The sequence below is a fragment of the Sorghum bicolor genome, chromosome 7, assembly GCF_000003195.3.
Source record: "Sorghum bicolor cultivar BTx623 chromosome 7, Sorghum_bicolor_NCBIv3, whole genome shotgun sequence".
Taxonomy (NCBI): Eukaryota; Viridiplantae; Streptophyta; class Magnoliopsida; order Poales; family Poaceae; genus Sorghum; species Sorghum bicolor.
The window spans coordinates 12,050,449-12,194,627 of NC_012876.2; the positions used below are offsets into that span (position 1 = coordinate 12,050,449).

General features: G+C 41.5%; 3 protein-coding genes across 3 annotated transcripts; 2 read left to right on the forward strand and 1 right to left on the reverse strand.

Moving 5' to 3' along the window:
* On the forward strand, window positions 21,244-26,928 carry LOC8057875 (NADPH--cytochrome P450 reductase). The gene is made up of 17 exons (XM_002444052.2): window positions 21,244-21,920; window positions 22,773-22,832; window positions 22,923-22,999; window positions 23,375-23,516; window positions 23,624-23,660; window positions 23,752-23,821; window positions 23,917-24,108; window positions 24,222-24,314; window positions 24,571-24,799; window positions 24,887-24,970; window positions 25,060-25,211; window positions 25,294-25,390; window positions 25,709-25,858; window positions 25,944-26,021; window positions 26,104-26,226; window positions 26,317-26,430; window positions 26,532-26,928. The coding sequence occupies exons 1-17, from the start codon at window positions 21,579-21,581 to the stop codon at window positions 26,610-26,612; spliced, it is 2,121 nt and encodes a 706-aa protein (XP_002444097.1). The 5' UTR covers window positions 21,244-21,578; the 3' UTR covers window positions 26,613-26,928.
* On the forward strand, window positions 45,887-59,443 carry LOC110436820 (phosphatidylinositol 3-kinase, root isoform). The gene is made up of 18 exons (XM_021464369.1): window positions 45,887-46,366; window positions 52,278-52,374; window positions 52,487-52,583; window positions 53,180-53,338; window positions 53,472-53,681; window positions 53,985-54,163; window positions 54,401-54,548; window positions 54,791-54,886; window positions 55,942-56,077; window positions 56,462-56,583; window positions 56,688-56,882; window positions 56,978-57,148; window positions 57,427-57,564; window positions 57,712-57,866; window positions 58,296-58,439; window positions 58,530-58,674; window positions 58,779-58,952; window positions 59,071-59,443. The coding sequence occupies exons 1-17, from the start codon at window positions 46,285-46,287 to the stop codon at window positions 58,914-58,916; spliced, it is 2,412 nt and encodes an 803-aa protein (XP_021320044.1). The 5' UTR covers window positions 45,887-46,284; the 3' UTR covers window positions 58,917-58,952; window positions 59,071-59,443.
* On the reverse strand, window positions 59,882-62,244 carry LOC8073243 ((DL)-glycerol-3-phosphatase 2). The gene is given in 8 exon segments (XM_002445232.2): window positions 59,882-60,239; window positions 60,320-60,396; window positions 60,498-60,645; window positions 60,762-60,822; window positions 61,632-61,856; window positions 61,975-62,084; window positions 62,086-62,143; window positions 62,146-62,244. Coding segments are annotated over 8 exon segments (879 nt in total). The 5' UTR covers window positions 62,222-62,244; the 3' UTR covers window positions 59,882-60,115.

Genomic DNA, 144,179 nt, shown 5'->3' on the forward strand with positions numbered 1-144,179 from the left:
GGCAAATGAGTTTGAGATGTCCATGATTGGAGAACTTAGTTACTTCCTTAGTCTTCAAATTAAGCAAATGAAGAATGGTACATTTGTGAGTCAAGGCAAGTACATCAAAGATATGCTCAAAAAGTTTGGAATGGATGATGCTAAAGCTATTAGTACACCTATGGGAACTAATGGAAACTTGGATAGTGATGCTAGTGGCAACATGGTGGATCAAAAGTTGTATCGGTCTATGATTGGAAGCCTACTCTATGTGACTGCATCAAAGCCGGATGTGATGTTTAGTGTATGCATGTGTGCTAGATTTCAAGCCTCACCAAGAGAAAGTCATTTGAAAGCAACCAAGAGAATATTGAGGTACTTGAAACATACACAAAATGTTGGATTGTGGTATCCCAAAGGAGCTAATTTTGAGTTGATTGGTTATTCTTACTCTGATTATGCGGGATGTAAAGTTGAGAGAAAGAGCACATCAGACACATGTCAATTATTGGGAAGATCACTTGTGTCTTGGTCATCAAAGAAGCAAAATAGTGTAGCACTTTCGACCGCCGAAGCAGAGTATATTTCAGCTGGTAGTTGTTGTGCTCAATTACTTTGGATGAAGGCTACTTTGAATGATTTTGGAATCAAGTTCAACCAAGTGCCATTGCTATGTGACAATGAGAGTGCAGTGAAGCTCACTAACAACCCAGTTCAACATTCAAGAATAAAGCATATAGATGTCCGTCATCATTTCATAAGAGATCATCAACAAAAAGGGGACATTCGTATTGAGAGTGTGGGCACTGAAGATCAACTTGCCGATATATTCACCAAGCCACTTGATGAGAAGAGGTTTTGCAAGCTAAGAAATAAATTGAACATACTTGACTTCTCAAATATGTGTTGATGCACCCCCACAATATGACATGCCTCACCTTCGAGCAAAGCAAGGTAAAATTGTTTGACATGTCATCCATCCTTTGCTAAGGACTGTTTAGTGCATCTAGTCATTCCTCACATGTTCTAGGCTCATTTATGAAAATAAAATGAATTTGATGCTTGTATGGTACCACTATTGCTTCTATGTTTGAAATGATCTAGTGGTAGCATATGACATGTTTGTGGGCTTGCAATCCTAGTGTTTGATCTAGAAAATGAGCTATAAGTGTTTAACTCAACATTGTCAAGATAACCCTTGAAATGAGGTGTGAAAAAGCTTGTCATTGGTTCAAACCGAGTTAAATATCTTAGGCAAGTAATCTAGATTGAACCAAATTTAGGAAAATGATCCTTACATATCATGGTTTCACATACAACCCATCTAATTTGAGCTCACCTTTTGTGGTCATTGATGACAAAGGGGGAGAAGTAATTCACAAAGATAGGTTTTGCTAAATTAAGGGGATCAAATTAATTATTTTAAAGCACACAAGTAGGGGGAGCAAGCTCATAAACTTGTATGTTGCATTTGGATGTGCATTACATACACTTGCTTGCATAGCACATTTTTTTAATACATGCTTGTGTGATGTATGCTAGTTGTAAAATTGATTGATGAAATGAAAAACTAGCATGTATAGGATGATAGTTAGATGTACCTTACATGTTTTATGTTTTACAAGTGGTACTAGAACCTTGTTTATAATGTTGATCTCACGAGGTATCTAGTGTTTATATTTGCAAGAGCTATCTAACTAACCATGGTGCTAAGGATGGTGTTTAAATAGCAACTCTGATTGGTATCACGCTTCAAAGGTCCATTTTTTACACCTTAGCATCATTTGGTAGTCATTGTCTCCTATGTTTCCTATCTAAGCATATGTGCAAGCTTTTAAATCTAAACTCTTAGCACATATGTAGGAGGAGCCAATGCTACCAATTCGGGTTTATGAAACTTGTCCATATCCTTTACATATGGTAAAATGCTTGGCAAGCAACATAAGCCTAAAAAGTTTTTATTGAATATCTTTGTGAAAAAGTTGTCATCAATTACCAAAAAGGGGGAGATTGAAAGCCCTAGTTTGGTTTTGGATAATCGATGAAACCTATGTGTACTAACCTTTGTCATGAGTGAAATATAAAGATAGGTCGGTACACACCAAGTGATGGAGCTAGATGATGGTCATGGTGATGGATGTGACTAAAAGATGATATTCAAGTGCTCCAACTTGGAAAAGAAGAAAAATAAAAACAAAATGGGCTCAAGGCAAATGTATTTTTTAATAGGGCCATTTTGTTTTGCCACTCAAGACACCTAGTGGGTATGAGTGGATTTAGGATAGATAACCGTACTATAAAGAGGGGAAATCTTTAATTGCAATGGTTATCTAGTGCCACTAAATTTGTTTCTCATTTGCATTTACCTAGTGCTTAGTGACGTGGTGAGCTGCATGAGAAAATCTATAAAAATATTTGTGAAAAGCTAATTTAAATGTCAAATTTATTTTGGAATATTTTTGGTGAAATTAGCTACTTGAAAAGGTGCTGAAAATTCACAGAAGGTGAACTGGTGTCCAGACATAAAAGAACTGCAAGCTGCTGAAACAAGCTGAAAGTTATTGTAAGCAGCTGAAACTAGTTGGAAGCAGTCGGAACTAGCCAAAAACTAGTGCACAGTCTGACAGCATCACAACAAGCAAGTGAAGGTCTTTCCAAGAAGTTGGAAGCAGTTGCGACTAGTTGGAATCAGTTAAAATCAGTGCACAGCTCAACAGCAAGCAAATAGGCATGGTTGCAGGTAACTGGAGGCAATCGTAACCAGTTAAATCCATTGTACAGTCCAACAACAAATAGGTGAAAAGAAAGTTAGAAGCAGTTGCAGCTAGTTGGAATCAGTTGAAAGATTTTACAAATGTTGCCTGCTGTCTGTCTCGTGCGTAAGAAGGAAAAGGCAGGGACCATGCTTGCATACATTGCATGTGGTGGAGCTCTTGCCATAATAAATGAGAGAGAGAAAGAGAGAAAGATGTTTTACATGCTTGCATACATGTGTGAACACACCTTGAGAAAAGGAGGCAGCCATTGACCTATGCTATTCATAGCATGGGGTCCACTCAAGTACAAGGAGGTACTAATTTGCTCTGTTGTGCAGCTTGTCTCATTTAAAGTGGAGAAGTGGCATGCGTGCATGCGCATAGACTGCAGAAGGATGTAGCTCTTTGCCACTTGCTCATTTAATTAATAGGGACCGTTGCTAAGAGAATTCAGAGAGCCTCTCAGTATCTGTGCTGCTGCCCATTGTGGCATACGGTACTGGTGTTTTGCCCGTTGGGAGAGCTGGCTGGGCAAGCAAATTTAGGCCGAGCGCTCCACTTCCTTTCTCTCTATCCCTTGTGCATTCAGAACAGAACGCTTCACTTCTTTCTTTCTAGAGAATAGAGAACTCGAGCTCCCCTCTCCCATCTCTCCCAAGTGCTAATTCTATGAGAGATTTTTAAGAGGCCTACGTGATTGATCTAGTGAGCTCGTGAGCATCTCCTCCCTCTCCTCTCTCTCTCATAGTTTAGTGCTCATCTGAGAGAGGATTGAGGGAAACCCTAGGTGCATTTGAAACTGCATATTCTTGTGGTACTAGGTGATTGTTGTGATTGTAGATTTCTTATTACTCTTAGTGATTGCCGTCACCTAGATGGTTGTGGATTTGTTGGTTGGTGAGGGGATTTGGTGATTGTGTCCGCCCCCAATCAAGGTGATATTTGTTAGGGGTTCTTGGGCTTATTCCCCAGCGGAGTGCCAAAAGCCACTTTAGTGGATTGCTTGTGTCATTGAGCTACCTCACTTGTGGGTAGGTTCTTGTGGCGCCCATTTGTTGGGCTAGGTTTGTGAAACACCTATTAGCCGCCGAACCACCAAGTGTTGGTCGACGCAACGGGGACTAGCGTGCCGGAAAGCACGTGAACCTCGGGAGAAAAATATTGGTGTCAATATTGTGATTGGTATTCTCCCGGTGAATATATTGATATACATTGTGATTGGTTCATCCTCTACACGTTGGTATAATTATCACTCATCTCTTTACTTTCTTGCAAACTAGTTGTAACTAGTAGTACCTAGTTTTTGCTAGTTGTAACTAGTGGTAGAGAGTAGTGACATAGCCGTTGCTTGTGCTTAGTGATCATAGTAATATTGAATAGGTGGCTTGCAACTTTTGTAGAGCCAGAGCAAATTTGCTTTACGTCTTTTGTTATATTAATCCATTGCTCTAGTGCTTTGTAGATTTTTAAATAGACTATTCATCCCTCTCTAACCAGATTAGACCTTTCAGCCGGCCGCCGCATGCGCTCACCCACACCTCTCGCCGGCAGCCGCACGAGCTTCCCTGCCGCTGCGTGCACGCCCGCCCGGTCGCCAGCAATCGCACGAGCTCGCCCGCACCGCCGGCTACTGCGCGCATGCCCGGCAGCGACACGCGCTCGCGTGCACAACCACGCTCGCTCGTTCGCTCGCCCGGGCAGCTGCTCCGTCGCCTTGTGCGCTCGGCGGCCACCAGAGTGCTCGTCGGTGCCGCATCATGTGAGGTTGCTGGCCGCGTTTGCCAGCGCAGGCCTGGCACTACCCTGACGCCCATTGTTGAGCTCGTGTTTCAGGCTTCGCTCGTTCTTGCAGGCTCCTCCACGGTGAGCATGAATTCCCTAGTGGCGAGGCTGTGTTCATCCGTGCAGGCTGCTCTAGTGCTCTGGTTCACTGGTGACCACTAGCCAGGAGCCTAGGAGGAAGACGCGGTGGACTCTAGAGAGAGAAAGAAAAAAAATGGTAATATTTATTAGGCAAAGAAACCTCCACTGTGAAGATAATTTCTATAGATGGTTTCATGCTGATGTGGTTGCTACGGAAACCGTGTATAGTTTCAACCATTGGGACTGCCCTTAGGCCAGTCTCAGTAGAGAGTTTCGTAGCGTTGTTTTCAAGGTTACCATATCATATGAAATGAAATGAAATTTGGATGAAACACCCACTCTTAATGGAGAGTTTCATTCCATAGTTTCATAGGCATTTAATTTCAAGACTCATAGAGAGTTGGTAATCGGGGCCTTGTTTAGTTCCGAAAAGTGAAAAAATTTCGGTACTGTAGCACTTTCGTTTGTTTGTGACAAATATTATTCGATCATAGACTAACTAGGATCAAAAGATTCGTCTCGTGATTTACAGCTAAACTGTGTAATTAGTTTTTGTTTTCGTCTATATTTAATATTTCATGCATGTGCCACAAGATTCGATTTGACGGGAATCTTGAAAACTTTTTGGTTTTCAGGGTGAACTAAACATGGCCCTAGATGAAACTTATTTCTTCTCTCTCTTCTTAAATACACTGCCATGTCATCTAAAATGCCTATGTGGCAACCTATTTAATGTGAATAAAACTCAGATGAAACTCCCACTGAGACTAGCCTTAAAAATCGCTCTCCTTTAAAGCCCAGGTGGCACGTTTTTCAAGAAAAAAAATCATCATCATCGGTTATTGTCGCATGAGGCAGCATGGACACCTGTTGCGGATTTTCCACGACGTGCATAATAATCACCTAAGGGCTTGTTTGGATGTTGTCGGATTCACTTCAATCCACATGTGTTGGAGTGGACTGAGGTGAAATTTATTTCAAGTTCCACTCCAACCCACTCCAACACATGTGGATTGATACGAATCCGACTACATCCAAACAAGGCTTAATGCATAAAGAAGAGGTGGCTTTTCTACCATAACATCTCCTGAATTTATTTACACAGTAATCCTATATCTCAACTGTGTGGGACGATGGACGGTAACGCCAAGTCGACATGGAGGTCGTTGAAACTACAGAGAACGCAGGATTTACTGTAAATTCAGCTGGCGCTATATATGACAAATGCAATATAGTTTGAAGTGGGCTCCAAGAGATATCTATTAAACACTTAAGCAGATAAGCAAATCAAGTGGCACATGAGTTAGCTAGGTAAACTATGCTTATTAAAGAAAATTATATCCGGGGATAATCCCCAAGTTTTATTGTCTAGTTATTATCCAATGATATAACTATTTTTATTTAATAAAGTTTGCCTAAGGACTTCTATAAAAAAAAAAGATAAAAGTCGGCAACCAATCACCATGCTTGCGTCTGCTATGACGTCATCCGAGGACCACATAAGAAGACGGGAAAACGGCAGCTTGAGATCCAGGACTTCACGTGGGCATGCACGGCACTGTTGGCCTGACCTGCAGTATGGGCTCCGCTAGACAGACGAGCGTGTAAACATGCATGCTCCAGGATCTATCCTCGACGAGTACAAGGCTGTAAATAACCTCACAGAGTGTAGGATTATGGCCTTGTATAGATCACCCCAAAATCTAATTTTTTTTTTAAGATTCTTTATTACATTAAATCTTGCGGCACATATATAGAACACTAAATATAGACGAAAACCAAAACTAATTGCGCAATTTGTTTGTAATTTACGAGACGAATTTTTTAAACCTACTTAATCTATAGTTAGATAATAATTACCAAATACAAATAAAAGTACTACAATATAAAAATCTAAAAACTTTTCGAAACTAAACAAGCGCTATAGAGTTCAGTGTCAGAGACGATCCCGTGATGCTCATTTCTCCATTTTTTCAGATAAAGTTAATTTGCTCACTGTTTTTTGGGTAAGTTAATCTGTTGGTGCGACTTCTAGAGGAATTAATCCTGTCTGGCAGGCATTAGGGCTCCAACCAAATTTCGCATACTGAAATTTGGTTTATGATGTTACTTATATTAATTTATTATAAGAGAAAAACATTATTTGTTCACTAAAAAGTACTCCCTCCATCCCAAATTGTAAGTCATTCCAAGAATCTTGGAGAGTCAAACTTTTCTAAGTTTGACCAAATTTATATGATAAAATAATTATTATTATGATACCAATTAAGTATCATTAGATTCTTTCTTAATTATATTTTTATAATATACTCACTTTACGTTATAAATCTTAGTATTTTTCTTAATAAATTTGGTCAAACATGAGAATGTTTTAACTCTTCAAGATTTTTGGAATGACTTACAATTTAGAATGGAGGGAGTACTGCTGAAGTACTACTAAAGAACAGAGCCAACTCTGCAGCATCTAACAACTCCAGGCTAGTGGTACAAGCTCTGTGTGAGTCTCGTGAATGCATCACGTTTACTATCACTATGCCGGCCAGTAATAAGAAAAGAAAAAAAGAATTATGTTTCGAATCGAAATAGATTGAACTGGCATAGAATTGGATCCAGATGTCACTTTTGTCACATTTTAATTTTGATTTGAATACAGATATGGATCTTGTCGAATACGAAATACAAGTTCAATGTCATGGATTCAGATTTCTACCTCGATATCTGCTCATTTTAACTCAAAGTGCATATAGTTAAATTCAACATGGATGAGTAGAATTATACACTAAGTTCATCATAATTAAAGTGATATAAAATCAAAGTACACTTTTGGTAATCTCCAGTATGGAAGTGAACTAATTATAATAGATAATATATAATATTTAATAAAATGATAGGTTAAGTGAATAAATTTAAATAGGAATTGTAGGCAACAAATAGCCATTTTGCTTTATTTTTAAGTAATTACAAATTATTGTACAAGTCAAGAATAAAGCATGCATGCATATGATATGGACAAGAATAGCTTATAAAAACATAATATAGTTATCGATAAAACTTAATAATTAAATATATCGATTAATCAATCATTATTTGTATACTTCATTCGTGCTAGTATATATGGCATAATCACCGATGGTTCGAAGACCAAAGAATATATTTAATTCTCTCTCTCAACACTAGTATTACTGTATCGATATAGGTGTGTTTGCAGAGAGCATATATTATATTATGGGACTTGAATAACAAGTGGTTATGTCTTATATATTAGGACAAAAAGAGTATCATGAAATCGTAAATAATATAAAATAATTTATATTTAGAAAAAATAAAGTATTAAAATAATTTGCAACAACAAATATATTAGGCTTAAGCTAAATTAGAAGAATACTAAAACATAATCTAACATTGATGTATCATTAATAGAATTAAATTAATATCTCATAGATATACTACTAAATAGTTTCAATGCATCATTACTAATATTGAAAATTAAATAATTAATCACTGTAGTTATGTAAAGAAAACTTTTGAATAGATTCATTACACCTAGTTCCTCACGGATATGGATAAATGTTGGATATTCCATATTTTTTGTCAAATACGGATCTTGAACCGGATAGAGAGAAATACTACAAAACGTATTCAGATAATCCATTTAGTATACACATTAGAAATAGATATGAATATGAATATGCATATCCATGTTATAATTTTTAACGAATAGGAATTTAGATAATTAGTATTTCTAGACATCCATTTCCATCCCTAGTTTATAGAGACATAATAACGGGAAGAGGACAAGACACGGTGTGGCCCAGGCCAACTCATCTGCTGCTGCTGGTCCACATCTTCATCTTGCCATGCCTCCACGATCAACATGCATGAACCACCAGTTCACGGCGCTTAGTTCCGCTCAGCTAGCACCGACATTTCTGCTTGGCGGTCTCTAATACTCTCTACATGGAAAGGGAAAGTAGTATTTTATTTTCTTCTTAGGCAGCAAGGAATTTCGCAATAAGCATTCTATCCATTGATATGCATCTCAACAGCGCGATTTCAAGCAAGGCTGAATGATCGTGTTTCGTTCATAATAAAAGTTGTCCTTTAGGCCAAGGGGTTCACGGCGCAATGGCAAAGGCCATCGGTTGGGGGGCTCCCACCCAGGATTCAAATCCTGGGTGCGGCACTTTATTCTGGATTTATTTCAGGATTTTCCGGCGCTATGCATTAAGTGGTAGGCGACGTGTCCGTCGACAACGAGGCGCCTGTGGTGACTTCGTGAACTTCAAGATTTGCCGGCTCAGTCCTTCGAAGGTGCTCATAGGGGTAGGGTTTGCGTACGTGTGTTCACAGGGGGTGAGTGTGCGTGCGTGTTGAGTGTCTGCGTTGTACTGTGTAATCTCAAAAAAAAAAGTTGTCCTTTAGAAAAATTAGAACAACTTATATATAATTTGAGATGAAAAGAATATTTTATTTTATTTTATTTTCATGAGGAGATCAAATACCTTAGTCTTAGTTTGACCACTACGTTACATAGCAAAGTACGGAGTACAAAGTATGCATGAATCAGCATTCTTTTCCTTTTTTATATATATTTAAAACCTTGCAACAAACTTTATTCATTGACGATCGATGGCAGGCGGCATCCAAAGTACAATTTGTTTTACTAGCATAGCTCCCCATGGATTGGATCCACACGGTGATCACACCACGCCATGCTGTGGAGAGCGCGAGAGACGGAGACAGCGTATATATGCAGATGCAGCCAGCAGATGATCTCGTGGGGTGTGGCCTTCTAGAAGAACGAGCTAGTAGTGTGACGCAAAGCATGCATGCCGTGTCTTCGATCGGCCAGGAGGGAGATGTGTCCAGCCAACGAGGTGTCATATCAAGATTGTGTTCCGCCGAAAGGCTAGGATCGGCCATGCATATATATTTGTTTTTACTGGATCACGCAAGCCTGTTTGGTGCACAGAGCGTGCCACGTTATATTGTTATAGTCTTTTTTGAAATTGTTTTAAGTTGTTTGTGTCGTACTTTTTTAGCATCCTGATCTAGCTCGCAAGTCATAGACTCATTTTCTTGCCAAACTTTATTATAGATGTAACTTTAAATTTACTCACTAAACTTTTTGTAGCGTACCGACGGTGTTTGGCATGACAAACTATGTCATTTGTGTAAAATTCCGGTGGATGATCGAAATGGGCTGAACATACGCCCTATCCATATGTGTGGAACTGTATTTCTATTTTGTTTGACTCAACCAGCCAACTGTAGGTTGCGCGGCTTTTTGTTCGATTAGAACTTGCGGATGAAATGTAGAACAATTTTTAGGAAAGAGTTTGTATATTATACGAAACCTACTCGCATATATATTGATTTTCTAAGAAAAAAAATATTCTCCTTGCATCTTAAGCGTACCAACTTGAGAAAGCATTTTCATGGCCCCTTAACGTATAGCTGAGATTGCTCTTAAGATATTCTGACTGGAAAGTTTCATTGTCGTTTTTCAAGAATATAGAATGCATTGAAACAGACTCTCTTAACATATAGTTTCGTTCTTTGGATTGATAGGCATTTAATATTATGACTCACGTGAAGTTAGAAACCAAGCAAAGGGAGTTTTATCCCCATAAAACTCACTTATTCTCTCTCTCTTCTTAAACCATTGTCATACAATAAAAATATTTATGTCGCAACCTATTAAATGCAGATAAAATTTCCACTGAGATTAACCTCATGTACCATCTTAAGGAATAAAAGAAGGTAGTTTTTTTACGTAAAAAACCGTGGGGGAGTTCCCCACGGTGTATAATATAAAAGAAGAAGGTAGTTGTTGCATGATGCTCAAAAAACCCCCCACATGTATCACATTTTTAGGGTATGTTTGGTTTCACTGTGAGCTTTGAAAAAGTTGTTGAACTCTCAAAAAGGTTGTTGTGAGCTATGTGTTGAGGAAAAATTGTAATGTGTTTGGCTAAAGCAAGTAATAAACCTATCCCCTCTCTTTATCTCTCTTCTTGAAACATATGTAACGCAACTCTTTATTTTTCACCGATTTCGAAAAGTAGAAAGTCAAAAGCAAGGTATAAGGTGCTTCCAAAACTATGCTACACGAAAGCAGCTGCATCTAAAAGGCAACTGTAGGTTTCACTTAATTGGTTGGCTTTCTCCTTTTTATAGCAAAACACTTTTCAGATACTCGGTCAACCAAAAATTTATAGCTTTACACCGTCTAACCATATGCTTACAAATTCATGTTGTATAGCCTTTATGTAGGGGTACTTATAATGGGAGGAGGAGCTAGTGGGCTCTAGCACCTCGACATACGTACTACAAAGACCCTTCAAAGGCACCCTACAATATTTGTCCGTGTATTAAAGGGTATTCGGGAGCTTCGTCCATGTTTTTTAATCAAATAAGTTCAGTTGCACCCAACTCTGCTCTAGAAAAAAGGTAGAGATGAGAGCAGCTAAAGGAGTGCTCTATAAACTCTAGGTTTTGTATGGAGCTGCTCTATAGTGGAGTTTATGGAGCAGAGTTTATGCAACAATCCTAAATACCCATGAAAATGAAGAGAAAAAAGAGGAAGAAAGAAGGAGAAAGAGGATAGGAGAGAGAAAAAAGACTGGGCATGCATAGGTGGATGAGTCCTAAGTTCCCTATGTGGCAAGACTGTGGCCTTGTTTAGTTCCCAAAATTTTTTGGTTTTAGGTAGCATTTTCGTTTTTATTTGACAATTATTGTCCAATCATGGACTAACTAGCCCTAAAAGATTCATCTCGCGATTTACAGACAAACTGTGTAACTAGTTTTTATTTTCGACTATATTTAATGCTCCATGCATGTGCCACAAGATTCGATATGATGGAGAATCTTTAAAAAGTTTTTGGAATGAACTAAACAAGGTCACAGCTTTTAGGATTCACTTAGCTAGGACAGCACTTTAGCTATATGGTTGATTTCCGAGAGATCACATATTTAGACGCTAATGACATCTATCGGGCTAGATAAGCGTATATGTATGCCTTCATATACTGCAGTTTCTGAAAAATATATACCTGATTGCATGCATGCTCACCTTTCTTTTCTAACCTAACCCATGGATCCACCACTGTACCGGTCTAATATAAAAAGTTCAATGAAGAAAGATCGCACACGTGCTAGTGCTAGAAACCGGATGGAGGATCATACAGCTAGCGGTATGATGAGAGATAACAAAGCACGTGCTAGTAGTAGGGACCAGACAGGCATAGGTAATGGCACGAGGTCCACGCAGACGCAGGCAGATGCGATTTCGGCTTAACTGTTTTATAGTTTCTCTAATAATAAATTAGCTTAGTAGTATTTTTCTTTCATACTAAATCAGCGAATAGATCATAAGTTATTACGAGAGCAGATCTGGCTCATGCCGATACTGTAGAAGGGCAAATCTTATCTTCTGTCCACGTTACTTGTACAAATCTGGCTCATGCAAATGAGTGCAGTGCAATATGTCTTGTTCATCTCCTCACACCAACTTGTTGCTGAAAAAATTCATGTTTGTAGTAAAAAAAAAAGAAAAAAGGGCACCCCTACACCATGTGGCCGCCGGTGGGGTCGGCATGGATTTGATCCCATCAGCAAATGACACTTGTATTTGGATGCAGAGACTAAAGTTTAAGAGGTGTTTGGATGGTATGTTGTGAGTCGAATTTATTAAACATAATTAATATATCATTAGCATATGTTTACTATAGTACTACATTGGGCTTTGTTTAATTGGAGTACGAAAATTTTTTAGGTGTCATATCGAATGTTTTGTAGGATGTTGGAAGGAGTATCTGGATAATAATAAAAAAAACTAATTACATACTCGCTTAGAAATTGCGAGACGAATTTATTAAGCCTAATTAATCCATCATTAGCACATGTAGATTAATGTAGCACTTAAGGCTAATCATAGACTAACTATGCTTAAAAGATTCATATCGTGATTTCCAACCAAATTGTATAATTAGTTTATTTTACTCCATGCGTGTGTCTAAAGATTCGATGTGATGGGTGAGAACTTTTTGGGATGGGAACTAAATAAGGCCTTAGTCGTAGACTAATTAGACTTAATAAATTCGTCTCGTAAATTAGTCTAAGGGACTATTTAGTTCCAAAAAATTGTAAAATTTTTCAAGATTCCTCATTACATAGAATCTTGCGGCACATACATGGAGCATTAAATGTAGATAAAAAATAACTAATTGCACAGTTTGTCTATAATTTGCGGAACGAATCTTTTGAGCCTATTAAGTCCATAATTGGACAATAATTGTCAAATACAAACAAAAGTGCTACAGTAGCTATTTTACAAAATTTCTACAACTAAATGGAGCGTAAACCTGTACATTTAGAGCCTGTTTAGATGCCTTCAAAATTCCAAAAGTTTACAAGATCCTCTATCACATTAAAATTTTGGATGCATACATGAATCATCGAATATAGATTAAAAAATTATTAATTGTACAATTTGCGTGTAAATCGCGAGACGAATCTTTTGAGCCTTGTTAGTCTATGATTAGATACTTATTGTTAAATAGAAACGAAAGTGATATAGTATCCAAATCCAAAAAGTTTTTGCATCTAAACACACCCTTAGTTTCAATGGTCCATATTTAGGCCTTGTTTAGTAGGCAAATTTTTTTGTTTTGGAGACTGTAGCACTTTCATTTGTATTTGGTAATTATTATCCAATCATGGATTGACCAAGCTCAAAAAATTCATCTCTCAAATTACAGACAAACTGTGCAATTAATTATTTTTTTTATCTATATTTAATGCTTAATGCATGCGTTTAAAAATTCGATTTGACGAAAAATCAAATTTTTTGATAACTATCACTAGTACATAGAGGTACTATACAGGCGGATCGTCACCTCTTTCCACAGGCGGATTGGCGAACCGCCTGTGTTGGGTGCCTCGCATGTAGAAATTTATTTCTACAGGCGTTTCAGTTATGCCACTCGTATGTAGAAATCTTTTTATAGAAAATACAAAATCGAATTTTAAAAATAGAAAAAAAATTAATTATAGTGAAGGTCCACTAGCTAAAAATTTTAATTATAGGAAAGTCACAAGTCACGCATTTTTTCGCGTAAAATCGCATGTTTCACGGTCGGTGGGATTCAAACTTGAGACTCCACCCTTGCGTGTAGCCTCCACTACTACTCCACCTATCACTCAGTTGTGTCTATATTAGAGTTTAGTTCCCCATATATTATCCTAAACCGAGCATATATTGATTATTTGAGGCCCTAAACGGATTCCAATGGAAAAGTTGTCAACTACAAAGTTTCACAATTTTTCAAGATCTACAACTTTTGTATGGGTAGTTTCTCCATCCGAAGTCATTTATAAATTTGAATTTTAAATTTGAGAAATTCAATGGTAGTTTTCGACGACAAGAAGATTTCGAATGAAAAACTTATCAACTACAAAATTTCATAACTTTTTGAGACTACAACTTTCATTTTGACGGTTTTTCAAACGAGGTCATTTGAAAAGCTCAAAAAAATTAATTTTAAATTATTTCTATAGGTGGTTTTTTTTTAAGAAACCGCCTGTAGAAATATGATTTTCACTAGCGGTTTCTTAGGAGAACCGTCTGTAGAAATACATGATTTTTACAGACGGTTTTGTTAAAAAAACTGTCTATAAAAATTGATTTTCACAGACGGTTTTTTAGTCGGGCAAGCCGATATCATAGGCGTTGTTTAACCACCTATAAAAATTATATTTCACTACCAGCCTAGTGCTTTTTTGTACCAGTGTATACGTCGAGTGGACATCCGAGTTTAAAGCTAGTGGTGGCAAATCTGACGGTGCCAATAATGAAATGACATTCATTATTCCCAGCAGCATTCTCTCCGGGATCCGTTATTGGGAGTTGGGACGTACATCTAGTAGCTGCTGCATTGAAGAATAACGCCTCTAAAAATTTTTATCCATCTCATCAAGGCCTTGTTTAGTTCACCCCGAAATCCAAAAATTTTTCAAGATTCCTTTTCACATCGAATCTTGCGGCACATGCATAAAGCATTAAATATAGACGAAAATAAAAAACTAATCACACAGAACGAAAGTGCTACAGTTCCGAAAACTTTTCAGTTTTCAGAACTAAACAAGGCCCAAATCTTTGAACACATATATGGAATATTAAATATAGATAAAAAATAAACTAATTACACAGTATGGATGAAAATCGTGAGACGAATCTTTTAAGCCTACTTAATCCATAATTAGCCTTAAGTGCTACAGTAACTCATATGTGCTAATGATAGATTAATTATGTTTAATAGATTTGTCTTGCAGTTTCCAGACGAGCTATATAATTTATTTTTTTATTAGTTTCTAAAAACTTTTCCCCGTATCCTTCCTACACATCCGATGACACAAATTTTCAATCCCAACGGGAGAGAAGTGACGATGCACAGTACCGTACCGTTTCAGAAAAATGTGTTGGCGTAGAGCCTGCCATGTCGACCGGCCTGCCCCTACGGTCAGTACATGGGGCCATCAGTTCGCAAGAGTTGTTACACGTTGTGCGGCCATTACCACGCAGCACGTCGTGATCACATCACTTATTGTATATAATTCTAATGCGTACCACCATTAGATAGATGGAAATGGAAATTGATGTTACGTTTTCCTCCCAATAAAGGCCCCTAGACTTCCTAAAATTTTTTTGTAAAATACTAATATAGTACTTTTGTTTGTATTTGACAATTATTGTCCAATCATGAATTAACTAGACTCAAAAAATTCGTCTCGCAAATTAGGCCATGTTTGAAGCGAAAAATTTCGCGACACTGTAGCACTTTCGTTTGTTTGTGGTAATCATTGTCCAACTATGGACTAACTAGGCTAAAAAGATTGTCTCGTAAATTTCGACCAATCTGTGCAATTAGTTTTTATTTTCGTCTATATTTAATACTCCATACATACGTTTAAAGATTCGATGTGACGGAGAATCTTGAAAAATTTTAGGTTTTAGGTGGAAGTAAACAAGGCCGTACATGCGAAATATATAGTTAGTTATTTTTTTATCTATATGTAATATTTCATACATGTGTCATAAGATTCGATGTGATATAAAATCTTAAACATTTTGCAAAAATCTTCAGGAAGTAAACGCCAAAATCACACTAGTTCAGCAGTCCATTTTCACATGGAACATGGACAGAAATAAGCGTCGCTAAAACCGCAAAGGTGTTGTTAATTACTTCTTGCATTCGGAGTCTATTCGTTTGCCTGAAAAATTATAGTTGAAAGTACCGTTTGTTGATTTGTTATGAGAGAAAAACACTGTTGAATAACTGGTAGATTCGATAGAAAAGCTTAAGTGAATAGGCTTTTTAGCTACTCTTGGGTGACCAGTAAGACTAAATTATTTTAACTTCTTTTTAATTAGTGTATTTGGAAGTTAGCTACTAAAGTAACTAAAATTTAGATGACTAAAATTTAGCAAGGGAAACCAAATAAGTTCATAGTGTAGGTAAGACGCTCAAAGAGACCTCTATAATAATATCAACATGCATGTTACATGTGCTGGGAGGTGGAGGGCTCAAGTTAAATTTGAGCCTGTTTGACAAGGTGAATCGAAAAGTTATGACATGCGAGCCACATGAGAAAGCGTGCGGAAAGGAGGACGGGCGGTTTCTTCGTAATAAAGTTTGTTTTAGCAGGAGTTGGTAGGTAGGTAAGGTAGCTAGTTTTGATGCCTTGTTCTCTTCATCTAAAAATTAAAAACTTTTCAAAATTTTCGTCACATCGAATCTTATAGCACATGTACGGAGCATTAAATATAGACAAAATTAATTGTACAGTTTATATGTAAATCGCGAGATAAATCTTTCGAGCCTAACTAATCTATTATTGGACAATAATTACCAAATAAAAATGAACGTGTTACAGTACCCCAAATCAAAAAAAATAGGAACTAAACAAGGCCATTGCATCAGGTTACGGTCGGATTCAGATGATATTATAGTTATAGTGATATATTGTGATTATTAGTGAAGGTATTCTGTACGTGTTGCGGAGGATGACCAGGTCCACACGTACAACTGCGCGCTTGGCGGGTGGTAAGGCTTGGACCGGCCGACTGGCTGACTGGCTGACTTCCAAGTAGCGTTTTTTTATATTTTTCCAAGACAAAATGCTACTAATAATAAGTACTGCAGTAGTAAGGACTTTATTTAGTATCCTCCAAACTTTTCAAGATTTTTCTTCACATCGAATGCGGCACATGCATGAAGCATTAAATAAACAAAAACTAATTACACAGTCTGTCTGTAAATCACGAGATGAATCTTTTAAGCCTAGTTAATCCATAGTTAAACAATAATTACCAATTACAAACGAAAGTGCTACGGTATCAAAAAATTTTTACTAAACAAGGCCTAAAACGCATGGTTAGCCGTGTTAATCAGCGAAGCCTGTTCGCTTGTCTTATAAGTTGTATGCCCGTACTTTTTTGCCAGCTAACGGCGTTTTTCTCTTATAATAAATCAGCGAACAGTATTTTCAGCCATGACAGCGAATAATATTTTCAGCCATGACTTTTTAGACCAGCAAACAGATTGTAGTGCGACTTGTTGTGAGAGGTTGGTTGGTAAAATAGTAGTCTTCTTGATTGGGTTCAATAAACCTTATAATTGCCAATGCAACAATTAATAATCCACTATAATAATAGTATGTTATTATTACACGCCGCACGCCGGAACCTTAGGGCACTTACAATGCAAACTCTATCATGGAGTCTAAAGTCATTTATTATCTCGAACAATGTGAACTTGGAGTCTAAATAAGACTTGGAGTCTTATTTTTTCTACCTCTTTCTTCAATAAATATGGTGCCACATCAGCAAAATACCATAAATAATATGTAATTAATTGTCTTGGACTTCATGATAGAGTCTTGCATTGGAGTGCCCTTATTATTAGAATTAGTTTTCTTGAGCTTCTTTTATGTTAATTGTACTTGTCGAGTTATATACACTCTCTTTATGTTAGTAGAAAAAGTCGTTTTGGATAAGATTGGTACTCCCTCCATACCCATAAAGAAAATCGTTTAGGATAACGACACGGTCTCCAAAGTCTAACTTTGACTCCTTGTTTTTATAAAAATATTTATCAAAAAGTGGTATATGTATACTTTTATGAAAGTATTTTTCAAGACAAAGTCTATTAATATGGTTTTTCACATTTCTAAATTTAACTACTTAATAGTTATTTATGATTTATATTTCCAATGTTTGACCTAAATCTTATCCAAAACAACATTTTTTATGGGTATGGAGAAAGTAATTATTAAATTGGTTGTCAATATCGCATGTTGACACTCAAATTGGGCCTAAGTCAATTTAGTTTGAGTGTCACACCGCACAAACTGATCGGCGCCTCTCATAAATCCAGCCAATGCAATCAAATTATGCGCGATAGATCTGCACGCAACTGCTGCACCGGCCCCAACATTTATCTTCTTAATTAGCTGGCTAAGATTGCCCATCAGCTCACTTAGGATACTAGGACGCAGTGATCTTTTATTTTTTGACAAGGAACAAGCCGAATTATATTAAACGCAACATGAAGCTGCAAAGATTTGTACATTGTACAGGTCTACTGAAAGTAGAGCCTGAAGAGTTGAACATAGCAGGCCACAAGCCAGTCGGCTGCAAGAGTGATCAAGCTCTACGAAAGTGGAAACAAGCGCTTGTTTGGCTAGGGTATCCGCTGTAGAGTTTGATGTTCTGGTGATCTTGAAAAGAGTAGCCTGAAGATTCCCTACAACATTATCATATGCTTGGGTATACGGTTTCATTCTCCAGTGGGGAGGGTGGTCCTTGTTGGCGCTGTGAAGAAACTGAACCAGTTGCTGAGAATCAGAGAGAAAAAAGCATGAAGAAATTTGAAGGGCTTGGACTAGCTTGGCGCCAAGAGCTAGAGCAGCCGCCTCTCCCATAAGAACTGAGTGACAGTTGTGCATCCTGGCCTTGATGTAGATAGATTGGGCTGGGTGTACCTGAAAATTAAGAATGAAAATACCTATGCCAGCAATGGCGGAGGCTGTGGAGTGATCGTCTGGCACTCTGGAGACATCTACGTAGCATCGTGATCCTTGAAGTGCTATTGGGTTGGTGCAAAAATATGGTCTGTTTGGTTCTGCCTGGATTGGAGCCTGGATAGGAGCCTGCATAAGAGAAGAAGTCATACCTGGGACTGCTGGAAGGAAGCGGTTGTTTGGGACGGATGTAGTTGAGTATGCTCCATATAACTGGCAACGACAGTGTGAAATTGCACATGGGTCCACTTTTTCCTGTTGAAATGGTAGTCATTTCTAGATTTTCAGATATACCACATAGTAGTGAGTGCTTTACATAAAAGGAATTCGTTTGTGTGATCTGGAAGAATAGTTTGGAGGATATGCTGCACTCCGTCATCTTCTGGAGGAAGGGCGGCTGTATTGAGTGCAGGACTTGATGTGAGCCAAACCTGTGTAGGAAGAGTACAATGAAAAAACATGTGAGAGTCAGTTTCTATCATATTGCATGTATCGCAGGTATTATTGCCATTGGTGGATTATCTTGTTGCTCGATCCGCCGTGGCAAGCGCCCTTCTGATGAGTCTCCAAGCGAAAGTTTTGAGGAGCAGGGAAATGCATTTATACTGCCAGATTTTGTGGAGTAATTTGCTACAACCAGGAGTAATAGAGCGAGAAATTTTCGGAACACTGTAGCACTTTCGTTTGTATGTGGTAATTATTGCCCAACCATAGATTAACTAGGCTTATAAGATTCGTCTCGCAAATTACAAGCAAATTGTACAATTAGTTATTATTTATATTTATATTTAATACTACATACATATGCCGCAAGATTCGATATAATAGAGAATCTTGAAAAAGTTTTTGGATTTGGTAAAGAACTACAAGGCCTAAAACAGGGCTGCCATCTGCATAGTGTGCGAACAGCTAACTGCTTAGCGCAGACTAGGGAGTTCACCCTAAAAACTAAAAACTTTTCAAGATTCTCCGTCACATCGAATCTTAGGGCACATGCATAGAGCATTAGATATAGACGAAAATAAAAACTAATTACACAGTTTGTCTGTAAATCACGAGATAAATTTTTTAAGTCTAGTTAGTCCATAATTGAATAATATTTGTCAAATAAAAACGAAAATACTACAGTATCGAAATCCAAAATCTTTTCGAAACTAAACAAAGTCGAGGTCAACTCTGCCGCCTGCCCTGCCATATATTGTGCCATGTGCCATCTGGATCGTCTTCCAATCGAGTCCAGTCGGAAGGCCTTGGCCTCCAAGTTACTATTTCCATTTTGTTTGTTGCCCAAGAAACCAGCGGCCGGCCGGTTCCCGGTTCTTGCCTGCCAGTCCGAACTAGAATGACATTACTAATCTCATTTCTCCAGTTCTCTCTCCAAACCATGCATTCTTGGCCAAATTAGTATTCTTTCAGCATAAATTCGCGTATAGTTTTCTTTAAGCGAGAGTCATCCCCAATATTGAAACGATTACATTTGTCGGAAATGACTGATCGTTGAATAAATGATTAAGCCATGAAGGGAAAAGGACGATGCGACGAACAAATTAACTTTTGATTCCACTCGAATAATAGGTAGCCAACCAGCCATGCTCTTTGCTAGCGTTGAGATGAGCATCTACAAAACACACACTCGATCAACGATTCTTTTTTATTTCGTTTCTGGGCAAAATTATTGTCGGTGGTGCTCGAGCAGCAGGCAACAGTGGACCACGCATGTGTATGTGTGGAGATAGCGAAATTTTATGGGGGTAGGCAGATGTTATTTCTTGTCCTTTAAAAGTATACTCAAACATGAATGTAATAGTAGTCCGGTTATACTAGGAATGATGAACGAAATACTTTCTCTATCACAAAAGAGTGCAAATCTTTTTTCTCTCTCTTAAATTTTACTAAGTTTATACACAAAATAATAGTGCCAAAAGTATGGCTCATATAAATTTAACATAAAGATATATTTTATACTTAATTTAATGATATTTACCATAATATATGTTTACAGATTTGATCAAATTTAAAATTACTTGGATTAATAAAAACTGTACTCCTCATCTATCCTAAATTATAAAGTATTTTTTTTCCTAGATACATAGGTTTTGCTATGCATTTACATATACATTATATATAGATATATAGTTAAAATAATGTGTGTTAAACAAAAACCTAAAATATCTTTTATAATTTAAAACCAAAGAATATTATCGTAATATTTTTATTTATATTTGACCATTATTATTTAATTATAGACTAACTTAATTTAAAAATTCGTCTCGACCTATATTTCGCCACAAATTATTTATGATTTCCTCGTCATTGCTGCCCACGCCTGCCCGCGTTGCCGCCAATAACTCGCTTCCCCCCACAGCGGCAACACGGAACACATGCTTTGCATTCCAGCCTCCCAGACACGCGGGCCCACTCCCCGCCCCCAACGCGACGCCACCGAGCGGCCACGCCTCTCCTCCGTCTCCCAAACCTACCACCCCCCAACGGACCGGGACGGCGGGACCCTCCCCACCCCACTGCGCCGGGTCCACGCAGCAGAGCCCCCACCCCCCGCCACGCCTCCCAGTCGCAGCGAAGCCTCCCTTCTCCCTCCTCCTGACCTCCTCCTCAACGGCGCGCGGTGGTGGTAGGTGGTTTGCGTTTGACCGCGCCAACCCCGCCGGCCGGCCGCCTATAAAAACGCCCCCGCACCTCCCACGCCTCGCCGGCAGCAGCCAGCGTTCCAGCAGCTGTTGTAATTACACGTACACGTACAGTACCCATTGCCGCTGCCGCGTCCACCAGCATTCATTCATTGATTTCACAGCCCATCGCCTCACCTACTGCCTCCAAACCAACCCCCTCCGATCCCTCGGTCGCCGATCGAGTGACGTCGTGACGACGACCATGGACTCGGCGACGACGTCGGGGGCGATGGAGCTGGTGGCGGCGCTGCTGCGGGGCCGGGTGCCGCCGGAGCTGATGGGCGGGGACGGCGCCGAGGGCCGGGCGCTCGTCGCCACGCTCGCCGCCGCCGTGCTCGGCGCCGCGCTCTTCGTGCTCTGGAGGCGCGCCGCCGCCGGGAAGAAGCGCAAGCGGGAGGCCGCCGCCGCCGCCGTCGCTGAGGCCACGGAGGTCAAGGCCAGGGCCGCTAAGGGCGGCGAAGACGAGAAGGCGGCCGACGACGGCAGGAAGAAGGTCACCGTCTTCTTCGGCACGCAGACCGGCACCGCCGAGGGGTTCGCCAAGGTGCGTTTGTCGCTCGCTCCCCTGCCATAACCAGATCGATCAATCCAATCATCATCGATCTCTGATGATGCCTCTTAGATTCTCCTCGATCGCGTTTGTTTGACGAATTCTAGGCGGTGAATTGCTTGCTACTCTTGTTTACGTTAGCAATTTTCATCATTTTTTAGTAATCCCAAGGGAGTGGGGGAATTTTTGTAAATGATGAAGGGAACTAGTTCTTGATGGGTGATGCAGACGGGTTTTTAAATCTTTCTCCATCACTGTCATGCCGGCCTTGGGGGTTGCTTTCGTGACGGCAGGAAATTTCACTGCACGCGAGTCTACGAAAGTTACCGCGAGATTTGGAGCACTTGTGAGCAAAACTTGAATTTTATTTATCAATCACACATATTAACTTCTCGAAAAAAAAGGAATAATAAACAAGTATTCTAGTCCAACTATTGCACCTATCAGCTTGAGAAAGTCAAACCGCAAGTTCTTCACCACCCATAGGACTTTTTCAAACTTATAGCTAGCAAAAAGCCAACGACATGTGCGGTAGCAGAATGTTGACCACAAATAAGCCCGCAACCGCAAGCACCTGGATGCGAATAATATGGGCGTCAATGTCAAACCTCAAGGCGGGGTTGGTGGGCTAAACAAACCTTCTTTCTCCTACCTTCTCTCTGGGCCCTATCGATAGTCGATACATCATTGTGTTTGGTTTTGTGCGTAGAAGCAACAACAGAGGAGAAAGCGAAAAGTGAGTGGTTTGGTAGATTGGATGGGAAAAGGCAATTGTCTTTTCTAGTTTGAATCAATCACCCTTGATATAAGTCTTCTAAATATTCTGATCTGCTATATACATAACAGGCGCTTGCTGAGGAGGCGAAGGCAAGATATGACAAGGCAATCTTCAAAGTTGTGGACTTGGTAAGGAACCGATAACTAATGTGTGATATGATCGATCTGGAAGAAGGATCACTTCAGATGATCTTACATACAAACTGTGGTTGTTTGTAGGATGATTATGCAGCAGAGGATGAGGAATATGAGGAGAAGTTGAAGAAGGAGAAGCTAGCATTGTTCTTCGTGGCAACGTGAGACATTTATTCGCTGTTGCACCCTGTATCTTACTGAATAGTGCAATTAAATTTGGAGCAAAATGCGGATACAATTAGTAAAACTCAGGTGTATGCATTTTTTTTTTGAAGTAAGAGTGTATGCATAATTTCACTGGCTGAATTTGGACAAGAAACAGCATGTTTCCATCACTGGATTCAAAATACCAAAATTTTTGATATGTTTTCCTAAAAATTACGATGCAATCTATGTTTTGAAGCATTGGAAGATTGGGCATATAAATGATAATTCAGTTAATGTTCAGGGACTCTTAACATTTGGATGATTTTTTCATTTATTTTGGAGTTCAAAATTAAGGAAGCCTTCCTAATGTTACTTTTGTTCAAATTCAGGTATGGAGATGGTGAGCCGACCGACAATGCTGCTAGGTTCTACAAATGGTTCACTGAGGGAAATGAGAGGGGTGTCTGGTTAAATGACTTTGAGTATGCTGTCTTTGGTCTGGGCAATCGACAGTATGAGCATTTCAACAAGGTACTCAGATCTTATCAGATCATTTTACTATATATGTTTCCTGTTTGTAAAATCTTTACTATATATTGCCATTCATTGTATTCTGAATGTTTTGCTTCTGGCTACAGGTTGCCAAGGTGGTAGATGAGATCCTAACAGAACAAGGTATGCCCCTTTGAGTCTTCAGTATCCTATCACACTGGCTTTTTTCTAGTTAATATGTTAAGCTGATCTTAAGTATTTTATGTTTGCTTAGGTGGAAAGCGCCTTGTTCCAGTTGGTCTTGGAGACGATGACCAATGCATTGAGGATGACTTCAATGCATGGTATATATTCTGGTTTCTTTTGAGCTTTTTTTTTTTGGCATTTGACTGCTTCAGTGTTATTTATGCTACTTTCCTGAACTCTATTGTGTTCTTAGGAAAGAAGCTCTCTGGCCAGAGTTGGATCGATTACTTCGGGATGAAAATGATGCCTCTACAGGCACTACATACACAGCTGCTATTCCTGAATACCGGGTTGAATTCATCAAACCTGAGGAGGCAGCTCATTTGGAGAGAAACTTCAGCCTTGCAAATGGCCATGCAGTCCATGATGCCCAGCATCCTTGCCAGTAAGAATGCCACTATTCCCTACATCTGCAATAATGGCCGAAGTTGAAGGCCCCAAGTTTTACGGTAACATTGGAGTTCAAGCTAATAAGTCGAATCTTATGTGCATATTTAGGGCTAATGTGGCTGTGCGGCGGGAGCTCCACACCCCTGCTTCTGATCGTTCATGCACCCATTTGGAGTTCGACATTGCTGGAACTGGTCTCACGTAAGTCACAGTATAAATTTACGAGCATTGTTAATGGTTAGGAATAGGATCTAATTGTAAAGTTCAGAAAGTGGATGAGGATAGATTATTCTAACACATGTTGGATATATTGTTTTCCTGTAAATTATTGGGATGTGATAATGTGCTGATGGAGTTGTATTGCTTCAATATCAGAGTTTGACCATTGCTATAATTCTGGTTTTTCATACCCTTTTTTCATTGTTTCTAAACATAATTTCATCATGCTGCTTATTAGGTATGAGACTGGGGACCATGTTGGTGTATACACCGAGAACTGCCCTGAGGTTGTAGAGGAGGCAGAGAGGTTGTTGGGCTACTCGCCAGACACATTTTTCACCATCCATGCAGACAAAGAGGATGGTACTCCACTAAGTGGCAGTTCTCTTGCTCCTCCATTCCCCTCCCCAATCACAGTGAGGAATGCACTTGCTAGATATGCTGACCTTCTAAATTCACCGAAGAAGGTGAGTGTTTTATTAGTGCACAAATCCTACAGGGTTTATGAAAAATCAATGAAAATCTCCCCAACCAAATGATATTATAATTTGCAGACTTCTCTGGTTGCATTAGCTACTTATGCTTCAGATCCGGCTGAGGCTGACCGCCTGAGATTCTTGGCCTCTGCCGCTGGGAAGGTCAGTTGCTTTCTCAGGGATCTGTGGAAGTTTTGTTCATTCTATGGAGCCCCTAGTTTTAATACTTAACACGTTTATTCATTGTGCAGGATGAGTATGCTCAATGGGTTGTGGCAAGTCAGAGGAGCCTGTTGGAAGTCATGGCAGAGTTCCCTTCGGCAAAGCCTCCACTAGGTGTCTTCTTTGCAGCTGTTGCCCCTCGTCTTCAACCAAGATATTATTCTATTTCATCTTCACCTAGGTAAATAGCCTCACTCATAATTTTCCCTTCTCATCATGAATATTCGTTTTCCTGTTGACTTAGATTTCCTTTCATCTTTCAGTATGGCAGCAACCAGGATTCATGTCACATGTGCGCTCGTGCACGAAACAACACCCGCTGGAAGGGTACATAAGGGAGTCTGCTCAACTTGGATTAAGGTAACTTATTGATGTTATGATTTTCTTTATGTGTTTTTTGCCTGGCTGATATCTCAATCTTTTGAGATCTCTTTTCTCATCTGGCAACTGAAGATTATAGAACCGTCTGTTTTTATATAATCACTTTTTGATCGTTTAATATTTTTTCCTGCAAACCATGCTTACTCCTCACAATTGCCTTGGTATTGGGAAAACAAAGTAACTCTTACTTTTACAACCCCTGCTTCCCAATTTGCACTTTTGAAGCCAATTAACCAGAATAATTTTCATGTTTGAGCTTTATCTGAAGTTGATTTGCCATCTCAATTGGATTTGCAGAATGCTGTTCCATCAGAAGAGAGCAAGGATTGCAGCTGGGCTCCGATATTTGTGAGGCAATCAAACTTCAAACTACCCGCTGATCCTTCAGTGCCAATCATCATGATTGGCCCTGGGACCGGTCTTGCACCTTTCCGCGGCTTCTTGCAGGTTTATTATTGCAGCCCTTGGTACTGTATATTTATACCATTCACCAGTCAAGTCGCTAACATGCAAATTTTGCTCATGATCCCAGGAGAGACTAGCTCAAAAAGAATCTGGAGCTGAGCTTGGTCCATCCGTGTTCTTCTTCGGATGCAGAAATAGCAAGATGGTACACACCAGACCGATGATCCACTTAACACCAAAGATCTTCAATGTTGTAGGCTGTAGCTAACGTAATTATGATTTTGCAGGACTTCATCTATGAGGATGAGCTGAACAATTTCCTTGAGCAAGGAGCACTGTCTGAGCTGGTTCTTGCCTTCTCGCGTCAGGGCCCTACTAAGGAATATGTGCAACACAAAATGGCACAGAAAGTAATCTAGCTGCCCCTTTTCTGATAAACTTCTGTTATCCTCTGATGCGTAACCCAGTGCCTCACAGTTCTTGCCTTTGTCCATTTCCAGGCATCTGAAATCTGGGACATGATATCCCAAGGTGCTTACATCTATGTCTGTGGTGATGCCAAAGGCATGGCCAGAGATGTACATAGAGTTCTCCACACCATTGTTCAGGAGCAGGTACTGATCCTAGGCCTAATTTTTACCTATGTACTACAAATATGCTTTCTTTCTCTGCATCTGTTGTTTCTCATGCAATTGTCGACATTTTTGGCAAACAGGGCTCCCTCGACAGTTCTAAGGCCGAGAGCTTTGTGAAGAATCTCCAAATGGAGGGCAGATATCTGAGGGATGTGTGGTAAAAAGCGATTGTGAAATATGAAAAAAAAATGGTATTCAGGGGATAAACACTCATTCGCATTACACATGTGTACAACTATTACCGGAAGAGTACTGACAATGGCCTAGATCTGATATTTTTATTGGTTCTGTATTTATTTTTATTTTCTCTCATTTTCTTTCGCTTTTGAGGTTCTCCCAAGTGCCTTTTGTTTTCTTTTGTCTTTGAGGTTCTCTCAAGAGTTTTTTGTACCTATGTATTATAAATTCTTTATATATATATATATGTATAAGATGAGGACAATTTTGGCAATAAGCCTCACTGTGTTATTAGTACTATTGCCAACAGGGTTTCGTGTGATTATCCATCCATCCATCCATCACGTATAAATCCATCCAAACCAGGAGGCCCCAGACCATTACATTTGGCGTTGGTCTGGTCCTCCCAACTATCCTGGCGCTGAAGTGCTTTGGAAGGCTCGAGCGCCTGGAAATTCTTATTTTTTTTTTGACAAGAACATATCATATATATTAAAGCAAACGTAGTACAAGAAGCTTTCCAAAGGAAACCTTGATACAACGAGGTTCTGAGACCAGAAATAAAGACAGTAGCGTCGACTAAGACGACGAGGTAGACTTGCATGCCAGCGAGGGGAATACGCAGAGGCGTCCAGGACGCGTGCACCCAGATGGTTTGACCGCGCAAAGCGACGATTGAAGGGGAATCGGATAAGCCATCTAAGAAGACATGTTCCGGCAACCGAAAGAGTTGATGACGTTGCCGGAGGTAGAAGAAGCTTGAACCGATATCCCAGATGCAGGCAGCATCGTCGATCCAACGCCGAAGAAGTAGGTGTCTAACTGGAACAAAGGTAACAAGAACCACAGACACTATGCATGCACTAATAAGAAGGGGATGAGAGAGCCAAGAGTCTCTATCCGGATGAAGATCTATAGCCATGCAAGTGAGGTACGAAAGAAAAAAATAAAGAAAAATAAAAACAAAAACTAAGAAAGAGAAGAGATGGAGATGCACAGAGGAGTTCGCCGGGGAGTAGGACGATGACGCGGACGGGGATGCAGTGGTGGTCGCAGGAGCCGGGGTCGACGACGGTGGCGGCGATGTGGGGGGCGGAGGGGATGGAGTGGACGGCGAAGGTGTGAACAGGATGAGCTCCTCCGGCAGCGGCTTCTTCTGGGACCCGAGGTCGGTCCTTCCGGTGCCGCTCATGGTGGCGGATTCACCGACGCAGCGGTCCAGCGCCGCCTGGATCTTGGGATTCTGCAGCTCCGGCGCCTTCTTCACCTGTTGCGACACCGCGGATGGGTTTTTCTTCTCCATCTTTCTCCAAAGCTTTATTTGGCTAGAGGATTTTACAAGGAGGAGGAAGAGGGGAGCAGGAGATGAAGGGGGGCCGGCCCTCCTGTCCTGCCGCCGGCGAGGACGCCGAGAAGGACAGGGGACCGGCGGCGGCGAAGGGAGGGAGGGGCAGCAGCTGCGCAGGCCATGGGCCCTAGCGGCTTGGGGGCCTAACCCCAGGTATGTATATTCTAGTATACGGCTGAAGCGCCCTAGGTAAACCAGGAACTCAAATGTGATACAATACTAGTCCTAGGAGGCTAGTAACACATTTATTACATCAGATAAGTTTCAGCGCAGTAGTCTCGGTAAGCGTGGACAAGGAAGGCACGCTATAATAATAAGACACCAAAATACAACATAGGTCCAAAGGACCCAGAAACAAACGATATCACAATCGAACATCTGACGAGTCCCAATGCCACAGGTTTAGTTGGGTGCAGACACGACCTTACTCGAACGCCACTTCGGGATCGAAGTCCGGATCTTCCTCTGTTTAATAAAGCAAGGGTGAGTACAAAGTACTCAGCAAATCCAACGTTACCCTACGGAAGGGGATAACAATATATATGCATATAGATAAATCAAAGATGAGGCTTAGTTTTATTTGCATAAAGCTATCTTTTTACACATGTAAGGTTTCATTTCACAAATACTATTGTAAAAGAACTCTTTTTCCACATATGATAGTATTTCTGAAAATGGGGTTTGATCACAATTTTAAGTGTTGTTGAACCCTTGTTCCCACAACACAATGGCAGTCAACCATTTATTTCCAAAATCACACTCACTCACATGTTTTCACTCATCCCAACCCATCTAGTTGTTGAAACCAAGCCATAACCCGTCCGAGACCGCGGACACGGCTATCCAAATAGATTTACACTCTACAGAGGTTGTACACTTTTCCCACAAGTAGGATACCATAACTTACACCGTCGTGCAAGCACAGATCCATCAAAGTCATTACCCTCCATAGCTAAGTAATGGCGCTCACCACGGGAACACTAAGGCCACATCTCATGATACCACAATAATTCACAAAGCTCTTTTCACATATTTCTACAATTTCACATACATCACTTAGTGTCCCGTTACACACCTGCCTTCAGGTGATTGCCATACTAACTAGAGGGATTTAGACTAAGCCTTTCCCATGCAAGGCGAGTGGTTGTACGATAAATGAGTTAGGCAAGATGAATCATCAACTCAGTCCTTAATCGAGACAAGGCGGATATCTTCACGCTTAACCCCGCAAGGTATAATCCACAACACCAAGGCATCCCCCAACACGGATCCCATCCGCCCCATCTCTATAGCGATCACATTTATAACTTGTTCATTACCCTTTTCACAATACCCACAATTTATTTTCACCACTCACACCTTTTACTTTTAAAATCATTATATTTGAGAAAATATAGCGATGAATATCCAGGATGAGTAACAAGTCCTAAGCATACTAAATAATAATATTTCTGTCATAGCATATTATTTGTTCCTAGGTTTGAACAAAACAATTATTTGTTCATAGCATATTATTTGTTCCTAGGGTTTAGGGTTTAAAAATAGGATCAATATACATTAAAGGGAATCGGTTGGACTTGCCTCCGTCGGTGTCCTCGGCAAACTCCTGCTGACAGTCCAGGTCCTCGGCGTCAAACTTGCGGTACTCGTCTCCAACGTTCTCGTTTTCCGGCTCGTTCACTCCGTCAGCTAAAATACGCGACGACCGACATAGACAACAAGCACAGATAAATAATCACATAAATTCAAATAAGCTCTAAAAATCATGAAATTAATATGGGAGGTAGATCATGATTTTAGATGAATTTAGAAAAAAAAAAATATTGAAATCAGAGTTAGCATGTGGCATTTGTGAAATGGACGGAATTTAATCATGCGAAAAAGGCTAACGATGATTAAGGAATGGGTGCTTCACGTGGGCATTTGCTTGGTTGGTAGTGCATGCATGCATGTACTATTTGGTGGAGTTAATGCTTATGGCCCACGCATGCATGTGAAGTGATAAATTAGTAGGGATCATTAGAGCTCTTCTGTATATCATAGTTCTATTCGTGGAGTTCTTAGCAGTGAATCGGTACATACAAATACAAGGAGAAATACAGAAAAAATACTACAGAAAGACAGAGAAGAGCAAGGAGATGCTCATGAGCTGCTCACCTCGTCTTGCGACGACAATCGAGCTCGGCTTGTGCGTATGGCCGTATACGGTATACGCGAAGTGAGAGCGAGTGAGCGAGCGTGCTTCTCGGGTGGTGAGAGTGAGCACCCGAGAGTGGCTTTTTATAGGCCAGAGTGCTCAGCTCGTTGCCATTAAAAATGCTACTGTAGCGCATGGTCGGAGCCTAATTGCATGCGAAGGACGATGTCCCATTTGCATGCACGGTGCATACAAATGGACGGTGTCTAATCACCATGTCCTTGCATGCAGGTGCATGCAAATGGACGGTGCATGCTTGTCCTGCATGCATGAGATATGCCACGTGTGTGTGGGTGTACTGCTATGTTTTCTTGCATATAAGCTTGCTGGTACTCGCTGTTATTTGTGCGCGAAAAATATAGATGGTGCCTAGTTGTGCGTTGCGGCTTGCTATCTTTTTGTACAGCAAAAGAGGCGCGGAAAAAGGCAAAAGATAGGGCCCACATATCGCGGTGCGCGTGCGAGCGAGCGCGCTCGGCGAGGGGGCCGGGCGCGAGTGCGCTGCGGCGCTGATGGTGGTGGGGTCGGCGCACGCGCCGTTACCGGGTATCGGGCAGAGCGAGCGAGCAAGAGGGATAAGTAGGGAACATATGATGCTCATGCCATGTGAATCAGGTTATATTTAAAGATAGATAATTAGGATGGATTAGATGAAGATACTATAGAGCTCAAATTATTTTATAGTTTTTGAAATATATTTTGAAAATAATTTTTAATGCGAGTGATTTTTAAATGTGAATTTTTGGATGTTACAACGGCTAAGTCATTGGCTTTTGTTCCAGGAGGCAGCGCAGGACGAGGCCACACGAGCCGATCAGCCGAGCGGCCGCCGCCAACACACGCCAACACCTGTCGGCTGCGTTTAGGGGCGAAATTGCCAATCAGGTTCTTGTTAATTTGATTAATTAATTCAGTTTTGTATTTTCTGTTATAAGATCGTGCCAAATTGTGTAGGTTCTAGGTTTTTTTCCCTTGTTCAATTTTTGTCTATGTGCACTATCGAAAGAGATATCTTAGACACGATTGATCTCAATACCATCCTTGATGATTTTGCATCAAGAAATGCCCGAAAAAGTATATTTATATAAAAAGCAATGAGTATGATGGAGTTCTGTTCTTTTTTAAGAGAATCATATTAGTTCTATAAGTACAAATATATTATTTTTTAATCTACATTGTTTCTCGATCTTGATAATTATCAAACATGTTTAATTTTAAATATATTATTGCATTTAGTTTTCCTTTATAAGTAAAATTAGCCTATATATTATAGAGGAAAAAGTCTAAATTACTCTCCTCAAGTTTGTCCTACGTTCAGATTATCCTCTAAACTTAAATTTGATTCAATTTACTCCCTCCAACCATTTTAATTGGTCTAGTTTACCCCTTAACATGATTTGTTATTTATGTTTTTCCACATATTAGTTGAGTTTTAATATCAAGTTTTGTGATATATTAGAGAACATTATAAGTTATGTTAGAAAAAATATATCTTAACTTTTTACCAAATTTTTGATAGCTTAGGAAATTTAAAAATAAATTAACAGTAGAGATAAAATATCATAAAAAACATAATGATAAAAAAATTATATTGGATTTTTCTAACACAAAATACAAAGTCCTCTATCACCTCACAAAATTTGAAACTAAAATATAATTTGTGCATAGAGAAACAAAAAAGAAAACACTTTTTAAGGTATTAGTTAGACCAACTTAAATAGTTGGAGGGAGTAAATTGAACCAAATGTTAGTTTAGGGGATTATTTGGACTTTTTTCTATTATAGACTAGAGAACCCGTCGCGACGAACTCACCACAGGGCCCTCAAAATCCTAGGGCCGGCGCTGGGGAGGGGTTGCTGGGAGAGGATAAGGATAACCACGCACTCGGCGTTATCCGCAGACGCGTCTTGACAGGCGTGGAAATTCTTATGTTGGCTCGCTCTAGACTGTAAACTTTTATGTTGGCTCGCTCTAATCTCCCAATCTTTACCATATGTGAGCACACATGCTCTTAGCATATCTTCCATAATCTGATTTGTTTTTTCAGTCTGACCATCTGTTTGAGGATGATAAGCTGAGCTAAAATCTAGCTTGGTTCCCATAGCTTCATGCAAACTTTTCCAGAACTTAGAGGTAAATTGGGTACCTCGGTGAGATACAATCCTACTTGGCACACCATGCAATTTGACTATGTTATCCACATATAACTGGGCTAACTTGTCTCCACTATACTTGGTGCGCACAGGTATGAAGTGAGCAACCTTGGTAAGGCGGTCCACTATTACCCATATTGAATCATTTCCTTTCAGAGTTTTGAGTAATCCATTCACAAAATCCATGCCTATCTCATCCCATTTCCAAACAGGAATAGGCAATGGTTGGAGCAAGCCTGCTGGTTTTTGATGCTCCGCTTTAACCCTTTGGTAAACATCACATTGTGCAACAAATCGTGCCACATCAGCTTTCATGCCATTCCACCAATATCTTTCTTTTAGGTCCATGTACATCTTGGTGGCACCAGGGTGGATAGAATAAGCTGAGTTATGGACTTCATCAAGGATTAGTTCTTGAAACTTTCCCTCCTTAGGCACACAAATCCTATTTTTATACCACAATACTCCTTTGTTATCCCCTCTAAAGTATGGAGCTTTATTTTCTCCAGTTTGCTCATGAATCTTCATCAGATCCTTATCCTTATGTTGTGTCTGCTTGATTTCTTCCACAAGAGTTGGCTGCACCATCAGACTGCCATTTTGAGGTTGGCGTACTATATGCATGTTCAACTGTGCTTTCTCTTCTTGTAGGTGAGTGTTCTTAGGCACCAACTGCTGACCATATGACCTTCTGCTTAGGGCATCTGCTACCACGTTGGCCTTTCCTGGGTGGTAATGAATCTCAAGGTTGTAGTCCTTGATTAATTCCAACCATCTTCTTTGCCTTAGGTTCAAGTCTGACTGTGTGAAGATGTACTTCAAACTCTTGTGATCAGTGTAGATTTCACACTTGTTTCCAATGAGGTAGTGCCTCCAAATCTTGAGAGCATGTACTATAGCTGCTAACTCCAAATCATGGGTAGGGTAATTTTGCTCATGAGGTATAAGTTGACGGGATGCATAAGCAACCACTTTTCCTCCTTGCATGAGAACACATCCTAAACCTTGTCTTGAGGCATCACAATATATGATGAAATCTTGGTGAATGTTTGGCAAAGTTAACACTAGTACTGTTGTCAGCCTCTTCTTCAACTCTTGGAAACTCTTCTCACATGATTCTGTCCAAGTGAATTTCTTATCCTTCCTAAGAAGCTCTGTCATAGGTCTGGCTATCTTGGAAAATCCTTCTATAAACCTTCGATAATATCCAGCTAATCCAAGAAAACTTCTAACCTCACTCACATTGGTGGGTTGCTGCCAATGGGAGACAGCTTCTACTTTCTCAGGGTCAACTGCAACTCCTTCAGCTGTCAAGATGTGGCCTAGAAATTCAACCTTCTCAAGCCAAAATTCACACTTGCTGAATTTAGCATACAGCTTGTGTCTTCTTAGCTTTTCCAACACTACTCTCAAGTGTTGCCCATGTTCTTCAGCACTCTTAGAGTAGATAAGTATGTCATCAATGAAGACTACAACAAACTTATCTAACTCTTCCATGAATACCTTATTCATGAGGTTCATGAAATAGGCAGGGGCATTGGTTAACCCAAAAGACATCACTATAAACTCATATTATCCATATCTGGTTACAAAGGCTGTCTTGGGAACATTACTATTCTTGATCTTGAGCTGGTGATAACCTGATCTCAAATCAATCTTAGAGAAATACTTGGCTCCTTTAAGCTGATCAAAAAGGTCATCTATCCTTGGCAGGGGATACTTATTCTTGATGGTGACTTCATTTAGGGACCTATAATCCACACACATCCTCATACTTCCATCTTTCTTCTTCACAAACAAGACTGGGGCTCCCTATGGTGAAGAACTAGGTCTAATATAACCTTTCTGCTGCAATTCTCTTAGCTGCTCTTTCAGTTCAGCTAACTCTGCCGGAGCCATTCTGTAAGGTCTCTTGGCTATGGGGGCAGTCCCAGGGATAAGATCAATGATGAACTCTATATCCCTATCTGGTGGCATTCCAGGTAGTTCCTCAGGGAATAGATCAGGGTATTCTTGCACTATTGGTACTTCCTCTATGGTCCTTGAATCCAAGTTGAAGACCATTGGATTAACTTTAGATCCTCGGGTTTGGCATTTCACTTTAATCCCTTCATGGTTAACTAATGATACTTCCTTAGTTGCACAACTAATAATTCCATTGTGTCTGGTTAACCAATCCATTCCAAGGATAACATCTATTCCTTTGGACTTGAGCACTACTAAGTCTGCTAGAAAAACTACCCCGCTTAGAATGATCCTTACATTTGAACAACCTAGATGACATTTGATGTCAGACCCAGGTGTTCGGATTATTAGGGGTAACTTTAGTAATACTGTGGGTATTTGATGCTTCTCAACAAAACTTGATGATATGAATGAATGTGATGCTCCAGAATCAAATAATACTGTTGCAAGTACTGAATCAACTAAGAACTCACCAAGTACCACTCCTGAAGCAGTCTGAGCATCCTGAGCATGAATATGGTTGACACGGGCTCTACCATAGGATTGTTGAGGTTGCTTCATCATCTGGCTATTATTGTTGGTGTTGCTATTGTTGCGAGGGAAACCACGGTTGACTTTAGACACTGCAGGTCTTGGTCCATTAACTGTGTGGGACTGAGTGGATACTGCTGGTGGGTTGTTCTTGTAGGGACAGTTGGCAATATAGTGTCCAGTCTCATGGCAATTAAAGCAAGTCCTAACATTGTTTGTGACTTGACCAGTGCTGTTCTGATGAGTCTTGCCATAAGCTTGATTCTGGTAGGTTGTCTTGGGCTGATATGATGACTGCATTTGGTTATTGGAGACACTAGCAGGAGAGCGAAACTGCATTGGGGCTTGAGTCCGCTGGCTTGGTTGGCTAAAGGTTTTCAGCCTCTAGGACCTACCACCATCTTGAACCTTGCGCTCCAGAAATTTGCGCTTGTTTTCTTTCCTTTCTTCAGTCTTGGCCACATCAGTCAGAATGGTCCTGTTCATCAAGGTGTTGAAGTCTGGATAGATCTGTGGGGTCATGAGGGTTCTGAGCTCACAGGTCAATCCTTCTATGAACTTTGTCTGCTTCTTGGCATCAGTGTTGACCAATTCTGGGGCATAGCGAGACAATTCAGTGAATTGGAAGATGTACTCACTTAGAGTTTTATTTCCTTGCTTCAAGTTGCGAAATTCATCAGCTTTCAGCTTCATGATCCCATCTGGAATGTGGTACCGGCGGAACTCATCCACAAATTCTTCCCATGTGATCGTGTTGGCATTGTCCACAGCTCCACTATAGGCTTCCCACCAAGAAAGGGCAATTCCTGTCAGCTGATGAGATGCTAGCAGAACTCTATCCCTTCCATCGCAGTGGATTGTGTCCAACTTCCTTTCAATCACCTTAAGCCAATCATCTGCTTTCATGGGGTTGTCAGATCCAGTAAAGGTGGGTGGCTTAAGCCTCATGAACTCAGTCATCTTGTCTTGGACTCTGGCTCCACGGTTGTTCCTAGGGCGGTTCATGCCTTGAACTAAGGTCTCCAGAAGGCGAGTCTGAGTTGCCATGACTTGTGCTAAGTCAATTGCTGGTGGAGGGGGCAAGTCATCTCCTTCATTATGGTTCCTAGTCTGACTCACTTCATCTTCATGAATACCATCAACATTTGCATTGGCTTGACTTCCATTTGGATTTTGGCTTTGTCTACTAGCTGCACGACCACTTGGTTGAGAGCGAGTAGCTAGTTTGGGAGGCATCTGTTGGTTAAGATGAGAAAGCATTAGATAAGGGTTAGATCTATTGAGTGATGTTGTTGTCTTTTTTTGTTAAGGCATTATATTTTAAAAAGGTGCAAGTTTTAACACTTGCTATCCCGTAAGGGAACAACATAGAGCACTCAATTATTTAGCACAACCAACAAGCACAAATATATATTTTGAATAAGAGGGCAGTTTACAACATAGTAATGGAGGAAATAAACGTACTACAATACGGTTCATCTACTTTGGGGGGTTGAACAAAAGTGAAGTAAACTTCACTTCCCCAAGACATAAGGAGGAACTAGGTGCTACTATTCTTCAACTTCTTCGGACAAAACGACTTCATTCCCTTGGTGTTGAGGTGGATCATGCTTCCGGCATTTGTGGTTCTTCTTTTGGACTAAGAGGTGGGTCACCGACTTCTTTTGGTGGTGGCTGGGTGAGGAGGGGAAATCCTTCTTCTTTACTGGGCTCCAACTCTAAAGCTTCATGAGAGGCTTCTGTGGGTGGGGGAGCTGATGGCCCTTCTATGTCCATCTTTCTTTTGGTTTTTAGGGACATGATTGGGATACCTTTTAGGACTATGGGCTCTTGGTCTTCCTCTACTAACATCCTTCTTTTGATCCTGGTGATAAGGTAGGCATCCTTCAACTCCTGAGGATGGCGGTCTTCAGCTGCCTTCAAGACTTCAGCAATGGCAGTTTCACGACTCTCGGCTGCAGCTGCTTGGGCCTGAGCTTCTGCAAGCTGCACATGGAGCTTTCTAACTATGATCTTGGCTTTCTCTGCACGATGGATGCACTTCCTTAACTCTGAGGCCTGCTCATCATATTGCTTATCTAGAGCAAGTAGGTATGTGGTCATGAATACCACAGTTGGGTCATCTTCAAGTGAGTAACGCCCTTGCAAGAGCTCCATGCGGGTCCTCCAAACTGGTCGATCTTTTTCGTCGGGTGGAAATAACCTCATGGGTGTACGGGTGATGGGCTTCTCGTAGATCTGGCATAGGTACCTCAAGGCTTTGCGGGCGACGGCTTGATATGTATCTGCAAACCGAAATCCGGTCGCAGTCATACTCCAAGCTTCGGCTATGTTAGGGAAGTCCTCACTTTTTCCAATATAGACGGTAACTTCACACCGCTCGGTCTCATGCTCTTCATATTCTCTACCTTCATATTCTGGGCGATCCTTGATTCCAAGTTTCTGCATGGTAGCATACAAGAGCTTGGGAAAGCCTTCTACACTTAGACAGTAACTGCTGGTCCAAACTCCTTCTGCCATCTGAGAGACATAGATGAGAGTAAATATTTTTTTTCAAATAGAGGGAAGAGGGTAAGAACTTTTGTAAAATATGTTTCTTTAGTAAAATACTGGTCCAGAAAAGCCTAAGATCGCGTCCTACAGCCAACTACGGCTTTGATACCACCTGAAGCGCCCCTGGTAAACCAGGAACTCAAATATGATATAATACTAGTCCCGGGAGGCTAGTAACACATTTATTACATCAGATAAGTTTCAGCGCAGTAGTCTCGGTAAGGGTGGACAAGGAAGGCACGCTATAATAATAAGACACCAAAATACAACATAGGTCCAAAGGACCCAGAAACAAATGATATCACAATCGAACATCTGACGAGTCCCAATGCCACAGGCTTAGTTGGGTGCAGACACGACCTTACTCGAAAGCCACTTCGGGATCGAAGTCCGGATCTTCCTCTGTTTAATAAAGCAAGGGTGAGTACAAAGTACTCAGCAAATCCAACGTTACCCTACGGAAGGGGATAACAATATATATGCATATGGATAAATCAAGGATGAGGCTTAGTTTTATTTGCATAAAGCTATCTTTTTACACATGCAAGGTTTCATTTCACAAATACTGTTGTAAAAGAACTCTTTTTCCACATATGATAGTATTTCTGAAAATGGAGGTTTGATCATAATTTTAAGTGTTGTTGAACCCTTGTTCTCACAACACAATTGCAGTCAACCATTTATTTCCAAAATCACACTCACTCACATGTTTTCACTCATCCCAACCCATCTAGTTGTTGAAACCAAGCCATAACCCGTCCGAGACCGCGGACACGGCTATCCAGATAGATTTACACTCTACAGAGGTTGTACACTTTTCCCACAAGTAGGATACCATAACTTACACCGTCATGCAAGCACAGATCCATCAAAGTCATTACCCTCCATAGCTAAGTAATGGCGCTCACCACGGGAACACTAAGGCCACATCTCATGATACCACAATAATTCACAAAGCTCTTTTCATATATTTTCACAATTTCACATACATCACTTAGTGTCCAGTTGCACACCTGCCTCCAGGTGATTGCCATACTAACTAGAGGGATTTAGACTAAGCCTTTCCCATGCAAGGCGAGTGGTTGTACGATAAATGAGTTAGGCAAGATGAATCATCAACTCAGTCCTTAATCGAGACAAGGCGGATATCTTCACGCTTAACCCCGCAAGGTATAAGCCACAACATCAACGCATCCCCCAACAGGGATCCCATCTGCCCCATCTCCATAGTGATCACATTTATAACTTGTTCATTACCCTTTTCACAATACCCACAATTTATTTTCACCACTCACACCTTTTACTTTTAAAATCATTATATTTGAGAAAATATAGCGATGAATATCCAGCATGAGTAGCAAGTCCTAAGCATACTAAATAATAATATTTCTGTCATAGCATATTATTTGTTCTTAGGTTTGAACAAGACAATTACCGGGTAATATCAATTCAAGGATGGCTATTCAACAGGTTTTAACTAAGCAGCGGAAATACTTCGTACATATATCGTACATGCAATATTTAAAACGGCTTCTACGGGTTGTGTTTAAAAATAGGATCAATATGCATCAAAGGGAATTGGTTGGACTTGCCTCCGTCGGCGTCCTCGGCAAACTCCTGCTGACAGTCCGGGTCTTCGGCGTCAAACTTGCGGTACTCGTCTCCAACGTTCTCGTTTTCTGGCTCGTTCACTCCGTCAGGTAAAATACGCGACGACCGACATAGACAACAAGCACAGATAAATAATCACATAAATTCAAATAAGCTCTAAAAATCATGAAATTAATATGGGAGGTAGATCATGATTTTAGATGAATTTAGAAAAAAATATTATTGAAATCAGAGTTAGCATGTGGCATTTGTGAAATGGCCGGAATTTAATCATGCGACAAAGGCTATCGATGATTAAGAAATGGGTGCTTCACGTGGGCATTTGCTTGGTTGGTAGTACATGCATGCATGTACTATTTGGTAGAGTTAATGCTTATGGTCCACGCATGCATGTGAAGTGATAAATTAGTAGGGATCATTAGAGCTCTTCTGTATGTCATGGTTCTATTCGTAGAGTTCTTGGCAGTGAATCGGTACAGACAAATATAAGGAGAAATACAGAAAAAATACTACAGAAAGACAGAGAAGAGCAAGGAGATGCTCATGAGCTGCTCACCTCGTCTTGCGACGACAGTCGAGCTCGGCTTGTGCGTATGGCCGTATACGGTATACGCGAAGTGAGAGCGAGTGAGCGAGCGTGCTTCTTGGGTGGTGAGAGTGAGCACCCGAGAGTGCTTTTTTATAGGCCAGAGTGCTCAGCTCGTTGCCATTAAAAATGCTACTGTAGCGCATGGTCGGTGCCTAATTGCATGCAAAGGACGATGTTCCATTTGCATGCACGGTGCATGCAAATGGACGGTGCCTAATCAACATGTCCTTACATGCAGGTGCATGCAAATGGACAGTGCATGCTTGTCATGCATGCATGAGATATGCCACGTGTGTGTGGGTGTACTGCTATGTTTTCTTGCATGTAAGCTTGCTGGTACTCGCTGTTATTTGTGCGCGAAAAATATAGATGGTGCCTAGTTATGCGTTGCGGCTTGCTATCTTTTTTACAGCAAAAGAGGCGCGGGAAAAGGCAAAAGGTAGGGCCCACATATCGCGGTGCGCGTGCGAGCGAGCGCGCTCGGCGAGGGGGCCGGGCGCGAGTGCGCTGCGGCGCTGATGGTGGTGGGGTCGGCGCACGCGCCGTTGCCGGGTATCAGACAGAGCGAGCGAGCAAGAGGGATAAGTAGGGGACATATGATGCTCATGCCATGTGGTGCAGGTTATATTTAAAGATGGATAATTAGGATGGATAGAGCTCAAATTATTTTATAGTTTTTGAAATATATTTTGAAAATAATTTTTAATGCGAGTGATTTTTAAATGTGAATTTTTGGATGTTACAACGGCTAAGTCATTGGCTTTTGTTCCAGGAGGCAGCGCAGGACGAGGCCACACCAGCCGATCAGCCGAGCGGCCGCCGCCAACACACGCCAACACCTGTCGGCTGCGTTTAGGGGCTTTAGGAAATTGCCAATCAGGTTCTTGTTAATTTGATTAATTAATTCAGTTTTGTATTTTCTGTTATAAGATCGTGCCAAATTGTGTAGGTTCTAGGTTTTTTTTCCCTTGTTCCATTTTTGTCTATGTGCACTATCGAAAGAGATATCTTAGACACGATTGATCTCAATACCATCCTTGATGATTTTGCATCAAGAAATGCCCGAAAAAGTATATTTATATAAAAAGCAATGAGTATGATGGAGTTCTGTTCTTTTTTAAGAGAATCATATTAGTTCTATAAGTACAAATATATTATTTTTTAATCTACATTGTTTCTCGATCTTGATAATTATCAAACATGTTTAATTTTAAATATATTATTGCATTTAGTTTTCCTTTATAAGTAAAATTAGCCTATATATTATAGAGGAAAAAGTCTAAATTACTCTCCTCAAGTTTGTCCTACGTTCAGATTATCCTCTAAACTTAAATTTGATTCAATTTACTCCCTCCAACCATTTTAATTGGTCTAGTTTACCCCTTAACATGATTTGTTATTTATGTTTTTCCACATATTAGTTGAGTTTTAATATCAAGTTTTGTGATATATTAGAGAACATTATAAGTTATGTTAGAAAAAATATATCTTAACTTTTTACCAAATTTTTGATAGCTTAGGAAATTTAAAAATAAATTAACAGTAGAGATAAAATATCATAAAAAACATAATGATAAAAAAATTATATTGGATTTTTCTAACACAAAATACAAAGTCCTCTATCACCTCACAAAATTTGAAACTAAAATATAATTTGTGCATAGAGAAACAAAAAAGAAAACACTTTTTAAGGTATTAGTTGGACCAACTTAAATAGTTGGAGGGAGTAAATTGAACCAAATGTTAGTTTAGGGGATTATTTGGACTTTTTTCTATTATAGACTAGAGAACCCGTCGCGACGAACTCACCACAGGGCCCTCAAAATCCTAGGGCCGGCGCTGGGGAGGGGTTGCTGGGAGAGGATAAGGATAACCACGCACTCGGCGTTATCCGCAGACGCGTCTTGACAGGCGTGGAAATTCTTATGTTGGCTCGCTCTAGACTGTAAACTTTTATGTTGGCTCGCTCTAATCTCCAGAGCAGCAGTTCTTGTGCCGGCATCGAATCTCCACAGCAGCACATCTCGTGCCCTCTGCGACAGGACAAGGAGACAATTGATCACCTCCTCTTGGATGCTTTTTTTTGGATAAAAACACTCAAAAAGAGTGTTTCATATCTGATATATCTCAAAGAAAACAAAGCTACAAGGCGTACACCAAAAGCCAAATCGGTCCCCTTATTCTTTGAGACGCTCGCTACTTGTCAGAGCTTTAAGATCACACTGCAAAGACAACAAAGAAAAGAGCCGTCTGCAAACATCCCCACCAAACATGGCTTTGAAAAGCACAAAATCCAATAGTCACTGACAACGAGATCTAGTGTCTACTTAAAAAGCATCGGTTAGAGAAATCCTCCAAAAAATAGAGGCTTATAATACTTCATCATAAAGCAGAGTGTTGAAGATTTTAGTCCTTGTAGTAGGAATGTAGGATAGACTAAAATAAGCGGTTGAGATCGTCGCGTCGAAAATCAACCACCTGCTTTCTCTGATAAGCACATCAACTGCCAATATCTTAAGAAGATCAATAGATTTGATAGACCAAAGTCTCATTAGTCCTTCGTTGATGCAAACATTATCGAGGTAGGGATATACTGGAGAGACTTTATTTTAAAGTATCATCGTTGCCACCACCTCGTCCATGCCTCGGCGTTGCTGCTTGGGGCGAGGGAGCTGTGGCGCATGAGTGCGCTGCCAAAGGTAAAGTTCTTTGGCTGGCTAGTCTTGCACAAACGCCTGTGGACGACAGCGCGCAGGAAATGGCATGGCTTGCAGGATCATGATGAATGTGCGCTATGCGGGCAGACTGTCGAAACAGTTGATCATCTGTTACTAGGCTGCGTTTTCACAAGGCTGCTTTGGCACGCTCTGCTGGCGCCTCTTGGCCTTGCGACCCTGGCGCCCGACGCCGAGGATGATGTCACGCAGTGGTGGATCGCGAAGCGTTCGGTCATGGACAAAGCTTCAAGACCAATTTTCGATTCGGTCTTCCTTCTTATTGCCTGGAACACCTGGAAGCACCGGAACGGGATTGTTTTTGTGTCAGGAACGTCGCCTGATGTTGCAAGGGCCAAGGAGGAATCCCTACGGGAAGCTCACGATTAGATGCAAGCCGGCTACTTCGGCCTTCAGCATACGGGTTCTGCTTGGTCGTTCACAAATTCTGTCATGTAATTTCCTCTCGCGCGGCTGTTGTACTTAGGTGTCCCTCTCCAGTAGGTTTCTCGCCTTTTATGATTGGGCACCGTCTCTTGTAACATTTGGTTACTTCCCTCTTAATGAAAAACGTGTTGATCACCCAATCAAGAAAAAAAATTCTTTCAAACGCTCGCTACTTGTCGGAGCTTTAAGATCACACTGCAAAGGCAACAAAGAAAAGGGCCGCCTGCAAACATCCCCACCAAACATGGCTTTGACGACCACAAAATCCAATAGTAACTGACAACGAGATCTAGTATCTACTTAAAGAGCATCGGTTGGAGAAATCCTCCCAAAAAATGGAGACTTATAATACTTCATCATAAAGCAGAGTGTTTAAGATTTTAGACCTTGCAATCAATGTTGTTATGCCTTTAAATAAGTTGTTATGGAAGTTAAAATTACCTCTTAAAACCAAGATATTTATTTGGTTCTTGATAAAAGGGGTAATTTTGACCAAAGACAATTTAAAAAAGAGCAAATGGAAAGGAGACGATAGATGTTGTTTTTGTGACAATAAGGAAACTATCCAACACTTGTTCTTTGATTGTCATGTGGCCAGATTTGTTTCGAGAGTCTGCCAAGTGGCTTTTAATCTCGAACCACCAAAAGATGTAATCGACTTATTTAGGTTGTGGGATGCACAAATAGACCAACACTTACGCTATCTGATTTGTATGGGGTCAAGTGCAATCTTGTGGTCTATTTGGCTATTCAGAAATGAAGGGATTTTTGATAAAAAACAACTGTACTCTTATTTGCAGGTTGTTTTCAGGGCAACGTATTGGACCTGTTTTTGGATCGCACTACAAAAGAAAAATGACAAACCTTTTCTAAAGTGGGCTTGTCGCATGTTGGAGACTGTGGCTATGAAAATTTTTGCCAAGCATGGATGGTCGTCGCTAAAGATGGCAACGGGGACCCGATCCTCCATTCCCCGCGGAGAATTACCCTATTAGGAGACGGGGATGGTACCAAATTTATCCCCACGGGGATTTAAATGGTAGAAACTTGATCCCCATTGAGGCTCGCGGGGACGGGGACGGTAACACGTTCCCCGTATCCCCGCCTCGCTAAGAAACATAGGCGCGACCCATAAGACAAGGCCCATCTAAAGGCCCAGGCGACTTCATATATATACGGCGACTAACCCTAATCCTATCCCTTCATTCATTCATCTCGTTAGCAGCCGCCAACAAACGCACCGCTAGCCTCCGCAGCTCTGCCTCTTTCCTCGCCTCTCCCAATCTCCAGTTCTCCACTCCGCTCTAGCTTCCACTGATCCACGCAAGGCACATCTCCACTGGCCCTTTACTGCTTGGCCGTTGTGTGCACCGGGGCAGGGCAGGAGCATGGGATCTGATAGCCATAGCCGCCGGGCTTGCCACTGAGCAGGAGCCTGCTCTTGCTGTGCTGCACGTTCCGAGAGAACTATGACGGTTGGCAGCTCAAATCCGGCCAAAAACTAGCAAGCAACAGGGACGGTCTCCACTCTTCCATATGTTCTTCCGATTCTTTACTCCATTTATTTAATCCCTTGCGGTACTTGCTGCTAACACATGGTCTGTTGAGTGTGCTACTAGATCCATCTGTAATAAATGCAATGGTGTATGTATAATGATGCTCCTGCTGTCTAGATCTATGTGCTGCTAGATCCATTTGTGAGTTCGATGATGTATGTAAGATTTGTTGAACTACTGATGCATGTACATGCTTGTGCAATGGTTTCATTTTTGTGTTGGAAGCTATTGGAATTTCGTGATGCTTAATTTGTTCTTCTCCTGCACTTTTTTTTTTGCTTTGGCTATACTCTTCTATGGAATATGGCTGTCGTTGAAACGGGGATGGGATCCCCGCGGGGATTAATTCCCCGCTCGGGGACGGGGATGGGGCGAACTCAAGCCCCGATGGTCTTAACGGGGATGGGGATGGGGAAATTTTGTCCCCGCGGCGACGGGGATGGGGAGCCATCCCCCGACGGGGAATTCCCCGTTGCCATCCTTAGTCGTCGCTGAAAAAGCTTAGCGCTTAGCGTTCAATCATTTTTACCTTTGTTTGCTTTTGATTTTTTAGAGGTTGTTTTTGTAATAAAAATTGGTTGTGTGCAAAACTCCTGCAGAGACCGGAATAAAAATTCCTTTTTCTAAAAAAAGACCTTGTAGTAGGAATGTAGGATAGACTGAAAGAAGAGGTTGAGATCGTCGCGTCGAAAATCGACCACCTGCTTTATCTGATAAGCACATCAACTGCCAATATCTGAAGAAGATCAATAGATTTGATAGACCAAACTCTCATTAGTCCTTCGTTGATGCAAACATTATCGAGGTAGGGATATACTGGAGAGATTTTATTTTAAAGTATCATTGTTGCCACCACCTCGTCGATGACGCCATAACCAAACCCTCGTGAGCTCGCACAATTGGCAAAACGAAGCAAAACACTCAACAGTATGGATGAAAACGGATGAGATACACACAGATATTATTGATATTACATTTGTTTTCATATTTCTAGTCGGATTCGAATATATATAGTGTCAGCCATGCCGGATAGCATACGATTGGATGTCAATATTATAAATATGTGATTGGAGAGCCATGCCGGATGGATACGATTGGATGTTGATATTATAAATACGTGATTGGAGTATTTGGATACGGATACAGTGTCAGATGTTGAATATCCGATGTTGAATATCCGAACTCGGATACATACAAATTTGAACGGTCTCGGATACGGTTAGACGTACCATTTTCATCCCTACTCAGCAGGTTGGTGTTTTAGTGTGTCAGACTTGTGTTGAGCAACATGTAACACAGAATTGTATCCCAAACTCCAAGTAGTTAATAAATCTCTCTTATATAGAAAAAAAGAAAAGAAAAAAACCTCTTGCCTCTCGCCACGGTCCAGTTATGCTTTTTCAAAATCTAATTACTGGAATTGTTACGTGTTCTGTAGCTCTGACTGATGATGATGATGATTTTGTGGAACGTTAGCCATTACTAATGGGCCGTGTTTCTTCGGGCTACACGGGCTGGGCTCTATCATGCCTTTACATTGTCAAGTTGTAACGGGTGGGCTGCTAAAGCAAGAGGATTCCGGTTGTACCGGAGCGGGTTCGGGTCGAACCCGGCACCAGCGGGCATAGCTGCTTTCTTCATCCACACCCAGCGAATCCTCGCCGCTGGAGTCACGCAACCGCCGTCTCCTCGCCGTCGCGCTCCGCCGCCGCCGCCGCTGCCTCTCTCCTCGTCGTCTCTACCGCCGCCTGCGCACGCAGAAATAAGGAGGGAGAATAAGAGGGATCAGCAGAGCCGCTAGCCCTCACCCTCGTCGCCCTCTGCTGCAATCGCCTCGCCCGCCTCGTCCGTCCGCCGCGGCTTCCCCTCGGCGTTATCTTCCTTCCCATGTCATCCATACCAAGCGACCGCAGTCGCTCTGAGCGTTGTTGATCCGATCATCCCTTCCCTAGTTCCTCTCCCGCGACATCTCAGTTCTTCATCACGAAAAGATGGTCGGCGGCGGCAACGAGTTCCGGTTCTTCTTGTCCTGCGACATCAGCCACCCACTCGCCTTCCGCGTCCTCCACGCAGGTATATCACGACCCCCTCTCTTCTCCACCTCAATTTGCTTGCTAATTCGGCTTTGATGTGCTCGCCGTGCTACCACCCGCTACAAAAACCCATTTTTTCCCCCAATGTTTTTCACTCAACAAATTCGCCCCCAACAGCGATCTGAAGCCAATATTCCTGTATTGTCATTTGCAGATTTGTAACTTCTAACATCACAGATTTACTGTTTTGCACTGTTATTACACAGCACTGATCTCTTTTCGGTTGTAAGTGCCTGTTTAGATACGATTGTCAGCCAGCTAAAAATTACCTCTATAGCCCATCCAAACAGGGGCTAATAAGTGGGCCAATTTTTTTTAGCGAAGCCTCCAACTAAATTGTTAGCTGGCCAACCCTAGCTAATTTGGCCTTTTTTTTTGTCTCAGCTAATAACTAGCCCTAGCTGATCCAAACATGCCCAAATTCAATTTTTATCTTCAATCCTCCACATTACCTGTTTTCTTCTACTTCATGCAATGATATGCAACTTTCCTGCTTATTTGAGAATACCAGTCGGTATTTTATCCCACAGGAGAAGCAAACCTTTTTACTTCTTTGTTCTATACTGCTGTGTCATGTACGGTCGTACATATGCACGTACACGACGGGCTAGAGACGTGCGCCGGTCTGGGGACACAGGAGCGGGCCGCGTCGAGGGCGCGCATCAGGTGCAAGACCAGATCGGCGGCTGATCTCCTAGTTGATTAGTTTCCTTTATAGATCCTTAATTCTAGGAGCTTGTTGCTCCTGTAGGATGGGCCGATGGCCCCATATATATATATATATATATATATATATATATACTCTGTAAACGCTGGTTTGAGGGTTAAGCAAGAATTTAACCTAATCTTCTACCTCTCCCTATTGCTCTCAAGCCCGAGTCGTCGAGAGGGGCATAACCTCCCGTATCGGAAGACAACGGCAGGAGACTACGAACTCCGTAGTCGAGGGCCAGCTACCCTAAGTTATAGTGCCCTTGACAACCTGGTATCGCGATCCACTCGATCCTCGTCGTCTTCCACCGCTGCGCCGCCACCCCCACCATCTGCCGACCCTAGCTCGCCGCCGTCGCCAACCACCTCCGCCGCCTCCACTGCACGCGCTCCACCCAGCATGGCCGAACCAACCCTTGCGGAAGTCATGGACATGCTCAAACACATGTCGACGAAGATGTCCTCCCTGGAATCCGACATGGCCGCCATGAAGGAGAAGACCGAGTCGTCCTCGGGCGGGGGCGACGACCGCCGTCACGACGGTGGGCGTGGTCAGGAGTTCCACCCCAAGCATAAAAAGTGGGATTTCCCCCGCTACGATGGCACGACCGATCCCATGCTCTTCCTCAACAAGTGCGACGCTTACTTTCGCCAGCACCGCACCACGCCGGACGAGAAGGTGCACATCGCCTCGTATCATCTTGACGAGGTCGCGCAGCTGTGGTTCACCCAACTTCAAGACGACGACGACACCCCGAACTGGACCCACTTCAAGGAGCTCCTCAACGTGCGGTTCGGGCCGCCTCTTCGTTCCGCGCCCATGTTTGAGCTCGCCGAGTGTCGTCGCACTGGCACCGTGGAGGAATACGCCAGCCGGTTCCAAGCCCTGCTGCCCCGCGCGGGTCGCCTCGAGGAGACACAACGTGTCCAACTCTTCACTGGGGGTCTATTGCCACCGCTCAGCAACGCCGTCCGCCTCCATCATCCGACGACCCTCGCGGAAGCAATGAGCCTGGCCCGCCAGGTGGAGCTGATGGAGAACGAACGGCCGCCTCGTGCCCAGCCACGGGGACCGCCGCCACCAGCGCCCCGCGCCGCGCTCCCGGCACCCCGGCCGCTGTTAGCACTTCCGGCGCCGCCCGCAGCCGCTCAACAGGCTCGTGCCGAGAACCGCCAGCAGCATCGCCTGACGCCCGACGAGATGGCCGAACGCCGTCGCCTCGGTCTGTGTTTCAACTGCAATGAGCCGTTTACCCGGGGACACAACCGGTTTTGTCGGCGCATCTTTTTCGTCGATGGCGTCGAGATCGACGACGCCGAGGTGGGCGCCGCGGGCGCCGCAGACGACACGACACAGGAGGCTCCCGTGTTCTCCCTTCACGCGGTCGCGGGCGTGGCTGTGGGCACCCCCATCTTGCTGCGGGTCACCCTGGGCGCCACCACGCTCACCGCCTTAGTGGACACGGGGTCCACGCACAGTTTCATTGGCGACAAGGCGGCGCTCCGCACCGGGCTCGCCATCCACCCGCGACCCCGACTCACGGCCACCGTCGCCAATGGAGAAAAGGTGGACTGCCCCGGCGTTCTCAAGCGGGCTGCGATCTCCATCGAGGGCATGACGTTCGACGTCGACTTATACGTCATGCCCCTCGCCGGCTATGACATGGTGCTGGGCACTCAGTGGATGGCCGCCCTGGACACCATCTCCTGGGACGTCGTCACCCACACTCTGTCCTTCCGGCATGAAGGGCGGACCGTGTGTTGGTCGGGGGTGGCGTGCCCCGCAACGCCGATCGCCCACGCCGTGGCCACGGACGCCTCGCTCCTAGAGGGTCTCCTGGACTCGTTCGGCGATGTGTTTGCCGAACCATCGGGACTTCCCCCGCCACGCAGCCGCGACCACCCCATCGTTCTGAAACCCGGCGCAGCCCCGGTGGCGGTCCGGCCCTATCGCTACCCCGTCGCTCACAAGGATGAGCTTGAGCGACAGTGCGCCTCCATGATGGAGCAAGGCACCATCCGCCGAAGTGACTCCGCGTTCTCGTCTCCGGCCCTCCTCGTCAAGAAAGCTGACGGCTCGTGGAGGTTTTGCGTCGACTACCGCGCGCTGAACGCGCTCACCGTCAAAGATGCCTTCCCAATCCCAGTGGTCAAGGAGCTGCTAGACGAGCTCAAAGGGGTCCGTTTCTTCACCAAGCTTGACCTCCGCTCCGGCTACCACCAAGTTCGCATGAAGCCAGCGGATGTCCACAAGACCGCGTTCCGCACGCACGACGGCTTATATGAATTCCTCGTGATGCCGTTTGGTCTATGCAACGCACCGGCGACATTCCAATCATTGATGAATGATGTGCTGCGCCCTTTCCTTCGCCGGTTTGTGCTCGTTTTCTTTGATGATATTCTCATTTACAGCAGCACTTGGGCGGATCACCTGTGCCACCTCCGCGCCGTCCTGACCGAGCTCCGTCGGCATCGCCTCTTCATCAAACGCTCAAAGTGCGCGTTCGGCGTTGGCTCGGTCTCCTACCTCGGCCACATCATCTCCGAGCGCGGCGTGGCCATGGACCCGACCAAGGTGCAGGCCGTCCTGGACTGGCCGGTCCCCCGTTCGGCACGCGCAGTCCGCGGCTTCCTGGGCCTCGCGGGCTACTATCGTCGCTTCGTCCTCAACTATGGCGCTATAGCCGCCCCGCTGACGGCGCTCCTGAAGAAGGACGGCTTCTCCTGGTCAGAGGAGGCAGCAGCCGCCTTCGCTGCACTCAAGACGGCCGTGACCACGGCACCAGTACTCGCGCTACCGGACTTCGCCCGCCCCTTCATCGTGGAGTGCGACGCCTCCACACATGGCTTTGGCGCCGTGCTGCTCCAAGACAAGCACCCCCTGGCGTACTTCAGCAAGACCATGGCGCCACGGCACCGTTCCCTCGCCGCATACGAGCGGGAACTGATCGGCCTGGTGCACGCCGTCCACCATTGGCGGCCATACCTTTGGGGCCGACGTTTCACGGTGAAGACCGACCATTATAGCCTCAAATACTTGCTCGATCAGCGCCTCGCTACAATTCCCCAACACCACTGGGTGGGCAAGCTTCTCGGGTTTGATTTTGAGGTCGAATACAAGCCGGGCGTGCAGAATACAGTGGCCGACGCTCTCTCTCGCCGCGACGCGGACTGTGACATCGCGACCGGGGCGGTGCTCGCTCTGTCCACCCCGCGTTTCGAGTTCTTCGACCGGCTTCGGCACGCCCAACAGAGTGAGCCCGCCCTCGTGGCGCTCCGAGATGAGGTCACAGCAGGCGCACGGGCGGGACCGTGGGCGCTGCGGGACGGCCTCCTCACCTACGGCGGGTGCGTCTACCTCAGCCCCGGCTCGCCACTGATCCAGGAACTCCTCGCTGCAGTGCACGACGACGGTCACGAGGGAGTTCAGCGGACGTTGCATCGCCTCCGTCGCGATGTTCACTTCCCCGGCATGCGCACCATTGTCCAAGACTTCGTGCGCGCGTGCGCCACGTGCCAACGCAACAAGGCTGAGCATCTTCATCCGGCCGAGTTACTGCTGCCTCTGCCGGTGCCCTCGGCGGTGTGGAGCGACATTGGTCTCGACTTCATGGAGGCCCTCCCCAAGGTCAGAGGCAAGTCCGTCATCTTAACGGTGGTGGACAGACTGAGCAAATACGCCCATTTCATCCCGCTGGCTCATCCCTACTCAGCGGAATCGGTGGCCCAAGCTTTCTTCGCCGAGATCGTTCGTCTCCATGGCATACCTCAATCCATGGTGTCGGATCGGGACCCCATTTTCACCTCCAAGTTTTGGACTGAACTCATGCGGCTCATGGGCACTAAGCTGCATATGACGACGGCGTTCCACCCCCAGTCTGATGGGCAAACGGAGGCTGCTAACCGTGTCATCACTATGTATTTGCGTTGTTTTACAGGAGATCGTCCTCGGCAGTGGCTTCGATGGCTTCCGTGGGCTGAATTCATATACAACACAGCCTACCAGTCGTCGTTGCGCGACACGCCCTTCCGCATCGTCTACGGCCGCGATCCCCCCAGCATCCGGTCTTATGAACCGGGCGAGACTCGGGTTGCTGCCGTCGCCAGGACCATGGCGGAACGTGACGAGTTCCTCCAGGATGTGCGCTACCGGCTCGAGCAGGCGCAAACCGCGCAGAAACGGCACTACGACAAGCTGCACCGCGCGGTCTCCTACAAGCTGGGCGACTGGGTCCTGCTCCGCCTTCGTCACCGCCCAGTCGCCTCCCTCGACGTTCCCGCGACGGGCAAGCTCAAGCCGCTCTACTTCGGGCCCTACCGCGTCGTTGAAGTGATCAATGAAGTTGCCGTTTGCCTGGAGCTGCCACCTCGCGCCCGTCTTCACGATGTTTTCCATGTCGGTCTGCTCAAGCCTTGGGTTGGCGCTCCACCGTCTTCTCCACCGCCACTGCCTACCGTCCACCATGGAGCCACGGTGCCGGAGCCCGAACGCGTCGTCAAGGCTCGGCTCGCCCGTGGCATTCGTCAGATTCTGGTCCACTGGAAGAATGAACCGGCAGCATCGGCCACGTGGGAAGATTTGGACTCCTTCACCGCGCGCTTTCCACAGTTCCAGCTCGCGGACGAGCTGACTCTCGAGGAGGGGAGAGATGTCATGTACGGTCGTACATATGCACGTACACGACGGGCTAGAGACGTGCGCCGGTCTGGGGACACAGGAGCGGGCCGCGTCGAGGGCGCGCATCAGGTGCAAGACCAGATCGGCGGCTGATCTCCTAGTTGATTAGTTTCCTTTATAGATCCTTAATTCTAGGAGCTTGTTGCTCCTGTAGGATGGGCCGATGGCCCCATACATATATATATATATATATACTCTGTAAACGCTGGTTTGAGGGTTAAGCAAGAATTTAACCTAATCTTCTACCTCTCCCTATTGCTCTCAAGCCCGAGCCGTCGAGAGGGGCATAACCTCCCGGATCGGAAGACAACGGCAGGAGACTACGAACTCCGTAGTCGAGGGCCAGCTACCCTAAGTTATAGTGCCCTTGACAGCTGCCAAAAAAAAAAAACTTTCCTGTGTCCACTAGTATGCATCATAATAATTAAAATGACTAATATGTGTTTCCCTTTTGTCTTTCATATATATATATTTCACAATTATCAACATTTCCTATTTCCAGAGCATATCTTGTTGACCGACCAAAAAGTCCCAGAGCTGTTTGTTGAGTGCAAGCTGTACATCGATGGTATACAATTTGGGTTGCCTGTAAAGACAAGGTACATATTTAATATTTTAATTTTTATGTATTCTATAATTATATCAGCCAATTGACAAAACTCACCAGTTCTGTTTCTTGGAATTTTAATGCACATTTTTTTCTCATGCTAGGTTGGAACCTTCAGGACCGAAATACTGTTGGAATGAGCTCATAACACTAAGTACCAAATACAGGGACCTTACATCCCTCTCACAGCTTGCATTTACGGTATATTTCTTGGATTTGCACACCACTCATGTCAGTTGTTTTTTTCCTCAAAGTACGCAGGAGAGCTGTATGTCATTTCATTAAAAAACAAAAGGGTACAAGAGCTAGGGTAAAACAGCTCTACACAAAACACATAGTTTTTTAGCAGACATGTGGAGGGGTTCCGTGTGAGTATGAAGATTCAAAAAATTGAGCACATATTTTTAAGCTGATAAAATATATCACTAGATGGGTTATAGTCAATATGTTGTGTAGTTCTTTTTATTGGTAGAAAGTTTTACCTTCTCATTTAAATGGAGGCGTTGATCTATTTCTAAGTGCAACTTGAATAAACAAATAGGATGATGTTTTGTCAGTCAATTTTATTGGAGATCACCATAATGATGAGTCAAATTTGATGACCTCATTATAACATGACGGTAGTGATAACACATTATATTAGGAAAGTAACTTTGCTATGGCCAATGAGTATGTGGTGTATCATGTTGATAAGTTCAGTCCATAGGATCATTGGTGCCCAGCATGGTTTATGTAGTTCTCACCTGTATGATGTTCCTTGTGTTTTAGCTTCCTATGTTTTTTAATCTCTGATGTAGGTGTGGGATGTCTCAGCTGGTGAGGACCCTGCAATTGTTGGTGGAGCCACCATATTTCTTTTCAACAGCAAAAGGCAGCTTAAAACAGGAAGACAGAAGCTGCGGCTATGGCCCAAAATGGAGGCAGATGGAGGAGTCCCCACCACAACTCCTGGCAAAGTAACACTCCGATTTACTCTTCTTGAACTCAGGATTCATCTGTTTTAGTTCTCTTTCAGCTATTCTCTGCATTTCTTTTTTATTTCTATTACCTCAAGATGGAGTTACCTTTTTTTTCCTATGTAACTTGTAGGTTCCTAGGAATGAGAGGGGTGAGATAGAGCGTCTGGAAAGGCTTGTTAACAAGTATGAGAGAGGGCAGATACAACATGTTGATTGGCTTGATCGTCTTGCCTTCAGTGCTATGGACAAAGCTAAGGAGAAAGAGTGTGAGAGGAAGGAAAATTTGTACCCTAGCCTGGTTGTTGAATTGTGCAGTTTCGAACATAGAATTGTCTTCCAGGTTAATAGTACTCACCTTGTTATACATATATGTTATGGAACTGAGCTAATTTTTCCCCCCTGTAACTCATTATGCAGCTACATGACTCTTGTGAAATAGATCTGCATTTTTTTTTGGCACAAGGTGATCCTTGTGTGTTTAGAATAGTCTTCTGCTGCTTTCATAGTTGGAGGAATTTACATTTTGAAGTTGTTGAGTCATATAATATTTATTTATCTATAAATGACTTCTCCTGCTTGCAAGTTATAGAAAGTGTAATTTTATCTTCGCCAGAGAAATGCTGAGTGTTACTTGTCCATGCAGGAATCTGGAGCAAATTTTTATACACCGGCCCCAGTATCGTTATCCAACGAGCTGGTTACTGTATGGGATCCAGAACTTGGACGAACCAATCCATCTGAGCACAAGCAGTTAAAGCTTGCTAGGAGCTTAACTCGTGGGATAGTTGATAGAGATCTAAAACCAAGCTCAAATGAGCGAAAGTAAGTGAAAGATGCATTATTTTTTCTTTCCTCCTTTTCCCCTCTGTCAACTTATGATCTTTCGTGAGGAATTTTCTGACTTTTAGTTTCACATGCTGTCATGAACTTGTGAGACAACCACATTCATATATAAGCTGACTGAATTATAAGATGTTGGAAGCAGAATTCTGTTGTTTATGTTAGTAGTTTGCACAATTGGTGGTTTTCTAGCTGATTGATTTTGTCCTTACTTTGTAGGTTACTACAAACAATTATTAAGTTTCCTCCTACACGCACTTTGGAAGTGGATGAGAAGCAGTTGGTGTGGAAGTTTCGTTTCTCTTTGATGTCTGAGAAGAAAGCTCTAACGAAATTCGTTCGCTCAGTGGATTGGAGTGATAACCAAGTTAGTAAAAGAAATCCCTATGTGCAAGTTCTGCTTTTGTTTTGTAACATATTTGGTCTGGCTGGACTAAGTGATGCACATAAAAGTGTTCTGCAAACCTGCAATTAGCTTCTTTGATGTCAAATTTTTTCATCATCTCAAATTCTTTTATTATATATACTGGAAGGAATCTAGTGTATTGATTTTTTTTGGAGCTGTGAACACTGCATGATCTGTTTCCTTAATGTGAAAATGCTTTGCAGGAAGCTAAGCAAGCTGTTGAGTTGATTGGAAAGTGGGAAATTATTGATGTGGCTGATGCACTAGAGCTTCTCTCACCTGATTTTGAAAGTGACGAAGTATGCTGTCTGCCACCTTTATTTGTGCATGTTTCTGGTTTTCTTTTGTTTAGTTGTTTGTTTTTTTTCTATTAGATTACATATAAATGTTTCTTCTTCACCCTTTGTTTAGTTACGCGAATTAGTCCTGAATCCCAACACCATTCTTTTCTGGAATTTTTCGTGGCAATTTGCTATCACCAAGCAGAAAGAAATACATTCTTTCGGCAAATTTCTTTGTTCAGGTTTTGCAGTAGGTTGCCTATTTATCTTCTTTCTCCAGTGTTATTGGAACAATGCCTGCTGCTCCTCCTTAAAATCATATTTATTGTGTTGGTTTATTCTTATTCTTGAAAATCATCGTCTCGAGGAAAAAGATTTGTGATTTGTGGGGTTTTAGTCTACAGATGTAGTCATTTAAGACAAGGGAAAATCAGAGAGAGGCCTCAATGAAGTTGTATAAAAGTTAAGTTTTTTTATGGAACATGAGGGACATGACAGTTATTCATTCAAATCAAATTCCTCCTCTCTTCTCCAATTCAGATCTAATCCTTCCCAATTCTTCTAATCCTGATCCTAAAATTCAATCCACCTACCTGTACCCTAACACAGAGCTGCACCTGGAAGCAGTGAGACGGTGGGTTCTTGGCTGGGTTGGAGGTAGGATTGCAGTTGTAGGCATTTGCATGGTGCTTATCTGGCACACTATAACCATTTACTATCCACCTTGTTTTCTTGTTCACTTGATACCCAAAATGCTGTTGCAGTAAAGTGTTGTCAGCATTCTACTGAGCTGTAAATTTTTATCCCAGATATGTATCATTTACGTGAGATGGTCTAATGTGCCCTCTTTCTTGACTTCTTGTTGGCTTTCCTGTTTTTCTTTTTTCATTTTCAAAAGGTTTGTGCACTGGTAATATTTTTTTTTTGTTCCTGGCAAAATGTTTATTAGTTAAGGTTATATAAATGATTATCTTAGTATCTCATGTCCTAAAGAATATTGAATAATTAGACTCTGACTCTGGCTATATGCTTTATCTCATGACATTATTCTGTACAATTGTTTTTGTGCAAAGGTTCGTGGTTATGCTGTCAGCGTACTTGAAAGGGCTGATGATGAAGAATTACAGTGCTATTTACTCCAGTTAGTGCAAGCTCTTCGGTTTGAAAGATCTGACAAGTCCCGTCTAGCACTCTTTCTTGTAAACCGTGGTATGTTTAAATACCTATGTAAATATGTGTTCACAACTTCATCTGCCACATTTGATCACTGTAAAATTTGACGAAGTAACATACTACTTGTTTGTTGAAAGGAGAAAAATGTCATTTTGTGCCTTCATGTGTACATCACCCAGACTTCCATGGCTGTACTTTGAATTATTTTAGCACTAACTGCAATCCAACCAAAACACTTAATATTTTATTACTGTTGAGTATTCATTGTAAACTTTGGGGTCACCACAAAGTTTGCATGGATTGTGGAAAAATTTTACCTGGAGACCTTTTATCAACTTATGTTGTTTATGTCATCACGAAACTGTTTCTGTAGAGAACTATTGGCAGTGTTTTGATCTTTTTTCCCCCACTCCATTGCAGCTTTGTCAAACATTGAAATTGCTAGCTTCCTCCGGTGGTATATATTAGTTGAGCTTCACAGTCCTGCATATGCAAGACGATATTATGGCACATATGACATGCTTGAAAATAGTATGATGAAAGTACGGTTTTCTTCCTTTTTCACAATCTTCTTGGTTCTTTCATTGCCTGTCTGTAACTTTGCAGTGTTTATATTTTTATATGTTGTTGTTTCTGTTCTTAACAGTTGGTTGGTAGGGAGGATGGGGATGAAGATGGGTTTCGACTGTGGCAGAGTTTAACCCGGCAGACTGACCTCACTGCTCAATTGTGTTCTATTATGAAGGATGTAAGAAATGTAAGAGGTAGTGCACAAAAGAAAATTGAAAAATTAAGGCAGCTATTATCAGGAGTTTTCAGCGAGCTTACAAACTTTGATGAGGTAAATCCATATTGTTTTTTAGTGCTAAAAAATATGATCACAGATTAACTTTACTTCATAGCTATAACTAACTTGTTCATTTGAACTTGTTCCAGCCAATTCGTTCACCATTAGCACCAACTCTTCTCCTAACAGGAGTTGTGCCTCAAGAATCATCTATATTTAGAAGTGCCTTGAACCCTTTGCGCCTGACATTTAAAACAGCAAATGGGGTAACATCCAAGATTATTTACAAAAAGGGAGATGACCTCCGGCAAGATCAGTTGGTAAGTAATCAATGTTGCTTTACATATGCTATTGAATGGTTTACTTTAGTTCCAGTCTGTACACAGTATCACCCTCATTACTTCGGTTCTGCTTCCTGCTATTCTGAAGTCTGAACGAGTGATTATTATTTATCAGTTTCTTATTTGACACTTTAATTGAATGTGATGAAACATTGTGAGCTATAATATGTTGCATGTGTAACATTTCAAGGATGTCCATTTAGATGACTCGAGTAGGAGAAAGAGAATCATGGCTAATTGTTTCTGTATGATTATAGGTTATTCAAACGGTTTCTTTGATGGACCGGTTACTCAAATTAGAAAATCTAGATTTGCACCTTACTCCATACCGAGTTCTTGCAACTGGACAAGATGAAGGGATGCTTGAATTTATTCCTTCCAGTTCTCTCGCACAGGTAACTTGGTAGTGGAAGCTCTTGTTGCCAAATGCCAAATGTTCTTTCCACTGCAATGAAGCTTCCTATATTTTCAGTTTATTAGTACTCTTTATTTCTACAAACTTCATAAAGATAGCTATGTTGATTTAAGTAGCATGTTCCCAGATTCTATCAGAACATCGCAGTATTACAAGTTACCTACAGAAGTTCCATCCTGATGAGGATGGTCCTTTTGGTATAACAGCTCAATGTTTGGAGACATTCATAAAAAGCTGCGCCGGTTACTCTGTCATCACATATATATTGGGGGTTGGAGACAGGTTTGTCTTCTTAACACCTTCTGGTTTCAAGCACCTCTTTGATAGTAACCTTCGAGTTTGTTTTCTGCTCTATGTAATGTAACATACCAAGGAGTTATTACAATATTATGATCAGGAAGCTAGGACGAGGCTCTGAACTTATTTATGTGTTTGCTTCATTTGTTTCTTTTGTGATGATTGTCAAGGCATGAAAATATGTAGATCTGTACATAAATAACTTCACAGTATTGCCAATTAATATTCAAGTATTGTAGTGCTCATCATGCTTTAATAGAAGTTTTTTCATGATCAAGACATTCTGTAGCAATGTTTTTACATCCTCTTTCTCTTGATAGATGAAGTTACCCACATTGAACATGGACAACAATACTACATATAGAAATGCAAATTTAACAGTAATAACATTTTTTTCCTTTCTCTACTCTCTAGGCATCTGGATAATCTTCTTCTAACTGATGATGGACGCCTTTTTCATGTTGACTTTGCTTTTATCCTGGGTCGAGACCCAAAGCCATTTCCACCACCGATGAAACTGTGTAAAGAAATGGTTGAGGCCATGGGTGGTGCAGAAAGGTAATTAGTAGAACAATTTCGTCAAGTATTTGCACTTTCACTCATTTGCCCGATGGATATGCACTGTCAAAACTTGCTTTTGTGTTTCAGCCAATATTATACAAGATTCAAGTCCTACTGTTGTGAAGCATACAACATTCTAAGAAAGTCCAGCAGTCTCATCTTGAATCTATTCAAGCTGATGGAACGATCAGGCATTCCAGATATCTCTGCTGATGAAAGCGGAGGTCTCAAGGTAAATTTGTTATTTACGAGCTCAGGAGCTTGTGAGCTCCCAAAGAGCAGTAAAAAACTCAAGTGACATGTTCCTCTTTGTTTGTGTGGTGCGTCGTCGATCAGCTTCAGGAGAAATTCCGGTTGGATCTGGACGATGAGGAGGCTATACATTTCTTCCAGGATCTTATCAATGAAAGTGTCAGTGCTCTGTTCCCTCAAATGGTTGAGACCATCCATAGATGGGCTCAGTATTGGCGGTAGGCTGACGTTGCGGAAGCAAGTGTAAATTTGTACATGGTGTGTTATGCAATACTTGCCTGTTGTCCTGATATTTTTTAATCTTCGAGTTTGATACTCTCTTGGCAAACGAACTAATATATTTATATTTTTTGGCTGGTTTTGATGTTGACTCCAGCTGACTGTAACGACACTAATGGGAGTCTGGCATTGGGGGTTGAAGCTGCGGCACACGCTGCTATCTACGGATGCTACTAGTACTAGGGGCTATTTTTTTTCCTTCTTTTTTTTCCCTCAAAGTACAAGGTGTGGCGAATTGGGCAGAAGTAGGGCAGGGACAAGCCTTTCTCGTGCCGGTGTCTACCAGGAATTCAGTTTGTCACCTGTGATGTGTAGAGTTCCGTTGCGCACTGCTGTAGTACTCGTGCATTCCTCAAATGTATATGTCAAAATTAATGATGTATATATCAACATCAATAGCAAATTTGTGAATGCGGGATGATCTTTTGTACTCCCTCCATTCCAAATTATAAGATGTTTGACTTTTTTTATTTCAAGTTTGACCACTCGTTTTATTCAAAAAATTTGTGCAAATAAAGTCAAATTTAAGTCATTCTTGTAGAACTTTTATTAATAAACCAAGCCATGACAAAAAAAAAAAATTGTACAAATGGTCAAACTTGGTGTCAAAAGTCAAACGACTTATCATTTGGGATGGATAAGTAGTTTGTAATAAGACTAGTCTGCAGCAGTCCACATATTTTCACAGCATGTCGATATAGTTTGGTAAATGGCAATGTTTAAGTTTGAAAAAAATGTAGGTTGTCACAATGCTGGGATATTGTAACATGCCTTTTAGATTGTTTGATGGTTTAACTTGATTGAAAATACCTGCGCTAGATCAATGTGAACGCAACAGAGTCTTGTATAATAGTAATATCTTGTGCTCCTGCATGTCGACATAGACACAAGTAATGAAAACCAAGATATGCATGAGGAAGTACTGCTGTGACGGGGACACTCTTATTGGAAGGAACTAAGTCATATAAAGTAATTTGGTGCCACATAGTTAAGAGGCGACAAGAATGCTTGATCAACATCTTATGAAATTTGTCTTGAGCAACATCTAATGGAATTTGTATTATCCACGCAGTTAGTATTCAAGTATCTCACATTCTTCTTCACTGGAGTTTTCCAATCTTTGTATGGAATTTGTCTACTCTTTAAATGCTAAATGCCGGTAAGCCCCATTCGGTAGGTTTGAAGTCCAACAATGAACTGAGAACTTGGTCAGCTCCTTTTTGATATGAAACATCCAGCCTTGGATCTGGGACCATCACTGCAGACCTGTAGAAGTAGCAAGAGTTGTAGTAAAAAAGAAGGTACAAATGGTTGAAAAAATCGTGTATCTATAACAGCTCCCTTACATTCCAGCATTTTTCGCTGCAGCTACACCAGCAGGAGCATCTTCAAAAACTAAGCACTTACTGGGTTCTATGTCACCCTAAAAAAATGCAATGCAGTTGCATCAGTAGAGATTCTCACAGACAGCATCCAAAAGGAACATTCTAATTGCAGCTGTTGCCATATGATCAAATCCAATACCTCAAACCTCCTCATTGCAGCAAGAAAAATATCAGGGGATGGTTTACCAGCCTTCACCTCTGGATCATCACCCATGACAACATGATGCATCAGGGCAAACATTTCCTGGTGGTTCTGGGTCTTTAGTGCAAAATGACGTTTATGGGATCTGTAAGCCACAGCAAGCCAGAAACAAACATTAATAGGGTTCTAATTCATGGAAAGACGATGAGCATTGACCATTGAGGAAATGCCAAATGGATGATCAGATGTAAAGAAACCTACCCTGTCGCAACAGCCATTGGTATTCCGTTGGCATGAAGATGATGGACCAAACGTAGTACTCCTGCAAGAAACAAGATACATTTAACACATCATAAGCTAGTACTTATATTAAAGCAACTTGATCAATGATGCTAAAATGTTGACTTTTATTCTTCAAAATATCCCACCCCACCAGTCAAGGCATCCCTTAAAGAAACAGTAATTTTACCACCAAGAGATTGTCTTAAGAGGAACAACGTAAAGTCAAAACTGGGTCTGGGATATTATTACAAAAAAAAGTGTCTATTGCAAAAGGCCATAGTCTGAAATCTTGAAAAATATGGCAATTTCCTTTGGCTGAAGTGCATATGCAACAGATCATATCAGACCATGAAATGTAAGATAGCGCAAAATGGTCAATTGTGTTTGGCATCACCTATAAAGTCAAATCACATATCTGAAAGTTTAACTCATATGTTCACAGAAAATGCTGTGCAAAAAAATACTCTGTTGATTCATTGATTGATACAATACTTAACACGTAATGTGCCTCCACCTAAAGTTCACTTCCTCGCTTTGATTTCATGGTGGTACATGAAACAAGAATTCAAAGACTGTATCTTGTGAAGGACAACATTTAGCAAGATGAAAGCAAATGGCCAGAGCAACTATGGAATTACATCTGAATACATCAACTTCAGAACTCAAGTCCGTTCCTTTTTGAGCTATAATTTCCCAGAAATTCAGTGGGTCAAAGTAATCGTCAACACTTCTCGAGTACAAATGTACAATCGTACAGTATTGTCGAATCGATTATGCATAATGGTAGACCTATGGTTATCCTACAAAGGGACAACTTTTGAGAGGCGTTCATGTTCATGTTTGGCTCACCTGGCAGCTTGGTGCAGGATGGGAAGAGCGCCTGGAGCATGCTCTCGCGCTCCTCGAGGAACTCCTCGGGGGTGAGCAGGCCGTTGAGGCCGCACTCGTCGACGAAGATGCGGGCGGACTCGGTCGCCTTCTTGCCCATCATCTTGGCCTTGAGCGACCAGTCGAACACCTTGCCGTACCTCGCCAGGATCTTCTCCTGGACCTCCGTGTAGAAGCCCTCCGTGTCTGCACCCCGCGCCACAGACCGACGATCGTCAGCGCACTCCGGTCACGGAATGGGGGATGGGGCCAAGAACATGAACATCGCCGATCGACAAAACATGGATGGAGAAGATAGAGATACCGAGGAGGAGGCCATCCATATCGAAGATTACGTGAGAGATTGCGGCCTTCGGCTGCGCCGCCGCGCCGTCGCCGGCGCCGGTGCCAGCGGATGCCATTGGGCGCGGTGAGCGAGTGCGAGTGAGGGAGATCTGGGCGGGGCGACTGGGCGAAGGGAATCTTTGGTGGATGCCGATTGGCGTGCGCATGCGCTTCTTCCCTGTGACTCCAGCTGACCACACCGGGGACTTGAGGGAAGGGAAAGGCATTGATGACGTATAGCATCTCGCGGGCCGGGTTGGGCCACGATAGAGGAAAGTGACAGAGGCTTTTATATGTATGTTATTATAAAAATTGATCATTACTTATAAGTTATTAAAAAAGTTAAGTTTTTACAGGTGCTATTGTTTCGAACTTTTTTACCCTCCACGCTATTTCCGTCCGATTTGACTCTAACGGTGTTAAACTGCAGGTATGAAAAATAAAAAATACCATTATGTCTAAATTCAATTGATTGTTTTAAGCATCTTAACGATCTCAAATGAAAAACCTCAAAACTAGAAAGTTATAGATCTTGTCGAGATCTACAATATTTAGATAAAAAATATTTCTATTTGATTTTGTATAAATAATATTTTTTCTAAAACATATTAATCATATCATATTATATCTTTTTTTTTGTATGGAATTCAATGAAAATAATTTTTATACAAAACTTATAGATATTGTCGAGATCTACAACTTTGTAGTTCTGAGTTTTTTCATTTGAGATTATTAAGATGCTCAAAAAAATTAATTACATATTCAGCCTGGAGGGTATTTTTGACTTTTTCACCCTCGCGGTTTGACACCGTTAGAGCCAAATCTGACAGAAAATGACATAAAGGGCAAAAAAATATAGAACAGTGACACCTGTAAGAACTCAATTTCTTTAATAGTTTATAAGTAATTACTAATTTTTATAAAAAGCCTCGAGTTGATACGCTATCCCGAGAAGCCTCCGAGAGTCGGGGTCATCCTATCCTGTGCCATCCCGGATAACCTAAGGCCCTACTGTCATGTGCCTACTCTTTGGGTTACCAAATGCTTTGGGTTTCATAAAAAAAAGTCGCTTTCGCTTCTAAAAAATCAACTATCTTTAAGTTTAACCATATATGTACTCAATCCATCTTAAATTATAAAATGTTTGTTTTTTTGACATCAACTTTGACTACTTATCTTATTTAAAAATTTATGTAAAATATCACTTCTTTTATCATGACTTGGTTTATTAATCAAAATTCTTCACGAATGACTTTAATTTGACTATATTTGCATAAATTTTTTAAATAAGACGAGTGATTAAACTTAAAATAAAAAGTCAAACGTCTTATAATTTGGAATGGAGGAAGTATATAATTAGTATTACAAAATAGATTTTTGATTAAATTTTTATAATACATTTATTTAGAGACGCAAATATGCTATATTTTTTTTACAAATCTTATAAAAAGATCTTTGAATATATTTTTATAATACATTTATTTGACTATATAAATATTGTTAATGTATTTTTTGAGATTACACAGTACAACGCAGACACTCAACACGCACGTACACTCACCCCTATGAACACACGTACGCAAACCCTACCCCTATGAGCACCTTCGAAGGACTGAGCCGGCAAATCTTGAAGTTCACGAAGTCAACGCAGACACTCAACACGCACGTACACTCACCCCTATGAACACACGTACGCAAACCCTACCCCTATGAGCACCTTCGAAGGACTGAGCCGGCAAATCTTGAAGTTCACGAAGTCACCACAGGCGCCTCGCTGTCGACGGGCACGTCGCCTACCACTTAATGCATAGCGCCGGAAAATCCTGGAATAAATCCAGAATAAAGTGCCGCACCCAGAATTTGAACCCTGGGTGGGAGCCCCCCAACCAATGGACTTTGCCATTGCGCCGTGAACCCCTTGGCTAAATATTGTTAATGTTAGTGATCTTAGATCGATGAACAACTTTTCTTAAAGACGATCATCAAGTTGTTTTGCAAAATCTAGAGAACGGGAGAGAGGAAGATGTGCCGTGAGCCGCTACAGTAGCACCCTCTACTTCACCGCTAGCAATCTTCACGCATTGGCAAAATTCGTCGTCGCAACGCCACCTTCGCCCGATTCCTCTTGCACGCAACTTCGCCTCGCCCTGCACATCTCCCTAGTTTGCTCACTTCGCCTTTAGCCATCAAAATCGCCCCAGTGCAAGTTGCCACCATGACCGCCATCAACAACAGCACAACTATAGACACCTTCCTCACCGTGGTCGTCATGCTAGGCACCCAGCGGCTCTCCTACTGTGGCGCCAAGGCCCCCGCGACCCTCCCTCGGCAATGCCGACCCCAACACCAGCATCGGTTGTCGACCTCGACCTCCAGGATCCATGATAACCATGGGCGCGACTCGTGAGGGCACGTGGTGGGCGCAAACGGTGGCAGCGCAAGCACAAAGGGCTGGAGGTGGAGCAAGGCACTCACAATGGCGAGGTAGGGCGAGACTCGTTGCTGGTGGTGGAGAAGGAACAAGACCGGAGAAAGTGACGAGGATATGAAGGAAGGTGACAGGAGCGAAACCAGCGCCTAGCCAAGCCAGCCCTAGAATAAAAATGGATCTCAAATCCGTTCTCTCGGAATCAGTCCAAGGCCTTTATGATGACTTGACTAAAGGAAATGAACAGAATAAGAAGGGAGGTGACCGGAGCGGAACCAGCGCGTGGCCAAGCCAGGCCTTAGAAAAACCAAACAACCAATAAATGCCTACAATTTAATTGACCTCTAAACATCCACATCTTAACCCAGTAGGCCTACCTTTTTTAGAAAAGAGAATATATTGATATCCCAGTCTCTGCATCGAATAATGCATGGAGTTGTTTCTTATTACAAACTAAAGCAAAGAGGTCCAAGCAATTTTAAACACAAAACTTTGAAACACAAAGGAAGAAGGAAAAGTCTTCTGAAGTAACATCTAAACTAAAATTCTATTAACGAATCTCCAACGTTTTTTGCAAACACCTCCAATACAGCTGTCTCAGTTTTCCTGCATCCCATCATCATTATTTCGTGATCCTCCTTCTGAAGTAGGGACCAAAATCTAATCGAATAAGTCCCCTAAAGATAACTTGTAATAAGATGGTGCTAGGATCTTGTCAAAGACTAAGTCATTTTGGGTTAACCATATAACCCAGCAAAAAGCAGCTGCACCCACAAGAATCTTAGGTATCAATTTTCTATTCATCCCAAATAACCAATTTGTAAAAAGATTGTGTACATTTGTTGGAGGAGTTATGTTAAATGAAACATGAATAATCCGCCACACAAATCTAGCAAAATGACAATCAAATAGGAGATGTTGTAGTCTCCTCCGATGAACAGAAACAACATTTGTTGTCTCCTTGCCAATGCCTTGCTAGATTATCTTTTGTTAGAATTACTCCTTTATACAAATACCACAAAAATACTTTAATCTCAAGAGGTAGTTTTAGTTTCCAAGTGTTATTGTTGGTATAAATTAACTGCACTCCTTTTAAATAAGATTTAAGTAAGATTATCCGCAAGCACACAGATATCGTAACAATGTCACATTTTACCCGAGGGTTTTAAATATCATATCCACAGGGAAGGTATATATGTAGGACTTATAACTATAACTTATACTATTCATGCGAACGGTAACCATAACTAGAAACCTACTCATAACAGGGATACGTCACTTGATAAAAGATATAAGATAAATAATGATCGGTCATCATAAATAGATAAATATCAGAGCTCTTCTAGTCATAGTAATAGCTAGCCATTGGATAAACTCAGAAATAAATACTAGGGTAATTCTATAACTACGTCAATGAATAACTCTAATTAGTGTAATTACATCTAGAAATCATTGTTAAGTCAACCCTATATCATAATCACATGTAAAGAGGCATCAACTAATGAGGATTTAAGATGCAACTGTCACCTCCTTCGCGACCGCGCCCAAGCTTGCGCTACGTACGGGGGGTGGACTACAGAGGAACCAAGGCAGCTGTCACCTACCCGGACTACCACACGACCCGGCACATCAGGGTGCCCTCGCAGATAAACAAGATATCTAGACACCACGTCTACATATTGTCTACCATCTACCCACCAATTGATTGGGTAAATATTGCAATTAAGAATATATAAGAGATTAAGAACAATGTTGCCGGAATCATAATATTGAATACAATAAGAGAAAGGTACTAGAGCTATACCGAACTTCGCGCTCCAGACAGACACCAGGGGCTCCGGATCCCGCTGAAGAACTAGAAGTCTTCTACTTCTAATCTAACTAGGATAAAACTATGAACTAGAGAGGCTATGATGAAATAGAGAAAACTCTTGATGAATGGATCTCCAAATGACTTGATGCCTCCAGGGAGGGGGGTCTGCCCCTTTATTTATAGCCCGATGGGATCGACGTGCGCCGCAGGATCAAACCGACTTAACCAAGGGCCAAGATGACTCCTCAGAGGCGGTGGAGGAAGCTTCTAGAAGGGGGGCCAAAACCCTAACAGGGGGGCGCCGACCAACGCCATGGTGGGGCTGGCCGGCCCCATCTGGCGGCCTTTGGCCCCCGGTTTCTTCCGGTGTCTTCCAGAGTCTTCCCTCGTCCCGTTCGTGATCTTTTTCGTGGTGGGTAAGTTTTGTGGTAAATATGCACTTGAATCCCTCTTTTCAGCTTTTCTAGAAATAGACCCTAGAAAATACAGAATATGCAAAACTCATGGAAATTGTCAGTTTAAACCCTAGACTAGTGTGTTTTCATGTTCTCCTTCGGGTTTAAAGTTCTAATAAAAGTTGACGTTATCGTTCGTCAACAATTCCCCCAAGCTTACCTTTTGCCAGTCCCTTGGCAAACCAAGCCTAAGCAGTATATGTATTTGGATCAAGAGTTGCTACAATGTTTTCATTCTTTCCAAGTACACATGCTCCTAAACAAAGATTCTTCTCCGGATTAGTCAATAACTGCTCTAATCTTCAAACCTATCCATTTTACCCTTAACCATGGGGCTTTACAACTTTTGCATGAGTCTTGAGCAATCAGAAGACAGCACAATCAGGTCAAGCACTATGTCTCAAATTCTTTGCAGAACCATTATTCTAGAGTTTTCTATAAGTTTTCAGAATAAAACTCAGAGCTTAATTGTATGACACCCTCAAGTCTCTCAATGTATGTGGTATTTATGGTTCTATCTTGAGGCATTAATGATGTTATGCCTCCTATAGCTAAAGGTATATATATAGTCGAGCTTATATGAGTGCCAATAACAAGGATAGGCATACTTGTAATGCATGTATTGTAAAGTCAACTAATGGATCCATAGAGAATCGAGGCATACAATCAAACCAAGATGTGCATGTGTATGCAATATGGTGGATGGGTGCATTTGTGGTATTTGTGGCTAATTTCTATTTCTTTGGGAATAACTCTCTATTGAAACTTTTTAGGAAAGACATGGACTATTATTATTATTATTATTATTATTATTATTATTATTATTATTATTATTATTATTATTATTATTATTATTATTATTATTATTATTATTATTATTATTATTATTATTATTATTATTATTATTATTATCATTATCATTATTATTATTATTATTATCATTATTATTATTATTATCATTATTATTATTATTATTATTATTATTATTATTATTATTATTATTATTATTATTATTATTATTATTATTATTATTATTATTATTATTATTATTATTATTATTTTATTTTATTTTATTCAGGGAGGCGGGCATCTAGTACCCATTGTTTTAATTACTGGGACACTTGTCCATCTTTTACTCCCCTTTTTTTTTCTTTTATATTTTTGCATAGCCACATGTATCCTTTGAATACAATAAATGATCAAAGAGGTAACAGTAAGAACTTAGGGCTTTAATGATGGGCTTTATCCTATGGGTATGGTTTATGTTGGTGTTTACTCCCGGTGTAGGAATAATGCATATGTGAACTGGAGTGTGTACGTGATCTTGGTTTTAAAAGCATGACAAGACTCTCGTAAGGTATACTACAAAGGTTGACTAAACTCAATGCAAAGCAAGCAACATAAATGTGCAAAAGTTTTCCTAACTCTAAATGTATATTATATATGGCTTTGGTAGGAATTCAAACTTGTCATACAAGAGCTCATCATGTAAATTTCAGGTTTTCAAAATAAATCTCCAAAACTTAGTAATGCTAGGAATAAGATAAATAGCAGCTCAGACTTTCAATGATCATATCAACCAACTACCTAGACTTAGCTCAAACTTATGACTCCACAAGTTGCAGGTTTAGAGTAAACCTTCAAACTAAAACAGTCATGTCCAAAACTCGAGAGAATCTAACATTGGAATCTAGGTACTTGTAAAGAATTATAATAGAGCAACTATTCATCATCTCCAAGACAAAATTTTAATGTTCATTAATTTTTGTTTAGCTCTAGTTTAGACTGACTCTAAACAGACTCTGACACTTAACTTATTATAAACTCACAAAAAAGACTCTATGACCTATGGACCTTCATGTGCCCACATATTTTTGGTATTTTTATGACTATATAGACTTAAAATCACTTAGGTATAATTACCTGATAACTAGGGGATGCTCCTGCCCCAAGCTGGATGGTTGCAATACTTGGTGTAGATGTCTTTTAGAGTGAGCTAACCAGTAGCGGACTTGGTGGGTGCCACTGATAGACTCTCTCCTTACTATGATGTTATTCCTACATAAATACTGTCCACAAAGAGAAACCAAAACTCGAGGCTCAAATTTGTTAATGGGTTAGCGGTCAGCCAAAAAGTAATTAATCTCCTTTATGAGCTAGTTTTATTGTTGTCTAATTTAAACAGGATTTCAATTTTCTCTTATTTTTGAATTTTCTATTTATGATGTAGGAATTTAAATATGAATGCTATTTTTATGGCACCACAGTAAATATTCCTAAGGGGTTACCATAAGTTTATTCACATGGGGCTTGGTATTTATGATGTAGTAATTAAAGCAGTAAATATTTGTTTGTATTTTGTATTAATATGCTAAGAGAAATAAATATGCTACTAGGTGTATTAAAACAAAATTACTAATGCATGCTAACTTAACTAGATAACTACCATTCTGACCTTGTGGCTAGGGTACGGAATTTCAAGTCTACCAACAGGACTTAGATAGAAGGGAACACTTACTCAGTGGGTTCATCGTTTGAGGTAACCTCAGTGTTGACGGTCCTTAATGCTCACATTTAACCATCAACTAATCATAGAAAAGGATCCAAATGCAACCAACACCTAGACTTAGGGTTTTATCTGACAGAATTCCACAAGTTTTGGTGTTTGTCTATTTCTGCAGGGAGTTATCAGGAAATACGGAAGAAAGGCCCACACGTCGGGTTTACATAGAGATATTAACGTGCCGCGCAATTTTCTATCATCTAGAAGACTCCAGAAGCCACAGGACCGAACGGGAGACGTAACGGAGCCGGGCACTGGGCGCCCGCCCTCCCTTACTGGGCGCCCGCCCTCCCCCCTGGACCAATCAGGGTGAAGTTCGGGGATCATGCTCCACCGACCTAATACTTCAAGGAAAACCACACGATCAATGTCGGTTTGATCCGACGACCCAGATTCACTTGAAGGGACTATAAAACCAGACCCCCCTGGCCCCTGGAGATCATACCTCTTCTACAGAATCAAAGTTAGGGTTTCAATTCTTCATCCAAGTAGAGAGGATCCCTCTAATTCTTCTAGTTCTACCTCTAGTTCATCTAGATCTAGTTCTAGTTCATCTAGTTCTAGTTCTAGTTCCTCTAGTTCTAGTTCTAGTTAGTTCTAGTTGTAATCTAGAAAATAGGGAGAGAGAAGAGGAGAGCGGAGGAGGAGCCGGATCTGTCGGATCTTCCTCAACATTATACTTTTGCAGCATCTGGTTCGTTCTTCATCGTTCTCCAGGTTCTTCAATTCATAATCCTGAGTTCTTTAATTATTTTTATTTACATTCAAGTTATTTATTGGATTCCCGCTTGCATCAAGTGCTCTAGTCTTTATAACGCTAGAGTAGTAATTAATAGATTAGACGTGGTGTTTAGTCTTGCGATTACCTGGAATTGCACCCAATCCTGCGGATTGTTGTGGTAGCCCTAGGGTAGTGACAGCCCTAACGGTCGACGTATTCCACCACGTTCGGATCGGTGTTTGTAGGACCGTAGTCAGACCTTCTTAGCCCCCTTCTCATCTCTTTCTGTGGTTAGTGCTCTGATGTCCCGATATAGATAATCTTGAAGTAATTCTTGATTCTTAGATCAACTAGAGAACTCTCAGGAAACTTCCTCTCTTCCCACCAAAAATAATTATATAGTTATCCTTGGACGATCTTGGATCTTAATTAGTACACTCACGTTCTCTGTGGAAAATCGATACTCTGGAATACTCCCGGGTGAAGGCTACATCGGTATCCGTGCGCTTGCGGATTTTTTCTGTTTGCGTTTAAAATACCCAACAAGCTTTCTGGCGCCGTTGCTGGGGAACGGTAGCTGTGCTAGTTTCGAACCAAGTCGTCCGTGTATCCTTTTTCTTTTCTTTTTTTACCACACTCACCTTACCATTTTCACCACACCACATGGATTTCACTCTAAGTATTAATGAGCATGGAATTTATTACATAGCCACTTCATTTACTCCATGCTCATATGCAACATCTTCACAATCCATTGGTTTTTCCAACACCACCACATTCGAGATCTCCAACCCCCTCATCCTTTCTATTTATAAAAACTTTAAAAGGGCGGTTATCGATGCATATGTCTATAATAAATTTTGCAGATCTCGTTGAGTTGATCTTGATATAGGTCAGCGTTGGAGGGGAAACCACTTCACTGACATAAATTGATGGTTTCCCAAGGACAAGCTTAGTGTCCTAAAACAAGCACTGATTTGATCATAACATGAGCTTTTAATTATTTGCCACATTAACTTGTGTATTGAGCATATAAGGATAATTGTACAAATATTCCTTCGGGTATTCTTGTCACTAACCTTTCCAGGTTTGGAGCAAGAAGATCGGATGAATGACAAGCACAAGGTATATCCAACCAATCATCATACAGCATTGAATTAAATTCATCCAAACTTGAATTCTGCAAAAATTCAAGCTTGAGGGAGTACTTTACATAAAAACATCCTTTGCCATGTTGCTATGTTGGTTGTCCCTACCTTTGAGACATGCTCAATTTGTTAAATACTAACCACACTACTTCATCTCCACTTGAGTAGATCTCTATAAATACTTTCATGCTACCTTTATTTGCTTTAGTATATGTCTAGGTTTGGAGTGGTTTCGTTTATCTCTTAATTAAGCATGGTGCTTAGTTTAGGAATGATGATCTTACTTCCAAAGGATTTTAAATTAAGCATGATGCTTAGGTTAAAATGCCCTCCTAAATCAAATTAGACATGGTGTCTAGGTTGATCTTTGAGCCGATAGTATGCTATAGTAGATATTGGATATTTTGTTGGACTAACCCCTGCAGGAAAACTTTCAATATCGACGTGGGAAGTCCTGAGATAAACTCACATTGGAGACAAAGAGAGAGGCACATGAAGTTTAACAATTTACACAAGGAAGGCATAGCTCACAAGAGATGATCCATGAAGGGTGCCACAAACACGATGCACAACCACTAAGAAAGGAAAGCTTCCACAAGGTGATACTGTACCATCACTCTTCAAGTAAGGTAACATCTTAAGGTACTTGACTATCACTTCTATAAGCTTCTCCTTGGTTCTAGCATTCACATGAATAAAAGAGACAAACATGTATGATTTATAACTCTAGATTAACCAACCCAATCGATTCAACATGTTTAGTCCTTTCACCTTTGTGATCCCACACTCCTAATCATATGAACTAAAAATGTTGCACACTCAATCTTTGGAAGATATATATTATATAAAAAACAACATAACTATAGATAGATTATCTTTCCATTAGGTTGAGTGATCTGATCTGACAAATGTTTTAAATGTTACACTCATGGTCTTATTATCCATCAACTTTGTCTTGCTCGCTATGCTTAAGGTTAGAGAGATCAAATACACTTTTGGTTATGTTGGTGTGTTCCACCAACAGGGCCCATGCACTTGATCTCTGCCTTGTCTATGAGCAGGTACACTTCCAGCAAAATATGAAGGACTTTTACAACTCCCAGACTACACCAAGTGAAGAACCTAGATCTACAAGCACACACACACTGAAGATACTGAACAATCAGGCAATCACTGCCCTGAGATGCTTGAGGACGTAACTACTGGAGTAACCCTGTTGTGGAAGTAATTACTGACCTTCTGCCGGTCAAGAGAGGCGATCCAGGACGCCCCGTCATCCCAATCTCCATCGGCATGGTGGACTTCCTAGAAGCACTCTGCGACTTTGGCTCCAGCGTCAACATTATGCCCAGGATTTCCCAAAGGGAATGTTGAAGAACCTCTACGTCCGAGTTGGTACCTTGTACGCCCCAGCAGACTTCGTGGTGATAGAGACTGGTACTGATGAGAGGGCACCCATCATCCTAGGGAGGCCATTCCTAAACACCTGAGTAACTGTCATCTATGCTAGTGCTGCCAAGATCAGTTTCTACATCAAGGGGAGGAAGGAGACGTTTTCCTTCAAGAACAAGACTATACAAATCTCAGAGCATTCCCGACATGAACTAAGGAAGAGGACCAACAGGAGGAACAGGAACAAGAAAGTGTGGACCGAGTCAGCTAAGATGGCCACTACAGTTCAAGGAGGTCAAGATCATCTATTTAAGTCACCGTTCCTGACCAAAAAGGACGACCTAGGCATGCCAAGCATCCAGTGCTCCATTAATGGATACAACTTCCAGAAGACACTCTACGACACCGGGTCAGGCATCAACATAATGGCCGCAGTCACTTATCAGCTCCTGCATGGAACCATGTCCCTACAACCAACATACATTCAGCTCCAGATGATTTTAAGGTTATTGACATGGGAGAAGACAAGTACGATCCACCCATCATCCTTGGAAGACCGTTCCTCAGCACTGTTAAAGCAATCATCTACATTGGAACCGGAGAAGTCCACATGCACTTCCCCTCTGAGAAGGTACGCTGCTATTTTACTGACCCTAACTATATAGTTGAAGACTCTAAGCAGGTCAGGACAAGAAGAAGACAATGCAACCGCAACTAGAGGAGGCAAATTATCAAGGACGGATGGACAGACTACGAAGGAGAAGTAGTGAGGTCTGAAGACATATAGCTTGAACAGAACTGTCCTGATGAGACCGTAGCACCGAGTCAGGTGTGGAGAGAGAAGATAGTTATACACGAAGAAGAAGCGTCGCCGGAACCACCGACTACGCCATCCAGCAAATCCCAGGACAACTGAGAGTCCCGTTCGGAGGACTTGAAAACGCCGAACGCCTTGCCAAGAGGTAAACTTGGTAGTTATCTTTTTTCCTTTCAATTATTTTAAAATAGTTTGCTTAGTTAATCAGGTTCACATCATCTTAAAAAGAAAATAAAAATGTTAAAAATAGTAAGCCCCATGTGAGTATGCTCATGGCATAAAACCCATAAGTACATCCACTGTGGTGGCGTAAAAATGAAATAAGTATATTCCTATCCTATAAAAATAAAATTATAAAAATTAATGATCCTACTAAAGAGAGTAACATTTATTGAGGAGGCTCAACATGATAAAGGCTAGATATTTATGCTAACACTTAACTAGTTCCACAAAGCTTTGTTGTCTATTTGAGCTCCACAGAATTCAAGGATCAAAGAAGACTAGCAGACAGAGAACATCCTAATCGCTGTCAGGGTGCTGCCAGACATACCTCCGCCACCTGCTGGCTACATCAGAAGAAATTACGTCAAAATCCAGCTTGGGGGAGAGCACCCCCATTTATCCAGCTAAGTATTCTACTCACGACTATACTTTACTCAAATAATAAAAAGATGCATAATCATAAAAACCCAAATAAAGATTTTGTGCTTATATATATCTTTGCTTAGTTTGCTAAATAAATAAATAAATAAAATTTGCTATGAACCCGCATGATAAGCTCTCATATGGAAATGATGAATAGTTGCTCTGCCATGACTAGTTCTCAAAATTGAAATCTCTCTCAAGTTTAGGCATGACTATTATTAGTTAAGATTTGCTCTAAACCTAAACTTGTGGGAAGAGTACTTGATCTAAAGTCTAAGTCGTTAACGGATATGATATGGGAAGGTTGAGCTGCTGTTTATCTGTTCCTAGAGATACTAGAATTCTGGAGAATTTTATCTTTGAAAATCTTTAAAATGTTGCATGATGAGTTCCTGTATGATGAGAGTTTAAATTCCTACCACAACCATATATACATGCTTATTAGACTATGAACCACACATTTACTTTTTACTACTTATGAGCATTGAGTGTGGTCAAGCTGTGTAGACCCTTAGGAGCTTGTCATGTGGTTAAAATCAAGATTCACTTGCACGTTCACTCATACATGCTACTTCTACTTCAGAAGTACGCATCCACATATATCCATCCACTTGCATCTCCAGAACCACCCAAAAATATTCTACTCCTAATCCGGGAGAGAATAGCCAAAAACATTCTCCTATTTCTGTTTTCCCCTGTGAAATAAATGCTCAAGTTATCTTAGTTACTACCACTTGCTATATTATTTCAGGAGATGAGTGCTCTAAAAAAAAGAAAAAAAAGAAAGAGAGAAAAAAAAAGAGATACGAGGAAATAAAAAGGGGCAAGTGCCCGGAACCTCGAAAGAAAAAAAAAGTGAGACGAGAGGTAAAAATGGACAAGTGTCCGACAGTAGAATTAGGGGTACAAGATACCCACCTGAGAGAAAAGAAAAATAAAATATAGAGCATCTCATTCTCCTCAAAAAGTTTCAAAAGAGCAAGAAAGGTATGTATCCGCTCAAAAGAGCAAAAGTAGAATTAAACTTTCACCATTGTTATCACCATCATTACCATGCACCATTCATTCGCCACACATGCACATCTTGATTTGACTTATTGACTTGTTCTTCTGGATCCATGGTTTGACTATGCAATAAATGTCTTGTAAGTATGTATTAGCTGTCTCCCACCTATGAGCTCCAGATATCAAAACCTTATTAGAGTAGGGTGAGAGAGAAGGCAATGCCACTATGCCTTATACCACAAATACCACATACTTTGAGAGAAGGCATATACCATTACTGCCTTGGTAAGGATCCAGAAATACCACAAATGAGAGACTAGAGAGAGTCATACAAGGAATCTCTGAGTTTTATTTGAAAATCTGCAAAAACCCCAGAGCTATAGCTGATCAAGAATAAGAGACATGGCACTTGACTAGACTGTTCTATTTTTTAACTACTCAAGACAGAAGTGACGGTTGCAAGCCCCATGGTGAAGGTAAAATGAGTAAGTTTAATTCTTAACAGTTTACCCTAACTCAGAGATGAGATCTTGTTTGAACTCATGTGTACATTTAAGGCATGAAACCACTGCAGAAACTCTTGAGTTCATCTTTGCTCAGGGACGAGCAAAGGTTAAGCTTGGGGGAGCTTGTTGACGGTCCTTAATGCTCACATTTAACCATCAACTAATCATAGAAAAGGATCCAAATGCAACCAACACCTAGACTTAGGGTTTTATTTGACAGAATTTCACAAGTTTGGTGTTTGTCTATTTCTGCAGGGAGTTATCAGGAAATACGGAAGAAAGGCCCACACGTCGGGTTTACATAGAGATATTAACGTGCCGCGCAATTTTCTATCATCTAGAAGACTCCAGAAGCCACAGGACCGAACGGGAGACGTAACGGAGCCGGGCACTGGGCGCCCGTCCTCCCTTACTGGGCGCCCGCCCTCCCCCCTGGACCAATCAGGGTGAAGTTCGGGGATCATGCTCCACCGACCTAATACTTCAAGGAAAACCACACGATCAATGTCGGTTTGATCCGACGGCCCAGATTCACTTGAAGGGACTATAAAACCAGACCCCCCTGGCCCCTGGAGATTATACCTCTTCTACAGAATCAAAGTTAGGGTTTCAATTCTTCATCCAAGTAGAGAGGATCCCTCTAGTTCTTCTAGTTCTACCTCTAGTTCATCTAGATCTAGTTCTAGTTCATCTAGTTCTAGTTCTAGTTCCTCTATTTCTAGTTCTAGTTAGTTCTAGTTGTAATCTAGAAAATAGGGAGAGAGAAGAGGAGAGCGGAGGAGGAGCCGGATCTGTCGGATCTTCCTCAACATTATACTTTTGCAGCATCTGGTTCGTTCTTCATCGTTCTCCAGGTTCTTCAATTCATAATCCTGAGTTCTTTAATTATTTTTATTTACATTCAAGTTATTTATTGGATTCCCGCTTGCATCAAGTGCTCTAGTCTTTATAACGCTAGAGTAGTAATTAATAGATTAGACGTGGTGTTTAGTCTTGCGATTACCTGGAATTGCACCCAATCCTGCGGATTGTTGTGGTAGCCCTAGGGTAGTGACAGCCCTAACGGTCGACGTATTCCACCACGTTCGGATCGGTGTTTGTAGGACCGTAGTCAGACCTTCTTAGCCCCCTTCTCATCTCTTTCTGTGGTTAGTGCTCTGATGTTCCGATATAGATAATCTTGAAGTAATTCTTGATTCTTAGATCAACTAGAGAACTCTCAGGAAACTTCCTCTCTTCCCACCAAAAATAATTATATAGTTATCCTTGGGCGATCTTGGATCTTAATTAGTACACTCACGTTCTCTGTGGAAAATCGATACTCTGGAATACTCCCGGGTGAAGGCTACATCGGTATCCGTGCGCTTGCGGATTTTTTCTGTTTGCGTTTAAAATACCCAACACTCAGTCAACTTCCTGTTTCATGGTGATGCGTCACGCGCCTTCTTCCATCTCGTTTCTGTCTCTTTTGCTTCTCTCTTTTTTGGCTCAAGCTCTTCAACTTTATTCTCTTTCTCCCATGCTTCTAACTGTGCTGATAGCTAGGTGTTGATATTTGGTAACGCAATCAGGAATTAATCCGCAAGCGCACGGATATCAGTGAGCACTTCACCCGGGATGTTATCCAGAGTATCGTATTTATATTTTTACCACTAGGAGAAAGCATGTATCTGACTAACCAAATCTATTACTACTAACCTTTAGGCTACAACCACTATGATTCAATGTGAGTGATGTATAGAGAAGACTTCAACTGCACCCTCAATCTAACCTTGGTAAGGATGATCTACTGTTCTGTTGGGGAGGCTCACGGAATCTAAACACCACAGAGGATGTTTGACCCGCACCTATAAACCCTATCGATCCTGCTAACGGGATTATGGGCTACAAAGGTAGCTCGGAAATGTCACGTTCCTTGCTACTACCATGGTCCGGCTAGACAGGGGAAATCTATGAGTATCCTAGCCCAAACACCACGTTTACGCTAGAGATGATTACTCTAAACTCTACGCGAAGAGATCAAAGTAAACTCATAAACCAAAGAACAATAAAACAAAGAACTTACTAGAATTTGGAAGTCGAAATACAGAAGAATCCTAGGAGCAAGCCTCGGGTTAAGAGACTTGATCTTGCAGGTACAACCTTGGAGTAGACATGAGAGGCCGGGCTTCCTCCGATCTACACCTCCACTCTATCTCTCTCAATCTAGTAGAACTAATTCTACTCTCACATTGGATGCTAAGCCCTATGAGGTTGGAACCCTAAAGGAACCTCTCTCTCTCTGAATCTCCTCTGGAAAATATGCTAATGAATAATAGGATTGCCTTCTCCAGGGCCAGGGGCCCTGCTTATATAGCCCTCTCAAATGAATCTGGGTCGTCAGATCAAACCGACCTTGATTGAACGATTTTCCTTGATCCTTAGAGATGGTGGAGCATAATCAGCGTGACGCATGCTGATTGGCCAGCAGAGGAGGGCGGGCGCCGTGCCTGTGGGCCCACTCGACCTCCCGCTCGTTCGTGTGGCTTCTGGACTCTTTTAGGCTGAGGAAAATTGGTGCACAAGTTAATATCTCTATGTAAACCCGATGTGTGGGCCTTTCTTCCATATTTCCTGATAACCCCCTGCAGAAATAGATAAACAGCAAAACTCGTGGAATTCTGTCAGATAAAACCCTAATTCTAGGTGTTGCTTGCATATTGGTCCTTTTCCTTATTTATTTATTTGATGATTAAAATTGATACTTAAGAACCATCAACAAACACCCCCATACTTAGGCTTTTATTCGTCCTCGAGAAAAGGGTGGTTTAGAAAAAATATCTGGGGTTAAAACATTGCAAAGCATTCTTTTCATACCTGCAGGGTAAAAATCCACTGTGTACCGTAGTCAGGGAAATATATGGTCAAATGTAGAGATCCTTTCTTCTTCTCAATCCTGCCACTTGGAGTTTTTGTATATTTTTTTGAAAAGAAATTTAGCATACCTTTATCCTCATAGGTTCTCTTAGATCACTCATTTATCTTTTGTATATCTCACTGAGGCTGTTTTAATTTGCAGAAATTCTCAAGCATTCTTACCTAATCAAAACGGGATCCGAGGAGACGAATGCCATACTCTTAGATAAAAAACTTTGAAAATTAAAAACTTGTCAACTCTTACTGGCATATTGCTTATTAGAGGGATCATGGGCTATCATTTTATTTTTTTATCATATTTTTATCATATCTCATTTTTTCAGGTGGATACCGAGGTACCCCTAATTCTACTGCCGGACACTTGTCCATTTTTTTCTGCAAGGTTGTCGAGCACTTGCTCCTTTTTATTTCCTCGAAATTCATATTTTTGCATAGCCCATGCCTCTAATGCAATAATACTTCGGAAGAGTAAATCTTTCTAAATAAAAATGTCTTGATCTTAGGAGCATGATAAATCTCTCAACAAGGGTCTAACTTGTTTTGAACAAACTAATACAAAGCGGATAATTTTTTTGTAATTTATATTTTCAGGTTTAGCAGGCATTTAAAACACTGAGGATGGTAGCTAGAATTTTTTGAAGATTTTAAAATTAATTCTCCAAGCGACAAAGATATAAAAAATAAGGTACTCATACTCTACCATCTCATATTCCATAGTGACTTAAGTAACACAGGGTTTTTAAATGATTTTTAATAATTGCAGGTTTTCAGGAAATATCACAGAGTGAGATCAATTATGATTAGAAGTTTTTTTTTATCTTTTTAATTTATCATGTTAGAGACAATATTCTGCACGAATCAAGATATATGTGTATGTGTAAAGCGTGCAAATACCTGAATCGTGGAGTGGTGTAGTCAAAGTGCGTTTGGCATGTCAGGGGATCTCCCCCATACTTATTTTCTGTTTACTTACGTAAAAATAAAGTAGAGACACACAAGACATAATAATAATAATCTTTATTAATCTTGAGGCATTTATTACAACTGACTAATAAATAATGAACTGAATCTAATAATAGATCTAAGCCGAATCTAATCGAATCTAATGATGAATAACTAAGATACACTGCCTCAAGATCTAATCTAGATAACTTAGTGGACTCCCTAATTTTCTTATTAGCACTAGCAAGATCACGATTAAGACCTAGTATAACGGTGTTCTGGTTAGAGAGCTGCCTATTGATGAAGTTAACCGAGGACTGGAGCTCTATGATGACCTTGTCTAGCCTATGAACGTCCTCATCTACATCTGCTATAGTCTTACGGCGCTTAGGAGGTGTCTCGAGAGCGTTAAGGCCGTGCTTCGGGGCTTCCTTTGGAGGGATGAAGCGGACTTTGGGTGCTTTAACCCCCTCGAAGCAAGGCCTCTCCTCCGCCGTGGTGTAGCGAATGCTGCTGATCTCACCGCTCCGGTTGGTCTTGACTCTGACGACCCGCTCATTGGGTCTAGGCGGCAGGATCCTCGTGCCGGCTGGCACCTTGACGATGGCCTCCTTCTTGGCTGACGGCCCCTTGAGAAGTAGGGGCTGCGGCGGGGCGGTGAGCACTTGTTGGGCATATTAGGATTGGGTGGAGCTGCGCTGGCGTGATGGCATGGCAGCTAGCTGTCGCTCTGTGTTGGCCGGGACGAGAGCGTAGGCGTCGGGGTCTTCCTTGGGCTTCTTGTTAAGTTCGTAGGGGACGACTTCCCAATCGTCGTGGAACTTGTCGGCCATTGGAGCAGCGAGGAACTAAACAAGCTCTAATTGAGGAAGGAGAGAAGGCTTGAATGAATTGGTGTTGAAAGCTGACGTCAGGGGTCTGTTGATATAGGGGTCAAAAAGTGCATCTAGGGTTTGCTCGGGTTACTCCCACCGCCATGCGTGCGTAACAAACCATCCGTGTGATTATTTGGATAACCATAGATGAGTTTATCGTGACGGAGGAGATAGGGGCTGGGCGCCCGCCCTCATCCTCAGGGCGCCCACCCTATGTCTAGCCCCTTTGTGGACCCGCCTCCTCGAGCGTGTTTCTAGATGCATTTTTTATTCTGAAAAATATATACATGGTCCAAAAACATCAGATTAAAAAGGTCGGGCTCTAATTCTCTATGGGAAGGTAAAAATGGATCACGTCTATTTCTTATAATTCTTTATTGGGCTCTAAAAATAATTTAAGACATTGACCATTTACCTTGAATAACGTACCTTCGTCATTTTGAAGTGTGATAGCTCCGTGGGATGACGAATGTTGGTGGTGAGTGGCATGGCATCTCTTGTCAAGATGAACTCACACTTCTTTGATGGGGGAAATGGACCCATGTAGTCTATTCCCCAGACATCAAAGAGCTCAATCTGAAGGTTGTTGGTGAGTGGCATGGCATCTCTTGTGTTTATGTGTCCGTGCCTTTGACATGGCCCACATCTTTTGATATATTGATTCGTGTCTTCATACATTGTAGGCCAGTAGAATCCACACTGCCAGATCTTTGAATGTGTACGGAATGCTCCATAATGACCTCCATATGGTGATGAATGACATCTGTCGATGATCCTCCATCCTTCCTCGGTGGTCACACATCTCTTGAGTAAGCCATCAGAGCATACTCAGAAGAGGTATGGCTCATCCCATATATGTGAACGACTTTCTTAAATAAGCTTCTTCTTGTTCACTCCTGGTGGTACATACCCTGAAACCATAAAATTAACAATATCTACATACCAGGGGTCAGACCTGTTAATCCCGTAGAGCATGTCGTCCCGGAGTGAATCATTAATGGGGGTTTCCTGTGTATTCTTAAAATGCATTCTAGACAAGTGATCAGCAATAGAATTTTCTACTCCCTTTTTATCTTTTATTTCTATGTCAAATTCTTGAAGTAATAAGATCCATCTAATCAGGCGAGGTTTAGCATCTTTTTTAGTGAGCAGATATTTTAGTGTAGCATGATCCGTGTAAACAATTATTTTAGCTCCTACTAAATAAGATCTAAATTTATCAATGGCAAAGACAACAGCCAGAAGCTCTTGTTCAGTGGTTGCATAATTAAGTTGAGCTCCTGTCAAAGTTTTACTAGCATAAGCAATTGCATGATGCTTCTTATTTTTAGTTTGTCCCAAAACTACCCCCACAGCATAATCACAGGCATCACAAATAATTTCAAAAGGCAACGACCAATCAGGAGGTTGAATGATTGGCGCAGAGATGAGTGCATTCTTTATTAAACTGAAAGATGTTAGGCATGCATCATCAAATTCGAAAGGAGCATCCTTAGCTAGTGTTGATGGTCCTTAAGTATCAAATTTAATTATCAAATAAATAAAGAAAAGGATCCAAATGAAATCAACATCTAGACTTAGGGTTTTATCTGACAGAATTCTACGAGTTTTGGTGTTTGTCTATTTCTGCAGGGGGTTATCAGGAAATACAGAAGAAAGGCCCACACGTCGGGATTACATAGAGATATTAACGTGCCGCGCAATTATCTTACATCTAGAAGACTCCAGAAGCCACAAGACCGAAGCGGAGGCGAAACGGGGCCAGAGGCAGGGCGCCCGCCCTGTTCTCCTGGGCGCCCGCCCACCTCCTGAGTCCAATCAGGACTCTGCTTCGCGGGAGATCTCCACCGACCTAAAGGATGAATCTAAACCATACAATCTATGTCGGTTTGATCCAACGGCCCATATTCACTTGAAGGGACTATAAAACCAGACCCCCTGGCCCCTGGAGGAGAGAGCCTCTCAACCCTAATTCATTGTTCTTCAAGGGAGAAGAAGCCTCTGATAAAGATTAGAGCCACCACATCAATTAGATATCTAGATTTGCATAGCTACATAGGATTAGAACTAGAAGGAGTCAATCTTCGATTGGTTTCCGGATCTGTCAAGAGGATTCTTGGTAATTCTCTAATTGTGCTTCTAATTACTTTCTAATTATCTTTGTTCTTCAATATTATGAATATGACTTTGTTGTACTTCAATATATTGCTTATGACTTTGCTCTAAGTGCTTATATTCAAGATTATATTGTTCTTAGTTTATCATAGTTATGTACTTGGCTTAGTTAGATTGGATCTATATACATGCTTAGGATCGTATAGCGTTTATCCATCGGATCCATGGGTAAATGATAGATATTTTGTAGGCGTGGTGCTTATACCGTATTTATCTGCGATTGTACCCAATATTCCAGATCGTGGGGTAGTTCATGATAGTGACAGCTTCATTGATTCTTGTATAGTCCCCCTCTCGTGTATTGGGCTGGCAGAGCAACATTATTACAGGGGAGTGATTGCTATGTTTCTCATATTCCTTGCTAATATCACTATGCATGGGCGTAGTCTTGTCTCACAATGATTGCTAAGTATGCTTGCACTAACTATGATATGCTAGACTATATAGTTAAGAATAACTTAGGGAATATTCTTGTAGTTCGTTCTAATACCATGCTAATGACTTTCTAGAGTATCTAATTGAGGTGCTTATCATATTTATTATGTGGCTAGATCAGATTAGTTATCCTTGTCACTATTATTATTTCATATATCTTTTATGTGACACTTATCCCTGTATGAAGAGTTAGATATAATGTTCTCAATTATACATGCAATGATAGATATAATGTTCTCAATTATAATGTTCTGTAATCAATATTGATGATTGCTAATCCCTTCCCAGTGGTAAAAATATAAATAACGATACCTGGAATACTTCCCGGTTAAAATGCTGCATCGGTATTAATCTGTGCGCTTGCAGATCCCATTCATTATTTATTTAGAAGAGCAATTGCATATTTCAATACCGCGTCTCGTATATCATGCTAGGGATGACAACTTGGCTTAAGTGGTGTGAGGGATAGGTTTGGCATTTTTTGGCACCGTTACTAGATTTAGAGAACTTAGTCTACTTTTGGTAATGATGTTAAGAATACCCAACAAGCATTTTTGGCGCCGTTGCCAGGGAAGGTTGATTACTAATCAGGAATGGAATAAAAGATTTTGAGTTATCATTCGCATCACTAATATGATTGAGCTTATCTATTCTCTCATACAGTTTTACCCCGATATTTTTCTATTTTATCTTATGCAGGGGAATGTATGAATAGAAGACATCTTCGAGGAAATTTTGTTGACAATCCCGAAGCATTATTCAAGAAGATGAGAGCCAAGCTCAAGAAGAGATCATCAACACTTCAGCAAGAAGCTTCATCCAATCATGAAGATCACCGGAACTTGTCTTCAGAGTTCGAGGCCATGGCGAACAAATCAATCCGCGAGTTCTCAGCTCCCACTACGGACAACATCCGCACTGGACCTGCTGCAGAGATCGACGGCAACTTTGAGCTCAAGCCTGGACTTATCAACATGGTACAATCCAACCAGTTCTGTGGGAAGGCACACGAAGATGCTAGTGCTCATTTACAACACTTCCTGGAGATTTGCAACACATTCACCATATCAGGAGTTTCCAAAGATGCTATACTACTTCGCCTCTTCCCATTCTCACTGTTAGGAAGAGCGAAGCAGTGGTTCTACACTACAAAGGAGAAGAATACTACGTGGGCACTCTGCTCAACAAACTTCCTGGCTAAGTTCTTTCCCATGGGCAAGACCAATGCTCTCCGTGGGAAGATTACAAGATTTCAGCAACAAAATGATGAATCTGTTCCAGAAGCATGGGAGCGCTTTCAAGACTACATCCTAGAATGTCCCCATCATGGAATGGAGAGTTGGCTACTGATGCAGACGTTTTATCATGGGCTCGGCAACAGTGCCTGAGAGACCATGGATGCTGCAGCTGGAGGAGCATTCTTATCACTTACTATACCAGAAGCCACAGCTCTTGTGGAGAAGATGGCGTCCAATCAAAGCTGGAATGAAGAGAGGTGGAGGTATGCATCAGCTGAAGGAGGTAGACATGCTGTCTGCAAAGCTAGACCTGCTCATGAAGAAGCTCGACGATAGAGCTAGAAACAAGAAAGAAGTTATGCACATCTACGACTCTCACATGACTTGTGAGGAGTGTGGAGACACTGGACACTCAGGCAACCACTGCCCTGAGATACTTGAGGATGTGAACTACATCAACAACAACAACAACTACTACAACCGTCCTCAACAAAATCAAGGTTGGAATCAACAGAGGCCTAACTACTCAGGTAATTATCAAGGTAACAATTCTTACAACAATAATAATAATTTTCTACCTCTAAGAGAGTTAGTGTCTAATCAAGGAAAGCTAATGGATAATCTATCTAAAGAAATTGGCATCAAATGATAAAATGCTAGAAAATATAAATAATAGAATGGATAATTTTTCTACTGCCATCAAGAATCAAATTAGCTTTAATAAAATGATTGAATCCCAGTTAAATCAAATAGCTGCTGCTGTTCCCGTTACTAACCCCGGTATACCATCACAACCAGAAGGATTAGAATCTGCAAATCTTGTAGACATGTTTGATGCAGGTAATTAGAGTAACCCCGTCACTGAATTCTCTACTGACCTTCTGCCGGTCAAGAGAGGCGATCCAGGACGCCCCGTCGTCCCGATCTCCATCGGCATGGTGGACGTTCCAGAAGCACTCTGTGACTTTGGCTCTAGTGTCAACATTATACCCAGGGTACTCTATGAAAAATTCTTTACATATCCTTTATTAGAGACAACCATGTGTTTGCAGTTTGCAGATCAGACGATAACTTTTCCAAAAGGAATATTGAAGAACCTTTGTGTCCGAGTTGGTACCTTATATGCTCTAGCAGACTTCGTAGTGGTAGAGACCGGAAATGATGAGAGAGCACCCATCATCTTAGGGAGGCCATTTTTGAACACCACGGGAGCTATCATCTACGCCAGTGCTGCCAAGATCAGTTTCTACGTCAAAGGGAGGAAGGAGACATTTTTCTTCAAGAACAAGACTACACAAATTCCAAATCAATCCAGACGTGAATCAAGGAAGAGGACCAACAGGAGGAACAGGAACAAGCAAGTGTGGACCGAGTCAGCTAAGATGGTCACTGTAGTTCATGGAGGCCAAGATCATCAACTTAAGTCACCGCTTTTGACCAAGAAGGACGACCCAGGAATGCCAAGCATCTACTGCTCCATAAATGGATACAACTTCTACAAGGCAACTTGTGACACCGGATCGGGCGTCAACATAATGGCTGCAGTCACCTATCGACTCTTGTTCGGAACCATGCCCCTAAGACCAACATACATTCAGCTCCAGATGGCAGATCAGACATTTCGAGAAGTTAACGGAATAGTAACTGATGTCCCATTCAAAATAGACGATCATTTTGTCTACACAGACTTTCAAGTTATTGACATGGGAGAAGACGAATATGATCCACCCATCATCCTTGGAAGACCGTTCCTCAGCACTGTTAAAGCAATTATCTACATTGGAACCAGAGAAGTCCATATGCACTTCCCCTCAGAGAAGGTACGCCGTTATTTTACTAACCCTAACTATATCGTTGAAGAATCTAAGCAGGTCAGAAAGAGACGCAACCGCAACCAAAGGAGGCAAATCATCAAGGACGGATGGGCAGACTATGAAGGAGAAGTTGTAAGGTCAGAAGACGTAGAGTTTAAATAGAATTATCTAGAGGAGACGGAAGCACCAAGTCAGGTGTGGAAAATGAAGATAACTATACATGAAGAGGAGGCGCTGCCGGAAGAACCGACTACGCCACCCAACGAACCTCAGGACAATTGAGAAAATGGAGAGTCCCGTTCGGAGGACTTAAAAACACCGAACGCCTTGCCCAGAGGTAAACTTGGTAGTTATCCTTTCCCTTTTAATTATTTCAAATAGTTTACTTAGTTAATTATGTTCATACTATCTTAAAAAGAAAATAAAAATGTGAAAAACATTAAGCCCCATGTGAGTATACGAGTGGCATAAAACCCATAAGTACATTCACTGTGGTGGCATAAAAATAAAATAAATATTTTTCTGCTTTATAAAATGAAAATATAAAAATAGGGAGTAATAATTATTAAGGAGTCTCAACATGATAAAGGTTAGATATTTATGCTAACACTTAATTAGTTCCACAAGCTTTGTTGTCTATTTGAGCTCTACAGAATTTAAGAATGTAAGAAGACTAGCAGACGGAGGACATTCTAATCGCTGTCAGAATGCTGCTGACTTTCAAATACACCTCTGCCACCTGTTAGCTACATCAAGAGAAATTACGTCAAAATTCAGCTTGGGGGAGAGCTCCCCCATTTATCTCGATAAGTATTTCTATCTATCTATCTCTATACTTATATTATATTTTAAATATTTATAACTATGAAAAACCAAATAAAGATTTTATGCTTATATATATATATATCTTTTGCTTAGTGTGATTAATAAATAAATAAAGTGGCTATGCTAATCTGTATCTTAATAATAAAACTTAAGCATGGATATGATGAATAGTTGCTCTGCCTAATTTGCAAATTTTAAGTTCTCTCTCAAGTTTAGATATAACTGTTATAATTTAAGGCTTGCTCTAGACCTAAACTCGTGGGATGAAAACTTGATCTGAAGTCTAAGTTGTTAACGGATACGATATGGGAAGGTTGAGCTACTTTTTATCTGTTCCTAGAGATGCTAGAATTCTGGAGAATTTTATCTTTGAAATTTTTTAAAATGTTGCATGATGAGTTCCTGTATGATGAGAGTTTAAATTCCTACCACAGCCATATATACATGCTTGCTAGACTTTGAGCCACACATTTAATATTTACTGCTTATGAGCATTGAGTGTGGTCAAGCTGTGTAGACCCTTAGGAGCTTGTCATGTGGTTAAATCAAGATTTCACTTGCACGTTCACTCATATATGCTACTTCTACTCCGGAAGTACCATCCACATATATCCACCCATTCCATTTCCAGAACCACCCAAAAATATTCTACTCCTAATCCGAGAGAGAATAACCAAAAATATTTCTGTTTTTCCCTTGTGAAATAAATGCTCAAGTTATCTTGTTACTACCACTTGCTATATTATCTCAAGAGATGAGTGTTTAAAAAAAATAGAGAAAAATACGAGGAAATAAAAAGGAGCAAGTGCTCGGAACCTCGAAAGAAAAAAAAAAGTGAGACGAGAGGTAAAAATGGACAGGTGTCCGACAATAGAATTAGGGGTACAAGATACCCACCACCTGAGAGAAAAGAAAAAAGAAGAGCATCTCATTCTCCTCATAAAGTTTCAAAAAGCAAGGAAGGTATGTATCCCCTCAAAGAGCAAAGTAGAATTAGACTTCCACCACCCTTGTTATCACCATCATCACCATACACCATTCATTCGCCACACATGCACATCTTGATTAAACTTATTGATTTGTTTCTTTGGATCCATGGTTTGACTATACAATAAATGTCTTGTAAGTATGTATACTTTTATCTCCCACCTATGAGCTCCAGATATTAAAGCCTTATTAGAGTAGGGTGAGAGAGGAGGCAATGTCACTATGCCTTACACCACAAATACTACAAATCTTGAGAGAAGGCATATACCATCACTGCCTTGGTAAGGATCCAGAAATACCACAAAAGAGAGATATGAGAGAATCATACAAGGAATCTCTGAGTTTTATTTGAAAATCTGCAAAAACCCCAGAGCTATAGCTGATCAAGAATAAGAGACATGGCACATGGCTAGACTGTTCTATCTTTTAAGGAGTCTCAACATGATAAAGGTTAGATATTTATGCTAACACTTAATCAGTTCCACAAGCTTTGTTGTCTATTTGAGCTCTACAGAATTTAAGAATGTAAGAAGACTAGCAGACGGAGGACATTCTAATCGCTGTCAGAATGCTGCTGACTTTCAAATACACCTCTGCCACCTTTGCTTAGTGTGCTTAATAAATAAATAAAGTAGCTATGCTAATCTGTATCTAAATAAAACTTAAGCATGGATATGATAAATAGTTGCTCTGCCTAATTTGTAAATTTTAAGTTCTCTCTCAAGTTTAGATATAACTGTTATAATTTAAAGCTTGCTCTAGACCTAAACTTGTGGGATGAAAACTTGATCTGAAGTCTAAGTTGTTAACGGATATGATATGGGAAGGTTGAGCTGCTGTTTATCTGTTCCTAGAGATGCTAGAATTCTGGAGAATTTTATCTTTAAAAATCTTTAAAATGTTGCATGATGAGTTCCTGTATGATGAGAGTTTAAATTCCTACCACAGCCATATATGCATGCTTGCTAGACTTTGAGCCACACATTTATTTACTACTTATGAGCATTGAGTGTGGTCAAGCTGTGTAGACCCTTAGGAGCTTGTCATGTGATTAAATCAAGATTTCACTTGCACGTTCACTCATATATGCTACTTCTACTCTGGAAGTACCATCCACATATATCCACCCATTCCATCTACAGAATCACCCAAAAATATTCTACTCCTAATCCGGGAGAGAATAACCAAAAATATCTCTGTTTTCCCCTTGTGAAACAAATGCTCAAGTTATCTTGTTACAACCACTTGCTATATTATCTCAAGAGATGGATGCTCTAAAAAAAAAGAGAGATACGAGGAAATAAAAAGGAGCAAGTGCTCGGAACCTCGAAAGAAAAGAAAAAGTGAGACGAGAGGTAAAAATGGACAAGTGTCCGACAGTAGAATTAGGGGTACAAGATACCCACCTGAGAGACAAGAAAAAGAAGAGCATCTCATTCTCCTCATAAAGTTTCAAAAGCAAGAAAGGTATGTATCCCCTCAAAGAGCAAAGTAGAATTAGACTTCCACCACCATTGTTTTCATCATTGTTATCACCATCATCACCATACACCATTCATTCGCCACACATGCACATCTTGATTTGGCTTATTGACTTGTTACTTTGGATCCATGGTTTGGCTATGCAATAAATGTCTTATAAGTATGTATACTTTATCTCCCACCTATGAACTCCAGGTATTAAAGCCTTATTAGAGTAGGGTGAGAGAGAAGGCAATGTCACTATGCCTCATACCACAAATACTACATATCTTGAGAGAAGGCATATACCATCACTGCCTTGGTAAGGATCCAGAAATACCACAAAATAGAGATCTGAGAGAATCATACAAGGAATTTCTGAGTTTTATTTGAAAATCTGCAAAAACCCCAGAGCTATAGCTGATCAAGAATAAGAGACATGGCACTTGGCTGGACTGTTCTATCTTTTAACTACTCAAGACAGAAGTGACGGTTACAAGTCCCATGGTGAGGGTAAAGTAAGTAAGTTTTAAGTCTTGACAGTTTACTCTAACTTAGAGAAGAGATCTTATTTAAAAGCATGTGTACCATCAATTTTTAAATATTGCAACTACTTAGGATTCATAGCTGAGTCTATCCTTGCTCAGGGACGAGCAAGAGGTAAGCTTGGGGGAGTTTGTTGACGGTCCTTAAGTATCAAATTTAATTATCAAATAAATAAAGAAAAGGATCGAAATGAAATCAACATCTAGACTTAGGGTTTTATCTGACAGAATTCCACGAGTTTTGGTGTTTGTCTATTTCTACAGGGGGTTATCAGGAAATATGGAAGAAAGGCCCACATGTCGGGATTACGTAAAAATATTAACGTGCTGCGCAATTATCTTACATCTAGAAGACTCCAGAAGCCACGAGACCGAAGCGGAGGCGAAACGGGGCCAGAGGCAGGGCGCCCGCCCTGTCCTACTGGGCGCCCGACCCCTCCCTGAGTCCAATCAGGACTCTGCTTTGCGGGAGATCTCCACCGACCTAAAGGATGAATCTAAACCATACAATCTATGTTGGTTTGATCCAATGGCCCATATTCACTTGGAGGGACTATAAAACCAGACCCCCTGGCCCCTGGAGGAGAGAGCCTCTCAACCCTAATTCATTGTTCCATCAAGGGAGAAGAAGCCTCTGATCAAGATTAGAGCCACCACATCAATTAGACATCTAGATTAGCATAGCTACATAGGATTAGAACTAGAAGGAGTCAATCTTCGATTGGTTTCCGGATCTGTCAAGAGGATTCTTGGTAATTCTCTAATTGTGCTTCTAATTGCTTTCTAATTATCTTTGTTCTTCAATATAATGAATATGACTTTGTTCTACTTCAATATATTGCTTATGACTTTGCTCTACTTGCTTATATTCAAGATTATATTGTTCTTAGTTTATCATAGTTATGTACGTGGCTTAGTTAGATTCGATCTATATACATGCTTAGGATCGTATAGCGTTTATCCATCGGATCCATGGGTAAATGATAGATATTGTGTAGGCGTGGTGCTTATACCGTATTTATCTGCGATTGTACCCAATATGCCAGATCGTGGGGTGGTTCGTGATAGTGACAGCTTCATTGATTCTTATATAGTCCCCCTCTCGTGTATTGGGCTGGTAGAGCAACATTATTACAGGGGAGTGATTGCTATGTTTCTCATATTCCTTGGTAATATCACTATGCATGGGCGTAGTCTTGTCTCGCAATGATTGCTAAGTATGCTTGCACTAACTATGATAATGCTAGACTATATAGTTAAGAATAACTTAGGGAATATTCTTGTAGTTCGTTCTAATACCATGCTAATGACTTTCTAGAGTATCTAATTGAGGTGCTTATCATATTTATTATGTGGCTAGATCACATTAGTTATCCTTGTCACTATTATTATTTCATATATCTTTTATGTGACACTTATCCCTGTATGATGAGTTAGATATAATGTTCTCAATTATACATGCAATGATAGATGCTCAATCTCATATTCTATTCTGTAATCAATAGTGATGATCGCTAATCCCTTCCCAGTGGTAAAAATATAAATAACGATACCTGGAATACTTCCCGGTTAAAATGCTGCATCGGTATTAATCTGTGCGCTTGCAGATCCCATTCATTATTTATTTAGAAGAGCAATTGCATATTTCAATACCGCGTCTCTCATGTCATGCTGGGGATGACAACTTGGCTTAAGTGGTGTGAGGGATAGGTTTGGCATTTTTGGCACCGTTACTAGATTTAGAGAACTTAGTCTACTTTTGGTAACGATGTTAAGAATACCCAACACCTCTCAACCCTAATTCATTGTTCTTCAAGGGAGAAGAAGCCTCTGATCAAGATTAGAGCCACCACATCAATTAGATATCTAGATTAGCATAGCTACATAGGATTAGAACTAGAAGGAGTCAATCTTCGATTGGTTTCCGGATCTGTCAAGAGGATTCTTGGTAATTCTCTAATTGTGCTTCTAATTACTTTCTAATTATCTTTGTTCTTCAATATTATGAATATGACTTTGTTGTACTTCAATATATTGCTTATGACTTTGCTCTACGTGCTTATATTCAAGATTATATTGTTCTTAGTTTATCATAGTTATGTACTTGGCTTAGTTAGATTGGATCTATATACATGCTTAGGATCGTATAGCGTTTATCCATCGGATCCATGGGTAAATGATAGATATTGTGTAGGCGTGGTGCTTATACCGTATTTATCTGCGATTGTACCCAATATGCCAGATCGTGGGGTAGTTCGTGATAGTGACAGCTTCATTGATTCTTATATAGTCCCCCTCTCGTGTATTGGGCTGGCAGAGCAACATTATTACAGGGGAGTGATTGCTATGTTTCTCATATTCCTTGCTAATATCACTATGCATGGGCGTAGTCCTGTCTCACAATGATTGCTAAGTATGCTTGCACTAACTATGATATGCTAGAGTATATAGTTAAGAATAACTTAGGGAATATTCTTGTAGTTCGTTCTAATACCATGCTAATGACTTTCTAGAGTATCTATTTGAGGTGCTTATCATATTTATTATGTGGCTAGATCAGATTAGTTATCCTTGTCACTATTATTATTTCATATATCTTTTATGTGACACTTATCCCTGTATGAAGAGTTAGATATAATGTTCTCAACTATACATGCAATGATAGATGGTCAATCTCATATTCTATTCTATAATCAATATTGATGATTGCTAATCGCTTCCCAGTGATAAAAATATAAATAACGATACCTGAAATACTTCCCGGTTAAAATGCTGCATCGGTATTAATCTGTGCGCTTGCAGATCCCATTCATTATTTATGTAGAAGAGCAATTGCATATTTCAATACCGCGTCTCTTATATCATGCTGGGGATGACAACTTGGCTTAAGTGGTGTGAGGGATAGGTTTGGCATTTTTTGGCACCGATACTAGATTTAGAGAACTTAGTCTACTTTTGGTAATGATGTTAAGAATACCCAACAACTAGCAAAAGAGTAAGTGGTCTAGCAATAAATGAAAAATCTTTTATGAATCTACGATAAAAACCAGCATGGCCAAGAAAGCTTCGAATTCCTTTTATATTCCCAGGTGGATGTAGTTGTTCAATTACTTCAATTTTAGCTTTGTCTACCTCAATACCTTTTTCAGACACTAGGTGTCCCAGCACTATTCCTTCCCTAACCATAAAATGACATTTTTCCCAATTAAGGACTAAGTGCTTTTCTTCACATCTTTGCAAAACCTTGTCTAAGTTTTCAAGACAACTATCAAAAGTTTTTCCTTATACAGAGAAATCATCCATGAAAACTTCCATAATCTCTTCAATCATATCAGAAAATATAGACAACATGCATCTTTGAAAAGAAGCTGGTGCATTACATAACCCAAAAGACATTCTACGGTAAGCATAAGTTCCGTATGGGCATGCAAAAGTGGTTTTGCTTTGATCATCGGGATGGATCGAAATCTGGTGATACCCTGAATATCCATCTAAGAAACAAAAGAACGAATGGTTCGCTAATCGCTCTAGCATCTCATCTATGAAGGGTAAAGGAAAATGATCCTTTTTCGTGGCTTTGTTCAGTTTCCTATAGTCTATGCACATCCGCCACCCTGTGACGGTGCGTTGTGGAATTAGCTCGTTCTTTTCATTCGTGATGATAGTCATGCCTCCCTTTTTAGGCACAACTTGAACTGGGCTCACCCACTCACTATGCGACACAGGATATATAATCCCTGCATGCAGCAACTTTATAACTTCCTTTTTAACTACCTCTCTCATCGCGTTGTTAAGTCTACGTTGGGGCTCTCGAGAAGGTGAAACAGAAGGATCTGTCGGAATACGATGGGTACAAATCATAGGACTGATTCCTCTAAGATCTTGGAGTGAGTAGCCAAAAACTGAGTGATGTTTCTCAAGAATGGTCATTAATCGCAGAGTTTGCTCCTGAGTGAGTTTATCACTAATGATCATAGGAAACTCTAGATTATTGTTTAGGAAAGCATAGGTAAGACAGGGTGGTAAAGTTTTAAGCTCTATGGGAGGTCTAGTTGTTTCTGCAAACTCGTCTAAGGGTTCAGATTCAGAAGGTTCGGCGTCTTCTTCTATGAAGAAAGGAGCTTCTTCTTCTAAGTCTGGTTCATCTAAAAGCTCTAGAAATGCAGCCTTTACCTCCTCCATAGGATCAAGCAAAAGATATGACTCGGTCTTATTATTTAAGGAGTGAGAAATCGTTACTAGAAATTTAAAATCTTTTCCAAAAGAAATGTGTAGCTTTCCAGTTTGACCTTCATAAATGAGTCTTCTAAAAGGTTGTCCTATCAACAGGTTGAAGTCCCATGTATCAAAGATATAAAAGTTCAAATGAACCATAGAGCCTTACCATAAAGGGTATGACTGTTGGGTATTTTAAACGCAAACAGAAAAATCCGCAAGCGCACGGATACCGATGTAGCCTTCACCCGGGAGTATTCCAGAGTATCGATTTTCCACAGGGAACGTGAGTGTACTAATTAAGATCCAAGATCGCCCAAGGATAACTATATGAATATTTTTGGTGGGAAGAGAGGAAGTTTCCTGAGAGTTCTCTAGTTGATCTAAGAATCAAGAATTACTTCAAGATTATCTATATCGGGACATCAGAGCACTAACCACAGAAAGAGATGAGAAGGGGGCTAGGAAGGTCTGACTACGGTCCTACAAACACCGATCCGAACGTGGTGGAATACGTCGACCGTTAGGGCTGTCACTACCCTAAGGCTACCACAACAATCCGCAGGATTGGGTGCAATTCCAGGTAATCGCAAGACTAAACACCACGTCTAATCTATTAATTACTACTCTAGCGTTATAAAGACTAGAGCACTTGATGCAAGCGGGAATCCAATAAATAACTTGAATGTAAATAAAAGTAATTAGAGAACTCAGGAGTTATGAGTTGAAGAACCTGGAGAACGATGAAGAATGAACCAGTTGCTGCAAAAGTACAATGTTGAGGAAGATCCGACAGATCCGGCTCCTCCTCCGCTCTCCACTTCTCTCTCCCTATTTTCTAGATTACAACTAGAACTAACTAGAACTAGAACTAGAGGAACTAGAACTAGAACTAGATGAACTAGAACTAGATCTAGATGAACTAGAGGTAGAACTAGAAGAACTAGAGGGATCCTCTCTACTTGGATGAAGAATTGAAACCCTAACTTTGATTCTGTAGAAGAGGTATGATCTCCAGGGGTCAGGGGGGTCTGGTTTTATAGTCCCTTCAAGTGAATCTGGGCCGTTGGATCAAACCGACATTGATCGTGTGGTTTTCCTTGATCCTTTAGGTCGGTGGAGCAATATCCCGAAAGAGAGTCCTGATTGGACTCTGGCTGAGGGCGGGCGCCCAGCAAAGGTGGGCGGGCGCCCTGTCCCTGTGTCCTCTCGGCCTCCGCTTCGGTCCCGTGGCTTCTGGAGTCTTCTAGATGATAGAAAATTGCGCGGCACGTTAATATCTCTATGTAAACCCGACGTGTGGGCCTTTCCTCCGTATTTCCTGATAACCCCCTGCAGAAATAGACAAACACCAAAACTTGTGTAATTCTGTCAGATAAAACCCTAAGTCTAGGTGTTGGTTGCATTTGGATCCTTTTCTATGATTAGTTGATGGTTAAATGTGAGCATTAGGGACCGTCAACAAACTCCCCCAAGCTTAACCTTTGCTCGTCCCTGAGCAAAGATGAACTCAAGAGTTTCTGCAGTGGTTTCATAACTTAAAGATACACATGCGTTTAAACAAGATCTCATCTCTGGTTAGAGTAAACTATTAAGACTTAAAACTTACTCATTTACCTTTCACCATGGGACTTGTAACCGTCACTTCTGTCTTGAGTAGTTAAAAGATAGAACAGTCTAGTCAAGCACCATGTCTCTTGTTCTTCGATTAACTATAGCTCTGGAGTTTTTGCAGATTTTCAAATAAAACTCAGAGATTCCTTGTATGACTCTCTCTAGTCTCTCTTTTGTGGTATTTCTGGATCCTTACCAAGGCATTAATGGTGTATGCCTTCTCTCAAAGTATATGGTATTTTTGGTATAAGGCATAGTGACATTGCCTTCTCTCTCACCCTACTCTAATAAGGCTTTTGATATCTGGAGCTCATAGGTGGGAGACAGCTAATACATACTTACAAGACATTTATTGCATAGTCAAACCATGGATCCAGAAGAACAAGTCAATAAGTCAAATCAAGATGTGCATGTGTGGCGAATGAATGGTGTATGGTGATGATGGTGATAATGGTGAAAGTCTAATTCTACTTGTGCTCTTTTGAGGGGATACATACCTTTCTTGCTCTTTTGAAACTTTTTGAGGAGAATGAGATGCTCTATATTTTCTTTTTCTTTTCTCTCAGGTGGGTATCTTGTACCCCTAATTCTACTGTCGCACACTTGTCCATTTTTACCTCTCGTCTCACTTTTTTCTTTTCTTTCGAGGTTCCGGGCACTTGCCCCTTTTTATTTCCTCGTATCTCTTTTTTTTCTTTTTTTTCTTTTTTTTTCTGTTTTTTTCTCTCTCTTTTTTTTAGAGCACTCATCTCATGAGATAATATAGCAAGTGGTAGTAACAAGATAACTTGAGCATTTATTTCACAAGGGAAAACAGAAATGTTTTTGGCTATTCTCTCCCTGATTAGGAGTAGAATATTTTTAGGTGGTTGTGGAGATGGAAATGGATGGATATATGTGGATGCGTACTTCCAGAGTAGAAGCAGCATGTATGAGTGAACGTGCAATTGAATCTTGACTTAACCACATGACAAGCTCCTAAGGGTCTACACAGCTTGACCACACTCAATGCTCATAAGCAGTAAAAAAGTAAATGTGTGGCTCATAGTCTCGTAAGCATGTATATATGGCTGTGGTAGGAAATTAAACTCTCATCATACAGGAACTCATCATGCAACATTTTAAAGATTTTCAAAAATAAAATTCTCCAAAATTCTAGCATCTCTAGGAACAGATAAACAACAGCTCAACCTTCCCATATCATATCCGTTAACGACTGAGACTTCAGATCAAGTACTCTCCCCACAAGTTCAGGTTTAGAGCAAATCTTAATTAATAACAGTCATGCCTAAACTTCAGAGAGATTTCAATTTTTAGAACTAATCATGGTAGAGCAACTACTCATCATTTCCATGTGAGAGCTTATCATGAGGGTTCATAGCAAACTTTATTTATTTATTTATTTAGCAAACTAAGCAAAGATATATATATATATATAAGCACAAAATCTTTATTTGGGTTTTATGATTATGCATCTTTTTTTTATTAGAGTAAAGTATAAACGTGAGTAGAATACTTAGCTGGATAAACGGGGGTGCTCTCCCCCAAGCTGGATTTTGACGCAATTTCTTCTAATGTAGCTAGCAGCTGGCGGAGGTGTATTTGAATGTCGGCAGCACTCTGTCAGCGATTAGGATGTCCTCCGTCTGCTAGTCTTCTTTGATCCTTGAATTCTATGGAGCTCAAATAGACAACAAAGCTTTGTGGAACTAGTTAAGTGTTAGCATAAACATCTAGCCTTTATCATGTTGAGCCTCCTCAATAAATGTTACTCATTAGTAGGATCATAATTTTATTTTTATATTTTCATTTTTATAGGACAGGAATATATTTATTTTATTATTATTTTTTTATGCCACCACAGTGAATGTACTTATGGGTTTTATGCCATGAGCATACTCACATGGGGCTTACTATTTTTAACATTTTTATTTTCTTTTCAAGATGATATGAACCTAATTAACTAAGCACACTATAATTGAAAGGAAAAAGATAACTACCAAGTTTACCTCTTGGCAAGGCGTTCGGTTTTTTTAAGTTCTCCGAACGGGACTCTCTATTTTTCTCAGTTGTCCTGGGATTCGCTGGATGGCGTAGTCGGTGGTTCAGGCAGCGCCTGGTCTTCATGTATAACTATCTTCTCTCTCCACACCTGACTCGGTGCTACGGTCTCCTCAGGACAATTCTGTTCAAGTTGTATGTCTTCTGACCTTACAACTTCTCCTTCATAGTCTACCCATCCATCCTTGATGATTTGCCTCCTCTGGTTGCGGTTGCGTCGTCTTCTTCTTGTCCTGACCTGCTTAGAGTCTTTAACTATATAGTTAGAGTCAGTCAAATAGCGGCGTACCTTCTCAGAGGGGATATGCATGTGGACTTCTCTGGTTCCAATGTAGATGATTGCTTTAACGGTGTTGAGGAACAGTCTTCCAAGGATGACGGGTGGATCGTACTCGTCTTCTCCCATGTCAATAACCTTCAATCTTTCAGAATGTCTGATCTGCCATCTGAAGCTGAATGTATGTTGGTTGTAGGGACATGGTTCCATACAGGAGCTGATAAGTGACTGCGGCCATTATGTTGACGTTAGATCCGGTGTCGTAGAGTGTCTTCTGAAAAGAATATCTGTTGATTGTGCACTCGATGCTTGGGACACCAGGGTCGTCCTTCTTGATCAAGAAAGGTGACTTGAGTTGACGATCTTGACCTCCTTGAGCTGCAGTGACCATCTTAGCTGACTCGGTACACATTTGCTTGTTCCTGTTCCTCCTGTTGGTCCTCTTCCTTGGTTCATGTCGGGATTGCTCTGGGATTTGTGTAGTCTTGTTCTTGAAGGAAAACGTCTCCTTCTTCCCCTTGATGTAGAAACTGATCTTGGCAGCACTAGCGTAGATGACAGCTCCCGAGGTGTTCAGGAATGGCCTCCCTAGGATGATGGGTGCCCTCTCATTAGTACCAGTCTCTATCACTATGAAGTCTGCTGGGACGTACAAGGTACCAACTCGGACGTAAAGGTTCTTCAATATTCCCCTGGGCATAATGTTGATGCTGGAGCCAAAGTTGTAGAGTGCTTCTGGGAAGTCCATCATGCCGATGGAGATCGGGATGACGGTGCGTCCTGGATCGCCTCTCTTGATCGGCAGAAGGTCAGTAATTACTTCCACGGGTTACTCCAGTAGTTATGTCCTCAAGCATCTCAGGGCAGTGATTGCCTGAGTGTCCAGTCTCTCCGGTGTGTTTGTGCTCGTAGATCTAAGTTCTTCACTTGATGGAGTCTCGGAGTTATAAAAGTCCTTCATAGTTTGCTTGAAGTGTACCTGCTCATAGAGACAAGGCAGAGATCAAGTGCATGGGCCCTGTTGGTGGAAAACACCAACAGAACCAAAAGTGTATTTGCTCTTCTCTATCCTTAAGCATAGTGAGCAAGACACAGTTGATGGATAATAAGATCATGAGTGTAGCATTTAAAACATTCGTCAGATCAGATCACTCAACCTAATGGAAAGATAATCTATCTATAGTTATGTTTTGTTTATATCTTCCAGAGATTGAATGTGCAACATTTTAGTTCATATGATTAGGAGTGTGGGATCACAAAGGTGGAAGGACTAAACATATTGAATCGATTGGGTTGGTTAATCTAGAGTTGTAAATCATACATGTTTGTCTCTTTTACTCATGTGAACGCCAGAACCAAGGAGAAGCTTATAAAAGTGATAGTCAAGTACTTTAAGATGTTACCTTACTTGAAGAGTGATGGTACAGTATCACCTTGTGGAAGCTTTCCTCTCTTAGCGGTTGTGCATCATGTTTGTGGCACCTCCATGGATCATCTCTTGTGAGCTATGCCTTCCTTGTGTAAATTGTTAAACTTCAGGTGTGTCTCTCTTTATCTCCAATGTGAGTTTATCTCAGGACTTCCCAGGTCGATATTGAAAGTTTTCCTGCAGGGGTTAGTCCAACAAAATATACCAATGTCTACACAAGCAGTTTTTAGTTCAATAACCAAACTAGACTCCATGTCTAATTAGATTAAGGAAGGCTGTTTAACCTAAGCACCATGCTTAATTTAAAAACCAATAGAAGTATGTACAGTACTTCCAAACTAACACTTACTAGGATAAACAAAGGTAGTGTGATGGCTTTTATAGAGATGTACTCAAGTGGAGATGAAGTAGTGTGATTACTATTTAACAAATTGAGCATGTCTCAAAGGTAGGGACAACCAACATAGCAACATGGCAAATGATGTTTTTATATAAAGTACTCCCCCAAGCTTGAATTTTGCAAAATTCAAGTTTGGATGAATTTAATTCAATGTTGTATGATGATTGGTTGTACATACCTTGTGCTTGTCATTCATCCGATCTTCTTGCTCCAATCCTAGAAAGGTTAGTGACAAGAATACCCGAAGGAATATTTTTACAATTATCCTAATATGCTCAACACACAAAGTAATGTTGCAAATAATTAAAAGCTCATGTTACAATCTGATTAGTGCTTGTTTTAAGACACTAAGCTTGTCCTTGGGAAACCATTAATTTATGTCAGCGAAGTGGTTTCCCCTCCAACTCTGACCTATATCAAGATCAACTCAACGAGATCTGCAATATTTATTATAGACATATGCATCGACAACCGCCCTTTTAAAGTTTTTATAAATAGACAGGATGAGGGGGTTGGAGATCTCGAATATGGTGATGTTGGAAAAACCAATGGATTCGTAAGATGTTGCATATGAGCATGGAGTAAATGAAGTGGCTATGAAATAAATTCCATGCTCATTAATGCTTAGAGTGAAATCCATGTGGTATGGTAAAAATGATATGGTGAGTGTGGTAAAAAAGGAAAATAAAAAGGATACACGGACGACTTGGTTCGAAACTAGCACAGCTACCGTTCCCCGGCAACGGCGCCAGAAAGCTTGTTGGGTATTTTAAACGCAAACAGAAAAATCCGCAAGCGCACGGATACCGATGTAGCCTTCACCCGGGAGTATTCCAGAGTATCGATTTTCCACAGGGAACGTGAGTGTACTAATTAAGATCCAAGATCGCCCAAGGATAACTATATGAATATTTTTGGTGGGAAGAGAGGAAGTTTCCTGAGAGTTCTCTAGTTGATCTAAGAATCAAGAATTACTTCAAGATTATCTATATCGGGACATCAGAGCACTAACCACAGAAAGAGATGAGAAGGGGGCTAGGAAGGTCTGACTACGGTCCTACAAACACCGATCCGAACGTGGTGGAATACGTCGACCGTTAGGGCTGTCACTACCCTAAGGCTACCACAACAATCCGCAGGATTGGGTGCAATTCCAGGTAATCGCAAGACTAAACACCACATCTAATCTATTAATTACTACTCTACCATTATAAAGACTAGAGCACTTGATGCAAGCGGGAATCCAATAAATAACTTGAATGTAAATAAAAGTAATTAGAGAACTCAGGAGTTATGAGTTGAAGAACCTGGAGAACGATGAAGAATGAACCAGTTGCTGCAAAAGTACAATGTTGAGGAAGATCCGACAGATCCGGCTCCTCCTCCGCTCTCCTCTTCTCTCTCCCTATTTTCTAGATTACAACTAGAACTAACTAGAACTAGAACTAGAGGAACTAGAACTAGAACTAGATGAACTAGAACTAGATCTAGATGAACTAGAGGTAGAACTAGAAGAACTAGAGGGATCCTCTCTACTTGGATGAAGAATTGAAACCCTAACTTTGATTCTGTAGAAGAGGTATGATCTCCAGGGGCCAGGGGGGTCTGGTTTTATAGTCCCTTCAAGTGAATCTGGGCCGTTGGATCAAACCGACATTGATCGTGTGGTTTTCCTTGATCCTTTAGGTCGGTGGAGCAATATCTCGAAAGAGAGTCCTGATTGGACTCTGGCTGAGGGCGGGCGCCCAGCAAAGGTGGGCGGGCGCCCTGTCCCTGTGTCCTCTCGGCCTCCGCTTCGGTCCCGTGGCTTCTGGAGTCTTCTAGATGATAGAAAATTGCGCGGCACGTTAATATCTCTATGTAAACCCGACGTGTGGGCCTTTCCTCCGTATTTCCTGATAACCCCCTACAGAAATAGACAAACACCAAAACTTGTGTAATTCTGTCAGATAAAACCCTAAGTCTAGGTGTTGGTTGCATTTGGATCCTTTTCTATGATTAGTTGATGGTTAAATGTGAGCATTAAGGACCGTCAACAATGACATTAATAATTCCAAGACTGGGGACTAATCGTCTCGAAGATTCCTTTATGACCTTTGTTGTGGGGGTTAAGACCAGTTTTCCAAATAATTTAAGTGCAAAAGCTTCAGATATGATATTGATCCCCACAACAGGATTATAGAGAGCATCAAATTGATTAGAATCATAAGCATAGCGTATAGATATAGGAGGTGTGTCCAAACGGATCACATCAGAGGAAAGCTCTCACTCCTCCAACCGCTCGCTACTCATGACTGAGATAAGCTCTCTCAATTGATGTTCACTTGGCAAACAAATGCTAAAATGGCCATTTTGGGGTCTGTCTATAGAATGGTAGTTTGAAATGTTTCCAAAATCGGCAAAAAGATCAGATTCTATATCCAACATGAAATCGGGTGGTGGAATTTCTTCCTTTTGTGGCTCAGAACTTGGGATAGCTAAAGTAGATGGAGAATTTGGTAGAGTGTCTACTTCGGCTTCGTGGGTTTCATCATGAAGGGTATTATCCATCTCAGCTTCTAGGATTCTATCTAGGATCGCTCTAGCGTCATTAGTAGGGATGGGAAAGAAAGAACCTCTAGACATTGTATGTAGCATTTGTTTATGATCTTTCTGAAGACCTCGAAAAAAGTGAAATAAAAGAACAGGGTCTTCAAGAGTAAGTTTGGACCAGATTCTAAAAGATCAGAAAAACGTTTCTAGGATTTTCCCAAAGTTTCATTATCTTTTTGTTTAAAAGATAGGACTTCGAGTCTAAGGTCGCCGATACGGTCGAGGGAATAAAAATCTAGACAGATGTTGGCTCATAAAACTCCCCATTCACCTCGTTGTTGACTTACCTTCTGACTATACCATCGTCTAGCTTCTCCCCTTAGAGAAAAAGGAAAAAGCTTCCAGTGTAGAGTTTTATCAGAAATGCCTTCAATGCGAAGCAATCACATGTTTGCTCAAAATCTCTAATATGAAGGTAAGGGTTTTCATGTTCCTTTCCCGAAAAAGATAGGTTTTGAATCATGGTAATCAACCTGGAACTTAACCTATACTGGGATGTTTGGATAGGCTGTGATGACTCCCATGGTAAAAGGTCAGTTACTGAAGGTGTTGCAGATTCATGGATTGATTTAGAATTCTGGTTTTCCATAAGGTAAAAATAAAGGAAAATAAATATAAAAAAATACAAGTAAAAGGATAAAAGTATAGATACAAGCTAGTAGTAAGACTCAAGGTTATCTCAGCAAACTGTCTTTCTCCCCGGCAACGGTGCCAGAAATGCTTGTTGATATTTGGTAACGCAATCAGGAATTAATCCGCAAGTGCACGGATATCGGTGAGCACTTCACCCGGGATGTTATCCAGAGTATCGTATTTATATTTTTACCACTACTAGGAGAAAGCGTGCATCTGACTAACCAAATCTATTACTACTAACTTTTAGGCTACAACCACTATGATTCGATGTGAGTGATGTATAGAGAAGACTTCAACTGCACCCTCGTTCTAACCTTGGTAAGGATGATCTACTGTTCTGTTGGGGAGGCTCACGGAATCTAGACACCACAAGGATGTTCGACCCGCACCTATAAACCTTATCGATCCTACTAACGGGATTATGGGCTACAAAGGTATCTCGGAAATGTCATGTTCCTCGCTACTACCACGGTCCGGCTAGACAGGGGATATCTATGAGTATCCTAGCCCAAACACCACGTTTACGCTAGAGATGATTACTCTAAACTCTACGCGAAGAGATCAAAGTAAACTCATAAACCAAAGAACAATAAAACAAAGAACTTACTAGAATTTAGAAGTCGAAATACTGAAGAATCCTAGGAGCAAGCCTCGGGTTAAGAGAATTGATCCCGCAGGTACAACCTCGGAGTAGACACTGATAGGCCGGGCTTCCTCCGATCTACACCTCCACTCTATCTCTCTCAATCTAGTAGAACTAATTCTACTCTCACATTGGATGCTAAGCCCTATGAGGTTGGAACCCTAAAGGAACCTCTCTCTCTGAATCCCCTCTGGAAAATATGCTAATGAATAATAGGATTGCCTTCTCCAAGGGCCAGGGGCCCTGCTTATATAGCCCTCTCAAATGAATCTAGGCCGTCGGATCAAACCGACCTTGATTGAACGGTTTTCCTTGATCCTTAGAGGCGGTGGAGCATAATCTGCGTGACGTATGCTGATTGGCCAGCAGAGGAGGGCGGGCGCCCAGGGGGGTTGGGCGGGCGCCCTGCCTGTGGGCCCGCTCGACCTCCCACTCGTTCGTGTGGCTTCTGGACTCTTCTAGGCCAAGGAAAATTGGCGCACAAGTTAATATCTCTATGTAAACCTGACGTGTGGGCCTTTCTTCCATATTTCCTGATAACCCCCTACAAAAATAGATAAACAACAAAACTCGTGGAATTCTGTCAGATAAAACCCTAATTCTAGGTGTTGCTTGCATATTGGTCCTTTTCCTTATTTATTTGATGATTAAAATTGATACTTAAGAACCGTCAACACTAGGGGATGTTCTCCCCCAAGCTAGATGTTTGCTTATGGTTGATCGTTGAAGTTGAGTGGTCCTCATGGAGGAGCTCATGCTTATAAGAACAAGTGTTGCCTAGAATACTTCAATCTCATCACCTAAGAAGTTACTTCATTCATACAGGGGTCAGCTGTATGTTAGAAAGGTGTACTTCAAGTGATGAAGATGAAGATTCCTTGGTAAGCTAGCTCTTGGAGTCATCTTGTAGAAAGATCTCACAAAACACCAAAACTCATGGAACGGTATTAGGATAAAATGTTAATGATTATGTTTTTGGAGGATTGGGTGTTGCGGTGGTTTCAAAGTATTTTTAAGACAACAGTATTGTAGTAGGATGCTTAGTTAATATTTTTTTTGGATTTTATGGGTTTATATGTACAACGTGCAAATGCATGATATATATTTTTATTCTATAGGCCACCACACTGAGAACTCCTACAGCTTTTACACTACAAGGGTTTCACATAGAGCTTAGTATATATTATTTTTTTAAGATGCATGAATGTAGCCTAATGCAAGACTATTTATTTTTGTTATTTCTATGAATTGCCAATATAGAAAAGTAAACATACTAAAGAGAAATTAACTCATGCAATGTAAGGAAGTAGATATAGATAACTAGGATTCAATGTTTTTAGTCCTTTGAACTAGACTTCTTGCAGTGGTTCATTGAGTACTTTGAGTTGCTCTTGACGGTAAGGATTGAGGTGGTGCCTCCACTAGTGGCTCCCAATAGCGGTGCCACCTTATTTCTTTCTGTTATAGGCGTCTCAAAGACAATCTTATGTGCATCATTATAACTAGCTGAAAACCTTCATAAAGACAAGGTAAAGATCAAGTGCATGGGCTCTGTTGGTGGGAAAACACCAACAGAACTAGAAATTTATTTATCCTCTAACCTTGGGCACAATAAGATTGATATCTATATCTCTTATATAGATAAACCCCACTAGCTAATTCTCTTGACATGCAAAGCATCTACATCATCATCCACTAGAGCATCCCACTAACTAATTATCTTGCCATACAAAGCGTCCACATCAACATCCACTAACATCCCACTAATACATTACCCCGCCATGCAAAGTGTTCACATCATTATCCACTAATAAATCGAACTAACACATATCATTTATCCTGCATCTATATTATTCACGTTAGCAAACCACATTATTTTCTAACATATATTTAGTTGTCCATGCTAGAATACTAAAAATAATTTACTAACATATATTATGATAGTTTAATTTTACCAGTAATTTCCGCAGCAACGCGCGAGGCATTCTCCTAGTTTTTCATATTGTTCATTCCTATCATGGGTGAGAGGACCAGAAGTATAAATATGATGTTTAAACTTGTGAGATAAATAGTAAAGTTACTTAACCATTAGAAAGGCTATTCATCTTTATAATATATCAAGAATAATAGACGAAGTATTTCTAGCTTACTCGGTTAAGACTGAGATTACAAGAATAGTGCTATGAACAGACTCAAAGAACAAATCATGTTGAGTTTAATCAGGTTGATCAATTTAAGTTGTAACTGTAATATGGTTGTATTTTCATTTATTGCATACCAAGATCAAGAGGAAATTAATGACCACTTATCTTAAAATGTTACCTCCATTAGAGCATGATGAAGGTTAAATGGATTTCAATAGTCTCTCTTTTTTTTGTATCATGGGTTATTCATTAGCATCTTGTCTCGTATGTTGTACTCCTTTCTCACTCTTCAGACCTTCTGCTTCTCTCATTGTCTTTTCTGCAAGGGGTTAGTGGAGAACACATACCCGAAGGAATATACTATTTATCAAAGTATGGATAGTGTTTGCCTCAGAGTTAAAGATTGATTTGTAGCTCATGTTTTCAGTGATTCAATACTATTTCAATTTTTTTATCAAGGTTAAAGCAAGGATATTATTTTGAAGCATACTCTTAACCTTGAATTGATTCTACGATTAGTCTCCTAATATGATTTAAACAATTTTTTTAAGTAGGAGGGGTTAGTCTATATGTACAACTAAATTATTATATAAGTATACTTGATTTTCATGATGTTTAAGTAATATTCTAAAGCATACTTATAATAGAATAAGGAAGTTTGCAAGACTAAAGGTATTTATTCACATAGAACCAAGAATATATATGGTGAACCATAGGATCATTTTATTATATATATATATATATTAGCGAGTTATGTTTGAGCACAGTATGGGGTAGAAATGACCAAGACAAATAAGCAACATTGTATGAGATGTTAATTGTAGTTACATGTTGCATGAGGCTTGGACAAACGTACCTCATATCTTCATCTTTCTAAGTAAGCGATGACGAACTTACTTGGAAGAGGAGGGTTCGGGTTCACCTGTTGGTGAGAGCTCCTGGTCTTGCTGAGCAAGGCCTTCCTTTTATTCTTCGCCTTTTCACCATTCAATGAAACTATAGAAGATGACATGCTCTTCACTCATCAACCTTTTCTTGACTTATTTGATTAATTTCTGGTTGATGAGCTGGGGCCTATTGGAGATGCGATAACGCTCATTTGAAAACTTCTTCTCCAATAGATTAAGGTTGTTCTTTCCTACAAAACATTAATGGACATATACCCGAGGGAATAACAAGATTGAAATATGGGTTTTGTTTTCCGTACATTTTATTTTTTATTTTCTTTTATGCTAATCAAGATGATATATGGTTTAAGATTATTTAGCATAAATTTTGTCTATTGTGTTTTATGTTGTTGTTGCAATTCAAGGCAAAGATAACTTGTAACAAAAGATAAATGGATAAATATTAGTACTCACAAGTTGGACTTTTTATGCAAAGTTATCTTTGTCTTGATTCATCCCCAGTGTGAACTTATCTCTTGACTTTCCCCAATTTAATTCAAAATTTTCTGCAGGGGTTAGTCTAACAAAATATCCAGTATCCACTAAAACATACTATCGGCTCAAAAATCAACCTAGAGACCACGTCTAATTTGATTAAAGAAGGCATTTTAACCATGTCTAATTAAAAGCCTTTGAGAGTAAGATCATCACTCCTAAACTAGGCACCATGCTTTATTTAAGAGATAAATGAAACTACTCCAAACCTACACATATACTATAGCAAATAAAGGTAACATGAAAATATAGTAGAGATTTATTCAGATAGAGATAAAAGATCATAATTATGATGAGTTTTTTTAATGCATGTGAGATGAACATATGAAATGTAACAAGTTATGGTTGAGGAAATTTAAACTAAATAGTGTGAACATATGGATTAATGCAAACATGCAGTGTAATATAAAAGATAACTACTCATAATTGTTGAAGTCCATGAGTAAAACTTTCTCACCTTTATTTGATCATACTTACCATGACTCACATTTTGAATTTGTGAGTGATGCAACATCTTTGTTCCCGTCACTTGAGATATGAATTAAAGTCCTGTAACGTCGACCTCTTTCTCCAACATCGGATTTGTTATGTTTCTTCTTATTTTGTGGGGGCATGTCAGAAGGTCGTAAACCGGTCGTGTATTACCCTACATAAGATATAAAAGTAGACAAACAAGGGTAATCCTGCTTGAGCAGGGGTTAATGGTTATCTCGATCACATAATTGAGTATAAGTCTATCAATGTTCCTTAATTGCCTAGCTACCTTCCCCGACAACGGCGCCAAAAATGCTTGTTGGTGTAAATTAACTGCACTCCTTTTAAATAAGATTTTAGTAAGATTATGCACAAGCGCACAGATATCGTACCGATGTCACATTTTACCCGGGGGGTTTTAAATATTATATCCACAGGGAAGGTATATATGTAGGACTAACTATAACTTATACCATTCATGTGAACGGTAACCATAACTAGAATCCTACTCGTAATAGGAACAAGTCACTTGATAAAAGATATAAGATAAATAATGATTAGTCATCGTAAATAGATAAATATCAGAGCTCTTCTAGTCATAGTAATAGCTAGGCATTGGATAAACTCCAGAAGAAATACTAGGGTAATTCTATAACTACGTGAATAAACAACTCTAATTAGTGCAATTACATCTAGAAATCATTGTTAAGTCAACCCTATATCATAATCACATGTAAAGAGGCATCAACTAATGAGGATTTTAAGACGCAACCATCACCTCCTTCGCGACCATGCCCAAGCTTGCCATACGTACAAGGGGTGGACTACAGAGGAACCAAGGCAGTTGTCATCGACGCGGACTACCACACGACCCAGCACATCAAGGTGCCCTCGCAGATAAACAAGATATCTAGACACCACGTCTACATATTGTCTACCATCTACCCACCAATTGATTGGGTAAACACTATACGAGCAATTATATGAATTCAATAAGATCAACCCAACTATCCTAGACATATAATCAAAGTATACAATGACTATTGTAATTAAGAATATATAAGAGATTAAGAACAATGTTGCCTGAATCATAATATTGAATACACTAAGAGAAATGTACTAGAGCTATATCGAACTCTGCGATCCAGACAGACGCCAGGGGCTCCGCATCCCGCTGAAGAACTAGAACTCTTCTACTTCTAATCTAACTAGGCTAAAACTATGAACTAGAGAGGCTCTGATGAACTAGAGAAGGTTGTTGATGAATGGATCTCCAAATGACTTGATGCCTCCAGGGAGGGGGGTCTGCCCCTTTATTTATAGCCCAGTGGGATCGATGTGCGCCACAGGATTAAACCGACTTAACCAAGGGCTAAGATGACTTCTCAGAGGCAGTGAAGGAAGCTTCTAGAAGGGGGCCAAAACCCTAACAGGGGGGCGCTGGTCGGCGCCATGGTGGGGCCGGCCCACCTGGTGGCCTCTAGCCCCCGGTTTCTTCTGGTGTCTTCCAGAGTCTTCCCACATCTCGTTCGTTATCTTTTTTGTGGCGGATAAGTTTTGTGGTAAATATGCACTAGAATCGTGGAAATTGTCAGTTTAAACCCTAGACTAGTGTGTTTTCATGTTCTCCATCGGGTTTAAAGTTCTAATAAAAGTTGACGTTATCGGCCATCAACAGGTATATGGTAATGCTTCAGATCCTAACAAAGCTCGGTACATAGACTTTATTGAAAAAGATCCATTCTGATGTAGTCCCCAAATGAAACGATCCCTCTGGTTTGTTAATTGTACATCTGCCACCATAGCAACCATTTCATGCCATGCTTGTAAATTAACACCTAGCAAAGATCTTTGGAATGCCACATTCAACGGTATTGAAAAGCATCTAGGCCCCTAATGAGTTTCACTGATTAATGACAATGTTGATTACTATGACTAACGTGTGTTTTGCAGAGTGTAACACCCCAAAATTTGCTTGTTTTTAAATAGTTGAATTTGATTTTAGAGTCAATTTTGTGAGCATCAAAATATAGGAAAAATAATAGATTTTTTTGGGAAATTAAAATTTAACATAAGTTTAGAAAATATGTTGATGCATACATGCTGCAACATTTTATTTTGTGAAGTGTGAATTTGAGCAAAAGAGCTTTGGATCAAAATTCGAATTTAAAAGGGCTTTGAAATTTTGTTTGAAAAATAGAAAATAAAAAGACAAACCCCTCCTCTCCCTATCCTGACCCTCAGCCCACTCTCCTCCCCAGCCCAATGGCCAGCAGCAGCAGCGCTTCCCTCCCCCGGCCCGCTCGCGCCACCCAGCCCACCAGCGCCTCCCACCAATCTCCTCTCTCCCCAGCGGCTGATGGGTGGGGCCCATCTGTCAGTTCCTCCTTCCCCTCCAAATCGCCCCCTCCCTCTCCCCTTTCTCTGCCACAGTGTAACCGCAGGCCGCTCCCATGTTCCCCCCCCGCTCCCACGATCTCCTTTCCCCCCGCTCCTTGTCATTTGGAGTCGCGCGCGCGCCCGAGCCCCCTTCCCCTTCCCCATTTGCTCTCTCCCCGTCTTTGCCCTCGTTCTTGAACGCGCAACAAGCTCGCCGAAAACCGCAGCGACCACCGCACGTCGTCCCACCGATTCGAGTCATCTCTGCCTCCTATGTTCGCGCTGGTGAGGTCCATTTCTTCCCCACGTTCTTCTCGATTAAGTTCCGTGCGATTTGGTGCCTCCTCGTGTTCTAGCCACGAGCTCCAAGGCCGCTGGCATGGCGCCACCGTGAACCCCCGTGTTGGTGGTGTTCCCTGGCCACGAAAAGGGCGCGAACGAACTCGTCTTGCCCTCCTCTTTCTCCCGGTGCTCGTGATTTGGAAAATGATGCTCCGTAGCGCCGTAGCCGCCGTCTCCGGCGAGGTTCGGCCGGGCCGGCCATGGCGCCGCCGCCGGTACTCCTGTTCTGGCCGGCTACCCCCTCTTCTCTCTCCCTCGATCGATTCTGCACCGTCAGATTCAAAATCGACGCCTAGGAATAGAACATACCCCTTTGGGGTAAATTTTTCTAAAGAGTCCTTCGGCTTTCTGGGATTCAACCCGCAGTCCTGAAGCGCCTTTGCGAAAATACGCTTTGCCCCTCTGAAAACGTAAAACACACAGTTTGATATGAAAATACGTTTTCAGATAATTACTAAACTGCCACTGAGTTTGTTTTGGCCATAAAATATTTGTTTTAACTCCGATTTGACCCATTCAAATTGCATTAGATTCATAATCTCATGAACTTTGTGTTAGTAATCTTGGTTCACCAGTTCGAAACATTTTAATTTTGTGACCCTATTTAATTTATTACTTTTCTATAGGAAAATCTTAGAAAATTCACATCTTCTCCGTTTTAGCTCCGAATCGATCCGTTCAAGTTGCGTTAGTTTCGCAATTTCATAAGCTTCGCGTTGGTACCATTGTTGTCTGGATTCACCACTGATAGATTTCCTAGTTAAATACAAGTCCGTAGATAGCCTTTGCAATCCCGTTTAATGCGTAGATTTGACGTTGTAACTCCGTTTTCCGTGAATTTCCCGTTGACGTTATCGTAGCAGCGTGTAGATGATTTTGGAAAACCTTTATTTAAATTTATTTACTGCTGGTGTACTGTTCTAATTGTAATCTTGTTTGCTTCGTGTATGTCTATCTCCGATTGTTTGTGTGTTGATGATCGATGATCGAGATTAGACAGTGGGCATTACTTCGGTGATCGAGATCAGAGCCTTGGAAGCAAATAAGACTAGCAGGGCCAGCAGGAGCAATTGGATCAAGGCAAGTATAACATTTGGGTTTTAATTCTATGACTATGATCTTGTGACTAGATTAATATAAAGCAACAAATGATAATAATGACTTTTTAGCAACTTGAGGATTTATTCGTAAGTGATAACCGGGATGAAAGTGCAACCATGAGGGCTATGATGGCTCTGGCTTTAGTCAAGTATGAGTATTTTTTCTAGCTTGTTAGAGGTTACCCGTGTGGCGCAAATGGGGGATAGCAGACCGTGGATCCCCTGCGGGGTAGAATCACACGGACTGACTACCGAAACCAAGCGGCCCTAACTTGTTAGACGAACCTTTGAAAGACTTCATAGTGATCCCTGCCGACCTACCTTGGTAGTGGGTTACGAGGCTGATCACCTCGGGCGAAAGGGTAAATCATGACTCATGGGTAAAGATGTACAACCTCTGCAGAGTGTTAAAAACTGGTATACTAGCCATGCTCACGGTCACGAGCGGCCTTGGGGATTCTTACATTAAGGGTGATGAATCTTGTTGTGTTAAGATACTCATTGTTTATTATTTAATGCTCTATATTATTTATGTCACATTGATCATGAGACCGTGGGATCTATACAATCTAGTTGTTATACTTGCGGAGTTCGTCTTGGACTCACTCTTGCTATCTCCCCCGCACCTCAGGAGAAGTATTGGGCTTGTGATCAACCAGTCAGTTGGATCCTGTAGAGTGAAGTTAACACCTGAAGTTTGGAGTTATATTCTGTGGTTTGCTGCCAAAGGTTGTTTCTAATTTACTATGTACGCTATGTAATTTATGCGTTGTCCTTTGATATTACCCCTTATTTGTAGCTATATGTGAGGTTTGTCTTCTAAAACTCACATATGGTGTATATCTGATTTTGTTCTTAAAATCGGGTGTTACATAGTGGTATCAAAGCAATGCTGACTGTAGGACGCAAGCCTAGTTAGAACTGGACGTTTTAGAATGCTTCTATCTCTGCTTACTTCTTGCTTTCACCTTAACCTTGATAATTGCTAAAAATTATGCTTACCTCTGCCCTATTCTATTATAAAAACTTTGTCTCTATTCTAAATCCATCCACCTTGTCTATTTAGATGGCTCATAATGAAGAGACCTTTGGCATGAATGGACAAAAGGACCTCGGTTCGCCACCCATAAAAGCATTTAACAAGGAGAAGCTTCTAGCCATGCAAAAGCAAGTAGTGGAAGGAATGACTCAGAATGGGAACTCTCAGCAGTGCATCTCCAGACCAGTGAAGAGACAAATAGCAGAAGCTTGGAAAAATATGAGAACCCATGGAGGTGTTGGTAGTAGTACATCGGGATACCAGGATCAATGCCATTGCTATAGGCATTATGGTATTCCTTGTCTTCGGAATAGTTCATCTAAAAAGGAAGTTAAGGTAAAACCAAATTGTGTGACTAATGAGGATAAGAAGAGGAAGGAAAAATCACTAGAGCCAGCATTGGGAAGTGAACAACATTCAAATCCTAAGTTGTCCTATTTAGCTTTGAACTCTGGCCATGAAAATCCAAACCTTGGAGATGAAGAAACTTCTCAAGCTAACCTCACTGCTCATGAGGTATGCATAGATGGATGGACCATCACTTATAAAGAGTTTCAACATCAAAGGATCAACCAAGTTAGGAAGAAAGCTAGCCAGCCAGAGACAAACCTTCAGAGTAATCAAGCTGATAACACACCGAGCAACACCTCAGTGGAAAATCATATCACGAAGGATCCAGCTAAGAAAAAGTGTTATCACTGCCGACAGGAAGGACACTATGTAAAGTCTTGTCCACAGAAGAACCAACAGTAGTATCATGAAAGAAGCCACACTGAGTTTAAGATATAGGAGTTTGTGCCCTTGTGTAATAAAAACGCTAGCAGCGAAAGTCGAGTTTGTGTGCCTTGTGAACCTTTACTGCTTGGTGGAATTGTCTTTATGTTTATGTTTGATTTGGATCTTTGTAATGAGTGTAATGATCTTGTGAGTTTCTTCACAATTTCATTTAGTCTAAGGCATAAGGATTAATGACATAAATAGTTGGGTTTTGGTTTTTCTCTTGTTACCTTATCCTACCTTTCTAGAGTATCTCATCTTTATCGGCTTATGTCTCTGTTCTTGGATGACCAAAAATCATGAGAAAATTGTGGATGATAGTGGACTTCAAGATTTTTCTCTGACTGTAAGAATCTCCCCCATAGCTATTATGGTTTGGAAGTTACAAAAATCACAAGACAAAACCGATGTGCTGTCAAGAATCTGAACCAGTTTTGGTTGCCTGCTGTTTTGGGCAAATGTAACTATAGAACTTGGAAAAGTGTTCTATAGCAAAGTTTTAGATAAGTTGCCAAGATTTCTAACGGTATAAGCTATAACCCTATTGGATCAACAGAACAAGATTTATGTCTATTTTACTACACTGGTGATTTTGATATCGCGAGGAAATTTCAGGATATATGTTTCATCCTTGCACATAAGTTCCTTGGGATGTCAAAAGGGTCTCAATGCAAGATAACTTGTCAAGAAAAAGTGCAAGCTACCTTCCTTGTGCCTCCTAGTCGACCTTTCTTAAGGGGGGTAGAACCTTGATATGACGGGTTGATGCATTTTCAACTTATCTTGAAGTGAGAGTTGTCTCTTGAGATATTCTATGATTATGATCATCCCTCCTTCTCGTGCTACTGACGTTGGTCACCTGATGACAGGGAGTGTAGTATCCCATGGATCAGGAGCCCTATATGATGCCTCTTACTGATACGTGGGAAGAGAATGATGATCCTGCCTTTGAAGGATGTTATGAGTATGATGAAACTGAGTACGATCAAAATAATGATACTAAAGAGCAAGTTGGAGGTGAATCAAATCAGAATCCACAACGGCGAAAGAGAAAAAGGAAAAGCCGTAAGAAGCCTGCTCATGGAAGTTAGGTGCAACGAGACTATATCAATGGAAGACTGAGCAATGTGGATAGGCATAACATTCATGGAGCTACCAAAGTGGTTGGTGGCTATATTCAAGTAGACTCAGTGCAAGTTTTTGCTCTGTTTGACCCAGGTGCTTTGCATTCTTTCATTTCTACTGACCTCATAAAGACAATCGAGAGGGTAAAGTGTCCAACGAAGAAGCCTTTACTAGTTCAAACCCCAGTGGGAGAAATACAAGTAGATCAGGTGTGCTCAAATATCAATCTGGTCATAAACAAGGAAAACTTCACTGTAAACCTCATTGTGCTAGAGTCACTTGGTATTCCCTTGGTCCTTGGTAATGGATGGTTGTGTGCACACAAAGGAGTGATCTATGGTACCCAGTACAAAATGCTCTTAACAGCACCGTCAGGAAAAAGAATTGAGTATCACGGTGGTCCACTCCTTCCTGAGGAGGCAAATGCATATTAAGTTTCCATGTCACTTGGAGTTGTAAGCTAAAAGAAATTAGTAGTCAAGATGGACTTTGATCAATTATGAATAATAGTTATTCAATGGAAATTATGTTCACGAGGTGTGACCTTGAGACAAGTGTTTAAGTTTGGTATGCAAGTAATGAAGTTGAAAGGATTATCAAGATATTTTTTCTGTTTCTCTCAGAGGATCTGAGCCTCTTCCGAATCTCGAGGGCGAGATTCATTTTAAGGGGGGTAGAATTGTAACACCCCAAAATTTGCTTGTTTTTAAATAGTTGAATTTGATTTTAGAGTCAATTTTGTGAGCATCAAAATATAGGAAAAATAATATATTTTTTTGGGAAATTAAAATTTAGCATAAGTTTAGAAAATATGTTGATGCATACATGCTGCAACATTTTATTTTGTGAAGTGTGAATTTGAGCAAAAGAGCTTTGGATCAAAATTCGAATTTAAAAGGGCTTTGAAATTTTGTTTGAAAAATAGAAAATAAAAAGACAAAAACCCCTCCTCTCCCTATCCTGACCCTCGGCCCACTCTCCTCCCCAGCCCAATGGCTAGCAGCAGCAGCGCTTCCCTCCCCCGGCCCGCTCGCGCCACCCAGCCCACCAGTGCCTCCCACCCCTCTCCTCTCTCCCCAGCGGCTGACGGGTGGGGCCCATCTGTCAGTTCCTCCTTCCCCTCGTTTTCCCCCCCGCTCCCACGATCTCCTTTCCCCCGCTCCTTGTCATTTGGAGTCGCGCGCGCGCCCGAGCCCCCTTCCCCTTCCCCATTTGCTCTCTCCCCGTCTTTGCCCTCGTTCTTGAACGTGCAACAAGCTCGCCGAAAACCGCAGCGACCACCGCACGCCGTCCCACCAATTCGAGTCATCTCTGCCTCCTATGTTCGCGCTGGTGAGGTCCATTTCTTCCCCACGTTCTTCTCGATTAAGTTCCGTGCGATTTGGTGCCTCCTCGTGTTCTAGCCACGAGCTCCAAGGCCGCTGGCATGGCGCCACCGTGAACCCCCGTGTTGGTGGTGTTCCCTGGCCACGAAAAGGGCGGGAACGAACTCGTCTTGCCCTCCTCTTTCTCCTGGTGCTCGCGATTTGGAAAATGGTGCTCCGTAGTGCCGTAGCCGCCGTCTCCGGCGAGGTTCGGCCGGGCCGGCCATGGCACCGCCACCGGTACTCCTGTTCTGGCCGGCTACCCCCCTCTTCTCTCTCCCTCGATCGATTCTGCGACGTCAGATTCAAAATCGACGCCTAGGAATAGAACATACCTCTTTGGGGTAAATTTTTCTAAGGAGTCCTTCGGCTTTCTGGGATTCAACCCCAGTCCTGAAGCGCCTTTGCGAAAATACGCTTTGCCCCTCTGAAAACGTTAAACACACAGTTTGATATGAAAATACGTTTTTAGATAATTACTAAACTGCCACTGAGTTTGTTTTGACCATAAAATATTTGTTTTAACTCCGATTTGACCCGTTCAAATTGCATTAGATTCATAATCTCATGAACTTTGTGTTAGTAATCTTGGTTCACCAGTTCAAAACATTTTAATTTTGTGACCCTATTTAATTTATTACTTTTCTATAGGAAAATCTTAGAAAATTCACATCTTCTCCGTTTTAGCTCCGAATCGATCCGTTCAAGTTGCGTTAGTTTCACAATTTCATAAGCTTCGCGTTGGTACCATTGTTGTCTAGATTCACCACTGATAGATTTACTAGTTAAATACAAGTCCGTAGTTAGCCTTTGCAGTCCCGTTTAATGCGTAGATTTCACGTTGTAACTCCGTTTTCCGTGAATTTCCCATTGACGTGATCGTAGCAGCGTGTAGATGATTTTGGAAAACCTTTATTTAAATTTATTTATTTCTGGTGTACTGTTCTAATTGTAATCTTGTTTGCTTCGTGTATGTCTGTCTCCGATTGTTTGTGTGCTGATGATCGATGATCGAGATTATACAGTGGGCATTACTTCGGTGATCGAGATCAGAGTCTTGGAAGCAAATAAGACTAGCAGGGCCAGCAGGAGGAATTGGATCAAGGCAAGTATAACATTTGGGTTTTAATTCTATAACTATGATCTTGTGACTAGATTAATATAAAGCAACAAATGATAATAATGACTTTTTAGCAACTTGAGGATTTATTCGTAAGTGATAACCGGGATGAAAGTGCAACCATGAGGGCTATGATGGCTCTGGCTTTAGTCCAGTACGAGTAATTTTTCTAGCTTGTTAGAGGTTACCCGTGTGGCGCAATTGGGGGATAGCAGACCGTGGATCCCCTGCGGGGTAGAATCACACGGACTGACTACCGAAACCAAGCGGCCCTAACTTGTTAGACGAACCTTTGAAAGACTTCATAGTGATCCCTGCCGACCTACCTTGGTAGTGGGTTACGAGGCTGATCACCTCGGGCGAAAGGGTAAATCATGACTCACGGGTAAAGATGTACAACCTCTACAGAGTGTTAAAAACTGGTATACTAGCCGTGCTCACAGTTGTTGACGGTCCTTAAATATCAAATTTAATTATAAAAAAATAAAGAAAAGAATCCAAATGAAATAAACATCTAGACTTAGGGTTTTATCTGACAGAATTCCACGAGTTTTGGTGTCTGTCTATTTCTGCAGGGGGTTATCAGGAAATACGGAAGAAAGGCCCACACGTCGGGATTACATAGAGATATTAACGTGCCGCGCAATTATCTTACATCTAGAAGACTCCAGAAGCCACGGGAAGGAAGCGGAGGCCGAACGGGGCCAGGCACTGGGCGCCCGCCCAGTTGCCCTGGGCGCCCGCCCCCTCTCTGAGTCCAATCGGGATTCTCTCTCGGGAAAGATCTCCACCGACCTAAAGGATCAAGGATAACCGTTCAATCAATGTCGGTTTGATCCAATGGCCCATATTCACTTGAAGGGACTATAAAACCAGACCCCCTGGCCCCTGGAGGAGAGAGCCTCTCAACCCTAATTCATTATTCCTCAAGGGAGAAGAAGCCCCTGATCAAGATTAGAGCCACCACATCAATTAGACATCTAGATTAGCATAGCTACATAGGATTAGAACTAGAAGGAGTCAATCTTCGATTGGTTTCCGGATCTGTCAAGAGGATTCTTGGTAATTCTCTAATTGTGCTTCTAATTGTTCTTCTAATCATCTTTGTTCTTCAATATTATGAATATGACTTTGTTCTACTTCAATATATTGCTTATGACTTTGCTCTACTTGCTTATATTCAAGATTATATTGTTGTTAGTTTATCATAGTTATATACTTGGCTTAGTTAGATTGGATCTATATACATGCTTAGGATCGTATAGCGTTTATCCATCGGATCCATGGGTAAATGATAGATATTGTATAGGCGTGGTGCTTATACCGTATTTATCTACGATTGTACCCAATATGCCAGATCGTGGGGTAGTTCGTGATAGTGACAGCTTCATTGATTCTTATATAGTCCCCCTCTCGTGTATTGGGCTGGCAGAGCAACATTATTACAGGGGAGTGATTGCTATGTTTCTCATTTACCTTGATAATATCACTATGCATGGGCGTAGTCTTGTCTCACAATGATTGCTAAGTATGCTTGCACTAACTATGATAATGCTAGACTATATAGTTGAGAATAACTTAGGAAATATTCTTGTAGTTCGTTCTAATTCCATGCTAATTACTTTCTAGAATATCTAATTGAGGTGCTTATCATATTTATTATGTGGCTAAGTTATGCTGATCAGATTAATTATCTTTGTCACTATTCATTACTTCATATATTTTTTATGTGACACCTACCCCTGTATGAAAGAGTTAGATAAATGTTCTCAATTATACATGCAATGATAGATACTCAATCTCATATTCTATTCTGTAATCAATATTGATGATTGCTAATCCCTTCTCAGTGGTAAAAATATAAATAACGATACCTTGAATACTTCCCGGTTAAAATGCTACATCGGTATTAATCTGTGCGCTTGCAGATCCCATTCATTATTTATTTAGAAGAGCAATTGCATATTTCAATACCGCGTCTCTCATGTCATGCTGGGGATGACAACTTGGCTTAAGTGGTATGAGGGATAGGTTTGGCATTTTTGGCACCGTTACTAGAATTAGAAAACTGTCTACTTTTGGTAATGATGTTAAGAATACCCAACAACGGTCACGAGCGGCCTTGGGGATTCTTACATTAAGGGTGATGAATCTTGTTGTGTTAAGATATTCATTGTTTATTGTTTAATGCTCTATATTATTTATGTCACATTGATCATGAGACCTTGGGATCTATACAATCTAGTTATACTTGCGGAGTTCGTCTTGGACTCACTCTTGCTATCTCCCCCGCACCTCAGGAGAAGTATTGGGCTTGTGATCAACCAGTCAGTTGGATCTTGTAGAGTGAAGTTAACACCCGAAGTTTGGAGTTATATTCCGTGGTTTGCTGCCTAAGGTTGTTTCTGATTTACTATGTACGCTATGTAATTTATGCGTTGTCCTTTGATATTACCCCTTATTTGTAGCTATATGTGAGGTTTGTCTTCTAAAACTCACATATGGTGTATATCTGATTTTATTCTTAAAATCGGGTGTTACAAAGAGATGTAACAGTCATCCCTGCTTAATAGGATTAATAGGAGACTCATACCAACAAGTTGCAACTTCTTTTTCGGAAGCCCATCTCCAAATAACTCTAAAGTTAAGCGTGCTTGACCTAGAGAAATTTAGGGATGGGTGACCTGTAACACTCCTAGTGTTAGCTTAAATGTTAACCATGAGCATTGCATCAACATGAGCATCATACCATGATCACATATCATCTTATGTATACCATGTATGATTGAATTGCTTGTGTGACTTGAATTGAGTGACTATAAGGGGTAACCAATGCAAACAAGTGTACATTGTCTTCCAAAATACTTCAATCATGTTTAGAATATCATTTGGAGCAAAGTCCATGTTGAAGGTTTTGGCCAAAAATGCCCCTAGGTTAGGGTTAAACCTAGAATGACCTTTTTGACCCTCTAGACCTCTTTTCAAAGATGTTTTATGAAACTGGTGTTAGAGACCTTGCATGTCTTTGACACCTGAAACAAAGTTGTAGAGAATTTCATAAGCTACAAAAGTTATGTTGATGACTTTTTATGAAAAAGCTTAGAACACATCTAAAAATTGCTCACAAGACAAAAATCAGGGCTGATTTCACACTTAGCCAAATTTGGCTAAGTGTTGAGTCACACAGTTTCGACATAGGGTGGTTTGGAGCTTTGTAGTTTGAAATCCAGACCGAGTTAGGCTTTGATCTTGTAATCAAAGTTGTAGAACTCGTGTAGCTCTGTCCAGAGGATCAATTCCCAGCCAAAACCATCGAGTGAGCTGAGAGTAAAACGTCGGTGAACTTTCGGTTTCAGACACGGTCGACGACGACTGAATCGTGCGATTCAGTTTCGTCAGTCGCCGGCCGGCCGACGCGTGGATGACCCGTGGCGGCCGTACATCGACGGCGACCCCGCCTGTCAGCCCCGGCGCCCCCACTTGGACGCCACGACGCCACCTCGAGCCCCGGCCGTCCTCATTTCGCCTCTCCAGCGCTCTCTCCCTTCTCCATTTCGCCTCGGCGAGCTCCGCCGCGGAACGGCCGCGTCGCCCGAGCTCTTCTCACCGTCTCCGGCCAAGCCAGCCCGCCAAAAGCTTCGCCAGAGCCTCCTCTACCTCGGCGTCACCTCCTTGGCCACTGTCGAGCACGGGTAAGGCGGCATTGCCGAGCTCCGAGCAGTTCTTCCTCGCCGGAGTTCCGCTCGAGCTCACCGGCAACGTGGCCAGGCCTCTCTGCTCCACCATTTTCCTCCATTCTTGTTCCTATCGCTTCCCCTTGGTTCACTGATGCTCGGCGTGAACCTCTACCGCGTCGCCATTGCCTGGATCTGCCGGCGTACCGCCGCGCAGCGCCGCCGCTCCGCCATTCACGACGGCGAGCACCTTAGGGTCCAGTAGAGCGCGGGTAAAGTAGGTCAACAGAGTCGCCTTGATGAGAGGAACACGTAGGTGCCCTTAGATCCGGCCGAGACCTCGTCGTCGATGAGCTTCGCCGGCGACGAGCATCTCCCCTGTCCCCGTCTGACTGACGCGTGGGTCCCGGATGTCAGTCTCTCGGGTTCACCCCCTGGATCACTGTTTTGCAGTGCCTGTGCTGTTTTTGAAAAATTCATATCTGGAGTTTTAGAAATCCAAATGTGGTGATTCCAATTTTGCTGGGTTCCAGCAGAAGTATAGGTTTTAATAAAAATATGAAACATGCCATGTTTTTGCAGAAATAAATAGATATAAATTAATCTTGGATTTTCAGTGGGTAATTATATCTTGAGATCTATTGATCTGCTGGTCATGCAAATTTAGGGAGTTGTTACTTATGACATGAGTAGTCTTTGATAAATTTATCATGATTTTTGGAAGCCTGGTTGAGAAGTTAAAAATAATTCTTGCTTAAATAGGAGTTTCTTGTGATATTTTTAATAAATAGGTTATAGCTCCTCTTGTGATGAAACTTGCTGAGTGTTGTAGTTATGTGTAGACAAAGCTAGGAAAAATCTGAAATCTGTTGTTTGACACTTTTTGATAGGGTTTCACATTTATGTCTTGCATGCCTTTACTAGCTTGTTATTTTTATACCTCACAATGTGTATGTGCAAATGTTCTGAACATTTTACAGTGATCTTATGTTAGCATAAGAAGCTTACTGTAATTTTCTTAGGATTTTTGGAACACTTGGAGTATATATTCATTAAATCACCTTAATAATTAAATAAATGGAAAAGGTGATGATAGAAATAGTTTTAGACCTTGCCATGATGTTTTCTGGTGTTTCTTAGATATGTTCTACCTACTGGTGCAATTGGATTGTTCCTTTGATATATTCTTAATATGTGCAAAATATTATTTTAGCTATTTTTGCCTTTCCTAGAGCATTTCTGTACAGCTGATGGCAATTGATTAAGAACTATTTGAAGATTGTGTTTTCTGAGAAACTTGTCTACAACAAACTTGTAGCTAACTTACTGATGTACTTCGTGTCCAAATTTCATGGTATTTGGTTCAGTAGTTTGAAAGTTATGCATATTGCAAGTAGCTGCTGCAAAGTGCTTGCTCTCTGGATTTTCCAGAGCAGCCAGCCAACTTTGTAGGATTTAGCATATTTCGGTTGGGAATCATGCTGGGATGTCTAAAAATAAATTGTAGGCAATTTGCTAAGCTTTCCAGAAAGTGCTTACTTGCTTAGTTTGGTTGAGAGATGCTTGAGTTATGGCTGAAACTTGTGACTGATTGGTTTGTCTACTAAACCAGTGGCTGAGTAGGAGTAGCTAGAATTGTTTAACTTGTCTAATTAGTCTCTCTACCAGAGAAGAAGTATGCACTTACTTGTTATTCCATGATTCACTTGATCTTAGAAGTTTATGCTCATGTTATACCTTGTTTTATGTCTATTTGGGCTCCTCATCATGACATCATGCATTTTATGTGCATTCTCTGTATTCATCTCCTTGTCATGCATACCTAGGTGTACCCAAGGGCGTGACGGTGCTAGAGTATGAGTTGCCGGAGCCGGAAGGGCAGCAAGGGGAGCTACCTCAAGGAGCTGAGGAGGAGGAGAACTTGCCGGAGTGTCCTGACCATCGTCCCTCTACTTACATCGAAGGCAAGCCCCGGAGCATTATAAGCCTCCTACTATTTTATTATCATGTTCAGCTATCAAATGACTATGGTTATATATTGTTGCATTAAGTGGCAGGCGTTGATATGACACCCTTGCTGCATAATGACTACCTTGTCCACCTTAAACATTACCAAAGTAGGTCCAGGATCGAAGAAATGCTTAGCCCTGCTTAGCTCGGTAGAAGTCGGGTGATTTCCTGTCACCTGCGAGAGTTAGGTGGATGATGATCACGGTTGGCTATATTTGCTATCATGGAAATAACCAGGTGCTAAAAAATGAACTTGAGACCGGGCGGGATGACGATAGTGCAGCAACAAGGCATGGAGGTCTTGGGTGTGAATCTATCCCCGTCTGCGTCGTTTAAGGACCGAATCGCTGTACGTCCCCGTGTCATGTTGAACGCATGCCTATCACTTAGTTGGCCAGATAAGTCGTTCCGACCGCGAAGCCTACAAGTGCAACTCCGGCCGGATACCCCGTTCTGTATGAGTGCGCACCCCGGTTGGTAGTAAGGATGTGCGGGGAGTCAATGGCGTAAGCCCAGGTGTCAGGTTAGAGTCCTGCCCTGGCAGATTGGCGGTCCCTGGGGGTGCGGCGCTGGACGGACCCGCGACTTGGTCCGGAGTTGTGCTAAAGGTGATCCGAGCTGCCGTCATGAAGTATGCTTGGGTGAGTGTTAGGAATAACCCTCCAGCTGGATAGGAATCGATTCGAATCGCCGTCTCTCCCGGATAGTGAGAACTTGACTTGGGCAGCGGCAACGTAGAATTCACTAAATAAACTTGATGGTTATGATGAGAATGTTGATAGCAAAGTGATAATCTTGATATGGTCATTATTGTAATGCTTAAAGACTCAAGTGTATGCTTAGAACAGGTGCTAATCTAGTGGATAGTTGCTAAATAATGAACTTGCTGCTGAATTATGATAAATGAACTACTTACAACAAAGGCTTTTATGCAAAAGGTGAGTCAAACCAGTCCACAAAGATCAGCCTTGCATACTCCTTGGTGTCACTTTATTTCTGGTTTATGACGGGTAAGTCTAGCTGAGTACATTCTCGTACTCAGGGTTTTATTTACCCCTGTTGCAGATGACGTCGTCTATCACGGCTATTGCGCTAACTGTCATCACCCAGCTGCGGATGATGAATAGATCATGGGCGTGATCACTCTTCTACCTTCAGTTATGCTTTTGTTGGGACTTGACTATGGAACTGGCATGTATTATAAACTGAGTTGATGTTGTTTCAAAACTACTTTGTTTCCGCTACTGCTATGGTTTGTAATAACCACCTTAAACTCTGATGTGATGTAAAACTATGTTCTGTGATGAATGTTGTAACCTGTGATGGTGATGCTTGATCATGTACGATCTTGGTTGTATATTGGTTGAATCGAGGTCTTTTGAGATCTCGTCGGACTACCGGGTTTATATGGGTTCAAGTCTATTGGCTTGACTGCCTCCGTGGTCGCTAATTCACTTGAATTCTTATAAATTGGACGGTTCTGTTACAGCTGGCATCAGAGCAAGATTAAGCATTTAACCATCATAGATGTATTTGAAAACAAATGAATTTGGTTTTCTTAAACTAATTTGGCAAATTAGGTTATAAATAGGGTTGTTTTAAAAAGGTTTTGATAACTTATACCATGCCAGTGGTCATGCCCTTTATGCCCATATAAGGATTTCTAGGTGGCTTAATATTACTAACATGAGGGTTTTTCCTTTCGTTGTCCATATGGCGTGCAATTATATGGATACCGCTTACTTAAGTGGTAATGAATGGATCACATACCTCTACGCCATGGTAAGCATTGTTTGTTTTCTTTCGTCGTCCATACGGCGTGAAATTGTATGGATGCCACTTGCTTGAGTGGTAATGTATGGATCTATATGCCTCTACGCTACGGTAAGTGTGAGCTGTGAGAGCATGACCGTCCAACCGTCGGTCTAGGGGAGTGTTAGCTGTGGTTACTGGAATATTTACATATTTCACACATGTATATATGAAGGTACTTAATTGTGGGTAGTAGGTGCAGCCATGTATACATATTTGATGTATATGTGGGTGTATCCCAAATGGGTAGTGTGCTGCGATATATGTTCGGGAATATATATCGGAGTACCTAGCTTGATTGTTGATGATTGGTTTTACATTTCCGCACTTATATTATTGTGGGGCTGGGCTGAAATGAAATCTTCTGCAGGTACACTAACAACGAAACGTTTAGACCGTGTAGATGCGTATAAAGAGTGCACGTATGTATGCCACCGACTATACCGTTAGAACTTTCTCTAAGTTTGGAAAGGACGTATGGAACGTGCATGCATCATGAATCATTCATACATTCTATATGCAATACTTGGGTATTAAATTCTGAAATTATATCTATTTATCTCTCCTTGTAATTAATCTCCCTTACTCAAATGTGGTCTTTCTACAGATGACAGCCCCGCACGCGAGTGAGACTTTTCTGGACATGTTTGGCACTCCTACTTTGTTGTGGAGGGTGCTAAGTTCAGTTGGATATGAGGAACCACCTAAGTACACTTGGACCGAGGCTGAGCATGCAGGGGCCTTACCTTGGGTAGATGTCCAAATTACAGTTCCCCCTTGTCCAAATAACCCACAGTGGCTAGGTTGGATAGTTGACTGTGATGGCCAAACTCCTTGGGAGGGTGCCCAAGTAGCAGCCTTGGAGGTTTTGCTAGAGATTTGCCAAGAGCATGGTGATGAGCTAGTGAATGGCCCAGCAGGATCCGTTCCCAGAGTGAGTGTGACTGACACATTTGTGTCCCAGGTTGGGAATGAGTCTTTAGAGATGAGAGAAACCTTGCTAGGATATAGTTCTAGCCCTGCCATGAGTGCCATGCTAGCGGTACTTAAGCTGTACTATGTACGCCAGGACACCTACATAGATGCCATGATAGCGCTTCAACAAGCACAAGTTGGGCAGCGCAAGCTGCGCAAGCGTGTGCGTAAGCACCGCAAGGCTTTTATGGATGCACAAGCTGAAATCCAAAACTATCACACCGCTTTGCAAGCCCGCCGCAATCAAGTTGCGAACGTGGTTAGAGAGCGCAATGAAGCACAAGCCCGCATGATGCAAATGACTAGAGAGAGAGATGAGGCTATGCGCTTGGCTGAAAATAGAGAGGCTGCTAGAGTTAGAGCCTTGTTCCATGCTGAAATTAGAGAGGAAGAGTTGATTACTTGGATTGCTGAGCTGCAGTTAGATGTCCATCGCTTAAATAATATCATAAATCCTATCCCACAACCAGCCCCTTTTAATCATGAGGAAGCTTCTAGTGAGGAAGATCAGGATGATGGCATTGTTTCTAATGGAGAATCCGAGGAAGATATGTAGCCTAGCAATAATTTTATGATCATGTATCAGTTTCCATCTCTTTGTGTAATGGACATGTAATCTGAATTTAGTTGAGACTCTATGTATTTGGCCAGGGTGCCCCTCCTGTAAAACTTAAGTTGTGGCAGTGACTCTATGTAACCCTATGCACTCAATTGTGATGCTCCATGTTTATGTTGAGCTTAAATAATTTCTGCAGTGACTTTAATTTGTGGAGTGTGGCTGTGAATGATCGCGAGAATAACCAAGTGTTGTGGATGATACTCTTTTGTTGTTCATGGATTATTGCGCCTTAATTTCTGTGAATTTACTTCATTAAATTCCGTATGGCAGCAATTGAAGTTCATGGCAATTATATCTGTTGTCCTAAACGGTCACTTGGTATGCCTTGTGCAGATGGCTCGCAATACTCGCTCCGGTCACAACGAGGTGCCACCGCCACCACCTCCTCCCCCGCCTACACCTACTGAGCTATTGGCAACTCTTGTTGAGGGCCAGCGTATGCTCAACGAGGCTATGCAAACTATGGCGCAGCAGAATCGGGGTGGTCGCCATGCCCGCCAAGGCAGAGAGGCAAATCAGTATAGCAGTTTCAAGGACTTCCAAGACACCAAACCGCCGCTTTTTAAGGAGGCTGTCGAACCTCTAGAAGCTGATGAATGGCTCAACACTCTTGAGCAGAATTTCCGCTTGCTGAGGGTGACCGAAGAGCTAAAGGCGGAATATGCAGCCCACCAGTTGGAGGGCAAAGCAGGTGTCTGGTGGAGTCATTACAGGACTAGCTTGCCCGCCAATGCTGTTGTAACCTGGGACCAGTTCCAAACTGCTTTCAGGAATACTTATATTCCACAAGGCTTAATGACTATCAAGCACACCGAGTTCATGAACCTGACGCAAGGCACTAAAAGCTTGACTGAGTATCTTCATGCTTTTAATAATTTGTCTCGCTATGCTCCTGAGATGGTTGACACCGAAGTCAAGAAGCTCGCTAGTTTCAAGAGAGGGTTGGGACCCAAGTTGTCCAAGAACATGGCCGATAACAAGAGTACCACTTTTAATGAGTTTGTGAGTGATGCATTGACTCAGGAAAACTCTAATGTTGTGTATGCCGCGTCCAAGAACCGCAAGAGGGCCTATGAGGCAGGTGCTTCGCAGTCCAAGGCTCCGGTGGCAAGCAAGCCGGCCTATCGCCCACCCAATGCTGTGACGAGGTACAGGCCGCCGCAGAAAAAGTCTAATGTGAAGACGGGAGTTCGCAAGTCCTTCACAGTTGCTCTCCCAAGAGGTGCCACGGGTCAAGGAAGTCCCAAGACTCCCCCGGATAACCGCCCTTGTTTCAATTGCAAGCAAGTTGGTCACTGGGCGAGAGATTGCCCTTACCCTAGGAGGACTTCTGCAGCTGGGGTTACTACTCGTCCCGGCCAAGTGCACTATACCACCATTGAAGAAATTCCAGAAGGTGAAGTGGTCACGGCTGGTATGTTCCTTGTAAATCAACACCCTGCAGTTGTCTTGTTTGATTCTGGAGCTTCACATTCATTTATGAGTCAAGCATTCGCATCTAAGCATGGGCAACATGTAATCGACCTTGATAGTGGAAAATTTTGCATTAGTGCTGCTGGTAATCAAATTGCTACAAATCAAGTAGTGAGAGATGTACAAATTGCCATAGAAGGGCGTAATTATTCAGCAAATCTTGTGATCTTGCCGGGCTTGGGAATAGATGTTATCCTAGGAATGAAATGGATGAGTGATCATGGAGTGTTAATAGACACTTCAACTAGGGTCATCATGTTGAGGGAGCCTGATAGTAAGGAAGCTTTCTTAGTTCAACTCCCTAGAAGCAATGATATCCGTCACGCGGCCAATGCTATTCGGCCACTCAGTATAGTAGAAATTCCGGTAGTGTGTGAGTTTCCGGATGTTTTTCCAGAGGATCTGCCCGGGTTGCCGCCGGACAGAGACATTGAGTTTAAAATTGATCTAATTCCGGGTACCGCACCTATCTCTAGAAGGCCATACCGAATGCCACCCAATGAATTGGCAGAGTTGAAAAAGCAATTGCAAGAGCTCCTAGGGAAAGGTCTTATTCGGCCTAGTTCTTCTCCATGGGGTTGTCCGGCTCTCTTTGTCAAGAAGAAGGACAAGTCTCTACGTATGTGTGTAGACTATCGTCCGTTAAATGTCGTGACTATCAAAAACAAGTATCCACTGCCTCGCATTGATATCCTGTTTGATCAATTAGCCAAGGCCAAAGTGTTCTCCAAAATTGATCTGCGATCTGGGTATCATCAAATCAAGATCCGACCTGAAGACATTCCTAAAACGGCTTTCTCTACCAGGTATGGGTTATATGAGTATTTAGTTATGTCCTTTGGTCTGACTAATGCCCCTGCTCATTTCATGTACCTGATGAATTCGGTGTTCATGCCCGAACTGGATAAGTTTGTGGTGGTGTTCATCGATGATATATTGGTATACTCTGAAAATGCACAAGAACATGAGGAGCACCTTCGAATTGTACTCACTAGATTGCGAGAACATCAGCTTTATGCCAAGTTCAGCAAGTGTGAGTTTTGGCTGAAGAAAGTGCCTTTCTTAGGCCATATTTTATCCGAAGAGGGTATTTCTGTTGACCCGTCAAAGGTGCAGGAAGTTTTAGACTGGAAGGCCCCGACTTCAGTGCACGAAGTCCGGAGTTTTCTCGGTCTAGCTGGATATTATCGGCGCTTCATTCCAGACTTTTCCAAAATAGCTAAACCTATGACCAAGCTACTGCAAAAAGATGTGAAGTTTATGTGGTCCGAGGAGTGTGAAGTTGCTTTTACCACTCTATGCCATTTGCTGACCACCGCTCCTGTTCTGGCACAGCCTGACATTGAAAAGCCATTTGATGTCTTTTGTGATGCATCTGGCACTGGCCTAGGTTGTGTGCTTATGCAAGAAGGCCGAGTTATTGCCTATGCTTCTCGGCAGCTGAGGAAACATGAAGCCAACTACCCTACTCATGATCTAGAGTTAGCAGCAATTGTACATGCATTGAAACTCTGGAGACACTATCTGTTGGGTAATCTTTGTCACATTTACACTGACCATAAGAGCCTCAAATATATATTCACTCAGCCCGAATTGAACATGAGACAAAGAAGATGGTTGGAATTGATAAAAGATTACAATCTAGAAGTGCACTATCATCCCGGCAAGGCCAATGTTGTAGCTGATGCTCTCAGTCGGAAACAGCATGTTAGACCTCTCCTAGAGGAAGGCTTCAATTTATTGCATCCTGTGGTCCTACACAACATCATAGTCAGTTGCTCATTAGAAAGTCAAATCATAGAGCTCCAAAAATCTGATCCTGGTGTTTTTCATATCAAGAGAAAAATGCAAGAGCAAGACACCAAGCATTTCCGAGTAGATGAGAAGGGTGTACTGTGGTTTGACAATCGACTAGTTGTACCTAAAGATCGTGACCTACGCAACAAAATCTTAGAAGAAGCTCATTCTTCCAAGTTGTCCATTCATCCGGGCAGTAGCAAAATGTACCAAGACTTGAGACCTCGTTTCTGGTGGACCAAAATGAAGAAAGAGATAGCAGCTTATGTTGCTAGGTGTGATACTTGCTGCAGGGTAAAGGCAGTTCACCTCAAACCTGCAGGTTTATTGCAACCTTTGTCAATTCCAGGTTGGAAGTGGGAAGAAATCAGCATGGATTTCATTGTTGGACTTCCCCTTACTCAAAAAGGACACAATTCCATATGGGTGATTGTTGACCGTTTGACCAAGTCAGCTCATTTTATTCCTGTACACTCTACATACCGACCATCCGACTATGCTGAGTTGTACTTCTCTCAGATAGTTAAATTGCACGGAGTGCCTCGCACTATTATTTCTGATAGAGGTCCTCAGTTCACTGCTCGCTTTTGGGAGCATCTGCATTCACTCCTTGGTACAAAGTTGGTTCGCAGTTCAGCCTATCATCCTCAAACCTCCGGTCAGATTGAGCGTGTGAATCAAATCTTAGAGGATATGTTGAGGGCATGTGTTATATCTTCCACGGGTGCATGGGAGAAATGGCTACCCTTAGCTGAATTCTCTTACAATAATAGTTATCAAGAGAGCATCCAAATGGCTCCTTTTGAAGCTCTGTATGGCCGCAAATGTAGAACTCCTCTAAACTGGGTCGAACCTGGTGAAAGGAGGTAATACGGAATTGACTTTGTCAAAGAAGCAGAAAAGCAAGTTCTCGTTATCCAGCAACACATGAGAGCTGCCCAAGCTAGGCAGAAAAGCTATGCTGACCGAAGAAGAAAGCCAATTGAATTCGAAATAGGTGACTTTGTGTACATAAAGGTATCACCCATGAAAGGAGTAAATCGCTTCGGCGTTAAAAGAAAGCTTGCTCCTAGGTATGTGGGTCCCTACCAAATCATTGAGAAAAGCGGTAAGGTAGCTTACAAAGTACAACTACCTCCCGAAATGAGAACTATTTTCCCTGTATTCCACGTGTCTCAACTCAAGAAGTGTCTTCGTGTGCCCGAAGAAAGAGTTGAAACAAGAGATATCAAGTTGCAGTCCGACCTATCCTATGAAGAAAAGCCTGTACAAGTTCTTGATGTCAAAGAACGAGTTACTCGTGGGAGGGTGATCAAACTTTTTAGAGTTTTGTGGAACCGTCAAATTGAGAAGGATGCCACTTGGGAAAGGGAAGACTATTTACAAGTAACTTATCCCTCATTCTACGAAAAATGGTACGTCTTTCAAATCTCGGGGCGAGATTTTTGTAAGGGGGAGGGCTGTAACACTCCTAGTGTTAGCTTGCATGTTAACCATGAGCATTGCATCAACATAAGCATCATCATGATCACTCATGAGCATCATACCATGATCACATGTCATCTTATGTATACCATGTATGATTGAATTGCTTGTGTGACTTGAATTGAGTGACTATAAGGGGTAACCAATGCAAACAAGTGTACATTGTCTTCCAAAATACTTCAATCATGTTTAGAATATCATTTGGAGCAAAGTCCATGTTGAAGGTTTTGGCCAAAAATGCCCCTAGGTTAGGGTTAAACCTAGAATGACCTTTTTGACCCTCTAGACCTCTTTTCAAAGATGTTTTATGAAACTGGTGTTAGAAACCTTGCATGTCTTTGACACCTGAAACGCAGTTGTAGAGAATTTCATAAGCTACAAAAGTTATGTTGATGACTTTTTATGAAAAAGCATAGAACACATCCAAAAATTGCTCACAAGCCAAAAATCAGGGCTGATTTCACACTTAGCCAAATTTGGCTAAGTGTTGAGTCACACAGTTTCGACATAGGGTGGTTTGGAGCTTTGTAGTTTGAAATCCAGACCGAGTTAGGCTTTGATCTTGTAATCAAAGTTGTAGAAATCGTGTAGCTCTGTCCAGAGGATCAATTCCCAGCCAAAACCATCGAGTGAGCTGAGAGTAAAACGTCGGTGAACTTTCGGTTTCAGACACGGTCGACGACGACTGAATCGTGCGATTCAGTTTCGTCAGTCGCCGGCCGGCCGACGCGTGGATGACCCGTGGCGGCCGTACGTCGACGGCGACCCTGCCTGTCAGCCCCGGCGCCTCCACTTGGATGCCACGACGCCACCCCGAGCCCCGGTCGTCCTCATTTCGCCTCTCCAGCGCTCTCTCCCTTCTCCATTTCGCCTCGGCGAGCTCCGCCGTGGAACGGCCGCGTCGCCCGAGCTCTTCTCGCCGTCTCCGGCCAAGCCAGCCCGCCAAAAGCTTCGCCAGAGCCTCCTCTACCTCGGCGTCACCTCCTTGGCCACTGTCGAGCACGGGTAAGGCGGCATTGCCGAGCTCCGAGCAGTTCTTCCTCACCGGAGTTCCGCTCGAGCTCACCGGCAACGTGGCCAGGCCTCTCTGCTCCACCATTTTCCTCCATTCTTGTTCCTATCGCTTCCCCTTGGTTCACTGATGCTCGGCGTGAACCTCTACCGCGTCGCCATTGCCTGGATCCGCCGGCGTACCGCCGCGCAGCGCCGCCGCTCCGCCATTCACGACGGCGAGCACCTTAGGGTCCAGTAGAGCGCGGGTAAAGTAGGTCAACAGAGTCGCCTTGATGAGAGGAACACGTAGGTGCCCTTAGATCCGGCCGAGACCTCGTCGTCGATGAGCTTCGCCGGCGACGAGCATCTCCCCTGTCCCCGTCTCACTGACGCGTGGGTCCCGGATGTCAGTCTCTCGGGTTCACCCCCGTGGATCACTGTTTTGCAAAGCCTGTGCTGTTTTTGAAAAATTCATATCTGGAGTTTCAGAAATCCAAATGTGGTGATTCCAATTTTGCTGGGTTCCAGCAGAAGTCTAGTTTTTAATAAAAATATGAAACATGCCATGTTTTTGCAGAAATAAATAGATATAAATTAATCTTAGATTTTCAGTGGGTAATTATATCTTGAGATATATTGATCTGCTGGTCATGAAAATTTAGGGAGTTGTTACTTATGACATGAGTAGTCTTTGATAAATTTATCATGATTTTTGGAAGCCTGGTTCAGAAGTTAAAAATAATTCTTGCTTAAATAGGAGTTTCTTGTGATATTTTTAATAAATAGGTTATAGCTCCTCTTGTGATGAAACTTGCTGAGTGTTGTAGTTATGTGTAGAAAAAGCTAGGAAAAATCTGAAATCTGTTGTTTGACACTTTTTGATAGGGTTTCACAGTTATGTCTTGCATGCCTTTACTAGCTTGTTATTTTTATACCTCACAATGTGTATGTGCAAATGTTCTGAAAATTTTACAGTGATCTTATGTTAGCATACGAAGCTTACTGTAATTTTCTTAGGATTTTTGGAACACTTGGAGTATATATTCATTAAATCACCTTAATAATTAAATAAATGGAAAAGGTGATGATAGAAATAGTTTTAGACCTTGCCATGATGTTTTCTGGTGTTTCTTAGATATGTTCTACCTACTGGTGCAATTGGATTGTTCCTTTGATATATTCTTAATATGTGCAAAATATTATTTTAGCTATTTTTGCCTTTCCTAGAGCATTTCTGTACAGCTGATGGCAATTGATTAAGAACTATTTGAAGATTGTGTTTTCTGAGAAACTTGTCTACAACAAACTTGTAGCTAACTTACTGATGTACTTCGTGTCCAAATTTCATGGCATTTGGTTGAGTAGTTTGAAAGTTATGCATATTGCAAGTAGCTGCTGCAAAGTGCTTGCTCTCTGGATTTTCCAGAGCAGCCAGCCAACTTTGTAGGATTTAGCATATTTCGGTTGGGAATCATGCTGGGATGTCTAAAAGTAAATTGTAGGCAATTTGCTAAGATTTCCAAAAAGTGCTTACTTGCTTAGTTTGGTTGAGAGATGCTTGAGTTATGGCTGAAACTTGTGACTGGTTGGTTTGTCTACTAAACCAGTGGCTGAGTAGGAGTAGCTAGAATTGTTTAACTTGTCTAATTAGTCTCTCTACCAGAGAAGAAGTATGCACTTACTTGTTATTCCATGATTCACTTGATCTTAGAAGTTTATGCTCATGTTATACCTTGTTTTATGTCTATTTGGGCTCCTCATCATGACATCATGCATTTTATGTGCATTCTCTGTATTCATCTCCTTGTCATGCATACCTAGGTGTACCCAAGGGCGTGACGGTGCTGGAGTACGAGTTGCCGGAGCTGGAAGGGCAGCAAGGGGAGCTACCTCAAGGAGCTGAGGAGGAGGAGAACTTGCCGGAGTGTCCCGACCATCGTCCCTCTACTTACATCGAAGGCAAGCCCCGGAGCATTATAAGCCTCCTACTATTTTATTATCATGTTCAGCTATCAAATGACTATGGTTATATATTGTTGCATTAAGTGGTAGGCGTTGATATGACACCCTTGCTGCATAATGACTACCTTGTCCACCTTAAACATTACCAAAGTAGGTCCAGGATCGAAGAAATGCTTAGCCCTGCTTAGCTCGGTAGAAGTCGGGTGATTTCCTGTCACCTGCGAGAGTTAGGTGGATGATGATCACGGTTGGCTATATTTGCTATCGTGGAAATAACCAGGTGCTAAAAAATGAACTTGAGACCGGGCGGGATGACGATAGTGCAGCAACAAGGCATGGAGGTCTTGGGTGTGAATCTATCCCCGTCTGCATCGTTTAAGGACCGAATCGCTGTACGTCCCCGTGTCATGTTGAACGCATGCCTATCACTTAGTTGGCCGGATAAGTCGTTCCGACCGCGAAGCCTACGAGTGCAACTCCGGCCGGATACCCCGTTCTGTATGAGTGCGCACCCCGGTTGGTAGTAAGGATGTGCGGGGAGTCAATGGCGTAAGCCCAGGTGTCAGGTTAGAGTCCTGCCCTGGCAGATTGGCGGTCCCTGGGGGTGCGGCGCTGGACGGACCCGCGACTTGGTCCGGAGTTGTGCTAAAGGTGATCCGAGCTGCCGTTATGAAGTATGCTTGGGTGAGTGTTAGGAATAACCCTCCAGCTGGATAGGAATCGATTCGAATCGCCGTCTCTCCCGGATAGTGAGAACTTGACTTGGGCAGCGGCAACGTAGAATTCACTAAATAAACTTGATGGTTATGATGAGAATGTTGATAGCAAAGTGATAATCTTGATATGGTTATTATTGTAATGCTTAAAGACTCAAGTGTATGCTTAGAACAGGTGCTAATCTAGTGGATAGTTGCTAAATAATGAACTTGCTGCTGAATTATGATAAATGAACTACTTACAACAAAGGCTTTTATGCAAAAGGTGAGTCGAACCAGTCCACAAAGATCAGCCTTGCATACTCCTTGGTGTCACTTTATTTCTGGTTTATGACGGGTAAGTCTAGCTGAGTACATTCTTATACTCAGGGTTTTATTTACCCCTGTTGCAGATGACGTCGTCTATCACGGCTATTGCGCTAACTGTCATCACCCAGCTGCGGATGATGAATAGATCATGGGCATGATCACTCTTCTACCTTCAGTTATGCTTTTGTTGGGACTTGACTATGGAACTGGCATGTATTATAAACTGAGTTGATGTTGTTTCAAAACTACTTTGTTTCCGCTACTGCTATGGTTTGTAATAACCACCTTAAACTCTGATGTGATGTAAAACTATGTTCTGTGATGAATGTTGTAACCTGTGATGGTGATGCTTGATCATGTACGATCTTGGTTGTATGTTGGTTGAATCGAGGTCTTTTGAGATCTCGTCGGACTACCGGGTTTATATGGGTTCAAGTCTATTGGCTTGACTGCCTCCGTGGTCGCTAATTCACTTGAATTCTTATAAATTGGACGGTTCTGTTACATGACCGACCGGGAAGTACTTCCCGGGTGCGCACGAGTGAGGACAAAGTGTGCACAAAAGACTAGTGTTGGTCTGTGGGGACTGACTATATCCTAAAAATGCTGCCAGATGTAAGTGGGCCTAGCCTCGTGGAGGCGGGACGTTACACAGAGGCAAGGTTATTTATGTTAGGTCATGGTAATGATGATGAAGGACTAGATCATTCATGCCAACTTAATGGTGAAAATCGTTTCAGTTTTCAAAGGATGATTGGACATCGTCGGGACTAGACTAGGTCTAAGTGCCATATGGTGAAGAACGGCACTTAGAGTAGTTTAGGACTTTGTTTTCCCTTTGACTGTACTATTAAGGGGGGCATTGAATGGGTCGCTTGACCTAGGCAAGGCTTTCGGTTTAGGTGTGGTGCACACTTGGTAAACCTAGCACTAGGCAGCTCTGAGAAAGTCCTTAGATCAAGAGGAGCAAACTTCGTTCTGGAAAGATCGAGTTTTTATGAAGTTTGGGAGCCTAAGTAGGCATCGAACGCTGCACCGGACCCTCTGTGAGCGCGTCCGGTGGTGCTGACTTAGGCCAGCGTGTCTGGGTGCCTAGGGTTTGGCACTGGACGCTCGCACCGGACTCACCGAGGAGCGTCCAGTCCCATACCCAGGGAGGTCTGCAGTTGACCAGGGCACCGGACGCACGCACCGGACTCGCCGGGGAGCGTCCGGTCCCATACCTAGAGAGGGTTTCAATTTTCCCTCACACCAGACGATGGCACCGGACTCACTGAGGGTGCATCCGGTGTACTGTCAGAGAAGGTATAATTAGCCGTTATTGGGGCACCGGACGCTCTGTGCAGTGCATCCAGTGCAACATTGAGCGCGTCTGGTGCTCCCGTTTTCTATGGAAAACGGGTGGCCGGCCCTTGGACTTGATGGAGAGTATTTATACTCCACCACTTCATCCATGGGAGGTCTCTTGCCCATTTGATCAGTTTAGAAACACCTTGTGGTGCAAGAGAGAAGCAAGAGCCTAGAGAGAATTGAGAATTGAGTGATTTCTTGAGTGAATCCATCTCTAGTTGAGTTCCAAGAGTTCAAGTGTGCATCCACCACTCTCTAAAGCCTTGTTTGGGTCAAGTGAGAGTTCTTTGCTTGTTACTCTTGGTGATCACCATCACCTAGATGGTTCGGTGGTGATTGGAGGCACGAAGACCGCCCAGAGTTCTTGTGGGTGGCTCGTGTCAAGCTTGTGAGCGGTTTTGGGCAATTCACTGCGATAGAGTGTCGAAGAATCAGCCCGTAGAGAGCACTTGGTCCTTGCGTGGAGCAAGGGGGAGCAAGACCCTTGCGCGGGTGCTCCAACGAGGACTAGTGGGGAGTAGCGACTCTCTGATACCTCGGCAAAACATCGTCGTGTTCTTCTTGCACTCCTCCTTTACTTTCTAGTATTTACTTTGAGCATTTACATTCCTAGAATTGCCATGCTAGAATAGGATTGGAATTAGGATGCAAAACTTTTATCCGGTAGCTCTCTAGAACACTCTAGGCACAAGGGGTTAAATTGGAGCCTATAGGTTGCTTAAATTTTTAGAGAAGCCCAATTCACCCCCCCTCTTGGGCATCTTGATCCTTTCAGGTATCATAAATAACACCATTCTTATTGATGCCCCCTTCCTCCTAACAATATTATATAGAGCAGAAAAGATTGATTTTAGCGGACGTGATGTTATCCGCGTGTCCTCCCAAAATTGCACTTGAGAACCATCACCTAGTTCGAACTTGCCAAATGAGAGGAACTCATCCTTGACCTCCATGAGGCAAACCCAAAACCAAGAGTCCCCAGGCATTTGTTGAACCTGAGTTAGGGTCTTGTTTTTTAGATATTTATTCCTATGTAATTGTTGCCAAACCCCATCTCCATTTAGCAACTTCAAAAGCCATTTACTTAAGAGACATTTATTTTGAATATCTAAATTTAAGACACCCAACCCCCCTTGATCTCTCGCTATACAAACAACCTCCCATTTAGTCAATCTATATTTCTTCTTATGCTCATCACTCTACCAAAAAAATTGTGATTTGAAATAGTCTAATTTTTTAACACCCCTTTTGGCAACTCAAAGAAAGATAGCATAAACATGGGGAGACTGCTTAAAATGGAGTTTAACAAAACAAGTCTCCCACCTACCGACAACAATTTACTCCTCCAACAATTCAACTTCTTCTGGAACCGTTCTTTGACATGTTTCTAGTCCTTATTCAAGAGCTTTCTGTGGTGCATAGGAATACCTAGATGCCTAAAAGGATAAGTGCCCACATCACAACTGAAAATCTATGCATACTCAAATTGTTTCGCTTTTGCTGCTCCATAGCAAAACCGTTCATTTTTATGGAAGTTTATCTTGATCCCCGATGATTGCTCAAAAGCACAAAGCAAAAGCTTCATATTTTTGGCCCTCTCAAGGTCATTATCCATAAAAATGATAGTCTCATTAGCATATTGGAGAATTGATAAACCCTCATCTACCAAGTGCGGTACAACCCCTCTAATTTGCTCCGCCTCTTTGGCTCTTGAAATAAGAATAGCCAACATGTCAACCACAATATTAAATAAGATAGGAGATAACAGGTCCCCTTGTCGATCTCCTTTCCTACTTGGAAAATAATGTCCTATGTCATCATTCACTTTTACTACAACACTTCCTCTAGACATGTGTTGATGGTAGATAACTCCTAATTTTAACCGTCAACTAAACATAAAAATAGATCTATATGCAAAAACCTAGTAGATATAGGGTTATCACTAACAGAATTCCATGAGTTTTGGTCAATATCTATTTCTACAGGGTGTTAGCTAAAAATAACCAAAGATGGCCCACAAGTCGGATTTACATAGAAATAAGACCACGTCGGCAATCAAATAACAGTCTAGAAGACTCGGGAAGGCAGCACCCCAAAGCTGGGGCCCACCATGGGCGCCCGCCCTTCCCCTCGACCAATCAGGGGGAGTCTCATGGATCCAACGTCCACCGACTTTGAGGAGTAATCTTGACAATCTGTTTAGGTCGGTTTGATCCGAGGGTTGTGGTGCATTCAAGAGGACTATATAAGCAGGGCCCCTGCCCCCTAGATCAGTGCCAATTCAGAAGCCCTAATTCATATTTTCTAGAGAGAATTATCTAGAGATAGGTCCCTTGAATGGATCTCTCTTTAGGGTTTTAGCAACAAGAGAGATTGAGAGAGTATAGGGTGGAGGTAGAAGTGGATGAAGGCCAACCTGTTGGTGTCTCCTCTCCAGTTGTACCTACGGGATCAAAGTCTCCTAACCTGAGGCTTGGTTTCAAGATCATTCAGCAATTTGACTTCTAATACTAGTAAGTTTATTGTTCTTATTGTTCTTTGGTTTACAGATTTACTTTATTCACTTCACGTAAAGATAGAGTAATTATTCATAGTCTAAGCTCGGTGCTTGGGCTAGGAATACTCATAGATACTCTCTATTTGGCTGGATTTGTGGTAACAGTAGGGGGAAGTGATAGTCTCCTTGGTGTCTCCGTAATCCACGTCCCGTTAGGAGGTAAGGTAGGAATTTGTGTGCTAAGGTTAAGCATCCTTTGAGGTGTCTCTTTTCCCTAGGTACCCCCTTAGAACAATAACCACACAACTTACCACAGGTTAGAGGAAGACTGACGAAGGAATTCTCTCTATATCGCCTAATTCTCACTATCTTGTCTTGTAGCCCAGGGGTAGCAGTTAAGACCAGGTTAGTCTTTTGCATGTTTTCTCCTTGCAGATAAACAAATACAATACTCTAGAATTATCTCCAAGGTGAAGTGCTCATCGATATCCATGCGCTTGCAGATTATTTCTCTCTATGCATATCTAGTATCAACAAGCATTTCCGACGCTATTGCCAGGGAGAAAAACGGTCTGCTTAGATAACTAAGTCTTGCTCTACCTAGTACCTATACTTTTACCTTCTTTTGTTATCTCACCTTTTCTTTCATCTTAACTTTTTTCTATCCTTATGGATAATTTAAATTCCATTCCTATCATTCAATTTTTGCACCCACAGGGACAAGCCTAGTGCCAGATGAGTCATCACAACCCATCCAAAGACCTAGCTATAGGCTGAGTTTGTGGTTGATTGCATTGGTTCAAAGCCTATCCTTTTTAGGAGAAGGAGATGAAAATCCTTACCTTCACATTAGAGACTTTGAGTAGACATGTGTTTGTCTTTGCATTGAAGGCATGTTCGATAAGACACTCCAGTTGGAAGCTATTTCCTTTCTCATTAAAAGCAAAAGGTAGACAATGGTATGATAGAGCTGTAGGTAAGCAACAAGGAGATTAGGGATCTTTAGATTCTAACTTTTGCTTAGATTTCTATCCCATCTCCCAAATCATCGACCTTAGAGTCAAGGTTCTCACTATGAAGCAAGAACCTGGAGAATCATTAGCCTCATCCTGGAATCGTTTTACTACACTCTTAGCATCAGACCTGGACCTTAGTCTACTAGACCCTATTATTTTACAGAACTTTTATAAATGTCAAGTAGAGATAGTATAAAGTTGCTCGACACCACTTCAGGAGGATCCTTCTTGCATGTCTCCTCTATGAAAGCAAGATTAATCCTAGATCAAATCCTATCCACTGAATTAGATTATCTCCTAGAAGTAGAGCCAAAACCTCAAGTAGCTAAAACCACCTCTTTGTGAGATATGCCACCTACTTCAGCTAACACATGTCTTGAGCAAGAGAAGGAAGAAATTCTAGTTTGAGATTTTATGCTAGATATAGAACCCGATCTCTTTTTTGATATTGGAAACATTTTGAATTATTACTCTATGAAAAAGCCATAGAGAAATCTAGAGATTCTTTTAATACCCTCGAGGACATTCCCTTTGGAAGAACCTCAGAAGAATTAGTATTTGTTATGAGTAATGAATGGTTAGAAGAATTAGAGTTTTCCTCTAAAGTAATCTGTTTGGATTCATCTTCTATTTTGATTCATTGCATAATCAATACAGATCAAATAGATGCTCTCTATAGTCTAGTTGTGTTAATAAATATCGTATCTATGTCTCTTACAGAATATTTATTACAAGACATGACATTAACCCCAACAATGAAATTCATGAGAAGTCTCTTAGGACATATTATCCCTAGTTCAATAATCTTACATGTCCTACCCATTCAGGTAGAAGGAACCCTGGTGCATTTTAGCTTTTATATCTTTAACACATGGGACTTCGACCTATTGATAGGACAACCATTTAGATGACTTGTCTATGAAGGACAATCTAGGAAGCTAAACATTTGTGTAGGCAAGAAACTCCAGTTCCTGATGTCCATTTCACACTCTTTAAACTCTAGGACCAAACCCTATTCACAATATGATCCTTTGGAGGAATTTAGAGCTACTTCCTTAGACTTTTTAGCCAAATCATAATTAGAAGATGAAGCTAGATTCTTCATAGAAGAAGAAGCTGACCCTTCTATTGAGCTTAAACCTTTACCATCCAGTCTTAGATATGCTTTTTTTAGGCAACGATCTAGAGTCTCCTATTATTATAAGTGATAAACTCACTCAGGAATAGACTCTTCAACTAATGGCTGTCTTAGAAAAACATTGCTCAGCCTTTGGCTACTCACTCTAGGACCTCAAAGGAATTAGTACTGCTCTTTGCACCCATCGCATTCCCATAGATCCTGATGTTCCACCATCTAGAGAACCCCAATGTAGACTCAATAATGCAATGAGAGAGATTGTAAAGAAAGAAGTGTTGAAACTATTGCATGTAGGCATTATATATGTTGTGTCGCATAGCGAGTAGGTAAGCCCTGTCCAAGTTGTACCTAAAAAGGGAGGTATGACTGTTGTCCAAAATGAGAAGAATGAGTTAATCCCTCAACGAACCGTCATAGGATGGCGGATGTGCATAGACTATAAAAAGCTTAATAAGGCAACTAGGAAACATCACTTTCCATTGCCTTTCATTGATGAGATGCTAGAGCGGTTAGCCAACCATTCCTTCTTTTGTTTCTTAGACGGATATTCAGGGTATCACCAAATCCCTATCCATCCTGATGACCAAAGCAAAACAACCTTTACATGTCCCTATGGAACCTATGCCTATCATAGAATGTCTTTTGGGCTATGTAATGCACCAGCTTCTTCTCAAAGATGTATGATGTCCATATTTTCCAATATGATTGAAAAGATTATGGAAGTTTTCATGGATGATTTTTATGTTTATGGAAAAACATTTGATGATTGTCTAGAAAACTTAGATAAGGTTTTGCAAAGGTGTGAAGAAAAGCACTTATTCCTTAATTGGGAAAAATGTCATTTCATGGTAAGAGAAGGAATAGTGCTAGGACACCTAGTGTCTGAAACAGGCATTGTGGTAGACAAAGCTAAAATAGAAGTAACTGAGCATTTATCTCGGCCTATTAATGTAAAAGGAATTAAAAGCTTCCTTGGCCATGCTGATTTTTATCACAGATTTATAAAAAAAAATTCATTCATTGTGAGACCTCTTACTCGCTTATTGGCTAAGGATGTTCCTTTTGAATTTGATGATGCATGCTTACGAGCTTTTGAAATTCTTAAGAAAGCACTCATCTCAGCATCAATCATTCAACCCCCTGATCGCTCTTTACCTTTTGAAATTATGTGTGATCCCAGTGATTATGTTGTGGGGGCAGTATTAGGACAAACTAAGGATAAGAAGCATCATGTAATATCTTATGCTAGCAAAAGTCTGACAGGACCTCAACTTAATTATGTTACTACTAAAAAAGAGCTCCTAGCTGTTGTTTTTGCTATTGATATGATTAGATCTTACTTAGTGGGAGCTGAAGTAATTATTTATTTTGATCATGCTGCTTTAAAATATTTGCTCACTAAGAAAGATGCTAAACCCTATTTGATAAGATGAATTTTATTACTCTAAGAATTTGACTTAGAAATAAAAGATAAAAAAGGAGTAGAAAATTCTGTTGTCGATCATTTGTCTAGAATGCAATTTGAGAATCCACAGGAACTAACCATCGACAACTCACTCTGGGATGACATGCTCTATGGAATCAACAAATCTGTCCCTGGGTATGCAGATATTGTTAATTTTATGGTTACAAGTTATGTACCACCAGGAGGCAACAAAAGAAAACTCGTCTAGGAGAGCCGTTCCCACATATGGGATGAACCATACCTCTTCCAAGCATGCTCTGATGGCTTACTCAGATGATATGTGCTAGGTGAAGAAGGAATCAAAATAATTGAGAGGTGCCATTCATCACCATATGGAGGGCATTATGGGGCATTCCGAACACATGCAAAGATATGACAGTGTGGATTCTTCTGGCCAACAATGTATGAAGACACAAGAGAATTTATCTAGAGGTGTGGCCCATGTTAAAGACATGGTAATATCAATTCAAGAGATGCCATGTCACTCATCAATAATCTTCAGATTGAGCTCTTTGATGTCTGGGGGATTAATTACATGGGGCCATTTCCGCCGTCGAAGAAATATGAGTATATCCTGGTGACAGTGAATTATGTCTCCAAATGGGTCGATGCCATGCCATGCAGGAATGCTGATAGCATACATTCAAAGAAGATGTTTGAAGAAATAATATTTCCAAGATTCGGAGTTCCAAAGATAGTGATAAGTGACAGAGGTTCACACTTCTTCGATAAGCGCTTCGAGCAATACTTTTCAAAGCATGGGATACGTCACAATGTTGCTACTCCTTACCATCCTTAGACAAGTGGTCAAGCAGAGACATCAAATAAACAAATTAAGAATATTCTACAGAAGACAGTAAATAAGGTGGGGACAACATGGAAGGACAAGCTTCTTCATGCACTCTAGGCATACCAGATAGCATACAATACACCCATTGGGATGTCACCATATCAGCTAGTATATGGGAAGACTTGTCACTTACCAGTTGAGCTATAATTCAAAGCTCATTAGGCTATCAAAAGATGGAACATGGACCTAGAAGTAGCTAGAGATAAGAGGAAGATGCATCTCTCCGAGCTAGAAGAATGGAGAGAAAAAGCATATCACAATGCCAAGATTTACAAAGAGAGAGTAAAAATATGGCATGATAAGAGAATCAAGGAGTTTACCCTAGGCGATAAGATATTACTTTTTTAATTCTAGGGTGAAGCTCTTTGGGCATAGAAAACTTTGAAGTAAATGGGAAGGACGACATGGTGAGCTCATCATCGCATGGAGCCATCACACTTCGCAACAACAAAGGTATGTTATTCAAGGTAAACGGTCAACGTCTTAAATTATTTTTAGAGCTCAACAATGAATTAGAGAAAGTAGACGTAATTACTTTCTTTCTTAATTAGGATAATTGGGCCTGACCTTTTTATTTTTGATTTTTTGGGGACATTAACTTTTTCTAAACAAAAAAGTAATTAAACAATTATATGAAAAAGTTGAGCGAAGGGGGCTCGAAGGCCGGGCGGCCGCTCAAACTCTAAGGGCGCTCGACCGGGCACAGAGGCGGTTCACTATCGCCTTTCTCCCTCATGATCCTTTGACCTCCCTTATTTGTAAAAAGCATATTCTTTGGATATTTGTTCATTCTTTGTCACGTTATACCCTGAAGATGCATTTTCAACCCCTATATAAATAACCCATGCCTATGGTCAAACCTCATCCCATCATAGCCCTCCTCCCTTTCTGCTTAGAAGCTTGCTACACCTCTCCATGCAGCCATGGTTAAAGAAAACCTAGATAGGAGGATGATTCCCTATGGGATCGATCTCAACACCATCCCCATGGAAGAGACCAAGTGCAAGGTCATCATCCCTATCAATGAACCTACTCCTCTTGCCACCATTCCACCAAAGCCACACAGCTATGGAAGCTCTTACTATGCCCAACTTGTTCTCACCGCACCATCTAAGCCTTTCCTCTTGGAAGGAGCTCCACTGAAAGGCCCCATCGTCTCATTGCC

Excerpts from the sequence above, each read along its gene's own strand:
- LOC110436820 (XM_021464369.1), top strand. The coding sequence starts at position 46,285 with ATGGTCGGCGGCGGCAACGAGTTCCGGTTCTTCTTGTCCTGCGACATC. Across the intron at positions 53,682-53,984 it reads AACATAGAATTGTCTTCCAG|GAATCTGGAGCAAATTTTTA; the intron begins GTTAATAGTACT and ends TTGTCCATGCAG. Across the intron at positions 56,883-56,977 it reads AGCTTACAAACTTTGATGAG|CCAATTCGTTCACCATTAGC; the intron begins GTAAATCCATAT and ends AACTTGTTCCAG.
- LOC8057875 (XM_002444052.2), top strand. The coding sequence starts at position 21,579 with ATGGACTCGGCGACGACGTCGGGGGCGATGGAGCTGGTGGCGGCGCTG. Across the intron at positions 24,109-24,221 it reads GATGCCCAGCATCCTTGCCA|GGCTAATGTGGCTGTGCGGC; the intron begins GTAAGAATGCCA and ends GTGCATATTTAG. Across the intron at positions 25,212-25,293 it reads TCTATTTCATCTTCACCTAG|TATGGCAGCAACCAGGATTC; the intron begins GTAAATAGCCTC and ends TTCATCTTTCAG.